At 38.3% G+C, this 144,179-nt stretch overlaps 4 protein-coding genes across 8 annotated transcripts in view; all 4 read left to right on the top strand.

Annotated features, from left to right (window-relative positions):
• The window catches only part of FKTN (fukutin), a 62,283-nt gene extending 44,687 nt beyond the window's left edge, over positions 1 to 17,596 (top strand). For all 3 annotated transcript variants that reach the window (XM_032307898.1, XM_032307899.1, XM_032307900.1), the window contains exon 10: positions 15,941 to 17,596. In XM_032307898.1, the coding sequence (XP_032163789.1) occupies positions 15,941 to 16,154 (214 nt within the window). In that variant the 3' untranslated portion in view covers positions 16,155 to 17,596. The remainder of the gene's footprint in view (positions 1 to 15,940) is intronic.
• A 13,761-nt stretch (positions 17,597 to 31,357) lies between these two features.
• Positions 31,358 to 47,466, top strand: TAL2 (TAL bHLH transcription factor 2). 3 transcript variants are annotated; one of them, XM_032308757.1, is made up of 3 exons: positions 43,294 to 44,394; positions 44,748 to 44,841; positions 45,628 to 47,466. In XM_032308757.1, the coding sequence occupies exon 3, from the start codon at positions 45,662 to 45,664 to the stop codon at positions 45,977 to 45,979; it is 318 nt and encodes a 105-aa protein (XP_032164648.1). In that variant the 5' UTR covers positions 43,294 to 44,394; positions 44,748 to 44,841; positions 45,628 to 45,661; the 3' UTR covers positions 45,980 to 47,466. The 3 variants fall into 3 exon arrangements, with proteins under 3 accessions (XP_032164647.1, XP_032164649.1, XP_032164648.1); XM_032308756.1 differs by lacking the exons at positions 43,294 to 44,394; positions 44,748 to 44,841 and adding an exon at positions 31,358 to 31,456; XM_032308758.1 differs by lacking the exons at positions 43,294 to 44,394; positions 44,748 to 44,841 and adding an exon at positions 39,760 to 40,060.
• Positions 47,467 to 80,390: 32,924 nt separating this feature from the next.
• TMEM38B (transmembrane protein 38B) lies at positions 80,391 to 139,834 on the top strand. The gene is made up of 6 exons (XM_032307949.1): positions 80,391 to 80,645; positions 94,238 to 94,394; positions 107,046 to 107,230; positions 108,003 to 108,090; positions 112,342 to 112,459; positions 137,892 to 139,834. Exons 1-6 carry the CDS (start codon positions 80,534 to 80,536, stop codon positions 138,105 to 138,107), a joined length of 876 nt encoding a protein of 291 aa, XP_032163840.1. The 5' UTR covers positions 80,391 to 80,533; the 3' UTR covers positions 138,108 to 139,834.
• Positions 130,363 to 131,012, top strand: LOC116570623 (protein S100-A10-like). The gene has a single exon (XM_032307950.1). It carries the CDS (start codon positions 130,459 to 130,461, stop codon positions 130,750 to 130,752), a length of 294 nt encoding a protein of 97 aa, XP_032163841.1. The 5' UTR covers positions 130,363 to 130,458; the 3' UTR covers positions 130,753 to 131,012.
• Positions 139,835 to 144,179: the final 4,345 nt, after the last annotated feature.

The raw sequence follows: 144,179 nt of genomic DNA, 5'->3' as shown, positions 1-144,179 counted from the left end.
AAATGATTCAAGTACTTTATCAGTAGTGTATAATAATTGAAGTATGTGTTGTATATAATTGAGATACCAAATCAAAGTCTGTCTAGAGGCAACAGCAAGGAAGTGTGGCTTAAAAATAAAGAAGTTTGTTAGGTAGACTTGGTAGGAATATGGAGAAAGTCCTGATAATAATTTTGCTTAACTATTTTCCTCTTTGGGCTGTTCCTATTTTTTTTTCCTAATTAAAAACTCTAAGGTCTTTTAAAGTAAAAGCTTTATTAGGGAGTTTCCTTGACTAGATTCCTAGAAATGAAATTGTTATTGTTTGTGTTGTTTAAGAAGTAGAAAGGGTAAGTCGGCAATGTTCTAATATTAGTAAAGTCCAAGATTTTATTCCCTCAGTCTCTACTTTTTCCTTTGACTCCTTAGGACTCAAAAGTTGTATGGCTTCCTCAATCCTTTTTTCTCTTTTATAGGGTCTAACCCAAGATACCGCCTTGCAATTTAGATACCCAGCCTTTTGCAACTTTATTTGAGACAAAAATTTTAAGTATGTCATTAAGTAATATCAAGTTATATGTCATCACATGTCCCAGTTCTACCCATTCAAAGGCATTGAGTTGTCTTTTTTTGATATTGCTCCTCAGTATCTCTAACGGGAAATAATATCCCCTTCCTCTGAATGTCCTTTTTTTTTTTTTCCTAGATTTTTTTCCCTTTATTTTTCTCATCCCTTATTTGAGGACATCTGCTGATTTGTCTGTCCTTTCTGAGTTAAAGATAGAATCAGGCCTGGCAAATCTGTTGCAGCTGAGTGAGACCTGGGCCCTTCATGAAACCAAAGTCAGTTCTTAATTGTATTTGTTTTGTTAAGATGATAAGGTGATGTCAGATTAATGTGTTGATCCAACCTATCTTCTCTTTGGAGAATCAGAGCCATAAGGTCAATCCACCCGGTTTTTTAGTCATTTTGCTTTACCAGAAGCTAAAAATGAGAGTTTGTTGTTGAATCCCCACTCATACTTTCTCTCAGCTTCATAGATTGATACCAGCCAGGCTCCTGTGGTTTTAGCTCTCAAAAATACACTTGCCTTTTTAGTACTTATAGCTGGGAAGTTAAAAAGGCAAATTTGGATTCTTTCTTTCTTTCTTTTTTCCCAATAAAAGCTTGGTTTATTACAGAATTCTAGGTTGACTCCCTATATCTTCTGGCCTCTGTTGATCATAATAAGCCTATAGCCAGTTAGAGACTTTCCCTTTTTTGGATTCTGTCATTTCCTGACTGGTTAATTTTAGCCATTCTGTCTGGTGTGAGGTGGTACCTCCCTGTGGTTTTGATTTGTATTTCTCTGGTGGTGAGTGATGTTGAGCACTTTTTCCTATGACTGTTGGCCATTTGGATGTCTTCTCTGCAGAAATTTCTGTTCATGTCTTCTGGCCATTTCTTGATTGGATTATTTGTTCTTCGGGTGTTAAGTTTGATAAGTTCTATATATATTTTGGATAGTAGCCTTTTATCTGATACATCATTTGTGAATATCTTCTCCCATTCTGTCGGTTGTCTTTTGGTTTTGTTGACTGCTTCCTTTGCTGTGCAAAAGCTTTTGATCTTGATGAAGTCCCAATGGTCATTTTGCTCTTGCTTCCCTTGTCTTTGATGATCTTTCTAGGAAGAAGGTGCTGTGGCTGAGGTTGAAGAAGTTGCTGCCTGTGTTCCCCTCTAGGATTTTGATGGATTCCTGTCTCATGTTTAGGTCTATAAGCCATTTTGAGCATATTTTTGTGTGTGGTGTAAGGAAATGGCCAAGTTTCATTCTTCTGCATCTGGCTGTCCAATTTTCCCAACACCATTTATTGACAAGAATGTCTTTTTTCCATTGGACATTCATTCCTGCTTTGTTGAAAATTAGTTGACCAAGAGTCAAGGGTCCATTTCTGGGCTCTCTATTCTGTTCCATTGATCTATGTGTCTATTTTTGTGCCAGTACCGTACTGTCTTGATAATTATAGCATTATAATAGAGCTTGAAGTCTGAAATTGTGATGCCACCAACTTTGGTTTTCTTTTTCAACATTCCTCTGGCTACTCAGGGTCTTTTCTGTTACCACACAAATTTTAGTATTATTTGTTTCATTTCTGTGAAAAAAAGTTGGTGGTATTTTGATAGGGATTGCAATAAATGTGTAGATTGCTCTAGATAGCATAGACATTTTAACAATATTTGTTCTTCCAATCCATGAGCACAGAACATTTTTCCATTTCTTTGCATCTTCCTCAATTTCTTTCATGAGTATTCTATAGTTTTCTGAGTACAGATTCTCTGCCTCTTCAGTTAGATTTATTCCCAGATATTTTAGGGGTTTGGTTATGAATGTAAATGGGATTGACTCCTTACTTTCTCTTTCTTCTGTCTTCTTGTTGGTGTATAGCAATGCAATTGGTTTCTGTGCTTTGATTTTGTACCTGCCACTTTACTGAATTCCCGTATGAGTTCTAGCAGTTTTGGAGTGGCATCTTTTGGGTTTTCCACATAAGGTATCATATCATCTGCAAAGAGTGAGAGTTTGACTTCTTTGTCATTTCGGATGCCTTTTATTTCTTTTTGTTGTCTGATTGCTGAGGCTAGGACTTCCAGTACTGTGTTGAATAGCAGGGGTGATTGTGGATATCCCTGCCATGTTCCTGACCTTAGGGGAAAAGCTCTCAGTTTTCCCCCATTGAGTAGGTTATTCACTGTGGGTTTTTCATAAATGGCTTTGATATTAAAGTATGTACCCTCTATCCCTACAGTGTAAAGAGTTTTGATCAAGAAAATATGCTATACTTTGTCAAATGCTTTTTCAGCATCTATTGGGAGTGTCATACAGGTTTTGTTCTTTCTTTTATTAATGTATTATATCACATTGATTTGTGGATGTTGAATCAACCTTGCAGCCCAGGAATAAATCCCACTTGGTCGTGCTGAATAATCCTTTTAATGTACTGTTGGATCCTATTGGCTAGTATTTTGGTGAGAATTTCTGCATCCCTGTTCATCAGGGATATGGATCTGTAATTCTCCTTTTTGGTGGGGTCTTTGTCTGATTTTGGGATCAAGGTAATGCTGGCCTCATAAAATGAGTTTGGAAGTTTACCTTCCATTTCTATTGTTTGGAACAGTTTCAGAAGAACAGTTATTAATTCTTCTTTAAATGTTTTGTAGAATTTTTCTGGGAAGCCATCTGGCCCTGGGCTCTTGTTGGGAGATTTTTATTAGTGTTTCAGTTTCCTTGCTGGTTATGGGTCTGTTCAGGTTTTCTGTTTCTTCCTGGTTCAGTTTTGGCATTTTTGTTTCCATGAATTTTTAAAAATTCTTCTTTAATTTCCTGGTTGACCCATTCATTCTTTAGTAGAATGCTCTTTAGCCTCCATGTATTTGAGTTCTTTCCAACTTTCCTCTTGTGATTAAGTTCCAGTTTCAAAGCACTGTGGTCTGAAAATATGCAGGGAGTGATCCCTATCTTTTGGTATTGGTTGAGACCTGATTTGTGACCCAGTATGTGATCTATTCTGGAGAATGTTTCATGTGCACTGGAGAAGAATGTGAGTTCTGTTGCTTTGGGAGGGAATGTTCTGAATATATTGTAATGTCCATTTGGTCCAGTGTGTCATTGAAAGCCTTTATTTCCTTGTTGAACTTTTGCTTAGATGATCTGTCCACTTTAGTGAGGGGGGTGTTAAAGTCCCCTATTGTATTATTTTTGATGTGTTTCTTTGATTTTGTTATTACTTGGCTGCTCCCATGTTAGGGGCATTAATATTTAAAATTGTTAGATCTTGTTGGACCAACTCTTTAAGTATGATATTGTGTCCTCCTTCATCTCTTATTATAGTCGTAGGTTTAAAATCTAATTTGTCTGATACAATGATTGCCTCCCTAGCTTTCTTTTGATGTCCATTAGCATGGTAAGTTGTTTTCTACCCCCTCACTTTATTTTTTTATTTTTTATTTTATTTTATTTTAAAGATTTTATTTATTTATTTGACAGAGAGAAATCACAAGTAGATGGAGAGGTAGGCAGAGAGAGAGAGAGAGGGAAGCAGGCTCCCTGCCAAGCAGAGAGCCCGATGCGGGACTCGATCCCAGGACCCTGAGATCATGACCCGAGCGGAAGGCAGCGGCTTAACCCACTGAGCCACCCAGGCGCCCCGACCCCCTCACTTTAAATCTGGAGGTGTCTTTGGATCTAAAATGAATTTCTTGGAGACAGCATATGGATGGGTCTTTTTTTTAAAAACCAGTCTGATACACTGTGTTTTTGATTAGGGTATTTCACCCATTTACATTCAGGGTAACTATAGCAAGAAATGAATTTGCCATTGTATTGTCTGTAGGGTGACTGTTACCATGTATTGTCTGTGTTGCCTTCTGGTCTATGTTACTTTTAGGTTCTCTCTTCACATATAGCACCCCTTTCAATATTTCTTGTAAGGCTGGTATGGTGATCACAAATTCTTTTAGTTTCTATTTGCCCTGGAAGCTTTTTTCTCTCCTTCTATTTTCAATGACAGCCTTGCTGGATATAGTACTCCTGGCTACGTATTTTTCTCGTTTAGTACCCTGAATATATCATGCCAGTCCTTTCTGGCCTGTCAGGTCTCTGTGGATAGGTCTGCTGCCTGTCTAATATTTTTGCCATTATAGGTTACAGACCTCTTATCCCAAGCTGCTTTCGGGATTTTCTCTTTGTCTCTGAGATTTGTAAGTTTTACTATTAGATGTCAGGATGTTGACCTATTTTTATTGATTTTGAGAGGGGTTTTCTGTGCCTCCTGGATTTTGATCTTTGTTTCCTTCCCCAAATTAGGGAAGTTCCCTGCTATAATTTGCTGCAATATATCTTCTGTCCCTCTCTGTCTTTCTTCTTCTTCTGGGATCCCATTTATTCTAATATTGTTTCACTTTATGGTATCACTTACCTCTCAAATTTTCCCCTCGTGATCCAACAATTATTTATCTCTCTTCTTCTCAGCTTCTTTATTCTTCATCATTTGGTCTTCTATATCACTGATTCTTTCCTCTGCCTCATTTATCCTAGCACTTAGATCTTCCATTTTTTTTATTGCACTTTATTAATAGCCTTTTTTGATTTCCACTTGGTTAGATTTTTACTTCTCCAGAAAGGGATTCTCTAGTATCTTATATGCTTTTTCCAAGCCCAGCTAGTATCTTTATAATCATTATTCTGAACTCTAGTTCTGACATCTTACTTATCATGTCCATGTTGTTTAGCTCCCTGGCAGTTGGTACAACCTCTTGTCCTTTTTCTCTGAGGTGAATTTTTACATCTTGTCATTTTGTCCAGAGAAGAACAGATAAATGAGAGAATAAAATGCTAAATGGATAACAACAACCCTAGATAAATATTCACTAAACAAATCAGAAGAGACCCACAACTGGGGGGAAAAGAAAAAAAAGAAAGAAAGAAAAGAAGAATATGATCAGGCTGGTGAACAGAACAGAGCTATACACTAGATTTGGGGTGTATTTTGGTCTAAGAAACTGACACCCAAATTTTTAAAGAAAGAAAAATTTGTATATATACAAAAATAAGGGTAAATACAATGAAGGGATGGAATATGACTGTAAAAATGAAAATTTAAAAAGACTTTTATAAAGGAATTGAGAAGTTGGCTGAAAAAAGAAAGAAGAAAAATTTAATTTTTCAAAAAAAAAAAAGGAGAGAATATGATCAAGTGGGTGAATAGAAAAAGCCATGCAGTAGATATAGGGTATAAAAGTCTGTATCCCAAAATTTTGAAGAAAGAAAAACTTATATATGTACAAAAAATAAGGTTAAATACAATAAAGGGATAGAATATAACTCTAAAAGTAAATATTATAAATGTTTTTTTAAAAAGGTATTGATATTGATAAGTTGGTTGAAAAGGGGAAGAAAGGGGTGCCTGGGTGACTTAGTCATTAAGCGTCTGCTTTTGGCTCAGGTCATGATCCTGGGGTCTTGGGATGGAACCCCACATCAGGCTCTCTGCTCAGTGGGGAGCCTGCTTCTCCCTCTCCCACTCACCCTGTTTGTGTTCCCTCTCTCGCTGTCTCTGTTAAATAAATAAATAGAATTTTTTTCTTTCTTTCTTTTTTTTTTTGACAGAGACACAGTGGGAGAGGGAACACAAGCAGGGGGGTGAGAGAGGGAGAAGCAGGCTTCCCACTGAGCAGGGAGCTGATGCGGGTCTCAATCCCAGGACCCCAGGATCATGACCTGAGCCAAAGGTAGATGCTTAACTACTGAGCCACCTGGGTGCCCCAATAAATAGAATCTTACAAAAAAAAAAAAAAAAGCAAAGAAGAAAAATAAAAAGAACAGAAAAAAATGATGAAAATTAAAAATACTAACTTTGAAGACTAAAGAATCATAAGGAAAAGCCATGAATTCTGTGTGCTGTATTCCTCTAGCATTGAAGTTTTACAGTTCTCATTGATCAGTAAACTTGGTCTTGGCTGGTTGTTCTTGTTGATCTTCTGGGGAAGAGGTCTGTTGCAGTGATTCTCAAATGTTTTTGCCTCAGGCAGAATTGCACCACCTTTGCTAGGGGTTAGGCTAAGTAATCTGCTCTGGTTTGCTCTCAGTAGCTTTGGTTCTCTGAAGGCTTTCTGTGTAGTTTTAGAGGACGAGAATGAAAATGGTGTCCTCCCAGACTCTGGCCCGGAGAAGATTGGGGAGGGGGGGTCCCCTCTCCTCGTTGTGCTCTCAGAGAAAAGCAGTTAATCATTCCTGTCTCCCTGGTCTGCGGCCACACTCTGTGCTTACTCAGCCTGTGAGCAAAGATTATTTCTTTAAATTAGTATATTTGAAACATTGGCCTTTCTGAAAACGATTCACATTTCCTACTCTGTTTATGCCTTCATATCTTACAACAGATATATTGTCTTAGGTTTCCTTAATTATATCTCCAAACCTCTAGTGGGTAGCAGGTACAAAGTATATCATTGAGGGAAGAACTTTGAATGAATTTTATATGGTAATTGTATGCAAGGTACAGAAGTGGGAGTTATTTATTTAGTTATCTTTGCTTATTTGTTTTTTAAGAGAAGATTACCTCAGGGGCGCCTGGCTGCTCAAGTCTCGAGCTTGGGGCTCTAATTTTGAGCCCCACATTGGGTGTAGATATTACTTAAAATAAAATAAAAATAAAAATGCTGAAAAAGGGGCGCCTGGGTGGCTCAGTGGGTTAAAGCCTCTGCCTTCAGCTCAGGTCATGATCCCAGGGTCCTGGGATTGAGCCCCACAACGGGCTCTCTGCTCTGCAGGGAGCCTGCTTCCTCCTCTCTCTCTCTGCCTGATCTCTGTCTGTCAAATAAATAAATAAAATCTTTAAAAAAAAATGCTGAAAAAAATTACCTGAGAATGAATAAATGGAAGACCATTCATTTATGACATAAATTATATTTTTAAAGACTGCCATATGTCTTGTTTGAATGTAATTCTATAAAGTTTTTTGTAAGGTAGTCGTCCAAGAGAAATAAAAACATATTTTCACCAAAAGAGTTGACATGTATGTTTGTAGCATTCTTATTCATGGAAGCCAGAAAAATGGAAACAACCCAAATGTCCATCTTCTGGTGACCAGATAAATTATACTATGCTCAGGCAATAAAATACTACTTTACAGTAAAGAGAAATGAACTGCTGATATATGCAGTAGCATAAATGACTCTCCAAAATATGCTCAGTGGAGGAAGTCAGATAGGAAGAGTACATACTATGTAACTGCATGTATTTGAAATTGTAGAACAGGCAAAACCAATAAAGGATATAGTAAGATCAGTGATTGCTAGGGGCCAGGGTGGATCTACTCTATGACTTGCCAAAGAGCACAGGGACCTTTGGGAAGCAGGGTGGTAGAAGTAGTCTGTGTCTTAATTGCTGTGGTATTTACACAGGTATATGTGTTTGTCAAAACTTAAAATGGGTTCAGTTTGTTAAATGTAAATTACTTCTCAAAAAATGTATTTAGAAAAAAAGTTTACTTACACGTTTAAAAAATTTATGGGGCACCTGGTGACCTCAGTCAGTTAAGTGTCTGGCTCTTGATTTCATCTCAGGTCATGATGTCAGGATCATAGGCTTGAGCCCCACATCAGGCTCTGCATTCAGTGAGGATTCTGCTTATTTCTCTTTTCCTGCTTCTCCCCTCCCCGCATTCATGAGCACGCTCTCTCTCTCTAAAATAAATAAATGAAATCATAAAAAAATTATGACTTAGAAAACCAATGTGAAGAGGAAAGAGCCCAAGATTACATACTAAAATAGAGGGATACCTGAGACCAGAGGGATGAATTTGATCAAGGCAGGCTTAATTGCAATGATAAGCTTTGAGCCTTTTGCATCTGATTTGACAAATTAGGTAATCTGAGTTCAAAATAAAACAAGCTCTTTTAATTTAGTATAAAAGTTGAAATCATAATTTAATCTCTTTTTAAAATTATCTATTAGATCCAAAGAGAAATACTATTAACAGTGTCTGAGAGAAAGCAAGCACAGCTAAGTCTGATTGTTGATAAACTATAGATCTAATTTTTGGAAGTTATACAGTAGAAATAAAAATGTCCTGGGGTGGGTGCCTGGGTGGCTCATTTGGTTGAACGACAGCCTTCAGCTCAGGTCATGATCCTGGACTTCCAGGATTGAGTCCCGCATCGGGCTCCCAGCTCCATGGGGAGTCTGCTTCTCCCTCTGACCGTCTCCTCCCTCATGCTCTCTCTCTCATTCTCTCTCAAATAAATAAATAAAACCTTAAAAAAAAATAAAAGAAGTATCAAAAGTCCTCAGATTCTTTTTTTTTTTTTTTAAAGATTTTATTTATTAATTTGACAGAGAAATCACAGGTAGACGGAGAGGCAGCCAGAGAGAGAGAGAGGGAAGCAGGCTTCCCTGATGAGCAGAGAGCCCAATGCGGGACTCGATCCCAGGACTCTGAGATCATGACCTGAGCCGAAGGCAGCGGCTTAACCCACTGAGCCACCCAGGCGCCCCAAAAGTCCTCAGATTCTTAAAAAGAAAAAAAAAATGTCCTGGGGCTTTGTTTCTGGCATTAAAAAAGAGTTTTGAGCATGCTTTAAATGGATAGTTTTTGATATAGTCATGGAGCTACATTCAAGTGTTACATGGTAACAACTACTTATGCAAGCTTTAATTTGTCTACTCATTGATGATATAAATGTTTTCTTGTTTCTCCTATGGTACGGATAATCAGTAGTAATGTCTTATGGAAACTGCATAGCAGAGTTTAAAAGTCAGTAGGATAAATGGAGTCACTCAATTTCCACGGAAGTTAGTGGGAAAATGAGGTTCAGTGGGTAGAATTTTATTTTATAAAACATGTATGTGCTGTGTATATTGCTTATATGTTAGAAGTTTGGGATAGGAGTGGAGTATGGGATGAATGAAGATCTCAACGATTATGTTCTAGTTTAGGCTCTGAAAAGTATATTAGCCATTTCAGTATTACTTTTTGCTTCTGTGTTTTCTGTGGTAGAATTAGAGGGGCTTAGTGGAAGAGATCATTTAAAAAATGCTAGTCAGTATGCTGTAACCTCGGTTCTCAATAGATTGCAATTCTTAGAGAATTGGGCAAAATTGATGGTAGGGACTTAATGGCTTACTGTGCACAGTAATTCCTCACTTTGCCACATTCCCTTTGGTTCAGTACAAATCACCGATGAATATGTCTAAAAGATATACCTAATTAACATCACTGAGTATCAGGGAAATGTAAATCAAAAACCACAATGAGCTCTCATCTTAGGCCTGTCAGAATTAAAAAACATAAGTAACAAGTGTTTGCAAGCATATGGAGAAAAAGGAACCCTCATACACTGTTGGTGGGAATGTAAATTGGTTCAGCCACTGTGGAAAACAATATGGAGTTTCCACAAAAAATTAGAAATAGAAATATCTTATCCAGTAATTCCACTATTGGATACTTACCCAAAGAAAACAAAAACACTAGTTTGGAAAGATATATGTACCCCTGTTTATTTCAGCATTATTTACGATAGTCAAGATATGGAAGCAAACTAAGGGTCCATCAATAAACAAATGTCTCAGGAAGATATAAAGAGTATACACACGTAGACACCCACACACACGGTAGAATATTACACGATCATGAAAATAGATGAGCTTTTGCCATTTGAGAAAACATGAATGGACCTAGAGAGTGTTATACTAGGTGAAATAAGTCAGACTGAGAAGGACAAGTACTGCATGATTTCATGCTTAAGTGAAATCTAAAACAAACTAAACTAAATGAATCAACAAGCAGAAAACAGAATTAGGCCTATAAATACAGAGAACAAACTGAAGGTTGCCAGAGAAGAGGGCTATGGGGAGGTGGACAAAATGGGTTAAGGGAAGTGGGACATACAGACTTCCATTATGTAATGAATAAGTCATGGGAATAAAAGGCACAGCTTAAGGAATATAGTCAATAATAATAGAATGCCAATATATTAGGACAGAAGGCAGCTACCCTTGTGATGAACATAGCATAATGTATAAACTTGTCTAATCACTGTGTTGTACACATGAAACGTAATATTGTGGTCACCTATACTCAAATGAATATAAAAAATAAATATAAAAATCAAAGAAAATTTAAAAAGATATAGCTGAGCTAAAAGAAATTGGAGTGAATGGTGAAAAAGCAGTATTTAAATAGAATTCCCAAATTAAAGACAGATAACCAGGATAAATAATAAATCTACATCTAGATAATTCCTAAGAAAACTGTAATGTCAAAAACAAAAATTGGGGGCTCCTGGGTGCTCATTCAGTTAAGCATCTGCCTTCAGCTCAGGTCATGATCCCAGGACCCTGGGATTGAGCCCCGCATCGGTCTCCTTGCTGAGCAGGTAGCCTGCTACTCCCTCTCCTCCACTTGTGCTCTCTCTTACTATCTCTGTCACTCTCAAATAAATAAATACATCTTTTTTTTTTAAGATTTGTTTTTATTTATTTGAGAGAGAGACAGTGAGAGAGAGCAGAGAGGGGAAAAAGTCAGAGGGAGAAGCAGATTGCCTGTGGAGCTGGGAGCCAATGTGGGACTCGATCCCGGAACTCTGGGGTCATGACCCAAGCCAAAGGCAGTCGCTTAACCAACTGAGCCACCCAGGTGCTCAAATAAATACAATCTTTTAAAAAAATTTTGTTTTCAGGCTATAGACAAAACAGATTGTTCACAAAGGAGCAGCAAATATACCTCTTTAACAATAGAGGCCAGAAGATAATGGAGGTTATTTTTCAAAAGCTGAGGAGAAATAACTAAGTTATATGCAGTTAAAACTAACATTCAAGAGGGAGGTCAAGGTAAAGACATTTACATGTGTAAAAAGATTAAGAAAGTTCACGTCTCAGAGATCCATGCTTAAAGATCTATTAAAGAACACAGAAGGAAGACATAATATATATGACATAATGGTGAACAAAAAAGTGTGTACAATATGTCAGTAAATTGGTGAGCCATTGTCTATAAAAAAATGACAGCAGTTAAAAAGAGAAAGGTTAGAAAGGGAAACTCTTGATGATAATCAGTTGAGGAGGAGATGATTTTTCAGTGTTGAAGGAGTAAAGTGTATCTAAGTTCTGTGTAGTAGGAAGAGGGTCGAGATTCTGCACATATTCGGTTTTTATTAGAAACTCTTACAGTGATATATATAGGTTAAAAAATAGTAGCGGGTTCCTGGGTGGCCCAGTGGGTTGAGCCTCTGCCTTTGGCTTAGGTCATGATCTCAGGGTCCTGGGATTGCGCCCTGTATCAGGGAGGGGGTGGGGGTCTCTGCTCAGCAGGGAGCCTGCTTCCCCCACCCCTCTGCCTGACTCTCTGCCTACTTGGTATCTCTCTCTCTTTGTCAAATAAATAAATAAAATCTTTAAAAACAATAGTAGCTATTACAAATAGTACCTACTGCTAGATAGAAATATTATTTAAAATTTCCAAATATGGGTGCCTGGCTGGCTCATTTGGTAGAGTGTGTGACTCTTGATCTTGAGGTTGTAAGTTCAAGCCCCATGTTGGGTGTAGAAATTATTTTATTTTAAGATTTTATTTATTGGGGCGCCTGGGTGGCTCAGTGGGTTAAAGCCTCTGCCTTCGGCTCAGGTCATGATCTCAGGGTCCTGGGATCGAGCCCCACATCAGGCTCTCTGCTCAGGGGGGAGCCTGCCTCCCTCTCTCTCTGCCTGCCTCTCTACCTACTTGTGATCTCTCTCTCTCTCTGTTAAATAAATAAATAAAATCTCTTAAAAAAAAAAAAAAACAACTGCTGATTCAGGCAAAGAAGAAATTAGTAAACTATTGAAAACATGAAGAAAATCAATAAGCTTGATTTATTGGATATATAGAAAAGTCTTCACCCAATAAATGCTGAATATACTTTCTTGTCTGCTATAAATAGAACATTTGCAAAGCTTGATCATGTATTATATCAAATTTTGTAGTTCTTGTGTATTAGTGCAATTTTCAACATTAAATGTTTAAAAGATCAAAGGGAAAAAACCCTCCATTATCATTTGATGACATTAAAAACTTTTGATAAATTTCATAATTAACCAAAAGTGGGGGAAAGGCCTTTTAGCAAGCTTGGAGTAAAATGGATTTGGAATCAGGAAAAAAGAAAAAAAAAATATGTGTGCTCTGCCTGCCTCTATTAAGCAGAATGCTAGAGGGCTTAGGCACTGGAATAGCACAAGAAAAAGAAATTAAGGATTGGTAATGAGAATAAACCATGTGTGTTGTTTTGTAGAACATTCTTGTTTGAAAACATGGCTCTGCTGTTCCACTTCCAGAGTTTAATGCAACTTATGTTTAAAAAGGTCAAATTCAGTTATAAATGATGGTGTCTGTCTTTTACTTAGTCTAGCTAACTAATAATAATAAAAACAGTGTTTTCCATTTAGCAATTATGCTTATGGGATGTACAATTAAACTGATGAGATTACTTTATCTAACCACCGGTAAGTAGTTTTACAGATTATAAGGACTTTTGTGAGGAAAAAAATGAAATAGTTTACTCCAACTCTTTTTCTTTCTTTTTTTTTTTAGCTCCAACCAACTCTTAATTCTAATCTTTCAGGCAGAGATAAAATGAAGTAAACATGCTATGACATAGAAAATGTGAATGGAAAGATTTGTATGTGTGTGAAAAGATCCCTTGAGCTTACAAGGGTTGCCTTAGTCTGAATTTAAATCTGTTCACATTTTGGATCCTGTCCCAGAGCTCTAAAGTACACACTGCTTAGCCAAACTTAACCTTAGCTTAGCTAAGGTAATGTCCCAGACCCATGGTGTGTTCTAGTTTTAGTCATTGTTTACTGGTAACCTGGACAGAGTACATGGTATGTGGTGGTCTGTGCCACCTACCCCCTCTCTGCCTCTCCTCTTTCCTATTTAACAATCAGCTTTCACATTTTATGGTTTATCTTTCTTCTTCTCCTAGGAAGCTAGAATATTCTTTTTGCTGATTGAATTGAAAATTTTTTAGTGAAAAGAAAACCACAATGATTTAGGGATGTTTCCCTTTAGGAACACAAATGAACATTGGAGTTAAATTAATTGTCTTTGAATTATTTTTCACATTGTTTATTTTTAATGTTATGGTTTGATTCATTTGAACATTTCATTGTTTAAGATACTGCTTTCATTAGAATTTGTAGTAGTCTTATCTACCGTATCTATCCTGGACCTCTGATTTTTCTTTCTTTCACCTCTTTGATAGACTGTAGAGGCTAATATTTAAGAGACGAGTTTCCTGCCCTATGTTACGGAGATAGGTCGTAATTTCTGCCTCATTTCAGCTAGAGTATGTCAACTTGATAGGATGGGACAGGTGAACATTCTTTTGACCAGTATCTGATAGGGAGGCCCATGATGGATGGCTGGTCTGATGACAAAATAAGCAATTCCATGAATATGAGTGTGCAGAATAAAATTGGGACCAGCAGATGGTGGAGCTCTGCTGTATCTTATTTCTTCCTCAGCTATGAGATTTGCTGTGGCCGTCTTTTCACAGAAGCCAGCTGGGATTGTCTATTAACTGCCAGCACCCATTGGTTTGGGTAGAAGGGACTTGTTGCTTTCTTTTTAATTTGTTCAGCCCCTCATTTTCATGTATGGCTTTATGTTCATCTGGTGGTAAAACATGATATTTAAAAGCAGAATATTATGAGAACTGACCTTTCCTTGGAGAACATCCCAGCTAGATCCCATTTCCACAGTATGATTATGCTTTGACATCTGACTCTTTCCTGTTTCTTTTTTCTTTAATCCTCTGATAATTTAAAGTTCTATGATCTCTGCTATTGTCACTTCAAATCTCATTACTGAAAGTTTTTTTCATGTTGTGAAGAGAAGAAACATTTCTCAGAAAACACCAACACTGAATATCGCGCTATAATATAAACTTAAATCTAACGAAACTGCTTGTTTTAGCTTTCCTTTATAATATATTGAGTTTAATTCACTGATCTAGAATACCTTTAAAAAACATATTTTGGTTTAATTTCTTAAACTTAGTTGCTAGTTAAAATAGTTCCACTAGACGTAGAGTAAAATAACTAACACTGCCTGAGCTGGTGTAGAGATTCTTTAGCATTTGAGATGAAAAGAAAGCCAGGAACTACATGTAGGTTCATGTGAGGGACAGAGGTCTGGGAATGCATCTTGGAGTCATGCTTGCTGTCTTCCTTGGAAGTCCAGGTTATGAAAGAGAAGATTCACCTCACACATATGCTGCTTATTTTAGTATTCTGTAGAGTCACTCAGTAGCAGTGGTGAATTTAATGAGGATTTAATGATGTGTGAACTGTTAAAAATAAGAAAGTAAGTTTGTGGCTGAGAACAGAGATTTAAAAAGGGCAGGTGCTAAAATAATAGAGCAGGAAGAATGTGGTTAGTATAGCTGTCTTTAAGGGACATCTTGTTGAAGTACAGGACATCCAGACATTAGACCTCTATGCCTGCACTGGAGGAGGGGGGAGGGGGTGTGAAGCTTTCCTCAAAAACCCATCTTAGTGCATCCTACCATGTTCACATATCATGAGAAATTTTCACTGCAGTATGAGTTAGGAAAGGAGTTTGAAGAATACCCTGGCTGACCCAGGGAATTTCTTCTTTAGCTAACTAAGCTAAGTAGGTTATCAAAAACACAGTGAAACCCGAGACACAGGAGTTAATAAGACCTGCCTCAAAGGCACAAGCATATGTGATGCTGTTGTCAGAGAATGTCCTGTATTGCCAGAGTTGATTCAGGTTCTCTGGCAGACTAGAAGAGTTGTTCCCTTTCACACTGCTACATGTGCCTCCCTCTGTGTAGGAAGAATTGCAAGTATTAGAAATGTATAAAAAAAAGAATTATATATATTCATTGGTTTACCTGAGATGTTTAAGGAATGACCACAGCCAAATGCAAGTCTTTCCCTACAGTTTTCTGAGCTGTATCATTTTCCTCCGTCTTTTGGGCGCTTTTGGCTTTGACTTCATTCTCAGACAGTCTCTCCCTGCTGTTAGATAACAGATGCTCAGCTTCCATCCCACCAGCTTAGAAACCTCCGCAAAAAGAATGCCTTTTTCTTTGGTGTTTCAGCGGAAATCCCACAGCTGACTTTTATTTGCCTAATTTGTGTATATTCCTATCCCTGATCCAGTCACTATAATGTACTGGTTAGGCCTGGGTCCTTTTTACCCATCTCTGGGGATTGGGATTAGGGTGCTGTTAACATTATAAGAGAAAGGGGGTGCTGAACAGTCAGAAACCACAAAATGTCCACTGTATCTCTCCCCAAAGCTGTCTGATGGGGGAGGACTTTCCTTGGGCCCAGAGTGCACTAGCAGCAGGGTTCTTTAGAGTGAACGTGTACTGTTGAGCCTAACTCCTCTCCCCATTGCCTCTGTTTTGCCACAGATACCTGTTTCCCAAGTTTACACTGTGCTGGACTGAGTTTGTAGACATGAAGATTCATGTGCCCTGTGAAACTATTGAGTACATTGAAGCCAACTATGGTAAGACCTGGAAGATTCCTGTGAAGACATGGGACTGGAAGCGCTCTCCCCCCAATGTGCAGCCCAATGGAATCTGGCCCGTTTCTGAGTGGGATGAGGTTATCCAGTTACACTGAGACAGTAAGTTGAAATGGTAGAATTCCCCTTCTGACACAAAGATGGATAACTGTTTAAGAAGATAAATCTCTATTTGTCAGACGCAAGTAGGCCCAAAGATATATGTCAAGTCTGAAGATGCAGGAAAAGTCCTAACTTCTGAGCCATGTGATTTAGTTCTCTCATTTTACTTTTGTTAAGGAGTCCCTTTACACTGTCCCAGGTACAGTGCTAGGTTTGAGCGGAGAAGCAGAGATGGGTGACATCATACCTGTCTCTCTTTCCCATTCCTTTGGTAAGCATCTCAGTTTTCCTTTGAGGGAAACACCCTTACCCTTTGAAGCTCTTACAGAATATGATATTCTTTCAAAAATGTTAGATAACATTTGGACTGGAAGATGCGTTCATCAGGCAAAGTTAATGAAGGATATACCAGTAAAAAACGAATAACCCATTCCTGTAATCAGCAGTTAAGCTTGTATGTTAGTGCTGCTTTTAAGACTGTAGAGTTGCAGTTAATATTTAAGTGATCATACTTTAGGTGGCATCAAGAAAGGATGCAAGCAGATTTCATTTTACCAGCAGCCCCATATGGAATTAATTTAGAGTACAGAGCATCATTCTCTTAGAATGAGAGCTGCTTTCTAGCTTTGTCAAAGATATGCAAATTTCTTTAATTTTCTATTTTCATATTTGGAATGAAAAGGAAGCTTGTGCTTGTGTGGTGCTTTAATTTCCAGCCATTGTGAGAATATTTTCACTGACCTCTGTAGCACTTGTTAACAAATCATTCAAGCAAGATCATGCTACCAGACATGCTTTTGAAAGGGTTGTGATTTCACAAAACTTACTTTACTTGTTTCATTCCCAACCATCTGTTAGGTAAAAATATGAGCTATTCATAGACTTTAATATTTTCTAAACTTTTAATCCTTGTATTCCCAATTTTGATGTTAACACTAAAATATTAACAGAAATTACCTGTAATTTTTCTAAGATGTACTCTTCTGTACTCATGTATTCATTCATCAATTCCAGCTCCATATCTTTCATTTATGGCCTATAAACCAATTTAAATGGTATAGAAGCCTACCTGTTCCCTCTCCTCTACACTATATCACATCTCCAGAGTGAAGGTCAGTGGCAAATCTGACAAATGCTTTCTCCGTCATGGTATTTGTAAAGTTTGTGTCCAGTCTTATTATTCCATCTAGATGTTCTCTCTGTTGCATATTGATGGGATGAAAACTCAGACTTCCTTTATCAGCTTTATCAAGTACCACCAATTTAAAACCCTTCAGTTTTCTTTTCCCCCACTCAAGATATGTTTCTGAGTGGGCTGGGATGGCCCTCTCTCCTCCATCTCTTCGTGAGTCACTTTAATGATATATTCTAAGAGAGAGGTAAAGGTGTATGTAGGTACAGTAAGCACTGCTATCTTTTTCTTTGTCTAGAAAAGGAAGCTGGACAACTTTCTGGACAAAATCCCAGACTTTCCTCTAAAACCAGAGAATCATAACAGTGTCAGAAATGGAAACCAGAGAGTCTGAGGGAATAGTAGGCTGACTGAGTTTTCCTAAAACAAAGTTGAGAAAAGTGACCTACAACCACCCACTCTATATTTTCAAAACACCAGAAACTTTTTTTGATAAATGATAACCACTGATCTTTCTCTCTTAGGACAAGCTTTCAATGTGTACTCATTGGATCTTTTCATAACTAACATAATGGGGTTTTCAGGGACTCTTACAGATTACCAGTAAACTTGTCCCCAGATGATAGACCATTGTAATCAGCTTCTTTTTGCTGGAAGATTAGCTCATAGAAATCACACCCAAATTCTAAATAGCCAAACCTAATTTCATTTTTCATAATTGAAAAAATATCAGATACTAATAGTGTTTCTGGGTAAAATCTGTCATTTAGTGAGGACCATTTTCTTTTGCTTAGCATTTAGAAGTATATATATACTTAAGTGCATACACATTTCTGCCCATTACAAATTGGAGCTTCCACTGTTTGCCAGGGAGTCCTACCCACCCCTATTTAGGTTATTTTTCTTTTATCTATCGCTGGAATCCAAGGTCTTGAAGAATCCAAAATCTAAGATATCTTGGCTGCACTGACAGAGATTCTGTATCCTTCCCTCCACAGCCCACTGGCAGCTGAAAGACCTTTCTTGACTACCTTCTGGTTTTACAGGCTTCTGCTCTTGCTTGGTTCCTACCCTGACTTGAGGGTGTGAAAGCCTTTCCCCAGACTCTGAAGGCTGGTCTTGCTTCTGCTACAGGTTCAGCCATACTTTATTCTGTCCTCCTTGACGATCCTTAACTGTGCACAGTGTCCAGTGGCTCTACCATCAAACCTCATCAGATCAATTTTCTTTTTCACCTGAGTATTCCAACAACAATTCTCCTAGTATGGCCACTTTGAGGTCCACTCTGTCTGTTTTACAGGAGAAAACCTCTTACATTAACTAAGTTAGGCACCCATGGCTGTCTCCAGACAGATCCTGAGAGGCAAGATTGATAACCCTTCCTTTGACAAGCACATGGCCACTCGGTCCTTCTCTAAGTGGGGAGCCCTTGGCCTTCTCCCCTCTGCTGCAGCTCCTGACTTCTGGTTGCTGGAATAAAACTGCAGTATAACTGCAGTTCTTAAAATCTAATATCTTTAAGAAGCTGGGCAGTGGGATGGCCAATTTCTTTGACTCACTAGCTACAGACCCTGAAATTTGACCACTAGATGGCAGAATGTCTACCATTATTTCCTAAACAAGTTTACTCAAGTGAAAATCATTTGCTCTTTTTTTTTTTTTTTAAGATTTTATTTATTTATTTGAGAGAGAGAAACAGGGTGAGGAAGAGCATGAGAGGGGACGTTAGAGGGAGCAGCAGACTCCCCATGTTGCTGGGAGCCTGAGGCGAAACTTGATCCCAGGACTCTGGGATCATGACCTGCGCCAAGCAGTTGCTTAACCAACTGAGCCACCCAGGTGCCTCATCTTACTCTTGAGTCTTAAAAGCTATAGAGGTCACATTCATTCTGTGCCTTTTATTTTATAGCTAAATCAACAAATGATAGCAGTGACTTGAGAAACACCTGAAGTTAAAACTCAAGAGTGCCATGATTTTGGCCCAGTTCCTATGTCATTGCATCACAACACAGTGTTTTGTTTTTTTGTTTTTTTTTTTATATATATATTTTTTAAATTTATTTATTTATTTATTTGACAGAGAGAGATCACAAGTAGGCAGAGAGGCAGGCAGAGAGACAGAGAGAGAGGGAAGCAGGCTCCCTGCTGAGCAAAGAGCCCAATGTGGGACTCGATCCCAAGACCCTGAGATCATGACCTGAGCTGAAGGCAGCGGCTTAACCCACTGAGCCACCCAGGCGCCCGCAACACAGTGTTTTTAACTTTGCTTGAGATGCTTCAAAGAGAAGTCATCCCATGCCTCAGGAGTCAGTTTCAGGGTGTTTATGCCATTCCCCACTTAATAGGTTTTTGCTCAGATTGGGAGCCTAAGGTGACAAAGAGATCAAGAAGGAGTATTTCTTTCTTGTCCAAAATACTTAGGCTATCTTCGTACCTTTAACTACAAAATGCCGTATCTCCAAAAGGTGAAATAGTTCGTGTTTGGAGACATCAGCCTTTGATCATAATACTCTTAATATCCGGGAGTACTTGATTCTCTTAAGCTCAAGATGTGTCCCATTGCTACTTCATCCCTTCTGCTTCCCCGGGAAACCATTAGCTAAGCACTCATTTCCAAAGAATCCTTCCTCCTTCCCTTATTGATACTCTCTGATGGATACAAGTAGTTGAGAATAACTTGTATCCATTGCTTTTCTTCTTCGTGACCCCAAACCGTTGTATCTAGCCTTAATATGGCTCCAAACTTCAGATGGCACATAGGACAGCAAGGTGTTACATAGAAGAGCAGTGGTTTGTAGACTGGGGACCAGAGCTGCATCTGGGAAACACACTTGGAATGAATTCCCACACTCCAGCCTAACACCTCATCCAGTATCACAAGCCTAAGGCTTCACATGTTTCTAAGTCTCTCCCAAGTTTTCCTTTCTGGAAGATGAACAGTTCTTTCATCGTTAATATTATAAATCCCCACGGGAAAATTTTCCTCAAAGATTAGTAGTCAGAGAAAGTACCACACTCCCAACTTCTAATATATAATTATCTGGAAAAACTCCAGTTCCTGACCAGACAAAAGGTATCTTTGAAGGAATGTTCCAGCAGCAAATTGTCTTTCCTTCTCTTCCTCTCTTATTAAGACCTGGCTGGGTCACTTCTGACATTTCACTTAAGGGAACCAGCATGTTGGTATAAAAAGATCACAAATTTCTGAATTAGGCCTGAGTTTGCATCACAGGTTCATCATGTGGGATTTGTGGCAGAGGACCTCTCAGCCTCAACTTCCACATGAGTGAATTGGGGAAGTGTGTATATCTCAGGGTTTTTAGTTAGGATAAGATGGAACATAAAGTGCTTAGCATCAGGCCTAGGATTAAGTAAGTACTCAAGGAATGTTCCGCTTCCTATTTCCCAGTTGCTTTTCTAATTATTGTTCAAATGGGATTTAAAAAAAACTATGGTTCAGAACACAAGCCTGACTCAGGAGGTTGGGTAACTGAATTTAATTTACTTAAGGAAAAAAAAATTGTTTCATTTTATCAAGGCATTAAAGGACAAATTGTATGGTTCATGAATTCAGAGACATTAACAAGTTGCCTCCTTCTCTAAATAGAACTAATATTTTCATTTTATTGGTCAAGCAGTTGTCTCCTAAAGTCTCCTTGTATGATCCCTTATGTTGCATAGTTCCTTGGTCCCAAGCAATTCACTCTCTCTGCTTCCCTAGTTTTGGTACTTGTTCTGCCCTGGACTTCTTCAATATTCTAGCTTTTTCTAGAAGTAAAACCTCATCTCTTTGTTAGTAAATCTCTACCCAGCCACAGATATAAGTCATGGTTTTCAGAGGGAGAGAACTTGGAATCCTTAGTTTCATGTAACTATCTGTGTTGATAAAGGTTTGTATCTGTGTTTGAGTAAAGGAGAATTGAGAATACTCACTTCCACCTTCTTCCATCAAATTTGTGTTTCTGTCTCAGGCAAGAATCTACAGGGCATGTTTCAAGCTCTTTTAAGCTTCTCTGCATAAACTAAAATCTAATTATCGTTTATAAGTCAATCAGATCAATTCAATAGTGATAGCTTTTCACAGGACCAGTAGGCAGGTCTGCATTTTTCTAATGAGAAATCTGTGCGTTTCTATTCCCAGAACTTCTAGTTAGAATGCCCGTTTGCCATCCCCCAACCCAACCCAATGTAGAGATGATGTAGGAACCTGTTAGCCAACCAAGCTGCTACACACTTAGGAGCAGCTCTCACAGTGGGGTTGAAAAGGATTATGAGGAGAATTAGAAGTAGTGTATCTTTTTGTATAAAACAATGTACTGTCTCATGCACCATCAAAAAAAAAAAATTACAAGGTTTTACGGTCTTTTGATCACTCATTCAGAGCATGGGTTTGTTAAATGAAAATAATATATAGCTATTTGTGTGCTCCCTCTACTTCATAAGCAGAAAAACATGTATGTGGATTTTTTAAACAAATGATATTTTAAACATGGGTAAATTTCAGTGTATGCTTACCAGTTGACTATTTGGTTTTATCTTCAGGTACAGGTAGTTTGTGGTACTACTGAAAAAACCTTTAATATTATTATTTTGATCAGAATTTGTAATATATAATCATTTTGGGATGATGAATAAAACTTTTTTAATCACTTGAGATGTTTTGTATTTATTCTTGAAATTTGCAGTAGATATTAGCCACTAATATTCATAAGCAGTCTGGTAAAATAGTAAATCTTGCCACCAGTACAGAATTTCTAAGATTAAGGTAAAATGAAATCGTATGCATCAGCCCCAATCAGATATGACTGGGGGTCCTTTATAAGAAGAGATTTAAGAACACAGACAGGCACAGAGGGAAGACTATACGAAGATTAGGGAGAAGATGGCCATCTACATACAAGTCAAGGAGAAAGATCCTCAGAAGAAACCAGCTCTACCAACACCTTGATCTTGGACTTCTAGCCTCCAGAACTGTGAGAAAATAAAAGTCTCTTTTAAGCCACCCAGTCTGTGATACTTCATTTTTTTTTAAGGATGTATTTATTTATGTGAGAGAGAGAGAGCACACTAGCATGCAAGCAGGGGAGGGGCAGAGGGAGAGGAAGGGAGAGGATCTCATGCAGACTCCCTGCTGAGCTCAGAGCCTGACACAGAGCTCCATCTCATGACCCTAAGATCATGACTTGAGCCAAAACCAAGAGTCAGACACTTAACTGACTGAGCCCCCCTCACACCCCATCTGTGATACTTTATTAGGTGGCCCTTGATTAATGCAGTAATCAAGACTGTGGTATTAGTAAAGAGATAGACACATAGATCACTAGAGCAGAATAAAGAAACCAGAAACTGGCACACATATGCTCAATGGGTTTTTGATCAAAGAGCAGAAGCAATGCAGTAGAGGCTAGGCTAGCCCTTTCAACAACAAAAATAACAGGAACTTGCACCTTGTACTTTAAACAAAAACGAACCCAAATGTCTCCTGTGCTTAAATGTAAGACTATGAAACTTTCAGGGGGGGAAAAAAATAGAAAATCTTCATGATCTAGAGTGAAGCAAAGAGTTCTTTCTTAATATTTGATACCAACCAAAAGCACAATCCAAAAAAGGGAAAATTGATGAGCTGGACTCCACCAAAATTAAAAACTATAAAAGCCTACAAAAAGAGGCTGGAAAGCCAAGCCACAAACTAGAAGGAAGTATATGCAAACTACATAGCTGACAAAGGAGTAGCATCTAGAATATATAAAGTACTTAACCCTCAACAGCTTAGAAAAATCCACTAGAAAATGGGCAAAAGACATGAACAGATATTTCACTGGAAAAGATCCACAGGTGATAAGCAAACCAAAAAGACATTCAGGACTGTTAACCAACTAGCCAAAAGCAATCCAGAGAAAAAAGAACAAAGATGGAGGCATCAGATTTGCTGATCAAAACAGTATAGTACTAGCATAAACATAGACACCTACACCAATGGAACAGAAATGAAAGCCTGGAAAATAAACCCATGCATATCCAGTCAACTAATATATGATGAGGGAGCCAAGAATACTCAACAGAAGAAATACAGTCTCTAATAAATGGGGCTGGAAAAATTTGGATAATCATATGGAAAAGAATAAAACGAGACTCTTGTCTTCTACCTCTCCAAAAATTAACTCAAAATGGATTTAAAAACATGAATGTAAGGCTTGAAGCCATAAAACTCTTAGAAGAAAATGGGGGAAATCTCCTTGACATTGCTTGTATCAGTGACTTTTTTGGATATGACACCAGAAGCACCAAAGGCAACAAAAGTGATAACAAGTAGGACTACATCAAACTAAAAAGTTTCTGCACAACAAGGGAAACAACAGAATGAAAGGCAACCTATAGATTGGGAATAAATATTTGCAAGCAATATACCTGAGAAGGGGTTTAATATCCTAAATATATAAGGAACTCCTACTAAATAGCAAAAATACCCCATAATTCAATTAAAAGTGAGCAAAGAAACTGAGTGACATTTTTCCAAAGGAGATATTCAGGTGGCCAACGGGTACATGAAGAGATGCTCAACATCACTAATCATCAGGGACATGTAAATCAAAACCTCACCCCTGTTAAAATGGCTGTTATTAAAAAGACAAGAGCTAACAAGTGTTGATGAGAATGTGCAGAAAAAGGAACTCTTACTCACTGCTGATGGGAATGTGAATTGGTGTAGCCACTAGAAAGAATATGAAGTTTCCTCAAAAAATTAAAAATAGAGCTACCACATGATCCAGCAATTGCACTTCTGGATATTTACCTGAGGGAAATGAAATCATTATCCCAAAGAGATTTCCACACCCCCTGTAGATATGAATGGATAAGAAGATGTGGTATATACAGAGAATGGAATATTACTTAGCCAAGTAATATTGGGCCCAAGAAATAAAAGAGGGAAATTCTACCACTGTGACAATGTTAGTAGACCTCGAAGGCATGTTAAGGGAAATATCAGACAGAAAAATAATTGTATGATCTCATTTTATATGTGGGAACTAGAAAAACCAAACTCAGATTGGTGATTTCCAGAGGCAGGGGGTAGGGACTGGACAAATTGGATGGGAGTAGTCAAAACGTACAAACTGCCTGTGTAACACAAATTTGGGGGATATAATGTCAAGCATGAGAATAGTTGACAATACTCTATTGTATATTTGAAAGTTGCTAAGACAGTTTCATCACAAGAAAGCATTTTTAGCTATGTGAGGTGATGGGTATTAACTAAACTTGTGATCATTTCACAATACATATATCAAATAATTATGTTGTATACTTTAAACTTATACAATATTGTAGGCATTTATATCTCTATAAAACTGGGGGAAATGTTGCCATTTTTCCTTGTCCTAATTTCTTCCATGAACACCTCCTGAAATATAACTGAAGCAAATATTAATAAATCAGTCCTTGCTTAGCTGATAATTAGAAAGCATTTTCTCTGTTGTCACTGGTATGACAAGTGACTGTGGTAGGGGAGCTTGCAGGTAGTTTATCCTCTGCCTCAGCTCTGCTTCATCGCACTTTGTGTTGTGGAGGCTCTTATTTTTTTGCTTTGGATGCAAACATACAAAATCTGCTGGATATCAGCATATTCCTCTTCCAAAATGTGTCATTTTCTAGAAATGTTGTGGAAACGTCCATCTTTACTAAAACTTAGTACACTTTTATCTCTAACCTAACTTTATAACTTTACTGTTCTTCCCATAAAGAATGTTTCCCTAGGACTATTCTCCCCCTGCAAAGCTATCTATAAACTGCTGAGCTAAGGTGCTAAATGTTAACAGCACTTCCTGGAGGGAGTCAAAGCTATCATTTGATAATAGAGAAGTAAAAGGAGAGGGCTGTAATAGTGAGTATTATTTTTTTTTTTAAAGATTTTATTTATTTGACAGAGAGAGATCACAAGTAGGCAGAGAGGCAGGCAGAGAGAGAGGAGGAAGCAGGCTCCCTGCTGAGCAGAGAGCCCGATGTGGGACTCGATCCCAGGACTCTGAGATCATGACCTGAGCCGAAGGCAGCGGCTTAACCCACTGAGCCACCCAGGTGCCCCTGTAATAGTGATTATTAATACAACTTTTTAAAAAGGATGTTGAACAGTGTTGATCATCAGGAAAATGCAAATTACAGCCACAATGACTTATCACTGCACACCTATTAGAATGGCTAAAAATTTAAATAGTGATAACAACAAATGCTGCAGTTGTCTCTTTTATGGTTTTCTTTTTGCTTGTGTACTGTATACCATGGTCTGTACTATGATTTTACTAGAGAGTACCCTTCAACAATGTATAAAAACTCATATAACACTTTTTATTAAAAAAACGTAAAGGATGGGACGCCTGGGTGGCTCAGTTGGTTAAGCGGCTGCCTTCGGCTCAGGTCATGATCCCAGCGTCCTGGGATCGAGTCCCACATCGGGCTCCTTGCTCGGCAGGGAGCCTGCTTCTCCCTCTGCCTCTAGCCTGCCACTCTGTCTGCCTGTGCTTGCGCTCTGTATCTCTCTCTATATATATAACAAATAAATAAAAATCTTTAAAAAAAAAAAAAAGTAAAGGAAAAATCCCATCACAATTTTTTAGAAGACAGAGTTTTAGGTTTTTGTTTCGTTTTTCTCCTTTCTTCCTCCAGTTCTTCATTGATTTGCTCTATAAATTTAATAATCCTCTTTAAAATTTATTTTTATTCTTTTGTGTCGTTTTTAGTTGACTTTTCCCCAATCTACCAGCAAAAGCCCTTTAGCAGCTGGTGTCATTATTCTTAGGCTTTTGTAAGTTTAATTGATTTCATATTTATCACCAGTTTTTTTTTCCTCACCTAAAACTTTTAAATTCCATCTTTTTCTATAGTTTAAGTAATTTGGAGAATATTTTCTAGTGAATATTACAGGAAGGGTGATTGGAGGACTAGTTTCCTGAATGTTTATTACCACAAAATGTCTTTCAGGTCACTTAGAAGAGTGATAGTTACAGTGTGCAGGAGTTTGTTTTGGACCCCACACTGCAACCATCTGATCCGTCTGTCTGACTTCACAGACAAAGGGAAAACCTTTGCTCTTAAGAATCTGTCCTCTCCTCGTATCATGCCAGTTATAATTTACTAGGAGCCATCCTTCCCCATATCGTAGTGGAAGACCAGAGTGTCTGTAGCAGTGCTGTCCAAACAGAGCTTCCTGTGATGCTGGAAATGATCTCTGTCTGCACAGTCCAGTGCAGCAGCCATTAGCCACATGTGACTACTGAGCACTCGAAATGTGGCAAATGTAACCAAGGAACTGAATGTTTAATTTTAATTAGTTAAATAGCATCATGTAGCTAGTAGCGAGCATAGATAATGCACATCCAGAGAGTCTGATGGAACCAGGAAGGGCTTTACTATTGTATAAATCTGGACTCAAATCCAGGGGTGTCACTTCCTAGATTTGTGATCTTGGGCGAGTTATTTAACTTCTGAGTTCCAGGTTTGTTTGTTTGTTTTTTTAATCTCATGGGGCTAAGATTAGTATCTACCTATAAGGGTTATTATAAGTAATACAGGAAATCCACAGCATCTAGTACACTGTTTAGTACATAGCAGATGTTTAGTAAGTGATAGCTATTGTCAATATTATCTTTACTTGCTTTTATTTCTGCTTTTGGAATAAATCCTATGAACTTATATTTTCCTGATAAACCCAAGTAATAATTTTTCTGTAAGATTGGGTATTTAAGAGTTCTCCTGGGTATAGGGCCCTGTCCTGAGGTCTGGCGATAAGAAATGACCCTGGCCTCCAGGGCACAGGTGCATGCTTTTTTGGGGAGACAGGACATGGGATTAAAACAACAGTTAACAGAATTGATTCACAAAGACCAAGCTTAGATAAGGAGACCAAAAGTTCCAGGCTTTGTAGAAGGCAGCCTGAGCACCCAAGCCTAGAAAAAAGCTCCATGAAAGAGGGCACGGAAGGGACAATGCGGTGCAACTGGATCTTAAGGCATTGTCAGTGAAATGACCAGTGGAATCATGGCATGGGCTTTATAAGACGGTACTTAAGACCACCTGGTCTTAGATGGATCAATAGAAAAATTAGACACACACAGAGACACACATACATACACACACAACTAGAAAAGTAGGAAAGGAGCCGATTGGGGGTGAGGGACCGAATATCCTGCTGTGAAGTTTGGAGAAGAGAAAGCGTAGAGAGGTTATTTGAATAAGAACATCATGTCTTTAATGAGCACTCCTGGCTAAAGTACTATCCAACAGGCACTGTGTTGAGAGCTGAGGTTCATTCATTGACTCAGCAAATATTCATGAAGGCTAGAGTGGGGATTTGGGAGAATTTAAGTTCCATGAGACAGATCTCAGAAACCCTGGGATCCCTACAGTTTCAGAGATAGAGGACAGAGGCTTACCCAAGTGGGCATAAGATGCCAAGTGGCTCAGGTAAGGTGACTCAGGAATTCCCAGCCAGCGCCAGATACAGACGCAGGGCAGCCAGGAACAGGAAAAGCACAAGGCACTGGGTACTGTTCTGGGAAATGGGGCTCAAGAGCTGTGCTGCAGACCACAGAGAAGTATGACAGGACTGAGGTAGGGTGTGATCCAAAGAATTCAGGGAATTAGAGAGCCAGGGCAAAAGCTTAGTCAGATGAATTGGAGCAGGAGAGTTGGTAGTGAGGTCCCAGGTTCTGGAGAAGTTAGAAAAGCAACTTCTGGAAAGGGGGTGGAGGAGTGAGATCATAGTGGTCAATGTCAGACCTGGAATAGCACAATGCATGCAGTGTGGGGGATGTGGGGAAGAGGCTGGAGCCATTTCTACACCTGTTACTTCAGCTGGAAACCACGACAGGACATACTCTCTGTGTGAGGACAAGGCTTAGCTGTGGGAACTGGAGAAAGCAGAAGTCAGAAAGGAGAGGGCTCAACAGAGATGTTAACCCCAGGTCTTAACTTGGTTCTCATTTCTCTATTGTCTGTTTACTCTGGAGACTCTGGTCTCCAAAGAGGAAGGAGGAGCTATTCTAGTTGCACAAGGAGGGCAGCTTATGCTCACAACCGACTTGACTCTCCCCACCCTACCTCTACCTCCTATCCCCATAGGACAGCTTGGGTCCCCATTGGCTTTCTGGGCCATTCTAGGCTTCAAAATCAGGCCAGGCTAAGTCCATCTTGTTTTCACTCTTCTCCATTTCTACCCAGCCAGATTCTTCTGCCTGGGTCAGATTGCTGAAGCCGGGACTACTCCCTGATAAGGTCTGGGCCAGGCTTAATGCCTGCTTGGATCCTGTGTGTGTCAAGTTTAGGAGGAGAGGAGCCAAGCACAGGCTGTATGTATCCTGTTAAACAAACAAACACACAAACAAAAAACAGTCTGATTCAGCTACTGTGTGAGTTTTGGAATCATGTCTGAAACTCTAGCTGGTAACTGACTGATTTAAGGCAACTTGCAAGGAAACCAGATCTCCACCAGCCAGAAAAAAATTGACGTGCTCTTGGGTAGCACAGGAGTATCTGTATTAAAGTGAACGTGAGAACTGTGGCAAGAAATCAAGGTTTCCTCTGTAGGTTTTTTATTGGTTACATTTAAAATAACATCCTCGGGGCACCTGGGTGGCTCAGTGGGTTAAAGCCTCTCTGCCTTCGGCTCAGGTCATGATCCCAGGGTCCTGGGATGGAGCCCTGCATCAGGCTCTCTGCTCAGCAGGGAGCCTGCTCCCTCCTCTCTCTCTCTGCCTGCCTCTCTGCCTACTTGTGATCTCTGTCTGTCAAATAAATAAATAAAATCTTAAAAATAAAATAAAATAACATCCTCAGGGGCACCTGGGTGGCTCAGTGGATTAAGCCGCAGCCTTGGGCTTGGGTCATGGTCTCAGTGTCCTGGAATCAAGCCCCGCATCAGGCTCTCTGCTCAGCAGGGAGCCTGCTTCCCCCTCTCTCTCTGCCTGACCCTCTGCCTACTTGTGATCTCTCTCTCTGTCAAATAAATAAATAAAATCTTAAAAAAAAAAAAATAACATCCTCTAATTGTCCTAAGACACCTCCAGTGGAACATCCTGAAAACATCTGCTGAATTTGAGGACTAAGGGGGTGCCTGCCTCATCCCCTCAGTGGATATGTTTGGTTTGGGATTTGTCAGTCTGGAGTGCTGAAGGCTCTGGGCAACACAGGCCTGGCAGATTTTCCCCACCTGCCTAAAATATAGCCCAAGGGGGCAGAGGCCCCCTTCCCAGCCCTATCCTGTGCCTCCATTCTCCAGGCCCTGGAGCTGTGGCCTTTATTTCAAGTCTGGTCCCCAGGGGGCTGAGTGGAGAATGAGGACAGCTGATAAGCCTGACATTATTGACTTTATGGGGGAGAATCCAATAAATTTACTTTCTGCAAGAAGGCTGCACTCTTATCTGCTGCCCACAGAGCATCCAAATCCCCATCTAGGGGACCCATTTGATGAGTCATGTCTCTCTCTCTCTCTCTCTTTTTTTTTTTTTTAAAGATTTTATTTATTTGTCAGAGAGAGAGAGGGAGAGAGAGCAAGCACAGGCAGTCAGAATGGCAGACAGGGACAGAGACAGAGGGAGAAACAGGCTCCCTGCTGAGCAAGGAGCCCGATGTGGGACTCGATCCCAGGACTCTGGGATCATGACCTGAGCCGAAGGCAGCTGTTTAACCAACTGAGCCACACAGGCGTCCCGAGTCATGTCTCTTAAACAAAGACCAGAGAATATAAAGAGGAGAAGGGGAGTCACACCCCACCTGTTTCTTTTCTCCAGTACCTGGTTCTGCTCACTCCCACCCCCTTTGCTTTCCTACTGCCCTTGAGGTTATTGGCTGAAAGAGCACTCTCTGCTCCAGGTCTAGAGTGAAGGCCAAACAAGCCTGGTCTTAAGAGTGTGAGCAGCTGGGCACACCCGGGGCTGTGTATCCCTCTAGCTGTAACTATGGGAAGAAAAGCCTACTCACTGGAGGCAGTTATGTACCCCGCTTTCTGTTGCAATGGTCAACATTTGTTCTGGACAGGCCTCAACACCAGGTGTCCTGAAGGAGATATGTGTGTGCATGTGTGTGCCTGGGTGTTACCAAGGGGTGCTGGGCCTGGGGAGCTGGAGAGTGGCAATTAATTGTAAGAGAGAGCCCGATGCTCAACGGAAGCTTTTCTTTCCCCTCTTTGATATCTCCCTTATCCAGCTCTGGGCTCTGTTTGCTTCAAATTCTAGAAGGAAATAAATGCTTCTTAGCAGCACAGGACCCAAAGCAACTGGAAGGAGAGAAGTTGGAGCCAGGATGGGTGGGTTGGGCAAAAGAAAGAAAAAAAATGAAAGTGCCCTTTGGAGGATATTAAAGGCATGTGTTTAAGCTCTCCGTTTAGTTTTTGGATCGAGTTTTTCTGGCAACAAAAATGAAAACACAATTGTTTACTGAAAAAGTATGATTTTTGTTAGATGTCTGTTCTCACCATTTTTAAGAATTTACTGCTAAAATTCACAATAAGCCATGAAGCTGAGGTTTCCGATTCACAGCTGAGAGACTAATGTGGGAGAAGGATTCAGACACCAGTCGATCTGCCTCTGCGACCACAGTAAAGGCCTTCTCTTAGTTGTTACCGACTAAGAATTGCGTAGGACTTCATCCCACTGAATTCATGACCCACCAGCCCTATTCCCAGGTTATAGAAACCAGCCTCAGAAGGGTAAAATATGTGGGGTTTTTTTTTTAAACAATTAAACAATTCAATCAGTTTTTAATTTCTTAAATAAAATTCTTAAAAAATAATTCTTAAATATTTCTTAAATAAGTAGCCAGTTTACCTGGGAAGGCAACAAAGCAGCATGGACCTGTAAAACAAATAATAAATTCCTCTCCTTGCAATCAGAACCAGTAACCTTATCATTGTATTTATCCCAGGCAAGCAAGGCACAAGATTAGACAGCAGACAGAGAAAACAGAGGAACACAAGAAGAGGCATCAAGAAGGGAGTGTTACATCAGTGCAGGAAATCTTTGCAAATCTGACTGTGGATGAATCACTCACCTTTCCCCTCTTCTTTATTCAGACAGGGTCTTACATTTGAATCTGGTGGAGGATCATCCCTGAGATTCAGTGTTGGCTGCTTCTGAAATGCGGGATGTCTGGTGGCAGCCTATGGCAGCCTTCCAAGTTAAGGATAACTTTGTTTACAGAGTGATATTGTTTCTCTTCCTTTGTCAACTAAAGTCACTGTATGCTGCAGGGGAAAAACCCAGTGGACAGCAGGTTTGTTTCCTTCTAAAGCAATATCATGTTTTCCTTGACTGTGTCTATCTGTGAGTATGTCCAGGGCCTTGAGACCAGTGCATATCAGAAACTGGTCTGCAGATTCCAGCATCTTTCCTTTGCTGTCATGACTAGGGAATGACCACAGGAAAGTCCAAAAATTGTGATAAAGCAGCCAAATCTCTTTTTCCCTGTGAGAGAAGACCAAAGCTCTCACTCATCCAACGCCCTTTCCAGAGCTCCGGTAGAGAGGTGGACCATGTCAGCTTATTTGTCTTTCCAGATGCCCTGGTTTCCTACGTCACCCGCTCTTCTCTGCAGCCACTTGCTTTATTACTTTTTTATTTGCAGGAGGTTAGAGAAGGGGAGGCAGGAAAGCTTCGGAGGAGGTGAGCTTATCACTAAGTGGCTCTGTGGATCCTGTGAATGGAGTGACATTAATGTCCATGAGAATTTACAGCCTCTGCTGGCTCTGCAAAGATGTTTGTCTAAGGACCACTGGTAAAACAGAGTCAGCTGCAGGTGAAATCTTGCTTCTTTGGGCATACTTTTTGGTATTTCGCTTGTTTGGGAGCAATATTTTGTTTTGTCAAGGATGATAACTTGTTATGTCACGTTATAATCAAAGCATATAATTTCTCATATGAAATGGAAAAATTGGCTGTAACGCCTTGCATCACACCTAGGACCCCATGCAAAACAATGGGATAGAGAGTTTGGTACTTGGCCCCCAGTTAGGGCTCAATATCACCCCCGAGATCAAAGAGTATCCGCTGTCCTGTCACAGCCTGCGAGCTAGTCTTCTCACATCTTTTCTCACCCACCCTGGGTACAGCAGCCAGAATGCTCTTCTCTTGTCCTTAAAAAAACAAACAATTACCAAAACCCTCCCATGGCCTTGGAAACATTCATTCCATAGAAACAAGCTATGTGTCCTGGGACAGAAGGCTGGGGGCAGCTGTTTGGAGAAATGAGTCAGCGCTGTCTTGCATTCATTCAACAAATGTCTTATCAAGCAGCTTTTATGAGCAGCGAGCACAGTTTGTGGGGTTTAGTGATTAACGAAGCTAAGTCCTTGCCCTCTTGACATTTACAGTGTATAGCAGGCAAGCCAATGAGCAAGTAAACCAGAATGAGATTTGCTTTGAAGAATTCACCATGGTGATGGGGCTTCCTTAAAACACCAGAGTCTAAGGAATTTTAATTTACCGAATAAAGTTTCACAGAAAGATAACACCTCTGACCAAGAGTCACACCCACACACCTACGAATTAATTGTAAAATAATGAGCACAGTTTTATTTGGAAAATGCAGAGTAGGTTATCATAATATAAAATTCATGACAAGAAGCAAGACAAAGAAGGCCATTTTTATATTGATATGGGGTTTATTCTCTTAATCAATGAAGCTTCCATGAGTCTTCATGTTTCAAATGCATTGTATCTTAAAATATAAAGATCTAAACCAAGTAGTCCTGGAAAAACTGAAAGGAGGGAACAGACATGAAGCAGTGGAGGGAGATTTTCATACAGCTCTGTCAAAGAGATTAAAACAGACCAGGGGCACCTGGGTGCCTCAGTGGGTTGAGCCTCTGCCTTTGGCTCAGGTCATGGTCCTGGGGTCCTGGGATCGAGCCCCGCATCGGGCTCTCTGCTCTGCAGGGAGCCTGCTTCCTCCTCTCTCTCTGCCTGCCTCTCTGCCTACTTGTGGTCTCTGTCAGATAAATAAAGAAAAAAATCTTAAAAATAAATAAATAAATAAATAAATAAATAAATAAATAAAACAGACCAAAACTTCCAAAAAGGAGGTGAAGAATGGATTTACTGGAGGTATATAAAAACACTTTATTTTTCAAACAGGATATTTACCTCCTTTTCTATTGCTTATGGATCATTTATAAGAGTTGATCATACGTTTTACCGAATAGAAGTTCTCAATGAATATCCCAGAGCAAAAAAATAGAGAGCATATCTTTGACAATAGCACAGTGAAATTAGAAATTAATGGAAAATTGTTTCCAAAAAATACCACCACAAAGAAATTTTAAAAATACTTTCAAAAAGAAAAATTAAAATAAACAACAGATGTTAGAAACTAATGACAACAGTAGTACAAATGGAAACACAGAGTGACACCAAAGGTATGTCAGAAGAAAATTCATAGCCTGAAAATTAATAAAATAAACATTCAATCTAAGAATGGGAGGTGGAGAGAGAATGAAATAAACATAAGCAAATGAGAAAGAACAGATTTAATAGAATAGACATTGATACATTAGAAAATCATAAAAATGTTGGAACCCAGGGGTAGTTTTCAAAAAGAACAATAACATGTATAAGATTCTGCAAAGCTAATCAAGAAGAGAGAGAACACATATCGTGAGAACTGTGAAAGGCAGCACAAATACCGGTAGATATATTTTTTATTTTCATTTTTAAAGAGATTTTATTTATTTATTAGCGAGAGCATGAGCGGGAGGGAGGGACAGAGGGAGAGGGAGAAGCAGGCTCCCCACCAAGCAGGGACCCCAACATGGGGCTCGATCCCAGAGCTATAGGATCAAGACCTGAACCAAAGGCAGACTCTTAACTGATAGAGCCACCCAGGTGCTCCAGATATATATATATATTTTTAAATCATCAAATAGCTGTATATAGCACTTTATTAATGATTTTGAAAATGTCAAAGTTTATATGTCAAAGTACCAAAATTAACTTAAGAGATAGAGCACCTGAAGGAACAAAACCTACCTGAAAGGATTTACTAGTGAATTCTATTAACTATCAAGAACTAGCTAATCCATATGATGAATGAATTGATGGCTGCATACACAGTAGGGACGGAAGAAGGGATGGATGGATGGATGGATGGATGGATGGATTGGGTCCTGGAAATGCAGAATTGGGGATTGGAAAGGGAGTTAGAAATGAGAGGGGAGGAAGGAGTTTTAAGACTGGATAAATAAGGCTGATGCTTGACCTCCAGCCAAAATGACCTTGGCCCACAACCGCCTGGGCTGACAGAAATCCCTTCTGAAACCCTCAGGTTTGGTCTCTCCTGAAGCTGACAACCGCTGCACGGAAGACTAGAGGTCCAGTGTTCACAGGCTAATCCAGACAGATCAATTAAGCCAGTAGAACCAGGCTCTCCTCGCGACCTGCCTTTCCCTCACCAGGGGTCTGCAGGTGCAGTCTCTCCAGGGGGCAGTGGGAGCCATGAATAGTAAGGGTTTTAGCTTGAGCACACAGAGGCGTTTAGCTGCCCAAACTTAATCCCCCAATAATCGGATTATGTAAATTCCTCCTTCAACCCCTTCCCCGGAGGAACCGGACCTAGCCCCTAACTCCCAGCACTGGGAGACTGGGATAGGAGAGGGCCCATCATCTGAAGAATCACTGCTGGTGGCATGGTGCCCCCAAATGTTTCCCCATTTTAACAATGATAAAGGCAGCAATAGTGTGTAAGACAGGTTTGAGAAGAAAACAGATGTCGACCCTGGTCAGTTGTGCCCCTTTCTCTGTAGCTCGTGTCCAGCTGTGCACAGATCCCACTTACAGCTTCTTGTTTTATTTTGCATCACACGTTTCTGACCTTGTGGTCCAGTTGCCACAATTCTTTTTTTTACAATCTCAGAATATGCCACTAAGCACATATATTCCCTTAAAAGCTTTCGGCTAAGATAAAGGTTGTATAAGCCCTTGGTTTAAAATATAACCTCCGGTCTATCAGAATTGTGATATAACAGGGCATGGTAGAAAAGCATGGGCAGTGGGAGGCCACAGTTCCACTTCCACAGAGCACAGAGAAGACAGAAGAGCAGAAAGAGGACAAATTGGGGATGTTTGCTGGAAATATCAAGTAGTGTTTCTAAAGGCCCCCTTTGTGCACAAGTTGACCAATTAATTTTGTCCAACTCACCCTCCAATTCATCCCTTGCATTGCCACCAGAATGAGCCTTGTATCCTGTAAATCTAACTGGATGGCTCCCATCTTCAGTCCACACAGCTGGCGTCACATGACTGTCTTCTCCACTCTTACCAGTGTAATTCCTGCAATCTTCCCCATTCTTCACCCCAGATACCCAGGCAACTGGGACCACTGCCTTTTTTTTTTTTTTTAATATTTTATTTATTTATTTGACAGAGAGAGATCACAGGTAGGTAGAGAGGCAGGCAGAGAGAGAGAGAGAGAGAGGGAAGCAGGCTCCCCGCCGAGCAGAGAGCCCGATATGGGACTCGATCCCAGGACCCTGAGATCATGACCTGAGCCGAAGGCAGCGGCTTAACCCACTGAGCCACCCAGGCGCCCCGGGACCACTGCTTTTTTAGATACACTTTAGATGGCCCTGTACTAGCCCTCCTCCAGTACCCAGCTGGGGCCCATTTCCCACATTCTGGATCACGTTCTGGGTATCCAGGACCCTGGGATTTAGACCAGGTATCTAGGACCTGAATTTCTGCTCCAGTGGCCATTTTTAGAACCTACACAGGGCTCTTCCTTAGGTCCATGTGACCTGGAAGTCCACATCATACACATAAGGCCCTTCACAGAGTAGAACAGAGCTAAGCAGTGAGAACAGAATGGGAATGGGTCAGGAGTCTCCATTGGTACCTTTCTCCTGCGTCCCACAAATGTCAGAGGCAACCTTGTGTCAGGGCCTGGTTTAAATGCCATCCCTCCCACAAGCAATCTCTGATCCTCCAACTAGAATTAGTGTTCCTCCCCATTTCCAAGTTCATACTCTCTGACACTCAGGACTGTCTTGTATTTAGTCATTTTTGTCATGTGTCTCCCTCCCAAAGGCTGTGAATTCCATGAAGTCAGATGTAGCATTTTCTTCACCTTCTCACCTCCCGAGACTCTAGCAATTCATGCAACAGCTTTTTAAATTTATAATTAGAACTGCATTTTTTTTTTTTTTTGAGGAGGGGGACAAATAACCCCAAAGTCTCAGTGACTTACACCAGCAAAGATTTAACCCTCACTCATGTTACAGGAGAACCATGGTTGGTTATGGGTTTGCTCCACGCCTTTCAGGCTGAAAGAGCAACCCCAAACATAACTTTCACATGATAGCCCAACTAGAATCACTCTTAAAGCTCCCACTCCATCACCCCAGACAGCAGGTCTGCTCACATTCCATTGGCTGATGCAAGTCACATGGCCAAGCCCAGCGGTGGTTGGGGAAGTCCTCTCCCATCATCTACAGGGAGGCACGGTCAGTCCATGGCAATGGGTGGGGCTATATAATCCTCTCCCAGGGAAGCGAGCCAGTAGCTGTCCTTACAATCCTATCACTGTCCCTATTTTCCAGATGAGGAGACTGAGGGAGGAAGAAGTTATATAATTGGCCTAGGATCACATAAATGGGGTGGACCAGAGATTTCTTTTATTTCTTTTTTATTTTTTAATTAACATATAATGTATTATTTGCCCCAGGGGTATAGGTCTGTGAATCATCAGGCTTACACATTTCAAAGCACTAACCATAGCACATACCCTCCCCAGTGTCCATAACCCAGCCACCCTATCCCCCCACCACTCACACCTCCAGCAACCCTGTTTTTTTCCGGAGATTAAGAGTCTCTTATGGTTTGTCTCCCTCCTGATCCCATCTTGTTTCATTTTTTCCCTCCCTACTCCCCATGGCCCACTTGCCCTGCCCCTCAAGTTCCTCATATCAGAGAGATCATATGATAATTGTCTTTCTCTGATTGACTAATTTCACTTAGCATAATACCCTCTAGTTCCATCCACGTCACAAATGGTAAGATTTCATTTCTTTTGATGGCTGCATAGTATTCCATTATATATATATATATATACCACCTCTTCTTCATCCATTCATCTGTTGATGGACATATAGGTTCCTTCTGTAGTTTGGCTATTGTGGACATTGTTGCTATAAGCATTTGGGTGCACACGCCCCTTCGGATCACTACCTTTGTATTTTTAGGGTAAATACCCAGTAATGCAATTGCTGGGTTGTAGGGTAGCTCTATTTTCAACTTTTTGAGGAACCTCTATGCTGTTTTCCAGAGTGGCTATTTCCTGACTGGTTAATTTGAGCCATTCTGACTGGTGTGAGGTAGCATCGCTTTGTGGTTTTGATTTGTATTTTCTTGATGATGAGTGATGTTGAGCACTTTTTCATGTGTCTTGTTGGCCATCTGGATGTCTTCTTTGCAGAAATGTCTGTTGGTGTCTTCTGCCCATTTCTTGATTGGATTATTTGTTCTTTGGGTGTTCTTTGGGTGTTCTTTGGGTGTTGAGTTTGATAAGTTCTTTATAGATTTTGGATAATAGCCCTTTATCTTCTCCCATTCTATTGGTTGTCTTTTGGTTTTGTTGACTGTTTCCTTTGCTGTGCAAAAGCTTTTGATATTGATGAAGTCCTGATAGTTCATTTTTGCCTTTGCTTCCCTTGCCTTTGGTGATGTGTCTAGGAAGAAGTCACTGCAGCTGAGGTCGAAGAGATTACTGCCTGTGTTCTCCTCTAGGGTTTTGATGGATTCCTGTCTCACATTGAGGTCTTTCATTCGTTTTGAGTCTATTTTTGTGTGTGGTGTAAGGAAATGGTCTAGTTTCATTCTTCTTCATGTTGCTAACTTTCCCAACACCATTTGTTGAAGAGGCTGTCTTTTTTCCACTGGACATTCTTTCCTGCTTTGTCAAAGATTAGTTGACCATAGATTTAAGGGTCTGTTTCTGGATTCTCTATTCTGCTCCATTGATCTCTGTGTCTGTTTTTGTGCCAGTGCCATGCTTAGACCATAGGTTTCAACCTGGGTAATGCAACCCCAGAATCCTTTACTCTTATCCACTATGCTGTAATGCATTGTGAGTTTATTGTACTAAATTCTATGCTGGGTCCTTCAGAGAATGTGATGTCTAGAAATTAATTACTTATTCATTCATTAATCAACCAATGTTTGATGAATGCCTATTCACTGGGGTTGGGAAGAGATAGAATATATAAGTAAAATATTACTAAATCGGGGGTGGTGGTGGTGATGCCTGGGTGGCTCAGTGGGTTAAAGCCTCTGCCTTCAGCTCAGGTCATGATCCCAGGGTCCTGGGATGGAACCCCACATCAGGCTCTCTGCTCAGCAGGGAGCCTGCTTCCCTTCCTCTCTCTCTCTCTCTCTCTCTCTCTCTGCCTGCCTCTCTGCCTACCTGTGTTCTCTGTCAAATAAATAAAATCTTTTTTAAAAATTACTAAATGGGAATGAGCACTAAAGAGAATAAAGCAGGGTAGGTTGATGAAGAGTCCCTATGTGCGTGAAGTACAATGTTAGATGTGATTCTCAGAGACTGCATAAGAAGATGACGTTTGACCAAAGATCTGAAGGATCTCAGCTCCTTGAGGGCAGGGATTTGTGTCTGTTTTGTTTGAAGTTGTCTCCCTGCACCTGAGCAGGGTAGGCCATAGTAGGTGATAATGGTGGAATGAATGAATGGAGGTGGGGGTGGAGGTGGGAAACTATATGGATAACTTGGAGGCAGAGTGTTGGAGGCAGAGACAGCAATGCAAAGGCCCTGGGGCGGGAGGGTGTTTGGTGTGTTCCTGAAACAACAATGGTCAGGGTGGCTACATTTGACTAAACCACAGGAAGGGAAGAAGGAGACAGGTCAGGTGAAGAGTATTTTAGGGGCCATTGTGAAGACTTCAGATTAACTCTCAGTGAAATGGAGAGCCACATAAGGGTTCTGAACAGGAAGTGACATGAATCCAAACTGGATTTTCATAGGTTTCTTCTGGGTGATGCTGGATAGCAGAGAGAGCATAGAAGAAGAAAGCCGAGTAGAAGGCCACTGAAATAACCAAGCTGTGTGCTGAGCACTGTGGACCCGGAGATGCCTGAACCGGGTGTCTGCCCAGTGCAGTGACCGCTGTGTATCACTGTGCATCTTCATCTCTTGGAATGTTTAGTGAAAACGCAGATTTCGGATCCCACCCCCACAACCGCTGATCTAGTGGGTCTGGGTTGTGGGCCTGGGAAGCGGGGCAACAGGAGTGGGGAGGGAAGGGCGGGAATCCCGTGCGGGAAGGGGTCCCGTGAGTCCCGGAGACAAAGGACCGCGTCCTATAAAGGCAGCGGTGGCGGCGCGGCGTCCAGGCGAGGGCGCACACGGCCAGCCACGGCGACAACGACGGCGCGGTCTCCCGGCTCCAGGCGAGGAGGTGCGTCGACCCCGTGGGGGAAGTGGGCGCTACCCGGGCCGGGTTCGTGGGCCAGCCGGTCTCCCGCGCAGCCCCGGAATCCGAGCCTCACTCGCCCGGGAGGACAGAGGTGTGGAGGCGACTTGGTAGCAGCTACCAAGTCGACTCAGTGAGAAGACCCGGGGGTTTCTGAGTAGGGGTGGTGGCGCGACTGCGGGGGAGCAAAGCGATGCCCTTGTGCGTTGGCCTGGCTGCTTCACCTTGGTATGCGATGCTGAACGCACCCCCGAGGGCGGTTAGGGTAGCTTCTGCGTCTGGGTGAGCTACTCCCCCGCACCTGGCAGGTGCGAAACTTGAGCGCCGGCTGCTTTCCTGGATGCAGACTTCAGGCTAGGGGGAGTGAAGGTTTTAAAAAGGAAAAGACAGAAGTAAGGAAGTGAAGTGGGCTGGGGCTACAGGTTGGGCGCGGTGGGCGGAGAATTCAGGTGCGTCAGGCGGCGAGGCGCAGGTGGAAGAGGCAGCTCTCCGGGAGAGCGGGGTGCCCTCCCAAAGAAAGTTACTCACGGTAAATGTATTTATTTAGAGCATCAACGTGCAGAGTTGAATACATACTATTATGTGTATGTGTTCCGATTTTTAAAGGACATATGTATTCTATATAAAGGATCTATATTATATTTACGCACACCAAACTGGCTACTGCTGGGGAGTAGGATTGAATAGATAGATAGAGACACTTCTATTTTTTAACGTTATGCACTTGTGCACTGCTTGTTTGTCTGTTTCTTGGATGAGCATGTGTTACTTCTATAATGATTTCAAAAGGCAAAACTATTCCCAGTGTTGGAGTTTATGTACCTTTCCCTAACCCAATTCTATAGGCTACCTTCCATCTCTTTCTTTCTGGAGTCTGTTTTCACTTATTTTCAAGAAAAAGACAAAAGAAGAGACAAATGCACATGACCAAATGACAGGAGGAGAAATTTTAAGTCTTATGAACAAAGAGCCATGTGAGTCCGAATGCCTGGGACAGGCCACTGCAGGAATGTTCTCGGTGCCCCAGGCTCTGTGTGCAGAAACCACTGTCACAAAAAAGCAGCAATCCCTTTTGGGGGCATTGGTCACTTTCTGTAGGTGCGTAACTGTCATTCTTCTCTCTGGTAACTTGTTAACTTCAGTGGTGACAATATAATAGAAAGAAGTTTGTGCACACTTATATTCCTATATTCCTATTATATTTACCATTACATTCCTCTTGCCTAGGCATTCCTAACCCCAGGTCCGTGACACCTACCCAACCAGAGGCATGGAACTAAAAATCAGGGGTTCTATATGCTTGGATGGGAAAAAATTACATCTTCATTTCCAGTAACCTTTGATCTAAATTTAGCATTTCCTTTATTTACTAATGTAGGTAATAAAAAGTAGTACTAGTGATGAGGTCACCAATAAAAATCTTAAATACCTTCATCCACAGACATTGCATATCTTTTGATTACATATCACTGTGTAGAAATTATAGTAATAAATACTTTATATGTTGAAAACAAAACATATTATTACTGTTTTGCATTTTAAAATTATTTTAATAATTATTTGGTGATTTTATGTGTTATGTATTTCAGTTCATGCATTTAAAATAATTATTCTGCAGAGGGAACAAAAGGCTTTTTACTTTATGTATTTTGAATCATTGTTCTGGGAGATTGAGTCCTCTCTTAGGCTTCCCCAGACTCCCAGAAGAAACCATGGTGCAAAAAGTTTATGTACTCTGACCTAGCAGAAGTCGGTGGTGATGAAGATGCATCAATACAGAGGAGTGGGACACACGGCTGTGCCGCTGACTCCCCATGTGACCTGGGACAACATGTTTTACCTCTGTTTTGACATCTATCAGATGTTTCTGATTCTGTGGCACCTGGTGCATTTTTTAAGCTCTTAAATTATTCTGAAATCAAGCTTAGCAGTAATCAGTCCTTACAACTGGAAAAGCACTAAGTCCAATTTTCCTTTGATTTAATGAGTACGTTAGTAATTTCCCAGTGACCACTGCTTTGAATTTTCCCAGCTTGTTAAAGAACTGATTTCTATTTCCCCCTGTGGAGGAGAGTAACACCCTTGAGGATAAACCAACAAGGCATTATTAAGCTCCTTCTAGGATGGCAGGCTACATTTCTGAAGCCCATCTTTTCCTCTCCTGATTTCCTCTGTCTGCTTCTAGCACAATAGAATCGAGCCCTCTTAGAAGAGAACACCAGTTAGTTTATCCTGCTTAATCTTTTTCTTCCAGCTTGAAAAAGACGTTCCCCCCGCCCCCCGACCCCGACCACAAGGGACCAGAGTTGACTTAGTGAGTGAGCTAAACCCTCTTTTGACAAGAGAAGCTTGAAAATAACTTTGCTCCCACAGTCCCGGCTGCAATGCAGCCAGCCTCAGTGTAAGCTAAACTGGATAGTTTTCTATCTTAAAATCCCTTGATTTAGGTTCAAACTGTCATATGTTAATTTTACTTGGTTACAGTTCTGACAACACTCATATTTTTCATTGTAGATAAAAGATGAGGCTATTTAGACATGACCAAGTGAGATCAAAGGCAATAGGCAGGGCACTGTGGCCTTTTAGAGCAGAAAGAGGCCCCCCGGATCACCTGGTCCACCCCCTTCCGTTTGGAAGGATACATGGTATGCCTGGAAGGTCCCTAGAATACCTGGAGTAGGTGCTGCTCTCTCCATTCACAAGGCACTGGTTTCCTCAGGATCCAGCAGGCAGCACCATGTCCGCCACATATGGTCAGTAAGTGTTGATACGTAAGCTCAGAGTGCGTATGATTGTATCTGGATCATGAGTCCTACTAAACGTTTCTCCACAGAGACCCAAGTGGCTGGTGGAAGGAGCCTGAAACCAGCCAGTGAGCTTGGGCTGCCATCCCTCTCCCTTCTCACTGGGTTCTCAACAGAGCCCTCTGTCTCCAATACAGACAGAAGTGGGAAAGGCAACAAGCACAGGGATGGGGAAGTGTCCTGGGGCCATACGGATGACGAAAAATGCTATTCTTTGGAGTAACTGACCCTTCCCATCTGCATAGGGAAGAGAAGCCTTGTATTTTTAAGCACCTATGTAGCAGGCACTGTATTGCCTCCTTTATGTATTTTTATGCTTTACAGAATATATTATAAATCCTCACAAGAACCCTGGAAATGGCTTTATTTCCATTTTCTAGAGAATAAATCAAGGCTTAAAGAAGTTAAGTGATTTTCTCAGAATTGTATAACTAAGAAATTGGGAGCTGAGATTCACAGCTGGGTCTTTCTACATTAAAGCCCATAAACTGGGGCGCCTGGGTGGCTCAGTGGGTTAAAGCCTCTGCTTTCGGCTCAGGTCATGATCCCAGGGTCCTGGGATCGAGCCCCGCATCAGGCTCTCTGCTCAGCGGGGAGCCTGCTTCCTCCTCTCTCTCTCTCTGCCTCTCTGCCTACTTGTGATCTCTGTCTGTCAAATAAATAAATAAATCTTAAAAAAATAATAATAAAAAAAATAAAGCCCATAAATTTTTTTAGCTTTTGTCAATTATGAAGCAAATAATATATGAATCCTTTTTAGTTATAAAAATGTAAAATATTACCCACCTATGTCAGATAAAACACACCCATCTCCTTTTTCTATCTTCCCCCAACCCATGGTCCTCCCCCAGGGAACCACGGTCAACAGTTTAGCCTGAATCCTTCGAGGTATTTTGCTCTGCAGACACACACACACACACACACACACACACACACACACACACCCCAACACACACATCCATAGACAGATAGAGCAGAACAAACAAATCCATAAATCAAGCTCAGACCTTTTCTACTGCACTGTAGCTGCTTCATTAGGAAAGAAAAATGCTATGTTGCAATGAACATTTACTTTTCCCTGTTTTGTTGGTAGAGATAATAATTGTGATTAATATTTATTGACCACTGGCTGTGTGCCAGACCCTTCACTAAAGTGGTTTATGTGGATCATCTTATGTGTCCTTACAGGTGGCACCCTGAGTCCCCTTTTACTTACGAGGCATTTGACACACAGAGAGTTTAAGTAGATTGCTCAGCTAAGGAGCAGAAACAAAAATCCAAACCAAGTTCTGGCTCCAAAGCCTCTGTCCTTACCCACACAAAGATGCTTCCATTGGCAACGGATCCCTATAGAGTCAGGGCTTGAGGGTAACAGAGTGGCTTGTTCTAATTAACTGAGATGTCATTTGGTTCCTACCGAAGGGCAGAGATGCCAGCACACAGTGTAGTGAAATGACTTCTGGACCATGTCGGTGGCCCTTGGCCAATCCCAGCAGTGCCTCCAGTACTGTCTCTACAACCAACACTGCTTGCGTATGTATGCAGTGTGAGGTAATGCGTGAGAAATGATGCCTGGCACAAAGCAAAGTTAAGTTCCTCAGCTTATGGTTCACAGAATGCCTTCACATCAAACTGTGAAGAAAGGATGGTATAATTCATGCCCATTGTATAGCTGAGGAACTGAGGCTCGGGTTGGTGAAGTGACTTAGGCAGTGCCTCACAGCTGGTTCATGTTTGCTGCTGTGACCAGAACACATACCCTCTGGCGGAGATAGTGGCGTTTCCCTGTGCTGAGCTCCTGCTGGACCTGCCTCCAGGACTGCAGGGATCTGGTGAAGGTACTGCTTCCTTATCACCCAGAGTTTCAATAAGGATGACAGGTTCCTATTTTCAGAGTAGAGCGCCCACCGCACGCCAGATCTCGGAGGGCTTTGTTTGCTCCTGCATCATCTGCGTTCCCATTAACGCATGTTAATCCAGGCTGCCTGGCAAAAGGGGCCTGTGCCTCTATGGATTAAAAATGGCAAAGGAAAATTCGGCAATAGATGGTGATAATCAGCTCTCCCCGAGTTGGAAATGTCACCCAAGCACAGGCTTGTGGAGGCCTGAATATTTTCCGTAGCACCCACCTGTCTCTTGTCTTTTCTTCTGGTCATGCCAAATAGCCCCACTTCTGTCTTTCATACAACAGGGGTTCAAGACACTTCATCACTCTGCTCATCCTCTTCTAAACGTGGTCCAGGCTGGATATTTTAGGTCTTGTGCAGTGAGGCCCAACTCTCCAGGTGAGGTTTGTCTGCTAAGAGGGGAGCTGCACTATTATCGTCATTCCCCAGATTATCTTATTAGGGAAACCTAGAACTACAGCTTTTTTTTTTTTTTTAAGATTTTATTTATTTATTCGACAGACAGAGTGAGTAGGTAGAGAGGCAGGCAGAGAGAGAGGAGGAAGCAGGCTCCCCGCTGAGCAGAGAGACCGATGAGGGACTCGATCCCAGGACCCTGAGATCATGACCTGAGCTGAAGGCAGAGGCTTAACCCACTGAGCCACCCAGGTGTCCCAGGACTACAGCTCTTATTTTTTTATTTATTTTTGAGACTCCATACTTAACTCCCTATTGGCTAAATGTATATTTTATCTGCGGAAGCACTAAATCCTATACTATGCCTGATTCTGAATAATTTGGAGGAGTTGGTGATAAAGAGTGGGGATACTGGGATAAAACCACCTTGCAACAGGAGGCTTCAAAACAGCTCAGGAGAAAAAGGCTGAAGGGTATTGTTCTTACCCTGTCCTTTTTTCTGCCACATTTTCTTCTCTTATTAGAAAATCCAATAAATAAATAAATAAATAAATATATATATATATATATATATATATATATATATATATATATATATTTAAAAAAAGAAAAAAGAAAAAGCAAGCAAGCAAACAAACAAAACCCCCAAAACTAAAAATGAGGAAGTGGAATTTCCTAAATTTTGACATGGGTCAAAAAGATCTAACATCTCAAATCCTTGGTAGGACATGCAACACCCACCATCGCTTACACAGTACTGGCCCTCAGGGCCCTTTCTCTTTCCTGTCCCAGGAGCTCAGACATGACCAGGAAGATCTTCACAAACACCAGGGAGCGGTGGAGGCAGCAGAACGTCAACAGCGCCTTCGCCAAGCTGAGGAAGCTCATCCCCACTCACCCTCCAGACAAAAAGCTGAGCAAAAATGAAACACTTCGCCTGGCAATGAGGTACATCAACTTCTTGGTCAAGGTCTTGGGGGAGCAAACCCTGCAGCAAACAGGAGTGGCTGCTCAGGGAAACATTCTGGGACTCTTCCCCCAAGGATCCCACCTGCCGGACAGGACTCTACTCGATGACTACCAGGTCCCTTCACTTGACCCAAGCCACAGCATTGCGTAGTGGGGCTCCAGCTGTCATCACCCAGGGCAGCCCTTGCTCTGAAGCCACTAGCTGTTGACAGCCTTTTGCATGTTCCAGTGTCAACTTGATGAATAATTTGTGAGGAATGCACTTATGCTTCACGGGAGGTGGCTCAGGGACAGCTGCAGGGAGCCAGACAGAGGCCATGAGGAAGATGGCTTTGGAGTCTGCTACCCCCGGAGCTCCAGACAGAGCAGCCTGCCTCTATTTTATGTATCCAAGATCTGCATAAGATGTTGTTTGGAAGGGGGGAAGCGTAGGTTAAAAACAGGCTTGGAAATCACTGTTTTACTCAGTCTGTTTTCAATTTTAAGGAAAGAGTTTTCCCATAACAGATCTCAAATGGATGAATAGAAAATGCTTCCCTCAGAAAACATTTTACTGTTTGTTTTGAAAAGTGAGGTATATGTGATCGAGGGTGAACAAAATAAGGTTGATAAATGTGAAGAGAGCCCTCACAGAAACCAACTTGGAGACTTGTGGAAACATGAGAGAGACCCTTCTCACACGTGAGGATTACAGGAACATAGCAGATACATGTGGAAGAGCTCTGCATCCTTTATCCCTGTGGAAATATGAAGTATTACCTGCATTGAACCATTTATATCTTTGTTATCTCTAAAGCTGAATGGTGGATTATATCTGTTAGAGGAAAGGACTTGATAATTTAAGAATTAGAGTTCCCAGTTTTCTTATGAAAAACAGGTAGCTAAAATAGGTTATCTAACCCCTTAGTTGCACATGTCAGACATTAAAACGTTTAATTCGGCCCAAGTTCCTGCTGATTTAAGACCTGTAAAATTCAAATATACTTATGAAAATATGAAAATAATTATGAAAATAAACACTCCCATTTAACGACTCATTTAACAGAGAGCTTAGTTTAAACAAAAGATCTAGAGTAGACAATAGGAATGTAATACCAGACTTTAATGAATTAATGACTTTGTCATTTGTCTTCTTTGCTATGGAGCATTAGCTCAATCCTATGCCGGGAGGGGTGGTACCTACTAGTCAACGAAACAGCGTGGATCTGGCAGAACTACTCACAACCACGTGCCCCCAATGATTGGATTCAAAGATGGATTCAACGATGAATCCCATAGCTGAGCCCAGAATACAAATAATGTCATTTGATTTGTCTCTGGGACATGTTATTACCCTAAAGTTCTTGACAGTACATTGGTTTCAAAACCTTCTGAAGCACAGGTAGGAAACTGATGGATTTGCAATTATGGGATTCCAGTGTATACATAATAGATGAATTTAAATTTCCTGTGACTCTAGAAAGAAGGTATTGATTTATGGAAGGTTGAAGTAAGCCTCTTTGGTTTGGTAATCAGAAAAAAAGCCAGATGTGGCTCCCCCAGAATCTCATTCCCCGCAAATAACAAGGTCGTAATGCCATTAACATCTACACAGCATTCCCACTCATAGCCCAAAGCATTTAAATATGTTTTCCTTCTAGGTCCTTTCTTTTTTTTTTTTTTTTTAAGATTTTATTTATTTGAGAGAGAGTGAGAGAGCATGAGAGGGGAGAAGTTGAGAGGGAGAAGCAGACTCTCTATGGAGCTGGGAGCCTGATGCTGCACTCGATCCTGCACCTCGGGATCACGACCTGAGCCGAAGGCAGTCGCCCAACCAACTGAGCCACCCAGGCGCCCCTAGGTCCTTTCTTTTTTTTAGATTTTTTTTTTTTTTTTTTTGACAGAGAGAGATCACAAGTAGGCAGAGAGGCAGGCAGAGAGAGAGGAGGAAGCAGGCTCCCTGCTGAGCAGAGAGCCCGATGCGGGACTCGATCCCATGACCCTGAGATCATGACCTGAGCCGAAGGCAGCGGCTTAACCCACTGAGCCACCCAGGCGCCCTGCCTAGGTCCTTTCTTTAAACTGTGTTCTGTATACTTCCCTATCGACCCAGAATATTCCGGGGAAACACATACGCACAGAGACTAAGGGACTTCCTCCTCATGTGCATTTCTTGCTCATGAGTTTATATGGACTTAAATTTGTCCCCAAACTACCAACTGATAGTATATCTCAAAGCTTTGATGACAATTGTCAATTGAAAAACATTACTTACTCTCTCATCTGGCATTAAATTAAAATAACACTTTTGATAGTGTTTTTTATATTAGCTTCCTATTAACATGTTGCTGAGGAAGACACAGAGGACCTCTTTGCCTGAATGCAGGATTTTACTGTTCTTCTCAGAATTAGGGCCCTTTTCTGCTGTTGGAACCATGCCTGTGAGTACAGAGAACCTTTCCACTGAAGTGTAAGAGAGTGCTCCTGAAAAGTCATGAGGAGATTGAGTTATCATTAAATTATATGAGGGGGATAATAATTTAAAGAAACCCTGCAGGAAATTCCCTTGATAAATGAATAAACACTTAAAATATTATTTGATGTAATTCACTTCTTAAAATTATTCTGCAAGCTTTGATTTTGGTATATCATGTTGTGTGGGGTTAAAATGACTGTCAAAAGGAACTGTAGGAACACATGGATCAAAACCTTTGGCAGGGTATTCCTAAGACTGGAAGCGAATTCAAACATTGCTCTGTGGTCTTCCTTGGTGTCTTATACTCAACTTACACAGTGCAGTGGTAAGAATTTTCCATTAAAACACATTCTAGTTCACTGATGGTACATATCTTTTTGGATTATCGAAACCCAACAAAAAAGTGTAGGCGGATTATATCATCTATGCTACTCTGTTACTTGAAAAAAAAAATGTCTGGTCTGCTATGGACACTAATAGAAACTTCTGGAAACCAGATATAAACAGGGCACTTGATTTATATCAATCGTGAGATTGGCTAGTTTCATCCTCATTTTATAGAGAAGAAAATAGGTCCAGAGTGTTATGAAGTGACTTTTCAGAGGTCCCATGGACAATAAATGGAAACTCAAGACATGGGTGCCTGATTTCTTGACCCAGTGTCCAAATTTTCTACAGACCTGTTCAACCTCTAAGTTTTTTATGATTGAAAACGGATAAGCACCTTACTGTCATGCTTACCTCTTTTCAACGGAGTTCAGTAATCTTCATATGCTTTTTTATTGAAGTTGATTTATTGTGCTTTATAGAATGTGATTAGATGTATTAACCAAAGATTTTTTATTGATGTGTTTTATGAGTTTTTAACCATTGAATTTGCTATTGAACTATTAATTTATTGCAAATAAATTATTTAAGAAAAGAAATTATTCTTAACAAAAAGAATTTCATCAATTTACTAAGCTTTTCCACCTATTCTCTCCAGCCTCACAGCCACTGTTCTGGCTTTGACCCCCTCCCCCACCATTATCTTTAGTCTAGAAAAAAATCTAACATGCCCTCAATCTTTCTTTTCTCTCTCTCTCTCTCTCTCTCTCTTTACCTCTGGCTCTCTCTTCATTTCACCTTACATACCTTCACCCTCACTATCTTCTGGGATCAGATCACTCCCTAGCTATCAAACCTTCAGCATCTTGTATACATGCTAATGAAACTACCTCACTTGATGGTCCCCAGACATGTTCCACTTCTTAATATCTCTGACTTTTCTCTTGTGATTCCACTTGCAGGCATGAATGTTCCCATTCTCATTCTACTCACCCTTCCACCTGCACCAAATTCCACTCAATACCATCCTTCATGACTGATCTTCAACGCCACTCCTTCACAAAGCTGGACTCCTCTTAAAACCATCTTTTACATGAAGTCCTCCTAGATTTCCACCATTCAACTTGAATTCTCCTTTCTTAGAATTCCTTTTGTGCATCGTGACCCTTACTTCCTCTACTCTAGGTTACAGACTTCTGTGTGTATTCTGTCCCCCTTCTCCAGTAAGCTAAGATCTCCTAAGGAGAGAGACGGTTTCTAACATTTACTCCTCAGAACAGCCCTGCAAGAGACCTCGCTTTCAAAAAGAGAAGTATCAAGACTGCCTCTGTTAAGAATAATCCTCTAGCCTCCCCTAAAAGAGGACATTGAAATGAAATTTGAACAGGCTGTGTTTTCCTGAGAAACCCAAAGTCTAATGCTCTTCTTAACACTTTGTTTCTCATTTCTATTCAATGTGCCCCTGACAGCACCTGCCTTAGGAGGTTTCCCCACCTAAGAATGGCTTGAGATGGCCAAAATATGTAAAAGTTATGCACAATTGGCTTTGTCCTTAAAAAGGCAAAAGATGAAAGGAGTATGAGAGAATGGACAGCTTAACTGCTGACCCACAGGCCAAAGGTTAGTTAAAAGTCACATCCTTAAATAAAAAGGTCAAAGATAAGGAGGGAATCTAAAAGTCCAATGGCCATGCAAAGCAAGGGATTTAAAGTGGCAGGTGTTAGAAAGGAAAGCCAAGGAATGAATGCACTCAAAGGACCTCAGGAAGCCAGGGTCATAGTCTCCTAAAACCACTTTTGCTTCTGGTACTGTTTGGTTTACCAGAAATAGGGAAATGTTCTGTCTTACATTCTCTTTCTTGCTAATGACCTATCACCAAGAGATCTTAAAGAGCACTCACTTTTAACATAAATATGCATACATTTAGTTAGGTTTGTAATCTGCCAAATAAATTTAACAATTTAACTTCCAGAGCTCGAGAATTTCCTGGTAGTCAAGTGAAGCAAACTGTTGAATTGCCTTTTCTGGATAACTCTGACAAAACAGGATGTTCAGATGCTTGGACCTAAGTAATCATCATTCTAGGAACCTATCATAAAGAGTTAATTGAAATTACAGTCAGAGACGTAAGTACATGGATCTCTACTTCAGAATTTTACAATATACAAAAAATCATAATAATAAGAGTAAGAGCTCAGATTCTTGGGGTGCTTCCTGTATACCAGGCACTGAGCCAAGAGCTTCCAATGTATCAGCTCACTTAATCTTCATAACAATGTTGCATTGTTAACATTATATTAATGGTGTGTGATGTTCTCACTTCACAGAGGAGGAAACTGAAGTTTAGGAGATTATTTATCTTGCTCAATTTTCCACTGCAGAGTAGAATTTGACTCTCAGTCATTTTTACTCAAAACTACTGCTTTTCACAGATTTATTTCGCAACAAAATTCTTAATTCTCTTTTATTTTTAAATTTAAAAAATTTATTACCTTTTTCTAATTGAAGTATATTTGACATACAGTGTTGCATTAGTTTCAGGTGTGAGAATCCTTTTTGTTGTTGTTGTTGTTTTAAATTTAAATGTAAATTAGTTAACATATACTGTATTATTTGTTTCAGGGATAGAATTTAGTGACTCATCAGTTGCTTATAACACCCAGCACTCATCACATCACATGCCCTCCTTAATGCCCATCACCCATTTACCCATCCCCTTACCCACTGCCCCTGCAGCAACTCTCAGTTTGTTTCCAATAATTAAGAGTCTCTTATAGTTTGCCTCCCTCTCTGTTTTTGTCTTATTTTATTTTTCCTTCTCTTTCCCTGTGTTCACTTGTTTTGTTTCTTAAATTCTACATATGAATGAAATCATATGGTATTTGTCTTTCTCTGACTGACTTATTTCACTAGCATCATATGCTCTAATTCCATCCATGTCATTGCAAATGGTAGGGTTCCATTGTTTTTGATGGCTGAGTAATAGTCCATTGTGTGTGCACGTGTGTGTGTGTGCACGTGCGCGCCATCTCTTCTTTATCCATTCATCTGTCAATGGACATCTGGGCTCTTTCCATATTTTGGCTACTGTGGACATTGCTGCTATAAACATTGGATGCATGTGCCCCTTTGAATCACTATTTTTATATCCTTTGGGTAAATACCTAGTAGTGTAATTGCTGGGTCATAAGGTAGCTTTATTTTTAACTTTTTGAGGAAGCTCCATTACGTTTTCTAGAGTGACTATTGTAGACATTGCTGATATAAACATTGGGGTGCATGTACCCCTTCAAATCACTATTTTTTATCCTTTGGATAAATATCACGTGTGGGAATTCTTAACTTTTAAAATCCTGTCTACTTTAATGGAACATCATGGGGCAGGAATATTACCATAACGCTACTGAGTCATCAAACAGCACCCAGAAGAACAAAGCCTCCTCTTTAGAAGCACCAAGCTGGGGATGATAGCTCAGTAAAACACTCTGAGGACAGTGTCCTGCAGAGGCAGGCTTGAAAGTGAGCCTACAGGAGAAACTGTTCCTCTGTTTAGATTTGGCTTCCACCTTCCACCTTGGCTTGAGCATGAGCTATGGTTCAGGGCATTGGTACTTGTGAGTAACTGTGTGTGTGTGTGTGTGTGTGTGTGTGTGTGTGTGTGTGTGTAGGCGTGCATGCACAAGGTGGGAAATCTACTCCACATCTACTGTCCTTCTGTTTTTAGCTTCTCTGGAGTTGAGGAGGAAGGAGGGTCTAAGGAAACAGACAATGTTTCTCTTCACTGGGTATGAGATTGCATTCTCTTCCTATATTCAGTTTTGACTGTTGATATCAATTCTTTTTAACTGGTGATACAAGTCCCAGGTTTAGAAACACTGTGGAACAGCAGAGAATTAAATCTGTTGGATTCAGCAAGACTCTGCCTTGCACACAGTCTTATGGCCACTGTGATCCTTTACCCAGTTTTGGAGAAGTGGAGGGCTGTGGTGAATATTTAGCATCTGCTCCAGTAGTCTGATCACTTCAGGGAATATTTTGTATCATTCACTAAATAAAACAACAAACTTTATTGTGTGCGTATGTGTGCACATGTTCTCTTTCTACCAATGTAAAACACCCGAGAGTGCACAATTGTCAGCAATTGGGAAGCATGAACCCCATCATACCTCACTACACAAAGAATGGATTTTGGAGGATTTAAAAAAATGAGACAATGGTGACTGGAAAATATGTTGAAGGGGATGGGCTAATCAGTTACACGAGACTCTTGGGTCTCTAAGAAAAGTTTGGAGGTTGTCATATCAGTGACTTCTTTTGGCCTGCCCTTCAACTCCTTTCAGTTTGGACCAATAAGTAACTAGACAAGGTTAAAGCTGAAGATCTGTTGGCCTGAGATCCAGTTTCTTGGTGGCTCTTTAACAATCTACCCAAGGAGGTAGAGGTTGTCACAGAAATTACAAAATGAACCGCTCCCACGGGGAGGAACCAGGGGAAGGAATTGCAGCCAGGTGTCCTGGGAAGTCCCCAGTCTTATCACAGGGCACAGTAATATTCACTTTTTAAAAACATTTTAAAATTAAAATTTAAAAATATTTTAAAATCACAGACAGAGAGAGAGATCACAAGTAGGCAGAGAGGCAGGCAGAGAGAGGGGGGGGAGCAGAGTCCCTGCCAAGCAGAGAGCCCAATGCAGAGAGCTCGATGTGGGGCTCGATCCCAAGACCCTGAGATCATGACCCGAGCTGAAGGCAGAGGCTCATCCCACTGAGCCACCCAGACGCCCCTCACGTGGTAATATTCTAGATGGGACAGAATATTACTATGCCTGCTAGACGGAGGATCAGAGACTTTCTGGGCAAAAACTGGATACATGTTTAGCTTTGAAACAGTATGTGTGAGGAGAGCCCCAAATGTTCTCTGAGTTTACTCTCCTGGCATGAGGGCACAAGTAGATTTAAAAAGGAGAGAACAAAACAATCAAATAAACAAGAAAATAAAGTGTTTGCCAAATTGAGATCTGAATCTTCTAAAAAGCTTCTGCCTTGGAGCCCAAATTTAGGCAAACATATTTTAAAATATTTTGGAGTAAAAATTAGTTTTCAGGAAATAGTCATGTGCATAGTTGAAAAGAGAACCTTCTAAGCAAAACTTTAAAAATACAAAATTTCCAAGGCTTAAACATCCCCCCCCCCCAGCACTTCTGTTTAAAGAATGAATGTGTGAGTGTTACCCAGTGAGATAAAATGTTTAAGGAGATGAGCTAAATGTGTGAAAAGTTTAAAAGGTATACATTTTATCCTTGTGGCTGTAAGTATACTAAAATAATATGGTCTCAATTCAACTGCCATATTTTTATAAATTGATAAGGTGTTTTAAAATCTATAGTTCTTAAACTATAGTCCTTAAAAGTAACGTTTTTAAAGATAGAATTGAGATAATAGGGGAAATATAGTAATATGTCCAGGAAATAGTTATCAAAAAGTCACTTTCCAAAGCTATATTTTTTAGTTAGTAGGCTCTATGCCCAATTTTTTAGTTAGTAGGGCTAACTAAGAGATTAAGAAATTAAGAGTTGCCTCCTCTACCAACTAGCAAGCCAGGCACCCCTAAAATGTTATTTTCTAAAGAAAAAAAAGAAACAGAACAAAACAAAAAGGAGAGTGGGAGTGGAGTTAATAACAGCGTTATTTTTTCTTTTAAAAATATTATTAAGCTCTGTGAAAGACAATGTCAAGAATAGGAGAAGACAAGCCACAGATTGGGAAAAAAATATTTTCAAAAGATGTATCTGATAAAAGACTATTATCCAAAATATACAAAGAACTCAATGAGAAGAAAACAAAAAACCCAATTAAAAAATTGGCCAAAGACCTTAATATACACCTCACCAAAGAAAATATACAGAGAGCAAACAAGCATATGGAAAAATGCTCCACATCATATGTCATCAGGAAAAGGCAAACTGAAACAATGAGATATCACTACACACCAATTAGGACAGTTGAAATCTGGATTACTGACAACATCAAATGCTGGAGAGCACGGGGAGCAGCAGGAACTCTCACACATTGCTGGTGAAAATGCAAAATAGTAGAGCTGCTTTGGATGACAGTTTGGCAGTTTCTTATAAAACTAAGGATATCCTTCCATACCATCCAGCAATTGCACTCCTTGGTTTTTACCCAAAGGTGCTGAAAACTTAGGTCCACACAAATACTCTCACACGGATGTTTGTAGCAACTTTATTTGTAATTGCCCAAACTTGGAAGTAACCGAGATATCTTTTAGTAGATGAATAGATAAATAAACTGTGGCAGATCTAGACAAAATAATAATATTCAGTAGTAAAAGGAGATGAGCTATCAACCCACGAAAAGACATAGAGGAAACTTAAATGTGCATCACTAAGTGAAGTAAGCCAACCTGAAAAGACTACATGCTGTATGATTCCAACTACATGACATTCTACATGGCAAAACTATGGAGACAGTTAAAAGATCAGTGATTGCCAGAATTGGGAGAGGGTAGGATAAATAGGGAGAACACAGGATTTTTAGGGCAGTGAAATTATTCTGTATGATATCATACATGTTATTATACATTTTTTCCTCCAGTAGAAATTTTTAAAAGATTTTATGTATGTATGTATGTATTTAGAGTGTGAGTGGGGGGAGGGAGAGGGAGAGGGAGAGGGAAAGAGAGAATCTCCAGCAGACTCCTTGCTGCATGTAGAGCCTAAGAGGGAGTGGTGGTGGGGGGGGCTTGATCTCATAACTCTGAGATCATGACTGGAGCCAAAACCAAGAGTCAGATGCTTAATGGACTGAGCCACCTTGGTGCCCCTCCTAGTAGAAATTTTATTCATTCATGTTACATGTTGGTAAGTTATATTTACCAACATGGAACATCAACAAAAACTAGATTTTTAAAATCAGTAACACTTATTTGCGTGAGGTTATGTAATATCTAGTTATAAAGTTAATCGATGATAACAAAGATGATGTTTTAGTGAATATAAAATTAGAATTTTAAAAAATTCCAGTAGAGTAAACATACAGTATTATATTAGTTTCAGCTGTACAATACAGTGATTCAACAGTTCTGTAGATCACTCAGTGTTCATCATAGTATACTGTTAATCCTCTTCACCTGAGTTTAGGATCCTCCTATTTCGCCACCTTCCCTATGTCATTATACATTTTATCAAAACCCTTAGAATGTACAACACCAGGAGTGAACCATTATCTTTTAACTAATTTATCTGTATCTTTGTGCAAATACAACTGTATATTCTCATTTCCTTCTTTCTTATACCATCGTCCTTTCTTTCTTAACACTATAGCCTGGAGATCTTCCAATACCATAGAGAACTTTCTTACTCTTGTTAACATCTGCCTGTATTATATCATAAGAATGTACCTTTGTTACTGAGGGACACTGGATTTTTTCCCAGCCTTTTGCTGATACTAACAATACTGCAGTGAATAGCAATGAATAGCCTTCAATACACAGGATTTCCCGTTTGTAGATCTAGCTGTAGGATAAGTGCACTCTTAACAGCAATGTGTGGGAATTCTTGTTTCCACAGTCAACTATAGAGCATGTTGACAACTGCTGGGATATTTGCCAATCTGGTAGGTGAAAATGTTATCTCAATGCAATTTTAATTTGCATTTTTCTTTTTATGAATGAGGCTGACATCATATACTTATGAGTCATTTGTGTGTTTGTGGACTCTCTTTAGATATTTTTACCTTTTCTTTCTGTTGGGTTGTTGGTTTTTTCTCTTCCTAATTTCTAAAAGCTCTTTATATATGAAGGAGATCAACCCTTTTCCTGAATAACAAATATCCCTCCCCCAATATTTTACTTGTCTTATGACTTTGTTTATGGTATTCATTTGCCATGTATAAGAATTTGATTTTTGTGTTATACAATTTATCAATTTTATGGTTCTGGATTTCTAGTCATAGTTAGAAAGACTTCCTTCATTCTGAGGGTTTTGTCTTTTTTTTTTTTTAAGACTTTATTTATTTATTTGACAGAGATCACTAGCAGGCAGAGAAGCAGGCAGAGAGAGAGGAGGAAGCAGCGTACCTGCTGAGCAGAGAGCCCAATGTGGGGCTTGATCCCAGGACTCTGGGATCATGCCCTGAGCCGAAGGCAGAGGTTTTAACCCACTGAGACACCCAGGCACCCCAGGGTTTTATCTTTTTGAACCCACTTTAAAATCTTGCTGTGAGGTCCCATTTTTGAGATTTCTAAGGCAAGAAATGGTGGTGGTGGGATGCTGAGTATTTCCTCTCCTATAATACAAAGGACTTAATAAGACATTGAAAATTACATATTTCAAATAAAATTGCTCCCTCACCAACTTCTAAATTTGGCTCTAATAAAAAGAAGTTTCAAAAGCTTGCTTCCTGGAACTCTGACACAAGAAAGTGGGAGACCAGGGCACACCAGGTCTGAGATAGATTGGCCCCCTCTATCCTAATGTGGCAGAGCTAGGAGGACACACACTCCTGGGCAAGAAGAAAAAGAAACATCCAAGAGGGAAAACAAAAAGGAAAGGAAGGAAAAAAAGACAAGAAATAAAAGTTCAGAAGAATAATTTTCTCAAAAATTCGGTCTCCAGAAAGGGAGAGCTGGGTAAGAGTGGAATTAAAGTCTGGTACTGCCTGGTTCCCCCAGTGTGACTGGGTCCCAGCAAAGCTGTGTTCATGATGAAGGGCTGTCTGACAGGGGCTGTCATTGCAGACAAAGTGGGGGGGGGCAGATAAATACCTTGACCTCTTTTCCTCCTGCTACCCTCTGCTCTGCTACTGCTTTCTATTTGTAAACCTAACCAGAAGTCTGAGAGTGGAGAGGCCAGAGTGAGGGAGGCTGAGGTTTGTATAAATCTGCCTCCTGGGGCATAGAGAAAAGCATTTGTCACTGCCCTGTCCCCCCACCCCAAAGAAGTGCCAGGAAATACATTTTAATGAAAGGTTTTTGGTATCTATTGAAATTGGTATGGGATATATAATATTAATATATTTCCTTGCATTGTTTGGAGAAGTCTTTACTTGGTCATGATATAATTATCATGATATATAAGTGATGAAGTTCTAGAACCTAGGTGAGGTTCGGTGGGCTGAGGTCCGGAGCCGATGTCCAAGAAAGAATTCTTGAGACATCTTTGGTGCAAAATGGTGGTTTATTAAAGCACGGGGACAGGACCCGTGGGCAGGAAGCGCTGCTGCCCCGGGTTGTGAGGGTCGGCATGTTACATACCTTGAGGTTAGGGGAAGGTGAGGAGAAAGGATGGGAGGCTTCAACAGAGTTTTCACATGTTAAGGAAGGTCTACAAGGTGCTGGGGGGGAGACCTTGCCCTTATGGCCTGATCAATGTCATCTTTAGGTCAGGCATTAACATCAAGATAGTTGGGAGATTCTTGGTGGGGTGTTATGATCCTGCTATCATTTACATTCCCTTCTACCTCAGCCTCCTCCAGTTTATGGTGGGGAGGGAGACATTAGGGCTTCAGGAACTGAAGGTTATTTGCCTCTGGAAATTTGTGCTATTGATAAGGTAACCTCCCTGTTTAGATCTCTAGGACATCTGTAGAGCAAGGGAGATTCCTGTTCTGCAGGATTGCAATCCCTGCAAGTTAACTATTTATCGTTTTATGGCAGTCAGGGGTGTCTGAGGAATGCCACACATATGGGGGGGGCAGGTGGAGAGGGGGTGCAAAGCGTCAGCTCTTGCTCTGTCTTCAGCCAGCCTCCCGCTCCCTCATCATAACTATATGATTTTATATACTATCAAATTATGTTCCCAATCTCTATCTTGACCATGATGTAAAATATCCCTGAAAAAGTCAGACTCATAAAAGCAACATTTACTAAAATGTGCATGGGAAGGCAGAGCATCTTGTCTGACTAAGGACACCTTGCGCCACTTCCTTTTATTCCGCCAACCACTCTGTCTATGGAAGAGAGGTATCAAGTGCAATTGTTTCAACCCACAACCTGAGGGAAACATGGGCTGTAAGAGTCAGTGAGCTTCTCAGACCTTCCTCTGATCACCTTCTTACCCTTTGCTCAGGACAGTAGGCCTCCAAACGCCCATCTCACACTCAGGGTATTCTGCAAGCTCACTTTGGCCCCTAGCACATAGAAATTATTTTTCTACCTACCTCCCCAGACTAAATTTTTTCCCTCAGTGCCAGAGCTCCTGGGTCCTCTCTGAGAGACAGAATGGCTCTAGGCTCCTGGAGGAAAGATGTTCCATCACAGAAATTGAGAAGGAAAGGTGTATTGGCCCAAAGATGGGGGAGACAAAGCAGAGAAAAGTCAGCTTTTGGGACTAGTAAACTCTCTGCAGTGTGTTTGAAGATCATGATACCCCTACATTGACATAAAAACAGACCTGAGTATGGCAAGGGAGGGATGGGGAAGGGATGTATAAACGTTTCAAGGAAAAGTCATTAATATCCATCGAGAGCCCATTATGTGCCTGGCATTTTATAAATGCTGTCTTTGAGACTAATAACCATTTAATGGCAGTGTTGGTTCCAGTTTACAGTTGGAGGAATTGTGGCTTAAAAGAGTCTAAAAGACAAACCTGAGATCACACAGTGATCTACTGCACACATAGTCCTTTTCTTAGTTTTCAAAATAATGAAAATTGCAGTTCTACCCATAAATGATCTGGAGTAGAGAAAGGTGCCCTCAGTCAAAAAGTTTCCTGGCTTCCCTTGTTATAACAAGTCGATTGTTGAGTTTTTCTTCTGAGGCTCCGAAGCACCCATTACCCAAAGGCCTAACAGCTACCACCACCTCGCTTCTCCCCCTCCCTTCTTTTCCAGAAATAAAGGCTACATACAGGAGTCCAATTCAGAAAGTCCTGAAATCAAGCATCCAATGAACTTTGTTTCCTACAAGTAAACCCCTTATCAGTCTCTTGCAGAGATTCTAAAAACGCTTATCTCGATAGACCAGATTATGGGGCTGACCCACTCTCAATGCTGAGTAGGAATCAAACAGGCATTCTCTTCTGTCAGCAACTCGGGCTTTGCCAATCCAGATAAATCAATTAATGGGATGCAGAGCTGCTGTCTTGCCTTTCTCTTCCCGATGCCTACCTCCCCAAAGTCCCCTGGACTCCTCAGTGCCCTGTTTAATACCATCTAAGAGTCCTTATTTACAAGAGGGCTTGTGCAGGTGCAAGCTTTCAGGCCAGCAGCCCAGGACCAATTGTTGCCCCTCCCCTTGCAAGCTCCAGGCTCCCCTCTTTGTGAGATACTTTTGTTTCCTCTGCTTTTCACACCAAAGACGTCCCTCAGCAGCTAATCTAATCGGATTATGCTAATTTGTACTTCATGAACCTAAACGGCATAACTAGATCTGCAGAGGGCTAAGGCCAGGAAGAGAGGGACAACGACTTTGTTGGTAAACCTACCCCCAAAAAAGTGCAAAAAGAAAGCGCGTCCTGTGTTTAGCCACACAAAGCTGCTACTCTGGAAAGCCCACAGAGCTCTTGACAATTTAGAGTGCTCAGAAGTCTCTGTGTTCAGAATAGAAAAGGCAGCAGGCGCAGAGAAGGCAACAATAAGGACCACAACGACAAGGCTGTTTCCCCCTCTTATAAAGAAAGGCTCCTTGTCTTTCTTTCATCCACTTTACTCACATTTACCTTTTTGGCTAATCAATATAAAAATTCAGAAGCTGAAGCTGGGTGGTACCGTTCAACAAACACTTACTGGATCCTACTACTCATTAAGGATGATGCTTTGTGCTATGGGCTGGACAAAAGTGTCTAAGACTTTGTACTTGCCTTTCAGAGTTTACACTCAGGTAGGGAAAGAAATCCAGGTACAGAAAGTACGAAACACCTCTGTGTGGGGATTGCAATTCTTCCACTTGATTTCTCCGCCTCATGCTTGATGACATCTTCCACAGTCTTCCATAGATTATTTAAAAATGACTTAGGTTCTGAGGCATCTGTGTGGCTCAGGCGGGTAAGCTTCTGCTTTCAGCTCTCGTCATGGTCCCGGGATCCTGGGGTCCCTGCCCGTGTTGGGCTCCCTGCGCAGTGGAGTCTGCTTCTCCCTCTGCCTATCCATTCCCCTGCTCGTGCTCCCTCTCTCTCTCTCTCTCTCTCTGTTAAAAAAGAAAAAAAATGACTTACATTCATATAAAGCTTTGTCTTTATTCAAAATACCTAAGTCTATAATTTGACCCTCATAATACACTGTGAAACAAGTAGAACTGATATTTCTAATTCCATTTTCAAGTGTTGAAACTGAGAACTGGAGACATTAAATGGCTCATCCAAGATGAAGCCTCTGGTTAATAATTGGGCTTTTGGTTCCAGTTGAGAGCTTCCTGCCCCCCTCCCCAGCATGTGGCCTCACGTAAGGCTAGAGGGGACCTTAGAGCCAAGTGCTCCATTTAATTGTGAATCATGAGTAGGACAGCACAAAAATGTTAACATGTTACACTAATAGCTTAAAAAAAAACCATCATGCATTAGGCAATTGGCAAAACCAATTTGAATTTTCAAATGGGTAAGTGAAGTTGTTCAGCTGAAGTAGTCTAAACAAGCATTTTTTATAAACTTCAGCTCATTTTAGCTGTTACCTCTCCTGTTGCTGTTCTTGTATAATTACACCATTCCATTTCTTCCTGTCTTGGTCTAGACATCAAATGGTCCCTGAATTGGTCTCTCCCACACGTTTTGAAACCAGACCCTTTCATGCTTCAGGTTCTTGCTGACCCGGTGGTCAGCACCCAGCACTTTTGCTAATTAGTTTCTTATTTAAAATTTAATTTAATTTTCAGCGATCCAAAATTCATTGTTTATGCACCACACCCAGTGCTCCAAGTAATACGTGCCCTCCTTAATACCCACCACAGGCTCACCCAAGCCTCCATCCCCCTCCCCTCCAAAACCCTCAGTTTGTTTCTCAGAGTCCACAGTCTCTCATGGTTCATCTTCCCCTCCAATTTCTCCTAACTCCCTTCCCCTCTCCATCTCCTCATGTCCTCTGTGTTATTTCTTATGCTCCACAAATAAATGAAACCATATGATAATTGACTCTTTCTGCTTGATATATTTCACTCAGCATAATCTCTTCCAGTCCCATCCATGTTGATATAAAAGTTGGGTTTTCGGGGCGCCTGGGTGGCTCAGTGGGTTAAGCCGCTGCCTTCGGCTCAGGTCGTGATCTCAGGGTCCTGGGATCGAGTCCCGCATCGGGCTCTCTGCTCAGCAGGGAGCCTGTTTCCTCCTCTCTCTCTCTCTGCCTGCCTCTCTGCCTACTTGTGATCTCTCTCTGTCAAATAAATAAATAAAATCTTTAAAAAAAAAAAAAGTTGGGTTTTCATCCTTTCTGAAGGAGGCATAATACTCCATTGTATATATGGACCATATCTTCTTTATTCATTCATCTGTTGAAGGGCATCTTGATTCTTTCCACAGTTTGACAACTGTGGCCATTGCTGCTATGAACATGGGGGTACAGAAGGCCCTTCTTTTCACTACATCTGTATCTTTGGGTAAACACACAGTAGTCCAATTGCAGAGTCATAGGTTAGCTATAATTTTAGTTTCTTAATGAATCTCCACACTGTTTTCCAAAGTGGCTGCACCAATTTGCATTCCCACCAACAGTGTAAGAGGATTTCCCTTTCTCCACATCCTCTCCAACACTTGTTGTTTACTGTCTTGTTGATTTTGGCCATTCTAACTGGTGTAAGGTGGTATCTCAGTGTGGTTTTGATTTGAATTTCCCTCATGGCTAAGGATGATGAACATTTTTTCATGTGTCTGTTAGCCATTTGTATGCTTATTTGGAGAAGTGTCTGCTCATGTCTTCTGCCCATTTTTTGACGTGATTTTCTGTTTGTGTGGGTTGAGTTTGAGGAGTTCTTTATAGATCTTGGATATCAGCCCTTTGTCTGTACTGTCATTTGCAAATATCTTCTCCCATTCCATCGGTTGCCTCTTTGTTTTGTTGACTGTTTCCTTTGCTGTGCAGCATTTGACAAGATATAGCATCTGTTCCTGATTAGAACACTTCAAAGTATAGGGATAGAGGGAACATTCCTCAACTTCATAAAATCTATCTATGAAAAACCCATAGCAAATATTATCCTCAATGGGGAAAAGCTGACAGCCTTCCCTTTGAGATCAGGAACACGACAAGGATGTCCACTCTCACAACTGTTGTTCAACATAGTACTAGAACTCCTAGCAACAGCAATCAGACAACAAAAAGAAACAAAAGATATTCAAATTGGCAAGAAGAAGTCAAACTCTCTTTCTTCGCAGATGACATGATACTTCATATGGAAAACCTAAAAGACTCCACCCCCAAACTACTAGAACTTATACAGCAATTCCATAATGTGGCAGGATACAAAATCAATGTATAGAAATCCGTTGCTTTCTTATACACTAACAATGAAAATATAGAAAAGGAAATTAGAGAACTGATTCCATTTACTATAGGACCAAGAACCAAAAGATACCTGGGAATAAACCTAACCAAAGAAGTGAAGGATCTGTACTAGAGGGACTACAAAATCCTCATGAAAGAAATTGAAGAAGACACAAAAAGATGGCAGAGCATTCCATGCTCATGGATTGGAAGAATAAATATTGTTAAAATATCTATATTGCCAAGAGCAATCTATACTTTAAATGCCATCCTGATCAAAATTCTACTGGCATTTTTCAAAGAGCTGAAACAAACAATCCTAAAATTTGTATGGAACCAGAAAAGACCCCTAATTGTTAAGGAAATGTTGAAAAAGAAAAACAAAACTGGGGGCATCACGTTGCCTGATTTCAAGCTTTACTACAAAGCTGTGATCACCAAGACAGCATGGTACTGGCACAGAAACAGACAGATAGATCAGTGGAACAGAGTAGAGAGTTCAGATATGGACCCTCAACTCTATGGTCAAATAATTTTTGACAAAGCAGGAAAAAATATACAGTGGAAAAAAGACAGTCTCTTCAATAAATGGTGCTGGGAAAATTGGACAGCTACGTGTAGAAGAATGAAACTTGACCATTCTCTCACACCGTACACAAAGATAAACTCAAAATGGATAAAAGACCTCAACGTGAGATAGGAATCTATCAAAATCCTAGAGGAGAACATAAGCAGTAACCTCTTCCACATGGGGCCACAGCAACTTCTTTCAAGACATGTCTCCAAAGGCAAAGGAAAGAAAAGTGAAAATGCTAATTAGTTTCTAAGCAGAGTATGCCCTTGGGTGATGAAGCTCCAGAAGCTGCAGGTACCCTCCCTGGAGATTGCCACATACTTTTTCCGTCACAGCTTGCAGAGGTGAGTCTTCCTCTTATTCCAAAGTCTTCATTCCCTCATTCCTGTATTTGATCTGAGAGCCTCTTGTAATTTGCAGTTCACTTACAGAACTGGCAAGGTTGACTATCCCAAAATTAGTGAATGATTCAGGCCTTCTCAGAGTACATGCTCACTTCACTTTTCCCTCTCCATCACCTCCAAAATAGCCTAAAAATGCAGCAATGATCAGATTCCATCAGAAGAACAGAAAGGCATATTTCATCTCTGCTGTCTCCTCATTTTTATTTAAAAAAATTATTCTTCTCACCTCATAGCTTTAGGTCCTGGTGATAGTGGGGAGTGGAAAGGCAGAGGGTTAGACATAGCAGATTTCAGATGTGCTTAACCTATTCTTAGCACAAAAATGTTTTTCTTACTCAACTTATAGTTGGTTTAAGATAGTCTTTTGTCTGGGGTGCCTGGGTGGCTCAGTGAGTTAAAGCCTCTGCCTTCGGCTCAGATCATGATCCCAGGGTCCTGGGATTGAGCCCTGCATTGGGTTCTCTGCTTAGCAGGAAGCCTGCTTCCTCCTCTCTCTCTCTGCCTGCCTCTCTGCCTACTTGTGATCTCTGTCAAATAAATAAATAAAATCTTAAAAAAAAAAAAGTTTTTTGTCTGAAGAGTTTCCACCAGTAATTGTAATTTCTTTATATGTTTGAATATTATAAACCAATCTTAGACTTTTGCTAGAGTTTAATATTTAGCAAACTATCTAAATGATAAATATTTAAACATCTTCATTTTGGTATAATTTTGCTGCAAATGGCTTTCTTTGGCCACTACAATGATGTCCTATTGGATTTTTAGTGCTCATTCAATGCACAATCGCTTGTCAGATTCTTATAATGAACTAAGGGCCAGGGTTTAGGGTGGATATGGGCTGAAGTCTTGGGACTTTCCCAAACTAACTGCTTTGACCTCACTCAAATCAAGTATTATAGGCATACCTCTGTGAAAAGATGACTTCTTTACAAAAACTGTAGTGATGTAGATTTTTTTAAGGCCTAGATGTTTAAAAAAAAAATTGGCTAACATTAGAAAAACCTGATGAGTAAGAAATGCTTGTATAAAGTTAGAAGTATCATGGACTATACTAATATACACTATAGTTATGCTAGAAAATGTGTGATTGAATTCATTCTGGGAGTTTTTTTCCCCATGTCCTGTGTAGACCCCAGGATTTTCCAAAGCCAGAACCCAGCAAATCTGTGAACATAGAATACCATGTGAATGACCCTCCCACTCAGGTTATACGGGAGAGTTTAGTCTTTATGGGATGATACTATTGAGGCAAGCAAACTAAAGACAAAACTAAGAATGGGGAAGGAGTTATATATCAGGGTAGAATAGACAGTATACCAAAACCAAGTCCAAATGCCTTTGGATGTTTTGCCTCAGATCAATTTTTACAGTACCATAATGGAAATTGGCAAATGCACATGCAACATAAGAATTAAAATCCATGGTTACACCTGGGATTAGAGTCAGAGAAATCTATTTGTTAATAGAAAAGATCAGAGGAATAGCATCAGGAAGATAGCAGAATAGGAAGCTCCAGCCATCATTCATTGCACAGAAACACTGACTTAACAACCATCCTTGGATGGCAATATTATCACTAGAGCTCTGGAATCCAGGTGAGAACTCACAGCACCCCAGTGAGAAAAGATGCAATGAAAGGGTAAGAAGAACAGTTTCACTTTATATATGTCACTATTCCCTCAAGACAGCACAGTGCAATGTTGAAGGAGATCCTCCTGGCTTGTGAATCCTCTATGTGGGAAAGAGAGAGCAAAGTGAGCTTTCAACTTCCCCTGCCTTTCAGGGTGTTATTTATGAACCCCCCTTCTGTCATGCTTCACTCAGAACATTGAGAGAATCCAGCAAGAGTAGATCACTGGGTATGAGTTAAGAACAAAGAAAAGAGGTGGGGGATTTCACCAACAATGTACAGATCTAAACAGCTGGCCTGCAAACCCCAGCAGCAGACTGCCCTTGACCCCCTGGGACCAGGCCCACCTGAGAGTACACCCTACCAGCTGGCATACCTGTGGACCCCAGCATGAGCTCACACAGAATCTTTGTCTGGGCTGACCGGTGGAAGCCTTTTCTCAACAAAGCCAGTCTATAAAGAATGGAAAAGGTGATTGCTTTTTCAAATGTACAGATACCAATATAAGGTACAAGGATTGTGAAGACAGGGAAATAAATACCACAAAGGAACAAAATAAAGCTTCAGTAACTGACTCCAAAGAAATGGATTATCTATGAATTGCTTGGCAAAGAATTCAAAATAATCATCTTAAAGAATCCCAGTGAGCTCAAGAGAATACAGATAAACAATAAGTAAAATCTGGAAAACAATACATGAACACGATGAGAAGTTCAATAAAGAGATAGAAATCATTAAAAAGAACCAAACAGAAATTCTAGAGCTGAAGAAGAATACAGACTTACCTGAAAATTTCAACAGAGAACTTCAACAGCAGACTCAATCAAGTAGAAAAAAGAATCAGTACACTCAAAGCCATGTAATTTAAAATTATCCAGTTGGAGGAACAAAAAGAAAAAAACGATAGAAGAGAGTGAAGAAAGCCTATGGGACTTATGGCATATTTTTAAGGAAATGAATATATGCATTGTGGAAATCTCAGAAGGAAAAGAAAGGGAAAGAGCAGAAAGATTATTTAAAGAAATATGGCTAAAAACTTCCCATGAATGAGTAAAGAAAATGTGGTATGTATGCACAATGGAATATTATCAGCCTTAAAAAAGAAATAAATCCTGCCATTTGCAACATGGCTGAACCTTGAAGACATTATGCTAACTGAACCAGGTACAGGAGACAAATACCACATGCTATTGCTAACATAAGGAATCTAAAATAGCTTTATAGATGCTGAGAGTAGAATGGTGGTTGCCAGGGGCTGGAGGGAGGGGGAAATAGGGAGGTGTTCGTCAAAGAGGACAAAGTTTCACTTATACAAGATGAATAAGTCCTAGAGGCCCACTGAACAGTTTAGAGCCTATAGTGAACAATATATTATTCACTTAAAAATTTGTTAAGAGGGTAGATCTGATCTTATTACATGTAAACACAAAATAATAATAAATAAAGAGGATGGAAGGACACTTTTGGAGGTGGTGGATATGCCTACGGCACAGCTTATAGTGATCATTTCGTGGGAGTGTACTTATTTCCAAACTCACCAAGTTGGGTATGTTAATATGTATAGCTTTTTCATGTCAGTCATACCTCAATAAAGTGTTGTTTTCTTTTTTCTTTTAAATAGGAAAGATCACATGGTTATTAGAGCTAGTGATTTGGTGTATTGGGGCTTCTTATACAGATGCAGAGAACCATCCCTGTGACTCTTTAATTATTCATAATGACCCAGATCTCTGGACCATATGTGACACTGATTTCCCCCCATTTTTCCTTCCTGCAACTCCAGTTCTCCAGTCCAACTAGAGGCTAGTCTTTGGACTTTGTTGTAAGGTGGTAGTGGGAGGATGTCATATGTTTGAAGTATTGCAGAAGTTGGCAGCAAGTTTTCAGTTTCACTATGGCTGTTTTCCCAATTTCCAACCCCCATCCAGTAAATTCTGCAATTGCCCTGAGAGTGGGGGGGAATCCTTGGGCTCTTTGCCCTTCTGAAAGATACAAAAGATTATCTGCTTTCTGAGCTTAGTTTTTGGTAGATGAATATGCCATGGAACAAGGGCCACATGAGGTACCAGTGGACATAGCAGTGGGCCTTAGAGACTATGATACAGAATGTGTGTGTGCATATGTGTGTGTATGTGTGTGTGGAGTGCTTGGCACATGCTTCTGTGGGTGGATATATAAACAGAAGCAAGAGAAATAGATTGTTCTAGAAAACAGTCCATCAAATAGTGGCTGACTTGCCTGCAGGACAACTATCTTTCTACTTTAAACAAACTGTTGCATCAGTTCTTGGATTTGTACTTGGGTTTCTATGAGACAGCTGTTACGAATTCTAGACTTGTAGATCAGAGTCCTGGTCAAGTTCCAAGCCTCTTACTTTAGTTGGAAGCAGGACACACTGTGAATTAAGATCTGGGAGAATATCTGCTATTCAGTGACTTAATTTGGGGCCATGGGATTGGCTCAGAGCCTCCTGAAGGAAATCCCCTGCTTCATGGCCAGGGATGGCTGGCAAACACTGTGGGGTACAAAATGGGGTTATGACTCAAGTGCATTTACTAAATAGCTATTTCCCAGACTTCCTTAACCTCTCAAGTTTGGGTTATGAGTTTATCTTCTGAGGACTCTCGTAGTACCTTGTGCTTCCTGCTGTTACAGTACTCATTATTGCTTCACAGTTTTTGGTCATTTGTCTATGTGCCAATTAGAGCAAAGCTCCCCAGAGCCCGGGAGTGTTCTTCATCTACACATAAAGTTGATTAGATACATGAACCAGCCTATTGGAATTTCCTCCCAAATATCTCATAAGAACCCAATGTAGGCAGGGATGCTGGTGGTCATTTTCATATAACTGTTGAACCATTTACCTTTCTTGTTCTGAATGGCAATCTTTAGGGGAGTTGATGTATTCTCATCCCTACCCTTGCTGTTCTCATGGTCTAGCAGCCTGGTGGAGAGTAGATACTTAATGAAATTTGAGCCTAGCTTTAGGTCTCCTTGTCACCCAGCTCTGAGTTCAAAGTGCCCTCCAGAATTTGTATGTCTAGAGCCCATAGTATACATTTGTTCAAGCAATGACACAAGAATCTCACCTTTACTTAGCTGAAATTACTTCTCTTTCAGGAAGGAGAAGAGAGCTCTTGTAGCATCTAGAGCCATATAGTTGAAGGGCCCCACAGTGGACTTGGCATCTGATCCTCTCCTCATACTTTTTAAGCATCTCTACCCTGCATATACATTTAAAAGTTAAATGATATAAGGATTAAGGATATAATGATATTCTTAAGGCCCAAGATTATTGGCACCTGAAGATTAACTCCAGGATGATTATTAACTTCATCTTCTCTGGAGGGAATTCTTTAGGAAACAGACTTCAGGAGAATATAAACTAAGAAAATTACATGAAGCTTAGCTATTTTTTCTCAAAGTTCCAAAAGAAACCTCTAACTGAGCTGATAACATAACAGTGCCTTTGACTGAATTAAGATAGGCTTTTATGCCTTGGCTTATCATGCTACTCTCACAGAGATTGGACTCTTCCTGGAAAAACAGAAAACCCAGTCAGGGCCAGACTGACTGCCAAGCCCCAAGCTTCCTAGTAAGTTTGCTAGAAAATGCCATTCCTCCCCTTGAAAGAAATTTTTTGAAGTATAAAAACACATAAAAAATGCACAAATCCTAAAAGTATAACTATTTTCAATAAAGTGAACATAGTAACATCATAATAAAGAACCCAAACTCCAGAAGCTCCCTTCTCCTGCCTCGGAGAACAACCACTCATCCCAACTCCATAGAGTAGTTTTGCCTGCTTTTGAACTCCATTTAAACGGAATCATGCAGAATATACTTTTTAAAATATTGTGTGTGCATGTGTGTATATATGTGTGTGTGTCTGTGTGTGTAGCAATTATATATATAAATAATAGTGCTATGCGTATTTGTGAATGGAATTTGTAGGTCTGAGGATATCTGTGTTCACCTTTAGCAGATACTACCAGTTTTCCAAAGTGGCTGTATCATGTTAGACCCTCACCAGCCATGGATGAGAGTTCAAGTGGGTTTATAGTCTCACCTTGTATTGTGTATTCACACTTGGTGTTGTCTCTTTTTTTAATTTATAAAATTTTAATAAGCAGTTTTAATTTGCATTTCCATGATGGCTATTGAAGTTGAGCTCCTCTTCATATATATATGTATATTTACATATATATATATTTTTTAAGATTTTATTTATTTGACAGAGGGAAACACAGTGAGAGAGTGAACACAAGCAGGGGGAGTGGGAGAGAGGGAGAAGCAGGCTTCCTTCTGAGCAGGGAGCCTGATGCGGGGCTCGATCCCAGGACCCTAGGATTATGACCTGAGCCGAAGGCAGACGCCTAACAACTGACCCACCCAGGTGTCCCTCTTCTTCATATATTTATTGGTTATTTGTTTATCTTCTTCTGTGAATTATCTATTTGAGTTTTTGTTTGGTTTTGTATTGAAAAAGCTAATTGAATTTTACTTATTAATTTACGTGAATTCTTTATATTTTGGGGGTAAGATTTTTCTGTTGGAGATAAATACATATAGCAAGTATCTTCTTCCACTTTGTGTTAGCCTTTTTATTCTCTTAATGGTGTCTTTTGATAGTTGGAAGTTCTTAATGTTAATGTAATCCTATTCATCAATTTTTTTCTTTCATGGTCTGAGCTTTTTTTGCAGTGGTATCTTTAGGATAACAAATCATTTCTGAAGCAACTCTTCACCCACCTGGGAGAAATCCTTGTGAGGCTCCTAACCAGTGTTAGCCTCAGTGGTTTTACAATGGTGAGTCATTCAGACCTTGTCACTGAAATGTTTCTTTCTTCATTGGCTTGATTTTTTTTTTTTTTTCCTCCACCAGACATTTTTGTTCTGGTAATGTGTTTGGCTATGTTCCTGCTAATGCCAGTTGACTAAACCTCATTTGGTCCCCAGGTTGGATTTCTTAGTCTCAGCTATGATCTCACTGGCCAGACTTGCCAATTATCCACTTCTAAATTAGGTAGTCTCAATGTCCCTATATCTAATTTTATCCTCAGTCTCTCTCCTAGTTATGGATGTGCAACAACTGCTGGCCAAGTTGTCCTAACATCTGTCTGGTAGGGAATGTTCCCAGCCCTTCTTTAGAGTCTCTGGCTAAACTTTTTTTCCTTACTTTAGCACCTCTAAGTTAGGTAAATTTACAGAATTGGAAGCCCTATCAAAGACTTTTCTGAATTGAACTGGTAGACTTCAATGTAGATGGCTTCTAGCTGATAAGATAGGACAAGAGAATTCAAGGAAAGCTCAAGAATGTGACTTTAGTCAAAGCAATAGCATCATCTTCATGTATTAAGGAAAGGATTGTTGTTATTTCTATTGGGGCACACATTATTATTACAATATACAATGTTAAAGAGAAGGAAATTAAGAATAAAAAAACAAAACACAAAAGCAAAAGGCAGCAAATAAAGGAGAAATGCCTATATTTTTTTCTTGGAAAGCTAAAGACGATTTCACTGAACTTACTAAAAGTCTCTCACCTAAGTATCCTTTCCTATTGCACCCAGATGATTTTGTTCATTATTTAGGTTAATATACTAGATCACAAATTTGAGAGAGCTTTTATGTGGCAGACTTTTTTTTTTACATGAAATTAGGTCCCAATTGAATTATATTCATGATAAGAGAGAATTATTAAAGTCCTTATAATGCTGGTTAAGTAAATTCTGAATAATAACTGACATTTATTGAGGGCTTTCTATGTGCTAGGCACTGTTCTTTACACACATTAATATATTTAATCCTCACAAAACCCCATGAGGTCCAGAGTATTATGTTTACCATTTTAGAAGTGAGAAAACTGAAGCATAGAGAAACTTTCCCAAGATAGTTCAGCTAGCAAGGGGCAGAGCCAGGATTTGATTCAGGATCTCTGGCTTCAGCACCTGTAGTCTTAACCACTAGGTCTCTAAAATTAGTATAATTTCTATAACTTCAGTAGTTTTTTTTTTTTTTAGATTTTATTTATTTATTTGACAGAGAGAAATCACAAGTAGAAGGAGAGGCACGCAGAGAGAGAGAGAGAGGGAAGCAGGCTCCCTGCTGAGCAGAGAGCCCGATATGGGACTCGATTCCAGGACCCTGAGATCATCACCTGAGCCGAAAGCAGCGGCTTAACCCACTGAGCCACCCAGGCGCCCTATAACTTCAGTAGTTAAGAAAGCAATATGAAAGAACATCTAAGGTCCTTCCAAGACATCTGAATATCATAGAAGACTAATAGGTAAGATTTATCAAGCAGTATGTCACACTCTCTCCCAAGGTGCGAGTTTCCCAAGCGAACTCCTTCGTATAAAATGGAGAATGCAATCTGATATGCTGCTACTAGCTGGCTAAGCTTAACAGAGAAGTCGCTAAAGAGATGGAGGGAAAGACTTTTCTGTTATGATTTGATGGGCCCTATTTGAAAATGAGATACATACTTATTGAGTGAATGAACCTTATAAATAATCTGATAGTCCAGCTGAATGTATTGGAGATAGGAAAAGAATTATACTGAGTTCTCCATGCTGGATTTCTAGTTTCATGAACTGCTTGGAGGGGGAAAAAAGTAGATTTCCATGTTTAAAACACTTTGGGAAATTTTTCCCTTTTTAGATAATCATAATGCCCATAAGAAGTTGTGCTGTTATTAAAAATATTCTCTTGAGGGGCACCTGGGTGGCTCAGTAGGTTAAGCCTCTGCCTTGGGCTTAGGTCATGATCTCAGGGTCCTGGGATCGAGCCCCGCACTGGGCTCTCTGCTCGGTAGGGACCCTGCTTCCTACTCTCTCTGCATGTTTCTCTGCCTACTTGTGATCTCTGTCTGTCAAATAAATAAATACAATCTTTTAAATCTTTAAAAAAAATATGCTCTTGAGGCACCTGAGTGGTTCAATTGATTAACTGTTGGACTCTTGATTTTGGCTCAGGTCATGATCTCAGGGGTCATGAGATTGGGTGCCTGGTAGGTGCCACACTCAATGGGGAGTTTGCCCGAGATTATCTCTCCCTCTCCCTTTCCCACTGCCCCCTGCCCTGCACCACCACTCACCACTACTTGCACATGCATGCTCTCTCTCTAAAATAAAGAAATAAGTCTTTTAAAAAATACTCCCTTTAGCTTTTCTATTTTATTTTTTCATACTAAGGAAACTTGTTACTAATTTTTCTATGCAAAACCATAAGAACATGGATAATAAATATTAATAGATCTTTACATTTTTATAGATTTGATATCTAACATGATTTACACAGATTTACAGATGCTTAAAGAACATCCAGTGATTGATGCTTCAATCCCTGGAAGTTCTGTCCACAGAAACATATACAATTCCACTACTTGACAGGCACTTTAGAAATAGACTTGGGAGATATGTAATGTAGATCCATTCTATATGAAAGCTAGACAGCTTTGAGCTCAAGCAATGGAATATGTATTTATTGTCAACTGTCCTATTAGAGCAGCTTTACTGGATTAATTTGCCTCAGTGACTGTTACTGGACAGAGACCCCATGCATTTATCCTCTCCATCTATACTTCAGGACCCTCTTCACCATTTGTTCCCTGTTATTTGGTCACACTTCTGAAAGTCTAGTTAGGATTCCTTTGTTTTGTCCAAATGTCAGGTGCATATTATGTTCTTGTTCCTAATGTTTTGGTTTAATCAACCCATCCACACAGATCAGTTACATTTTGTGAGTTCTTAGCTTTAGCTACATGCATTTTCTTTCAAACCTCCCTCATTGATCTCATTTTCTAATCTCTCTCTTGCCTATCTTATGGTGTAACAAGATGTTAATTGGGAGTTATTATCTTGGAACTCCAGCTACCGCCCCTAAGACAAAAGATGTTACTTACCTTCATATTCTAAAGAGAGGAGGTAAACCATCTAACTGGGACTTAATTAAAGATAACAACTGGTTTAGAGACCTTTACTCCCAATACCCCAAGATGTCAACAATTTGAAAGGAAATTTATAGAAGGGAATTCAAAGGTTTGGAGTGTTACTTTTCTACTCCTCTCTCTGTGAGGAGGAGGTATATCGCTCTCCCCCAAGCCAATTCAGACTCTATTTAAACAGATAAAGGATTACTTTTTCTCATGTAACAGTAAGCTTGAGAGAGATAGCTGATATCTTCAGTTATCTGCTATTTTCTTGACCTTCTCCCATGGTCACAAAACAGCTGCTCCAGCTCAAGGCAGAAAGAAAAGAAGCCCCATCTCAAGGGCATAGGTTACCTTTGTAAGACAACCCACATTGTTTTCATTGATCTGTTCATCTCTTTTTTACCAATATCACACTGTCTTGATTACCGTAGTTGTACGGTAAATCTTAGGGTCGAGCAAGCAGCATCAGTCCACCACCTATGTTCTTCTTCATTTTTTTAAAAAATAATTATAACTATTGTTTATTGAATACATACTATGTGCCAAGTAGCATGAAAGAAACTTTACTGCATGTAATATTTCAGAAATTGGTTGATTTTCTGTTTCTAGAATTGCTCCTCTTCTTCTCTTCGCTCTCCTGTTGGATTTGTAGGTGTTTGGAATGGTTTGATAAGCTAGCTAGCTGATTTCCTGCTACCTGATATCGTCTCAGCCTGCTACTTCTCCGCCATCTTGACTCCTCTTCACTTTGTTTTTAAAGCACTTCAACAGACTCCCTCTTCATTTTCATTTGCCAGTATTCTAAAACATGGCCACCCCTTGCTGAGAGGCTGTGAAAGCTATATTTAATGTTTTACTTCAACGTGTAATGTTGGACATACCTGTTGTGTTAGCCATCTGGTGGTGTCTGCCATAACTATAGATGTTGGGAAAACATCCTATGCAGAAGTCCATGATATCACTGCAGAACCCACAAATGTACCCCATGAATAAGTCAGCACCGGAATCCTGTCATAAAAAAAAAAAATCAATAGCCAAAACAAAACCAAAAACTATAACCAACACTTGTTAACTAGAAGGGCTTTGTTTCTTTTCTATAATTTCCCTACCTTCTACCTTGACTTTGGAGGGTACAGAAGATGGAGGGGGCAGAAGATGAGGAAAAGTGAAAGACCTCTTGCCCCTTTCTTCCATACCAAGTTTCTGGGCTACACAGACCAAGCTGATGGAACATGAGAAGCTCTGAATTAGATGCAAGACTGACAATTTAACCATAGTAGACTTGAACATTATCATTTAATTTTATTTTTTAGTATCTTTAATGATAAGAAGCAGTGGGATCTGATGAGATAATGTTAAAGGATGGGGTGGGGAGATCTGATATAGGGTGATAGTTGGGGGTTTTGTCTGAAGGAAGATAAATTCACTTCCTGATTATGTTCCATGAGGTTCAGGCCCTTCAACAAACTGCTTGTGCTAGAAACTACCAACTCCTTTAATCCTGACTGTCCACCCACTGACTGACTCCTAATAAGTCTTCCTTGTTCTTATCTAGTAGCCTTTTCGTTGCTGTAGGGGTGCTGAATCTGTTACTAAAGGACAACTTTCGGAGGAATATTTGGTGTCTGCAGGACAAGGGAAAGCCGAGGAGCAGTACTTAGGAGAGATTGAAACAAGATAATAAGAAATCCTGGTTTACTGCTGACTGCCTTTGTGATCTCTCTGTAGCCCTAGGTTTCCTACTCTGAAACAAGTGGGCTGAAGAAAATGATCGTAATAGACACCGCTTGTGATTGTTGCCTAGCTCTCTTTGTTCTTGCCTCTGATACCTAAGGATGCTCTGGGTCCATATGACCCAGCCTGCTTTCAGAGCTGGTTAAGCAGGAGAGGATATCTGTCTCAGGCCAGGCAGGTTCTCTTTTCTGCAGTATTGAATAGGGGGACACAGAGATGGAACGAAGCTGACACTGACTGTCATTAGTAACTGAGAGCTACCCACCCCCACCTGCTGCTGCTGGCCTCAGAAATGTCCAGCTTCTTGCTCTTCTTGGGGTTAAATGGCTTAACTCTTCCTTGGCTTTCATGAGATTCCTGGTAGTTTTTCAGTAAATCCCTCATTTTTTTAAAGCTGCCCCCAAACTGTTTTCTATGACTTGCAATCCAAGGAAGTTTTTTTAAAGGGTTCATTCAACTTCTACAATGGTATCATTTTTTATTTAATAGTGCCTGTTAATCTTGAACAGAGATGAGTTGTAACACTGGGTGCAGGTAACCACAGACACGTGGCAGCTATGCACTTGTGAGTGACTTCCGTTTTGGTAGTCCTTACACAGATGAATTCTAGGGATATTCCTTTTATTTTATTTATTTCTTTATTTAAAAGTTTTTTATTTATTTATTTGACAGACAGAGATTACACGTAGGCAGAGAGGCAGGCAGAGAGAGAAAGGGAAGCAGGCTCCCTGCTGAGCACAGAGCTTGATGCGAGGCTTGATCCCAGGACCCTGAGATCATGACCTGAGCTGAAGGCAGAAGCTTAACCCACTGAGCCACCCAGGTGCCCCGGGATATTCCTTTTAATTACACCAGACTTTTAATTAGGTATATTTGCATTTGTTACCGAGGAGAACATTTTTAATTTGATAGTTTATATTAGAGGTATATGTGATGTTTATAGAAAAGAATTAGCTTCCAGTGTAAGAAATAGGTGAACCAAGTCTTATTTTACAAGTCACCATATCAGAAGGTACTATTATTAGATATCCACTGAATCTATAAAGTTGAATGTATACTCAAATTGGTTTATCACATAAACCTTATGCACCAGCATCTCATTGAACTGATTGAATGCTGTAGGTATTTTGAGGGCAATTGATGTTCTTTAGTTAATTCTCCCAGATAATGCTGGGTATTAAAAAAGTTGAATTCAAATTAAGCATATTTTGTTGTAAATGTCATATACTATTACACTATAATTTGATATGGCATAGTTATCAAATACCTATCAAAATAACTTCAGAGTGAAAATGTTTAACTGGAATACCAAGGTTTAGAAGTGTTATTAGCCACTTTAATATGAAACTTCCTAACTATGGACTCTTTATGGGTCTTCGAAAAGTTACTGTTATCGATTTCCCAAAGTGAAAGGCATGCCACTCAGTGGATTGGAAGCAGTATTGCAGAGAAGAAATAGCTAGGATTACATTTTGAGGTACTAGGTTTGGGGATTTTGCCAACTTGACCTGCAGGGATGGGTGAGGAAGCTGAGACTAAGGAGGGCTATGTGAGTTGTTCTAGAATTAACTTAATGATTAATATTAGTGGCATAACAGTAATGTTTGCACAAACAGAAGCACAGACAGGAAAAAAAATATATTTATTTATTTATTTATTTATAACAGTAGTTCTGAAGGAGGGGCATTTTCACCACAGCCTTCCACTAGGACATCTGGCAATATCTGGAGACTTTTTTTCTTTAAGATTTTATTTATTTATTGGAAAGAAAGATAGAGAGAGAGAGAGAACACAAACAGGGTAAGTGGGAGACCGAGAAGCTGATGCCCCGCTGAGTAGGCAGCCTGATGCAGGGCTCGATCCCAGGACCCTGGGATCATGACCTGAGCTGAAGGCAGATGCTTTACGACTGAGCCACCCAGGCGCCCCTGGAGACATTTTTGGTGTGTGTGTTAGTGGCATCTATTGGCTAGAAGCCAGGAATACTGTTAAACATCCTATAATGCATAAGACAGTCCCCACAAGAAAGAACTCTCAATAGTATTGTTGTTGAGAAAGCTGGTTTATAAAAATTAGTTTCATATGTTTTTGAACTCAAATTCTTGCTTTTTAGTCAAGACTCTTCTAGATGTTCATACAGTGAGACCAGCTTTACTTTCTAATAGATAAGCAATACTTTATAGTAACAGATTCATTTTAATATGCAGTGATCATTTAACTTTGTAAACTGCTTCCAAAAGTCAGGAAAAGTTTGAATTTTCACACAGAATTTCCCCCAATCTTGCCTTTCTCTGTTATCAATTCAATGCCTTTCTTCCTTTCATTGCTCATTTCCTTCTATTCTAGATTATTTTATTAGACTAAATAACTGAAGCACTGACCAGAAGCAAATATAATTATAATTTTAAATATAGCATATTTAAAATTTGGATAGAACTTGTCTTTTTGTAAGATTGTAATTTTATATCCCTTGGATTTAAACTTTTTTTTTCTTTAGACTCTAGGCAGATGGAGACCCAGTTTATTCTCAGTTTTTTTTTTTTTTTTTTTTTAAGATTTTATTTATTTATTTGACAGAGAGAGAGAGGGGTCACAAGTAGGCAGAGAGGCAGGCAGAGAGAGAGGAGGAAGCAGGCTCTGGGCCCAGGAGAGAGCCGGATGCGGGTCTCGATCCTCAGACCCTGGGATCATGACCTGAGCTGAAGGCAGAGGCTTTAACCCACTGAGCCACCCAGGCACCCCTCAGTTTTGTTTTTGTTTTTTGACAGACAGAAATCGCAAGTAGGCAGAGAGGAAGGCAGAGAGAGAGAGCAGGGGAAGTAGGCTCTCCGAGAGCAGAGAGCCTGACTCAGGGCTTGATCCCAGTACCCCGGGATCATGACCCGAGCCGAAGGCGGAGGCTTTAACCCACTGAGCCACCCTATTCTCAGTTTTTAAAATGAAACAAGTTTTAGATTACTAGAAGAGCCTGAAGAGATTCATTTCTTTCTGTTGGAATTAGTTTGCTTCGGGTATGTAAAATGTTTGATTTATGTGCTTTAAAAAAAAAAAATCTCTGATGCTTTTTATGTTGTCCTATTGGTACTAATAATTGGTTTAATTACATCTCAGAATGATAGTGGCATAGAGTATCGTTACAGATTTTGTAAAGATGACTACAAAAATACTATTTTTTTAAAATCTAAGGACAAAACATATTTTGTGAAATTTAAGACTGTCAAATGTAAAACTTTTTGGGAAACAATATCCAAGTTCTGCCCCTAAATTCACAATACTACAATTCCAAAGATAAAGGAATGTATAAAAAGTATGAAAGGAATCAACTGAAACATGGAAGTGTAAATAATCACAGGTATTATTTTTTTTTTTCTTTAGTTCTGCAAGAGATTTAAAGGCCTTTCTCTATGGAAAGTACTTTCTTAGAAAACCACATATGAAAAGTTTTTTTTAGCAAGTCTGTTCTTTCTTTCCTTCCTTTCCTTTCCTTCCCCTCTTTTCCTTTCCTTTCTTATCTTTTCTTTCAAATCTTTCATTTATTCATTTGAGGGAGAGAGAGAGAGAGAGAGCACCAGCAGGGCAGAGGGGCAGGGGAAGAGGGAAAGGTGACTCCCTGCTGATCCGGGAACCCCATGTGGGGATCGATCCCAGGACCCTGGGATCATGACCTTAGTCAAAGGCAGACACTTAACTGACTGAGCCACCTAGGTGCCCCATGTTCTTTCTTGATAAGTAATAAAATGTAGACATTCACTACAATTTTCCCACCTTTTGAACACTTAGTGTTTAAGAAGGGGCCTCTAACATCCAGCAAAATGCCTGGTCCATAGCAGACACCCAAAGAACATTTGATAAATGAATCAAAACAGACAAATCTTCAGACTTTTAAAAAATCAATTTAAGTCTCCCTTGGCCAGTGCACACTCTCATAGGGCTCTAACTATCTAGCAGCTCATTATGTATTTCCAGTTTCCTGGTGCCAGCATGACCTGTTGACACATCAAATTAAAAAGTGTGCCAAACTAGACATGTGTTTTTCTTACCTAAACCTGCTCCTCCTTGTTTCCTATTTCTTTGAAGGTAACTATAATCCTCTTCCTCACCCAGTCCCCATAACCTTCTTTGACAGGTTGAATTGACATCTGGCTTATTCTGCCTCTACTTTATGTTTCCCATCAGTCCCTGCTCCCGTTGTCCTCAGCCTCTCCAACCATTTGCTTGGACCAGTGAATACGCTTTGGTTTTCCTTATCTTAGTCTCTTCTCATTAATCTATTCCTAAACTTACTAGTTGGTGACATATTACACCCTACCTCCACCGAAAAGGAAAAAACCCAGTTTAGTGTAACAGTGAAGAGAACGGATTCTGGCTCTGGTTTGTCTGAGCATAATGTAGTGATCAAGAGCTTAGATTCTGAAGCCAGACCACATAGTTTATGGTATGTCTTTCAAAGATTTTTTTTCCAACCTCATTTCTCACTTTGTAGTCTAATCTCTCATCTAGCCTTTAAGGTCAGTTCACCTTTCACTCCCTGAAAGTCTTCCCTCTTCTTAGAACTGCCCTAGCATGGCATCTACACTTCTCACTACCAGCTTTGTACAAATTACATGTGCCCTCAAAAATGTTTTTAATGTCTTGGGAAAACACAAACTTATTGAGGGCAGGATATTATTGTATTTTTTTTTATACCTCCACTGACTCACGGTGTGACTTGCGCATTATGGTTGCTTGAGAAATGTTAGGTGAAACAATTTAAAGAAATTAATCCCACTCTGAAACTCTACCCTTCTGGACTGCATAGGTTTATCCAAAATCATAGAACTTTATATTAAAAAGGGTGAATCAAATGTATGTAAATTAAACCCTTAAAGCTGACGTAAAAAAATTTCTTGAGGACCCAAAAACAGTTCTCAAGAAGTTATAACAGGAAAACTTAAAACAGTCCTTCACGTATTCGTTTTAAAATAATAAAGGTGCTAAATGTTAACATAAGTAATGTATTTCCCGCCGGAACACCAGGGAACCGCTCGCTCCGCCCACTCCCGGGACGCGCGGCCCCGCCCCCAAAGCGCGCCGGCAAGGGTCCCAGGGCGCACGCGCAGGGCTCCTCCAGGCCGCGCGAAAGGGCGCGCGGCTGCTGCGGTCCCCCTCCCCCACTTCTCGCAGCGCACGGCAGGAACCCGTCGTCCGGGCTGCTTCGCCTGCTGCGGTCCGTCGTCGTGATGGATTCTCCGTGGGATGAGCTGACCCTTGCCTTTTCTCGCACGTCTATGTTCCCCTTTTTTGATATCGCCCACTACCTGGTGTCCGTGATGGCGCTGAAGCGTCAGCCGGGTGAGTGCGGGGAAACGCGGACGGTCCCCCTCAGGGTACCTCTCACCGAGAGGACGGCCTGGGCCGCCTGAACGGCCGAGTTGCTTCTGTCCCAGAGTCCTATAGTTGAGCTGGAGGGGCGCCGCGAGGCGACCCTTCCGACCCCTCGAGCGCAGGTGGGGAAACAGGCAGGGAAGAGAGGTGGCGCCGGTACTCGTCCAAGGAGGCACAACCTCGGGTCCGAGATACCGCGTCAGGGGCAAGGGACGGGGAAGCCGCTGGGGCATTCGGGAGCCCGGGTCCTGCCGGCGTCCACCCAGGATGTGCGCCGTCTCCCGGTGGTGCCGCCACTTCCTTGGAAAGTACAGTATTTAAAAGTCACCTGGGGACCGAGGTCCCGGGGACTGCAAGTGGGACTCTGGGGACCGAGGTCCCGGGGACTGCAAGTGGGACTCGGTCGCTTGGAATAGTGAGTAGTTCTGGACTGTTCTGCGGTCCTGAAAGTTGTATCAACACTACTTAAAAAGCCTCAAGCAGGCACACCACTATTCTTCACGCAGCGCTCTGTCACCTTGCTTAGCGTTCTGGCTAAAGTGATGGCTGGAAAACACGGGATCCCCCCTTTCCGTCGTCTAACCGACGCCGTCCAAGACTCAGTACGTGTAGACTGAGGGTAGAGTCTGAATACAGCATTTTGAGGTTTGTTTTTTTTTTTTGGTATATGGCCAAGAAGCAATATTTGTATTTTCTTGTATTTTACATTCAGTGTATGTGTGCTCTTGTGCTGCTTAATGTTTGCAGTTATTCTCTTTGCCTTTTGGTTTTAATGGATCTCTTCTTTGAGTTCAGGCATTTATTTTCTTTTTCTACTTTCTCCCTGTTCGTGCTGCCTGGTCCTACAGAGAGAGTGAGGGCTTGAGGAGGTGCTGTACCTCTTATTGACAATTGTTTGTTTGTTTTTTAAACTGTTTGGTCTCGGAAATATCTTTCATTTACATTGGTGTTTGTAGCTCAGTCTAAAGCATTGTTTGGTAGACCTTTTGACCTGGGAAAGGTGAATATGGACAGATAATCTGCATACGAAAGTGTTTCCCTGATTTGAAAAGAAGTACATTATCCTGCCATATTCAATATTTGAAATTTTCTTGTATAGGCTAAATCAAGTTCTCAAAGTGTGGTCCAGGAACCCTTAGGGTTCCGGACACTTCCAGGTCGAAGTTATTTTCATAATAATATGCAGATGTTGTCCTTTTTACACTAATTTTCTCATAAGTGTGCAGTGGAGTTTTCTAGAAGCTACATGACCTATGATATGGAACAGATTGAATACAGAAACAGAATGAGAGTCCCGCTGTTTTCCCTTTGAAGCCAGACATTAAAAGAGATTTGCTAGCATATAAACAGTGGGACTTTTCTCACTGAATGTTTTTTGCTTTGGAAAAGTTATTTTTCGTAAAGAATACATAATTTATGTTAACATTTAGTACAGTTACTATTTTAAAAGTGAAAACATTTAGTACTACTTTAAAAATTTCTTAGTTTCTAATGTGTTAAATATTGATACCTGTAACTCAATAAATATTCTGTGGGGTCTTCAAGACTTTTTCTTCAGGCCTGATTTTTTTTAAAGGTTTAATTTGCATATATTATATTCACCCTTTTTAATAATAAAGTTTATGATTTTGGAGAACACATACAGATATGTGATGACCAGCATTATCAAGATATATGATAATTTCCTCACTCACCCCCGATTCCCTCCTGTCCCTTTATAGTCAGCCCTCCCCCAGTCCTTGCAACTCTTCATCTGCTCACTAATTTTTAGGGGCACAAGGAGTCCCGAGACCAAAAAATGTGAGGGGGCGCCTGGGTGGCTCAGTGGGTTAAGCCTCTGCCTTCAGCTCAGGTAATGATCTCAGGGTTCTGGGATCGAGTCCCACATTGGGCTCTCTGCTCGCCAGGGAGCCGGCTTCCTCCTCTCTCTCTCTCTCTGCTTGCCTCTCTGCCTACTTGTGATCTCTCTCTGTCAAATAAATAAAATCTTAAAAAAAAAAAAATGTGAGAAGCACTGGACCAACTGAATGCTTAAACAGTATTACACATGATGTGAAAAATATTTTATATTCCAGTAGCAGTGCTTATAAACAGGTAAAAATGATAAAATTCATACAAAAGACTGTAATTATTTAAGCTTTTACCAGAAATGTGTTAGACTGCCTGTTTCTTCCACAGTTTTTGCTTTTTTTTCCTCCCCTGCTGTTAGCATTCTTAAATATCTTGTCATTCTAATGATCAGAAAAATAGTTTTCATTTGCATCTGTCTTGGTTGCTGGGTGTGTACTGCTTAAGTTTATTAGCAATTTGTATTTCCACTTCTTACCGAGTTGATCATATTGTTTTTCCTATTTAAATTGTAATATAGGGGCACCTGGGTGGCTCAGTCAGTTAAGCTGCTGCCTTCTGCTCTGGTCATGATGCCGGGGTGCTGGGATCGAGTCCCACATCGGGTTCCTTGCTTGACAGGGATCCTGCTTCTCTCTCTGCCGCTGCCTGCCACTCTGCCTGCTTGTGTGTGTGCTTGCGCGCTTGCTGTCTCTCTGTCTCTCTCTCTCTCTCTCTGACAAATAAATAAATAAATAAAATCTTAAAAAAAAAATTGTAATGTAATACATTTTTTAAAATGATAAATCAGGGTGCTTGGCTGCCTCAGTCAGAAGAGCATGTGATTCCTGATCTCAGGGTTGTGAATTCAAGCCCCATGTTGGGTGTAGAGATTTCTAAAAAAATAAATAAATAAAAATTAAAACTTAAAAAAATAATGAACCATGGGGCGCCTGAGTGGCTCAGTGGGTTAAGCCGCTGCCTTCGGCTCAGGTCATGATCTCAGGGTCCTGGGATCGAGCCCCGCATCGGGCTCTCTGCTCAACAGGGAGCCTGCTTCCCTCTCTCTCTCTCTCTCTGCCTGCCTCTCCATCTACTTGTGATTTCTCTCTGTCAAATAAATAAATAAAATCTTTAAAAAAAAAAAAAAAAAAAAAAAAAAATAATTAACCATCCTTACATTCTTGGGATAAGCTCCACTTATTTGAGGTATTATTTTTGTTTGAGATATTACTTTAACTCATTAGGGATTTTGATTTGGCAATATTTTATGTAAATTTTTACTTAATTGGCAACATTTTCTTATCCACCATTGACTGATTCTCTAGAACTTAGACTAGTAGTACAATGAAACTACAATTCATCCATGTATTACCAGGATTCTTCTTCTTCTTTTTTTTTTTTAAGATTTTACTTATTTAAGAGATTTTAAGATTTACTTATTTAAGAGATCACAAGTAGGTGGGGCGGGGGTAGAGGGGTGAGGGGGTGTGCGGAGGCGGGAAGCAGGCTCCCTGCTGAGCAGAGAGAACGATGTGGGGCTCGATCCCAGGACCCTGAGATCATGACCTGAGCTGAAGGCAGAGACTTTAACCCACTGAGCCACCCAGGCGCCCTGATTCTTCTTTTTATTCTCTCAAGCATGTTACTCCTTGAGATCCTTGGCTTTTGGAATGTGCTCTGCCATTGCCAGTACCTCACTCCTCACTTTCCTACTGTTTACATCTTATATGTCTCTACCTAGATCTTAAAAAATGCCAGTGGAAACAAGATGTAAAGTGGGTTAACTCTTTCTGTGGTGTGGATAAGGACAGCATCCCTTTTTTGTTTGGTTCAGATTGTAGGCCTTCAAATCCAAGGGTAGATGATGGTTTTCCCCTCATTTCCTTTTCCACATGACTTGTGCTTCAAGCAAAGACATCAGGGTATTTAATAAATTGGATTGTTTTTTATTTCTCTCTTTTTTTAAGGTTTTATTTATTTATTTGACAGAGTACAAGTAGACAGAGTGGCAGGAAGAAGGAGAGGGAGAAGCAGGCTCCCAGGTGAGCAGGGAGTCCAATGTGGGGGTTGATCCCAGGACTCCGGGATTGTGACCTGAGCCAAAGGCAGATGCTTAACCAACTGAGCTACCCAGGCACCCCTGTTTTTTATTTCTTAATTTACCTCCGTTTGTAAATAATTAACTTTAGTTCCTCCTAAACCGTGGCATCTGATAGTTTTTAGTTTTGTTTTAGGATAGGTTTTGCTTGTGTTCCATTTTTCTGGGTATTTTATTAGGAAGTTGGAAAATGCTGCCTTGAGGGCTATTAGAAACCATTTAATAGAAAGTTTAATCTTTAATTTCTCTTACCTTACATTTTTAATCTGCCTTCTCTTCTTATTTAAATCTTCATTAAATTAGACACATTTCTTCAATAATATATTCATATCTAGTTGCTATTTTCTGTAAGACTTCCTGAAAATTTAATCTACAGTTATTTCTACTTGATTTTAACACACAAAATCTGTTTTTCCCCTTAATTCTCCCATCACTATTTTGCTAACCTCTCTGGAATCATAGGGACTTCAATTAAGCAAATATTTATTGAAACTCCACTGCGTATCAGGCACTATATTAGATATTGAGGATACCAAGATGAAAGATGCTGTTGTAGCCCTAAAGGAACTCAGCTGTGCTATTAGTCTTCTTTTTTTGATAGTATCACAAAAGGTTTTATGATACTTTCCTATAAAATAATGATATTCATTTCAGATATATGCAAAAACATTGTAGTATCTTAATTCTAATCCTCGTATCTCTTTAAGATAGATATTGAACTCCTTTTACAGATGGGGAATAGTCTTACAGGAATGAAATAACTCTATTTAAGTCACATTGGTTAATAAATTATGAGCTAGCTCTTCAGCTAATTCCAAAGTTCTCAAATATTCCTTGCTCTCTTTTTGCAAGTCCATTTAATGTTTCTGGTTTCTTAGTATTTAGCAGTTTCTCAATAAGCTTTCATTTGACATGGTGATTTTCTCCCATGATTTGTCTCATTTCCATATCACCAATGAGTTTTTCCTTTGCTTTTAGGAATTAAATCCAGGAATAAAGCTTATTATTGTTCCCCCTTCTAATTTGTGGGAAATGAAAGGATTAATATGTCAAGAATTTGTCAGTTCTGTTGATTCTGTAAGGTGACAGCATAGTTTTGCTGTCTTTATGAATCCACATATAGCACACAGAGAAGTACAAAAATTGTAAATGTATAGCTCAATGAATTTTAAAAATGAGCACATCTATTTAATCAACATCTGGATAAAAATAGAACATTCATGAAACCCCAGAAGCCCCTTTTGTTCTGTGATGTTTTAACCCACTGACCCACCCAGGTGCCCCTTGGTCTGTGATGTTTTAAAAACTGAGTTTATTCTGCCCAGTGTAGGGTGGAAAAGGATGTCTGAGAAATGACAGTTCAAAATTTACTTCTACTAGTTTTAGAGAATCTTACTTAAATGTCTTTAATTTATAAGTGAAAGAATATTTGATTGACATGACATAAAATATTGGTCAGGGGATGCGGTTTGGTAGAAAAGCTCATAAAATCAGGGGACCAGTGTTAAAACTCTATCACTAACTGGGTTGTTTGGGATAAGAACTTAAAACCCAGTATTTCATTTGTAGAGTGAGTAGGCTGGACTAGAACAATGACTGAGCAGTGTTAATGTTCCCTGCTTAGGAGTCTCAGTTTTGGTTCTAAAGAGATGTTTGTTCGTGTTTCTAAATTTAAATAATTTCAGCCTATCCTTTGTTTCCCCAGCAATGGTAAACTGCTTTCTGTAGTTGATACCTCTGTGATATCATAGTATTTACTTTTTACCTTTTCAACAATTACTTAACAATTTTATATTTAATGATTTTAGAGTAAATTCTCTCTGTTAAAATAACCATGTATTTTCTCTTTCCTTACTGGATTCTGACAGGTACAGATTCCTAGCAGTGGAGTTTAACTTTTGGTTAAACTTTTGGTTTGGTTATGTCATGTTGGGATATCCAAAGTACTGGCTACTTCCTGCCGGTAGATCCAGTCAGTATAATGTCATCAGTGTCGTGTAGTGTAGGGTCAGTGTAATGTAGTTTGGATTCCCAGTATGATCAAAATCTCTGTGGACTTTGTCGGAGAGCAGGAAAGTTGACATAGAATTAAGGCAAGACTGCAGTATTTAGGTTCTGGGGTTCCTTGCAAATTAATATGGAGAAAAAGGATTTGCTTACCAGGTTATAGGGGTTATGTTGCTTTGTTTCAGTAGAAGTACTTCATCTTGAACACGAGCTGCAATTGGAGTCACTACCTGTCTACAATTATGATAATTCACTTTTTCCAAGATCCATCTGCTTTACATATAGACCAAATAAGCATGTTAAATGGGATGTGATAGGTATCACCACCTTTTCAGCTTTGATGTTTTTGGTTATAGCACCCATCTCTGTGGTATTGCTTTTTAAAAATACCTTAAGGAGGAGAAGAAACTCTAGGAGATTTTACTTGAATGTTTCTACCATCTACTATTCCTTGCTCCATAGATCAGAGGATCAACATGGGCTTTGTGTCAGTTGCCAACTATGTCTGTTCTAGTTATACATTAAGGAACTGGGGAAATAACCACAAGGTGGGTCTATGGATTTACTTGGCCCACTATGATTCAAACTTGATCCAAAACTGGAAGTAGAATATGACTTCATTTTCTAGCTTTCATTTCATAATAAACTATTTTGATCTTCAAGTCCGTGACAAATTTTGCTAAGAGTTTTGGGGAAAATAATTCCATTGCTAGCATATCACAAATATCTTAACTCAAGGTAGGACAGAGAATTTTTTGTCTTTTAAATATCAGCATGCTAAAAATTAAAAAAAAAAAAAACACATCTTAATTATCACAGCTTGTTCCTAGGCTAAAGGAATATATCTTTGTTTTAAAACTGAGAAAAAAATTAAAGCTATCATACTAACTGTTTTTTCCTATTGAAAATTATTTTATGCTGGAAAGATACACAGGCTGTTTCTGGTTAACTTTCTGTATTTTCACCGTTCAGCTTCACGGTAAACTAATTCTGGTACTGTTATGATATATACAAAGGAACATAACACCTAAGAAAATACGTCATAGGGTTGCCTCATAACTATAAAATGTGTCACCATGGTGTGCATACTGAAGAGAGCATTATAGAAAGGCCAGTTTGATTTAGGGAAGTTTTTCCAGCTGATGTAATTTTGAGAATTAGGCAGAAAAGATTGATGTGAGGGAAACCCTTTAATTCAGTTCTTTTCTTTTTTTCTCTAATAAAATCTTAGTATTGCTGATTTAAGTCTCTTAGGGTTATGAGTACTTTTTTAGAGCTGTGGTGTGTTGTTTTTGTCCCAGCCTTGCAATAAGAACTCGAAAGAATTAGATCTTGGGCTCAGAGATTAAAAGCAGCCTGAGGTCACATTTTGCCTACTTTATCGGTGGGTCATGATCAGTCCATTCAGTAGGTAAGTCAACAAAGCATTTGCCATGTACTAGGTAGTAAGTGTGCTTTTATGTATATTTCTTTATTTTAATCCTTATAAGTTATGTATTACTCCCATTTTATGAAAGTTGAAACTTATAAGAGGGCTTAGTGGTCCTACAAAGATGTCACAAAACTGGTATGTAATTATAGCTGCCTCTTTGATTTGTACAATACAAAGGGAAATTCATGGTAGTGAAATCATAATATTTGACCTCTTGAAATATTTCACATATATTTTTCTGTCATTCAGTACATTTATAGAGCACCTACTCTATACAAAAGTCTCTTAGAATTTTAATAATAAGAACTTTATAAATGGAGCTAATACTTATATGTAAAATGTGCAAGTTGAGGAAAAAGAAAAGTTATTTTGACAAATGTAATCAGAAATGAATGTTACATGAGCAAATCATTAGTATGAAATCATTTAGTAAATTTGATTTGGATTGTTTTGCAAAGGAAAACCTGGGTACATTTGAATTTGGTTGTCAGTGAGTGGTGAGTATCAGGTGGATGAAGGTAATGCTAAATCTGCATTAGAGTAATACTAAGGAACGTAGAGGACAGACACCAGTGAGTGTTTCTAATTGTATGTTTATTCAAAGTAATCAGTTACCTTAGAATGTGTTCTTCATAGTGACTGTGCTCTGATGGGCCCATTATGGCTGTCCTGCAGTGAGAACTCCCATTTCCAGAATGCATTTCCAGAGCTAACCAGGGTATGCTTGTGAGAAAGAGAGAGGGATACACACACACAGTAGGGTTGGAAGAGAGTTAAGAGTAAGGGGGAAAGGGGTGTATGTGTGTAAATAAGCATAGGGAAAAAAGCCTGAAAGTTGCCTCAGACAACTCAGAATAGGAGTGTGATGGAATGGCAGAAATAGAGAGGAGAGAGTAATTTTGCTTTTTATTTTTATTTACTTAGGAAATAATAGTGATTGGCTAATACTTAGTTGCTTACTATGTGCTAGGCCCCCATTCTAAGTGATTTCAAAGTACTCACTTGTAGTTGATCCTTAGTTGATCCTTACAACAACCCTGTGATGTAGGTTTCTTTTTTCTTTGCTTCTTCTATATGTGTGTGTGTGTGTGTGTGTGTTTAAGATGTGTGGGGGTGCCTGGGTGGCTCAGTGGGTTAAGCCTCTGCCTTCGGCTTGGGTCATGGTTCCAGGGTCCTGGGATCTAGCCCCAGTTCGGGCTCTCTGCTCAGCGGGGAGCCTGCTTCCCCTTCTCTCTCTGCCTGCCTCTCTGCCTACTTGTGATCTCTGTCTGTCAAATAAATAAATAAAATCTTAAAAAAAAAAAAGATGTGTGAAAGCAAACAATTAACTTGTTGCATTCACACAACGAGTAAGTGCTGGTGCCAGGATTTATACCTGAGCAGCTAAACTCTAGAGTCTGTACCCTTAAGCACTCTATATTGTTTTTTTCTTTTTAAAGATTTTATTTATTAGAGGGAGAAAGAGAGAGACAGGTGCAGGCAAGTGGGGGGAGGGGCAAAGGGAGAGGGAGAAGCAGACTCCCCACTGAGCAGGGAGCCTTATGTGGGGCTCTATCCAGGACTCTGGGTTCATGACCTGAGCTCAAGGCTGACAGATGCTTAACTGACTGAGCCACCCAGGTGCCCCTCTCTATAGCTTTTCAATATGAAGATGGTGCAGTATGGGAGCTAGTGACCATTACCTAAAGAAAAGATTATACTCATTTATTAGGCTGACTGACCAATGTTATAATCAGTCATCACTGTGTGGTGCTGTATTGCCTATACACATATTTAGGTAGGTCATAATATTTAGGTAGAGACATATTGGTATCACATCTTTTGTGGGACTTGGGCTTTAAAGAGCATGATCATGTATTAAACAAAGTTTAGGGGAAATTGCTACACTGAAGATTGATACCCTGTCTTTTAGTACATTTCTCATAACTGATTTTTCTTCCAGATTGGAACAGGTCACCATTTCTTGAGTTATCACCAGATGCATATCATTAAACCTTGGCATCACTTCACTTGACAGGATGTGTACACCACAGAAAATGCACATCTGCCAACTCATGTTCACTCTTGGGCACATTTTGTTGTATGGAATGGTGGGTTGCACTATTTGACTTTTAAATCCTCCTTTTGCTTTTTTTCCTGAGCACACACAGATGAATTCCCATTTTTTTAAAAAAGATTTTATTTATTTATTTGACAGAGAGAGAGAGCACAAGTAGGCAGAGAGGCAGGCAGAGAGAGAGAGGGGGAAGCAGGCTCTCTGCTCAGCAGAGAGCCTGATGTGGGGCTCGATCCAGGACCCTGAGACCATGACCCAAGCCAAAGGCAGAGGCCCAACCCACTGAGCCACCCAGGCTCCCCGAATTCCCATGTTAATACAAGTATGATGTTAATCTACTGAGCTCACACATACATCCTAAGCGATAACAACAGTTAACTATTTGTTTATAAATTCTTGCAGACCTTATTTTATTTATTACTTGTATAATATTCTGATAGAATAACTGGTTTTCTGTTTTTTTCCCTGTAAATAATTTCTTACTGTATATATTATGTATACACATATGATTTTTTTGTCACATCAGTACTTATAAAGCTGCTACATTTTTTTAAATAGATGCATTGTATTCCACAGATTGGGTGTGACATAATTTGTTAAAATTTTGTTTAATTATACATTTAGTAAATGAACATTTTATTTAAAAGAATCCCAATATGATTAAATAATATACTCGGTATAATTACATAAATTTAAATCCCCTTTGAGCATCCTCCCAAATCCTAGGTTTCCTCAAGAGACAGTAACAGTTAACATGTTGGTGTATTGCAGACCCTATTCTTTGCATTCCATGTATATGCGGGTACCTAGAGAAATGTATCGTGTTTGCATTTTTGCTCATGAATGATTCTAAAAACATTGAAAAAAGTAAATGATTCCATGCTGTAATACTGCGGTTCTACATAATTGTATTTGGTTCTTTGTTTTTGCTGAGTAACAATATCCCATGTTGATACTGCTTTATCACACTCTTTATTGCTCCTGTATAATATTCCATAGCACAAATGATCATGGTTTAACTGTTCTCTAATGATGGTTGTTTAGATTTTTTTTTTTCATTTTTTTCACAGTATTATAAACACACTGCTTTAATATTCTTGTATGACATTTCTCGGGTACTGAGTCAGTTTTAAATCAAAATTTTTTATTTATAAACTTATACTCCCAAATTATTCTTCAGAATGACTTTTTAATACTCTCACAGGAGTATGAATTTCTTCAGACCTTTGCTGACTAATAAGTTAATGAATATTAAGCTGTAAATTTTTTTGCCAATTGGTTGTGTGAGAAATATAACATCTTTTAAAATTTTGGTTTTTCTTGATTACTGATGACTTAAGGGAGGACTTTCTTATTTTGGTATGTTTATTAATCATTTATATTTCCCACTTTGTGACTTGCTCATTTTTCTCTTGTGTTTGTTGTCTTTTTTTGTTGATTTACTGAAATTTGCCTTATGTAATTTGAAAAACACTGTTCCAGACTTTATTCATATAGAGGTTTTAAATTTTAGTGGGGTCAAAAAAGTTTTTCCCTTTATATCTTAATTCAGGTTAAGTACTTTTCCTTCTGTTCTTAGATTGCTAGATTTTTTTGAAAATCAGGAACATTGAATTTTTAGGTCTTTTACTCTCTCTAAAGGGGAGATGATAATTTGTTAGTATGGTGAATGATTTAAATGAATTTTTAAATATTGAATCCTTTTTAATTCTTTGGATAAAATCTACTTGGTCATGATTTATTACCTTTTCAAAAAACTACTGATTTCAATTTGTTATTATACTTCTAAGAATTACAGTGTATCTTCTTCCTTTCTTTTCTTCCTCCCTCCCTTCCTATCTTTTTCCTTTCCTCCTTCCTCTTTCACTGTCTCTTTTTTCTTTATTTATAATTTTTGATGTTGGGAGTATGTTTCATAGAATGATTTAAGTTTTTCTCCTTTGCTATATTCCATAATGGTGATATAGAATAAAAATGAGTAATCCAAAAATATTTGGTAAATGTTTTCCATTAATTTATTGAGGTTAGCACCTTTCTTAAGAGATCTTTGCCCTATAGTTTTTTTTTTCCCATAGTTATATGTAGATTCAAGTTTCTGTCTATTCTTAAGGGAATTTTGGCTGATTTATACTGTCCATTTCAACTGTATCTTCACATTTATTAGATTAAATGCATGTTGCTTTCCTATAATTAAAAAACTCTATAAAACTATTTCCTTATTTTTCCTTCTAATGTTTTGCATTATTTCTGTTTCTGCCCCTGCCCCTTTCTTAGACTTGTTGAACAATGGTCTGTTTTATTGGTCTTTTCCAGTAATAAATTTGGGTTGGCTTTTTGGTTGCCCATCTTCATCTCCCTATTCTAGCTTCTGTTTAATGGGTTTCTACTTTTATTTTTATAAATTGCTTCTATTTTTCTGGCTGAGTTTATTTTTTATTTTATTTTTTGTACTTTCCCTTTGATATTTCATACTTAGAGAATTGCCAGAATAGGTCAAAGAATTCTCAGATATTTTACTCAGATTCACCAACCATTTACATTTTGCCCCATTTATTTTTTTCCAGCTTTATTGAGGTATAATTGATAAAATTATATATCTTCCAAGTGTACAATTTAATGGTTTGATATGCATATGGATTGTTAAATGATTCTCAAGTTAATTAGCACACCCATTATCTCACATGGTTACTTTTTTTTTTAAATTGGTGGTAGTGACTTGAGATTGACTGTCTTAGCAAATTTTAAGTGTACAATACAGTATTAATAACTGTAGTCACTATGCTGTACATTAGATCCCCAGAATTTATTCATTTTATAACTAGAAGTTTGTACTTTAGCATCTCTTTGAATGTTTTTATTTATGTATTTATTTATGTTTTTATTTTTTCAGAGCCACTTGAATGTAAATTGGAAGCATTTGCCCAGTTACATCAAATTACTTAAGTGTGTTAATATTTACGAACCACAAAACAGTTACTAAAATCAGAAAGTTTAACAGTGATACAACACTGTTATTAGGCCAGGGTCCATATTTAGAGTTCATCAGTTGTCCAAAAAGGTCATTTATAAATATTCTTTCCCACTCCAGGATATGATCTAGAATATGCACTGTATGTAGTTGTTGTCTCTTTCATGTTATTTAATCTGGAGCATTTCATCAGCCTTTGTTTTGTTTTTGTGTTTCTTGACTTAGCTTTGCTAAAGTATAGGCGAGTTTTTTTTTTCCAGAAGCACCCTCAGTTTGGGTGTATCTGATTAAGTTAGTTTAGGTTATATATTGTTGGTAGCAGTACTGTAGGAGAAAGATGTGTTCTTGGTGAATCATAACAAGAGTCACCTGATGTTTGTTTATAGTAATGTCTGCAAGGTTTCTCCACTCTAAAATTACTATTTCCCTCTGTAATTAATAAGTGCCTTGTTAGGAAGCATTTTAAGATTGTGTGTATATCTGTTCCTCATCACCCTTTCACCTCTGGGTTTATTTTGTGATTCTGTTTCTAGCCTGTCATGTTAAAAGCTTAGTTTATTTATTTCAGCTTTTATTTTTTAAAGTGCTTAAGATAATTTTTCTTCAAATTTGCTCTGACATATCAACTGGAAGTACTTAAAATAGGGCTGGGAATAAAAGGAGAGAGTAGGTAGGGAGATTGTTTATAGTAATGTACTACTGGGAAACTGGCAGTAAGAGCCCGGACAGAGTATTTTAAAGGTGCCCCAAATTATGTATGTCTTAAAATGTTTCCAGGCTTGGTTTAAAGAATAATAGGTAGAGTTTATGATGATCATGATTGCCACACCTATGAGTAATAGTAAGCTTTCGAAAGTTATGAAATTAAGAAGTTTATTTCTTGGGCGCCTGGGTGGCTCAGTGGGTTAAGCCACTGCCTTCGGCTCAGGTCATGATCTCAGGGTCCTGGGATCGAGTCCCGCATCGGGTTCTCTGCTCCGCGGGGAGCCTGCTTCCTCCTCTCTCTCTCTGCCTGCCTCTCTGCCTACTTGTGATCTCTCTGTGTCAAATGAATAAATAAAATCTTTAAAAAAAAAAAAAAGAAGTTTATTTCTTTAGTGCCATTGGTACCTTAGGATTTGTTTAGCATACAGTTATCTCAGACCACATTTTTACTTTGCCATTTCAGGAGCTGCGGCAATGGCATGGAAGAATCCTCTTTCAAGCTGGTTTACTGCTATGCTCCATTGCTTTGGTGGAGGAATTTTATCCTGTGTATTGCTTGCAGAGCCTCCGTTGAGGTTTCTTGCAAACAACACTAATATATTACTGGCATCTTCAATCTGGTAAGCTGCCATTATGGTGAAATATGAGACATTTTAAAAATTGTTTTGTAAATTATTAATAAATGAATCTTTTTTTTCTTTAAAACCTATTTTATGTTCCAAAAGTGAATGCATGTGCTAAGGAAGGAACCCAAATTAAGCCAATGTTTTTAACTGCAAAGTTTGTCTCTTTCTCGCCCTTCACTTATATTCTGTCCCAGAGGCAAGTATTGTTACCATTTTCTTATGTATTTTAGTTGGAAGCTTGTCAAATGTGAAAGGGCACCAAATATTTGGCCCCAAACGGTTTATCTAACTAACTCATACATACAGATATACAGCAGGATAAAATAAGAATGTGACTAACTACACAAAAAGTCCAAGTGATTATGATTCGTATGTAAGAATTGTTCTTGTCATAGTCTCTGTTGGATTTTTCAGAGCCTTATGGGATGTAGCATTGATTTTGTTTTGTGTTTGTTTTTAGATTATTTATTTATTTATTTGACAGAGAGAGAGAGAGAGAGACAGCAAGAGAGGGAACACAAGCAGGGGGAGTGGGAGAGGGAGAAGCAGTCTTCCCGCTGAGCAGGGAGCCTGATGCAGGGTTCAGTCCCAGGAGCCTGGGATCATGACCTGACCTGAAGGCAGATGCTTAATGACTAAGCCACCCAGGTGCCCCTAATTTTGTTTTTAATTTAATTTTGAAGTGAAGAAAAAAATGTTAGCAGGAATTGCTTTGGTTTCTTACAAATTCAAATATTTAGTTATCCTTAAGGAGAGTGATCCATAAAGCTAAAAGAAAACTATAATACAAAGTGCTTTGCTATGTCTGAAGCAGAAACTATACTTTTGAATAAAAACCGAATCAAATATGTAATGTTAAGAATACTTAAAGTTCATTTTTTTGGTGATAATTTTTAAATGGGTATGTAACCAGTCTTAAAGGGGAATATTATAAATAGTGATGGCTGTGTGAAAAAGTAATAGTGGAAATGTGTAGCAGTGGAAATAAGTGGAAGTAGAATAATAAATTTGATAGCTAATATTTACTGAGTTGTTAACTGTATATCAGCTAAATTCTTTATATTCATATTTAATCATGAGTACTATAACCATTATTTTTCGCATTTGACAAATGAGAAAATTGAGGTATTGAGAAACTTTGCTAAAATTTACATGTTCAGTGATTGAACTAGGATCAAAACCAGGAAATTTGACTTTAAAACTTTAACATTTAATAGCCACTATTTCTCATAAATTAGTTTTTTTTTTTTTTAAAGTAAACTCTCCTCCCAATGTTGGATTAAACTCATGATCCTGACATCAATAGTGCGTGCTTTACCAACTGAGCCAGGCAGGTGTCCCTATGTCTCATAGATTTGTTTAACCACCTCTTATAGAAGTCTTCCATTGGTTATGTGTTTTCTTTCTTTTTTTGAAGTATAATTAACATATAATGTTATATTAGTTTTGGTGTACAGTATAATGTTTCAAGAATTCTATACATTTCAGTGCCCATAATGATAAGTGTACTCTTAAACTCCTTTATCTATTTCATCCATCACCATCTGCCCTTTGGCAACCAGCAGTTTGTTCTCTGTATTTAAGAGTGTTTTGGTCTCTCTTTTCTTCCTTTCTTCCTCCCTCCCTCCCTTCCTTCCTTCCTTCCTGCCTTCCTTCCTTCCTAAGATTTTATTTATTTATTTGACACAGAGAGACACAGCGAGAGAGGGAACTCCAGCAGGTGGAGTGGAGAGGGAGAAGCAGACTTCCTGCTGTTTGGGGAGCCCTATGTAGGCCTTGATTCCAGGATTCTGGGATCATGACCTGAGCCAAAGGCAGACACTTAACGACTGAGCCACCCAGGGGCCCTTCATCTCTTTTTTTATTTGTTTGTTTGTTTGTTTTGCTTCTTAAATTCCACATGTAAGGGAAATCATTGTATTTGTCTTCTCTGACTGACTTATGTTATTTAGCATTATACCATCTAGCATTTCTTTTTTTAGGACCATTCACTAATTATCAGGAAAATGCAAACCAAAGGTACAATGAGATATTACCTCACACCTGTCAGAATGTCTAAAGTGAAAAACACAAGAAATAGCAAGTGTTGGCCTGGATGTGGAGAAAAAGGAACCCTTGTGCGCTGTTGCTAGGAACGCAAATTGATAGAACCATTGTGGAAAACAGAATGAGGGTTCCTTAAAAAATTAAAAATAGAATTTCTGTTTGATCTAGTAATTCCACTACTGGGTAAAATGAAAATCCTAATTTGAAAAGATACATGCACCTCTGTGTTTATTGTAGCATCATTTATAATAGCCAAGATTTGAAGCAACCTGTGTCCATCCATAGATAAATGTATAAAAAAATATGGTATATACATACAATGGAATATTATTCAGCTATAAAAAAGAATGCCTCTTGCTATTTACAACAACATGGGTGGACCTCAAGGGTATAATGCTATGTTTAAAAGCCTTTCTCAAGGACTTTTATTTTTATAACCATATTTTAAAAAGATATTAGCTTAGCACTTATTATAATTTTTATAATTTAATTTATTACAATTTTAATAATGCTGAGACTATATAAAAGGTAGGATAGCCAGAGTCTGACACTTACTGTCATTTCTACTTCTGCTCCTGTATACTAACCACCACTCTTTTTTGCATGGACAAAGTGATTAATAAAAATAAGTTAGAGGGGTGCCTGGGTGGCTCAGTAGGTTGTGTCCAACTCTTGATCTCAGCTCAGGTCTCAATCTCAGGGTCATGAGTTCAAGCCCTATGTGGGGCTCCATGCTGGTTATAGACCCTACTTAAAAAATTAAAAAAAATTAAAATAAGAATATATTACTCCTATGCTTAGTAGTTTCTTAATCTGATTAAGAACAAAATCTAAAACTCTTTACAGTGGCCTATAAAACCCTACAATATCTTCCCTTTCATTCTTTCTGATGTAATATCTTTCTACTGTACTCTTATTCATTCTGTTTTAGCCACCATTGGTTTTATCATTTCTTGAACACATACAGTATTTTTCTACCTCAGTACTTTTGTGCTTGCAGTCTTCTCTCTAATGCCATTTCCCTAGAAGGCATATATATATTTTTTAAATTAATTAATTAATTAATTAATTAATGATTTTTCTTTAAGAGAGGTCTCCCTGACTGAAATAGTACCTCCTCTCCCATAAGTATCACATCATCCTTCTTTATTTTTCTTCTTAGGCTTATTACTATCTGATCTGTTATCTGTTTATTTCTTTTTATCTTGGTCTGTGTCATTCTACTAGAATAATAGCTTATGAGAACAGGGACTTTGTTTTGTGAACTGTGTGATAAGTACTTTTCTGTGTTCAATAAATACATTGCTAAAGAAATGGACTGCTATGTATTGTTATAAGGGATTTCTGTACTTGAGTAGTAAGGAATTCTAGATCTTGATTATTTGATCCCTTAAATGACATAAAATTGCTTTTCTATAAATGGATGCTTTCTTGGATTAAATTAAAAGGTATGTTAGAAATGGAAAATAAATGCATTTTTACATGGTGAATTAATAATATAATAATATATGAATATTATAAATAACATAAAAAATAATATTATAAAAATATTATTTGTTATCCTCAGATCTTTTATTATCCCATTTTTGTATAGGAGAAAATTGAGGCTTAGGAAATTGGTGAATGGCAGGGCCTGAATTCAACTTAGCATTTGGACTGTGATCTTAACCAAGATGAGTTTTCTTTTTTTCCTTAAGATTTATTTATTTATTTATTTATTTGTGGGGTGGTGGAGAGAGAGAGAGCATACACACAAGCAGGCACAGGGTCAGAGGAAGGGGGAGAAACAGACTCCCCGCTGAGCAGGGAGCCGGATGTGGGGCTCTATCCCAGGATCCTGGGATCATGACCTCAGCCAAAGGCAGACACATTTAACCAGCTGAGCTACCCAGGTGCCCTTAGATAAATGTTCATTTTGAACAGTTTTCTTTTTTTAGGACCAAATCTTTTGTCTTATTTTTATTTATTGATTTATTACAATATTTTTTTTCTTTAAAATTTTTCAATTAATACTGAACAGGTACAAAAGAAAATTTATAAAATATGTGCGAAGTGTAAAGAACTGTGATACAATAAAAACGGCATTTTCATTATGTAGAATAAGAATCTTTTTATTATAAGGTGAAATTCAGAAAACCCATGAAAAAGTGTTTTGCCTAATGAATTATTCTGAAGTATAACCTTGAATTCACTACCCAAGTCTAGAGATAAGACTTAACCATTCATTCTAAAACCCCCTTCTATGTGTCCCATTCCAGTCATAATGCTTTTCTCACCTTAAATAAGCATTATAGTAGCACACCATTATCTTCACTTTAATGGTAATTACTTGTATATTTTTATAATTTTATCATCCAAATGTTCATCCCTAGACACTATTCTTTAGTCATGCCTATTAAAAAAATTGATATTTCTTAAGTTGCTTTCATTTTATAGGTTTCCTCTCCATTCCCTTTTTCCCTTATAATTTATCTCTCGAAGAACCAGAGTCATTTGACATGTAGAGTTTTCCATAGCCTGGAACACACTGATTGTGTACTCATGGTACATATCATTATATTTCTAAATCCTGCAGAGGATACAGAGGATTTCTGAAAATTGGTAGTTTGACTCAGAATACAAATCAGATTTAGGTTAGATCCCTTTGGCAAGACCATAAGAGACCTACAATATCTGATTTGCTTTCTTTTTTGTTGGCATTAGCACTCTTACATTTAAAGACTGAATTAATTAACTGGGAATTACAAAATGTTAATAGTCTAATTCTATCTTTTCTTGTGTATTATATGAAGTAGTATAAATAAATACTTCCCACTAATCTATTATTTGGTTATCCAGTTGTACGAACACATAGGAACAGCAGGATAAATCCTTGATTCTTTATCTTTACATACCAATTTTCATGGTAATTAATCGATCCTCTGTCATCCTCCAAAGATGGCCTATTTTATTGTTTTTTGAGTAATTATGAACTTATGGATTTAAGCACATTTTATAGGTTTCAATAAATTGCAGTTGTCATTATTGAAGACCAAATTCTTTCATCTTTGGCTGGTGGGAGCTTCTTCAGATTGATTTTTTTTTTTTAAATTTTTATTTATTTATTTGACAGAGAGAGATCACAAGTAGGGAGAGAGGCAGGCAGAGAGAGAGGAGGAAGCAGGCTCCCTGCTGAGCAGAGAGCCCGACGCGGGACTCGATCCCAGGACCCTGAGGTCATGACCTGAGCCGAAGGCAGCGGCCTAACCCACTGAGCCACCCAGGCGCCCTCAGATTGATTTTTCAAACTGATTAGCTCCTTGCTACTTAATATTAAGATTCATCTTGTAATTTTCTTCTGAAATCACTCATTTCTCTAAGAAGCTCTGGTTTCTCTTAGTGAGAAATGGCATTTCAAGACCAAAATTTGAGCACTAGAGATGTTTGTTATTACTGAATTGATAGTTTCTAAGTCTTTTCAGTGACAGAACTAGGAATAATAAGGATGAAAATTATTCTATTTCTAATTCAAATTCAAGACCATAGAGCCTTCATTAAACTTTCTGTGTGTATATATAATGTATATGTAATATATTTGTGGTGTGTGTGCACGTGTGCGCGTATGTGTGTGTGTGTATCCTTTCTTTTATACTAAGAATTTTCTTTCTTGATGGCTCAAGACTTAATAGAATTAGAATATTCCAACATTACTCATTTCTTTTATTCTTCAGTATACACACAATACACAGTAGCTTTGAGTAACAGTACTAAATATCTGCTGATGGGATTACATTAATTTTTCTGCATATACACTTCTCGTTCTCTTCCCATTTTTAAAATAGATGTGCTATTCTACATAGCCTTACAACCATTACACACTATTACTTTTCACTTCCTAATCCTCATTTAGTCTTAGTTTTACAGTTAACTGTATGTTTAATGCTTATCACCAGTCCTTAAGTCTGTGTCTCTTTAGCAATTTTAGTTGTTTGAAGCTTATGCTCTAGGAGATGCATCATTGATCCCATATGTTGGTGTTTGTGTCTTTTGTACTTGAAAGTCAGTTTTACTGGGTATAAATAAATTGGATCGTACTTTCTATCTTTGAGGATTTTAAAATGTTACTCCATTTCTTATGTCATAAAGCATTGCTGTGAGAAAGTTTGGTGATCACTTTCTTTTCTTTCCCTTATAAGTCACATATTCTTCTAGATGCCCAAAATAATTTTTTTCCTGTTAAGACCTACTAATGTAAATACAATAAGTCTTGATGTTGGTCCTTCTGGGTCAATATTTTTAGGTATGTGTTATGTTCTTTTTAGTAGGTACTTTTTGTTTGTTTTTAATTGAGAACAAGTTATTTTAGTATTTGTACTCTTCAAGACTTGTATGGTTGTTATATGGCTCTTTGTCTTTCTTCAGTGACTTTTTAAATCTCTTTAAAAATTTAAAATGTTTCCCCTTCTATTTCTTTCAAGGTATTGTTATGTTTATTTCTCTTTGTTTTCATTCTAGTTTGGTTTTCATTACTGAAGTGATTTCTTTTCCTTTAAAGAATTTTTTTTTTCCCCTGAGAATTGTATCTTCAGTTCTCAGTTTTTCTAATTCTGATGTATATTCTTTTATATGTTGTATCACTTTTCTTAATGTCTTTAACTTATTTTGAACACTAGGTTGGAATTTTGATCTTTTTGGTGGACACATTTTCCTGAATGCTTTCATTGTCTGTAGGGATTTATTCTGCCTTTTTTTTTTTTTTAAATAAATTTATGTGGGATTTGACCTTGATATCTTTCTTTTGGTCATTTTTATGTTGAATTAGGTTTCTTGAACTTTTAGGGTAAGGTGGAATTCAGGAAAGATGTTATGACTTCATAGAGCTAACTCCTGCTTCTGTTGTTTTTATAGTGTTCAGAAGATGAGGACCAGACCTTTTTCAGTTTTTCTGTGTCTCTTTCCCCTTAATCCAGTTTGGTCTGAACCTTCCATTTCTTCTATTTCTCTGTACTGCTCAGTTTTGATTGTATACTAGTGTTTTCTTCACATTGGGCTTGTTCTGGGAGACAGCTTAGGTGGATCCGTTTTGAAACTTCATGGGGACTAAACTGCTTTAACCCCTTAGACCTTTTTACTATGGACCCTTTGTCTCACCTGGTATTGGAGAATGCCAGAGTCTCTCCCAGTTTCAGCCGTTATTATTGTTTCCAAATTGGCCTCTTGTACTTGCCATTGAATCCTCATTTGCTATTTTGGAGTTGTTTTGTTCTTAGGTTCATTAGTTGCCACTTTGTTGCTTTCTTCCTTCCAAAAAGTAGAGGTCTTGCAGGTAGAGAATTGTCTCTGCCCTTATGCCTTTTGTGGTTTGAAGGGATACCTTGTCACATAATTTTAAGTGTTTTGGATGGGATTTGGTTTTGCTTTCTAGTTGCCTTGTTTTTATGTTGGGATTTGAAGAGATCAAAGTCTGTGCAGCCAGAGCTGCCATCATTTTCCCTAAAGCCTTGCCATTAGTTTCTGTATCCCTTGTATGCCACCATCCCGCCGCCTGCTCCATCCTGTCTCCTTTCTTCCTTTCTCAGAGGTAACCATTACTCTTAATTTTGTGCTTATCCATTCCTTTACTTATCTGTGTAGTTTTAGCATATGTTTATATCCCTAAGCAATACAGTTTTTCAATGTATATATGGTATCATGTGTATATATTTTTCTGTAACTTGCTGTTTTTGGTCAGTCTGTGTTCTTGAGATTCAGTCTTACTGTGTATGGTTGTAGTTTTTTTTTTTTCACTTCCAGCATACTAGAATTAATTGTCATAATTTAGTCATTATTCTGTTGGCAGAGTTGTTTCTAGTTATTTTTCTATTGCAAACAGTGTTGCTAAGAATATTCTTGTGTATACTTACTGGTGTACATGAGCAAGATTTTCTCTTGCTATTTGCTTAAGAGTAGATTTACGGAGTTACAGAGGAAGTGATTTTTAGACTATGCTTCGTAATGCCAAATCATTTCTCAGAGTGGTTAACTAATTTACACTTTCATTGTATTGGATCCAACCTAAGAACTGGACCTTACCAATAACTTTCTTTTCCCCTGTCCCACTTCTCTGTACTTTTCCTGCAGATAACCTCTTTCCTGTTTGTGTTTATTCTTCCCTTTCTAAAAAAAGAAGGCATAATAATATATATCATATATAATTATATGTACTTATATATATTCACATGTATAATCTATAATCATATATGTAAAATAATATATATGAATATCTACACAATAAGTTTTTAGTTTTATTTATTTTTGCCCCTATTTTAAAATGGATTATTATACTGTATATGGTTTTCTGGGATGTGGGCTTTTTTTTTTTTTTTTAAATTTTATTTATTTGACAGAGAGAACAGTGGGGTCGTGGGTGTAGGGGCAGAGTTAGAAGCAGACTCCCCCCTGAGCAGGGAGCCTGATGCGGGGCTTGATCCCAGCATCCTAGGATTACAACCTGAGCCAAAGGCAGAACTTGGCCCACTGAGCCACCCAGGGACCCCAGGACTTGTTATTTTCAGTCAAAATTATGTTAGTAAGATTCAGCTGTGTTTTTGCAAGTTCTTTTAGTAGCTTCCTTCTTATGCTCTATAATTTATTAATACCTATATTTTATTTATTCTGTTGACTATCATTGTTATTGGTTACAAAACAATAATAATAGCAACCACTGATAGAGTATTCACTATGTCCTAAACATTTTTTTAAATGTTTTATATGTATTATCTCCCTTAAACCTTATAAGAACTGTGTGAGGTAGGTACTGTTTTTTGTTTTTTGTTTTTTTTTCATTTAGCAGATGATATAACTGAGCAAGATGGGTTAAGTAACTTGCCTAAGATAACACAGATATCTACTAGTTGGGGCCAGGATTCAAATCTAGTCTGTCTGTAGTTGGCTCTTATGTAGTGTGTTGTTTTGGATTCTGGAAATACAGATAATATTTCTGTCCTCTCAGATCTTTAAATATAAAATATGCTACTTGTTCAAAGACACAGCGTATTTTACTATTTTTAAGGTTTTATGAGACTGACGCGCTGCCTACTGCGCTAAGGAGGCACCTTAAGGTTTTAATGTTGAGAAAAAATTTATAATCTTTATTTGATTGTAATTTGAGAGATAAAATTATGTTTGGAATGTACTTCAAAACTCTAGCAAGCTAAACTATGGGACTCTGAATGCACTGATTGGGAAGGCCATCTTTATTTAGTACAATAGCTCTATGTACTATTACACTATGTACAATAGTACATAGTGCTCACATGTGGATATTAGCACCATCTACTGGCAGCGGCAAACAATAGCTTGGTGTGTCATAGTATAGTATTGTTTGGAAGACAGTGTACACCTTAATAGGATTTTTCTTTTTGAAAACTGCTCCTGGAGAAATTAGTATTTTGTAATTTTTTTGTGTACTGGGTTTTGTGTTGCACTTTGGTTTCCTTAAACTTCCAAGTATCAACTATTAAATACTGCACATTTGCATACTTTGAGACTGTATTACTTTGAGGAAAAGTTCAAGAAAAAGTATAGCTTTATAGGTCTGTCATCCTTCAGTAGTCTTTTTCAAAGCATACATAAAATACATAAACTTATTAATTTATTAGAGTAATCGGAGGAAGAGCAAAGTTGTCATATTGGACTAATATGAAGTATATTTAATTTGTCATTCTGCTTTGGGTTAGTTAAGTAATACTGTCTTTTGGAGTCAGAGGAATAGAATTAATAATGGAATGAAAATAAGGGTTCTCTGACTAACTGTGGGAAACTTCTCTCTGCTCAGTTCTTGGTATTAACCTAAATTTTACTTTCATCTTTCCTCCTTAAACTGGTTTAGCTTTCATTTGTCAGTGGCCTGGTATCTTGTTTATGTCCTGTTTTAGACTAACTTCTATATTTTGAACCTTTCTTTGCTTTTTTATTTCTCTCTTTTAACCTGTGTGACTTAAAAATGTATGAGAAATCATTTGCCTTCTCTCTCTATTTCTTGTCTGATATTTGCCATTTCTTCTTCTTTTCCAATATGTTTTCTTGAGACACTTTACAAGTTAAAGTTGACTTAGATGTGATGATTTTAGTTAAGAAGAGAAATATAATCTTTATAAAAGAAGGGACATGGTGACTGCTTAATGATTGTTGGTTGAGTGGTTCATTAAGGAAATTTTAAAAAGCTAACTTATAAGCAAGAATGACTCTGTAGGGAGCCATTGGTCTGATATATTTATTTGTGAATCTACTGAGAACAATACACAATTGTTTTTTTTTATTGCCCTGAGGCTATTTAACACTTGAAATGAGAATTGTTTTCTGTTTAAAATATTAGATTATTATTGGTATACTTTAGCAATATCTGATTAAGATAAAGGCTTGTTTATTTAAAAATAGCAATAAACAAATTTTAGACTGTATGTCACATTGTCACATAGTTGAATTTAAAAAGTCAAAGTTCCAATAGTTTAGGTTTTTAACTAATGTTAAAGATTGTCTTGGTGTAGGAAATGAAAATGCAGTCATTATGCTGTATTTGTTAAGTTTTTGTTGTTTCTTTGACTATTTTACTTTTGAGCATTCATTACTGCTAAAGGGAAACCTAATTCCCCTTCCTTAATCTGATCTATGGTAGATACCAAAGCATTTTTATTACATTTAAAAATATTTTTAAAAATTGCTTATTTTAAGTGTAACTTCCCCCCCACCCAACACTTAGTCGACTACCTTATTCTGTATTTAAAGAGAAAGGTGTATAGGGGGCTCTCAAAAATATATGAACATGTAAAATTTTTAAATGATACGAGTTTTCAAAATGCCTTTTATTACTGTCAGATAATTTATTCCTTTCTCTCAGACTCTTTAATTATCAACTGATTCTTTGATTTGATATATTTTGTCTCCTGATTAACTGCTAATATTGCTTAATTCAGAGCTACTTTTCCTCATGCTGAGTTTTAGATGAGGGGATAGCAAAATGAATGATTACTGCCATCTAAGGACTATTATAATTTATTATGAACTTTACACTCTTTATATGTTCTAGAGAAAAATATGTAAAGAGATCTGTTGTGGCAGAAGAACTGATTGTTTTAGTTGTAGAGTCATCAGAATTTAGTCTGAACTGAAAATATTAAAATGAAACTCCCAATGTCGACATACATGGTAGTATTTGAGGGGGACCTTGAAAAATAGGAAGGAATCGGTAAGTGGAGATGAAGAAAGGGTGCTTAATAAGCCTAAACAAACCATTGCATCTTGCATTGGATCTTTGAAGTAGTATTTTAACAAATAAATTTCATATTCTATGAATACTCTTGGGAATTCTGACTTTATGAATCATGAGTTGCAGTTCTTTTAGAAGACATACAATACTTCTTTCATGTGGTGTATTCTGTATCACTCCATTAGAAGATTATGTTCTGCTTTAAGCATGAAATTGTCTGCCAGAGTATTTTAGAAATGGGAGAAAAAAAAACTAGTGTGTTTTCCAGTTAATGCAGTTGGTATACTGTTTGGACACGTGCTTAGAGAAAAAATTAAGTTTCAAAATATAATTTACCTGGGGCGTGAATTGTTTTTAAACTAGTATCACAATTTAGAGAACATTTTTCATATTCTTTTACCTGTATGTAAAAATATTTTTCCTCAACACAAATCTGTCTCCTTGAGAGTTATCACCTTTCTGTGTATAGGCCCTAGTTTATGTGCTGCACAAAAGGGCACAGGTAAAGATGTTTGAAAGGGTTGAAATGCAGCCCTTCTCAGCTACTAAGGGCTCTTCTCTAATTCCTTTTCCCAGAGGACAAACACACTCCAGTTAGAGAAGCCTCTATCCTAGAAGTGATTATACATTTGCTTTATTTAGTGAGTGGATTCAGCACTTACCTTCTAAAAGAGTATAGGCACAGATTAGGAACTCAGTAAATATTTTTGCATATATAGAATATTCAGAAGTCCAATCAAGATGAAATTCCCCTTTGATCCTGTTGTTTGGGCAGATTATTATGTATGTCTCTTGTGATTTAGAAAAATTGACTACCCAGTCTATGGTTTTCTTGAAGTCAAATTCTTGGTTTATATGGAGAATTCAGTTCGTTGTGCTTTGCCAAATTGTTATTGCCAATATGCTGGGTTTTAATTTTTTTATATAGCTGTTCTTGTGATTTAATGGTTTACTGATCAGCACGGGAGTTTTGACCTGCTCCGTTTCTGACCTGGGCCGGTTCACCCCTCCTTAGGCAACCTGGTGGTCCCCCGCTCCCGGGGGATTTGATGCCAAACTTAGTGCAGACACCCGATCGGCATAGCGCACTACAGCCCAGAACTCCTGGGCTCAAGTGATCCTCCTGCCTCAGCCTCCCGAGTAGCTGGGACTACAGGCGCGCGCCACCGTGTCCAGTGATTTAATGATTTAAAAATCTAACTTACTCAACTAAATTGAGTGTATGTTAAATATTCATTAAATAATTTATATCTATATATTAATGCACATTATACTTAATATATTTAACATTTTATTTATAAAATATTTATTAACATAATTTTATTATAAATATTTATACTTTATATATTAAAATATTTAAATTTTAATTTCAGGTATATTATATTTTTTTGCCCATGTGACCTAGTTTCCCAGGGCTATTCTTTCCTACCTGTTCAACTCTTGGCTGCGGGAATGAAGGAAGTGACCAGAACTTGGAAAATAGTAGGTGGAGTCACACATGCTAATAGCTATTACAAAAATGGCTGGATAGTCATGATAGCTATTGGATGGGCTCGAGGTAATATTAACATTATGTGTTTGTAAATATTCTGTTACTGATATATTACTGCTACTGAAGGATTGTCTAGTAAAATTAATGAGGATCACATACTTTAGTAACAGTATTTTTGGAAGAAGGAAGTCTTCTCTTGGCTAGTAAAGTTAATTCATAACTAGTACTTTCACTAGCACTAGTCATCAGCCATTTTTTTGAGCCTGACTACCTTACAATATAAAATTCTTCTGATTGATTTGATTAGTATCTCAGAACCAGAGAGAGTCATAGTTAATTAAGGTATAGTGCCACCATAAATAAAATAAGTTCACTTAAGAAATTATGTAAAAGGATTATATTAAAATTTGCTCTTTTTTTGTAACTTTTTTCATCCCAAATAACTAGAAGTAGTAAATATTATTGATTATGGGTTCATCTTTACTCTGTATCGTGTAGAAATTGAATAAATTTCCCTAATCTTTTATTGTATTATACTGCATCTAAAACTAGTATCAGGGAATGAAATGATAAAGCAGAAAATTTTAGTTTTCAGGCCTGAAATAAACCTTTAGGAACATCTCTGTTCTTGAGGCTCCTTAACCTTAATTTTAACCTTAATTGTGATACGATAGACAGTTGGCAACACTGACGGAAGGGAGGTATTACAATTGTTTCAGTACCATAAGTATACAAGAAAACTATTTTCTTCCTCCTCAAAATTATATTGGGATTTTCTTGGGTTGTTTCAAATATTTCCTCCATAAAATTTGGCTAAATATTCTTGTTTTATTTTTAGGTGCAGGTGGTAGCATTATCACGAATTTTGAACAGTTGGTAAAAGGAGGTTGGAAACCAGAAGCTGATGAATGGCTGAAGATGTCCTAGTGAGTTGGTGTAATCTATACTGAGACCAGCTTTTTATCCTTAGATCTTACCACATTTCTAAATATGGATGCAATGGAGTTTAAAAAAATAGTCATGATAATGGGAGGAGAATCAGGAAACTTACTCTTTCAAAAAGTCTGCTCTCTCAAATGTAGTTTTTAAAATAAATATTGATTCTTTTCTCTGTGGGTTCCTCCCCTTAGAAAATAAAACCAAACCAGAACTCTTGGATTTTTATAGAATCGTGGGAACACTGTGTATTTATGGAGAAAAAACTACATAGGAACACACTTCACGGGATGGAAATGAATCAGTTGCAGGTTCTTGACATCTTCATTAATGACTACATTACTCAGATTTCAAATGCACATAGTAGTAAAATGTTAAGCTTATGGGAACAAATCAGTTCGTTATCATAAGACATTGTTGCTTTAAAAATGAGAGTTGAGCTTAATTACACATAAAAATAAGATTAGAGAAAGTAAGCCACTCTATAATTGTAGGGTGCAGAGACTACCTTTTGCATCCATTTAAGAGAATCTGATCATTAAATGTTATCTAAAGATACTTACTCATTTGTAAGTAAGTTCACAGATGTATCCCTGATGCTCCCGAAAATGAAATAGAGAGATGTAATTACTATTTCCACAGCTCAAGAAGGAAAGTACTTAGGGAATAGTAGTCATAGTAAGCAAGGTAAGGAAAGACTCCATTTAAAAATAAGCTCATTAGAATAGATTAAAAATGAAGTTTAGAAGCAGTCTGTGATGACGTATATGTTTCTGTGGACCAATAAATTCTAGGAAATTTAACTTAGAAGGAAAGTACCCCTTAAAGTGTGAATGAGGTAGTTTAGAAATAGAACAAATAAGGCTTTGATAAGTTATAAGTAAGGCATTAATGAGATTCAAGGGAAATTTTTCTCATTTTGAGCATATGCCTTGAAATGTTTTTTGTAAAACATTTCTTGGGCTCTTACAACCAAAATCAAATTGTTTCTCCTTTGTTCAAAACCTTGGGAATGACTGCCCAGATGGCCTGTAAAATCCTCCCAAGATCTGCCTTTCTTCCATACCCTATTTGCTTTGACTTCATTTCTTACTATTGTTTCTTTTGCTTGTATCCTTGAACAAGCCAGGGAATTTGCACTGTATTCTTTTTTTTTTTTTTTTAAATATTTTTATTTATTTATTTGACAGAGAGAAATCACAAATAGATGGAGAGGCAGGCAGAGAGAGAGAGAGAGGGAAGCAGGCTCCCTGCCAAGCAGAGAGCCCGAGGCAGGACTCGATCCCAGGACCCTGAGATCATGACCTGAGCCGAAGGCAGCGGCTTAACCCACTGAGCCACCCAGGCGCCCCTGCACTGTATTCTTGAATAAATATACCACGTAGTAGATACTCAATAAATATTAGATGAATGAAAGAATTATCAGCTGGTCAGACGAGATTGATCACTGGTTTGTTATGGTATTTTGTGTATGCGTGTATATATAAATTTCCATTTATATATTACCAAATACTTTTGCATAGTAGAGAAAGTCCATATGGTCTTAGAGAATACATATATTGTCATAAACACAATGTTGGTAGAATTATGAATATTAAAGGTGAGGGCTCAGAAGAAAGTGAGGAGCATGATATTGGAAATTGGAGGAGATGTGATATAGTTAATAGTGGGAGAAAACTTAGTTGAGTTGTTTGCCACAGTTACATAGAAAGCATAATTGTGAGCAGTGAACTTGGGTATTTAGCTGAAGAGATTTCAAAGCAGTGTTAAAGGTTTGGACTGGTTTTTCCTTGCTGCTTTTAGTAAAGTGAGAGAGGAAAAGTTGAATTTAGGGAATAACTGCTGAACAAAGAAAACAAGATGACGATTTGGAAAGAACTCAGCCTATCCAGATTGCAAAAGATGATTAAATTAGGAGATTCATTTTTAGTAAAGTCTGTTGTGGAGACTTTCTAAGTCTTACTCTAAAGGTAAAGATTAAAGGGTGCGGCTGGAAAACTTTTGCTAGTGTTAAAGAAATTAAGTGTGTGACTCATGGATGCATTCAGCCATCACAGCACAAGCCAGGAATACACCTGAGATTATCCAGAAAAGATACATGAGGGACCATCTTAACTAATATCATGGATCCCTGTGTCATATGCTGGAGACTCACAAGGTATTTGAAAATGTTCTATCAGTAGAAACACTGCTAGCTTTCACTAAAAGGGACAGAAATAAGGTGAAATAAAAGGAGGCTGTCAGACTCCCAAAAATGTATAGGCAGGAAACAGGCTGATAAAACTGCTCAGTTGCAAACGTGTGTTACCCTTCAAAGAAAAGGAAAAATTAATTTTGGCTGGAAACCATGGGCCTGAGGTCTGAGGCCAGGCTCCTAGGTTAGAGTCCAGGTGCAGAGGCCAGAGCCACGAGTGTAGAGATAGGAGCTGTGGACTCAAGAGTATGGAGCCTAATTTCTATTCTAGGCCTTGGAACTTTGAAACCTAATAGAATTTGCCCTGCTGGATTTTGAAATTGCATAGGACTAGTGATCTCTTTTTTCCCTCCTTACCTTTCATTTTCTCCCTTTTGGAATAGAAATGTCTCTATTACCATATACCTATTATACTATTGTATTTTGGATGCAGATAAGCTCATTTTCTAGTTTCATCAGAAACTAACATAAGAATATTTTCTAAATGCATCCTGATCTTCCAAACCAGTCTCATGGACATTTTCCTAACTCAGTCCTTCTCCAACTCCCTGTACCATTTTATTGTCTGCAGAATCCTTGCTTTTCAGATTCAGTGCCTCTGAATTTATGCTCTAAGGGAATGCAGTCCAAAATGGAATGTGAGTGTGCTAAGAGGAACCCATGATGAGGCACTGTGGTACAGAACCCAAACTTAGAAACAAAGAATAGCAAAATGACATTAAGATAAGCCTAATTTCTTTTTCTCTTAATCTCATCCTTTTTTTTTTTTTTTTTTTAAAGATTTTATTTATTTGACAGAGAGAGAGAGATCACAAGTAGGCAGAGAGGCAGGCAGAGAGAGCGGGAGAAGCAGGCTCCCCGGCCAAGCAGAGAGCCCGATGCCTGGCTCAATCCCAGGACCCTGAGATCATGACCTGAGCCGAAGGCAGAGGCTTAACCCACTGATCCACCCAGGCGCCCCAATCTCATCCTTTAAAAATGTCAATTTGGTGTACATTTTTATAATATAGTTGTACATGTATATAACTTATAAATTAATTGATAAACACATATTAGTGTCTTAAAACACTTTTTTTTGTACCAATAGAGATGCACAGTGAAAAATTTTAGAAACCACTGTTCTAAAACATGTGTGCTGCCCAGTCAGCTATTACACAAGGTCTATACCCATTGCCCAAAGCTAATCCTGTTTTGAACTCAGTCCTCAGCTTATAATAAATAAATAGGTAATTTTTCATGAAATGAAATTTGTCATATTTTGCAAAGTGGCATTCTAAAAGTTTATCATTTATCTTTTCTAGTTGTAAGCACAAAGCTAGATAATGATCTGTTGCTAAGATATACTTTAAATGTGTTGCAAATGTATAATATGAAAGTTATGTTTTTTGTAGATTGACTATAGACATTAAAATTTCAGTATTAATTTACTAAGATACTAGCGAACACTAATATTCTGTGCTGGAATTAGCAAAGTAATGTGCTAGATCTGGCTTATACTGTTATATGAGAGCTGATTGTATCTGTCTTTTCTTCCACTCTGCATAGCAGCCTGAAATTTACTGTGATGGGAGTATTTATACCATGGAAATGTGAAAATATTATAAATCAGGGCTTTCTTTTTCTTTTCCCACCTAACTGAAGGAGCTTGTTGTGTATGATAATGACTAATCTTTTTTCAAGTCATACTGTGAAACATGGGACTTTCAAATCTTTGTGAAAAATTATTATAAGGTCAAATGTGTTTCAGAAATACTGTATATAGAAATGAACTTATCAGAGAGTCATCATATATGTATGAACATTCTAAGATCTCTGGTATTTTATCAGAGTGAAATTATACTTTATATAGCTTAGCACTTCTAAAATTTTATAAGTATATTTATGTAACTCATTTTTGTCTGTTAATAACTCATTAAATTAATATTTTCCAGAGTGATCTGAACATGATCCATCTCTATATTTCTCAATCCATCTCTATATTTCTTTGAGAAATATAGAGATGGATCATGTTTGTTACTTACTGACTTATAATGTGTTTTATTTTCAGCACTGCGAAGGTAACCCTACTGGGGTCAGTTATCTTCACTTTCCAGCACACGAAGCATCTGGCGGTATCAAGGCATAACCTTATGTTCCTTTATACCATGTTTCTTGTGGCCACAAAGGTAAGAATTCAAAGTAGCTTTAAATCAGTATTCTAAATTCTGTATGACCAGAATTCTGCATACTTTGCAAGTAACAGGAACATACATTTTTAAATACTATTACAGTCTAAAAAGGTAAATTTCGGTTTATTTATTCAGTGCATCCATGAGCTTCTGAAACACAGCTCTTGTTTGACTCATGCCAGGCTATCAAGAAAGATTTGCAGATAGTCTAATAGTATATTGGACACCAGAGAGTAGTGGAAATAGCTCTAGCTGATCAGAGACTGCAGATAGCATTGTCTTATTTGTAAAATTAGGTACTTGGGGTAGATGTTCTCTGAGGTACCTTTAAGCTTTAACATTACAAAATTTTATAGTAGGACATACTTATGCTTAGTCTCTTGTATTATTACTGCCTCGTTGGAAGCTTTATTCCATCTTGAAGATAGAAGATAGTGTAGTGTAAGATCACAGGTTTTGGAGACAGGTAATCTTAAGTTCAAATCCTAGCTTTGCTAAATAAGGCAAGTCACTTAATGTCTCTGAATCCTGATTTCCTCATCTTCATTGTATGATTGTTGAGAGGATTGGAGATGGTGCATATCCTTCTATCACTGTGACATATCTTACGAATTTTATTTGCATCATGAGGCTAATTCTGATTATTGTTATTTTTACCATTATTAGGTATTGTTTGCTATTCAAAAGTAGATGGTTGGTTTTAAAATAAGATTATTATTTAAGTGTAGAGGAATTCTATAGGTATTTTTGGTTAAAAATTTACCCATGGAATTCTTAAAAGGAAAAAATTATGTATTATATAAATTTATATCTTAGAGTCAAGTTGTTAGAGCGGTCATTTCCTTTTGTTCCAGTAGTTTCTGCAGTGGAGGTGATCTGTGGCTGTATTTTAAGTACTGCAAATATCTGAGGCAGTTTCTCTCATATGTGTCCTTCTCTTCCAGTCCTCACATTTTGAGCTGTGTGTATTTTTTGTAACAGCTTATTGAGATATATGTTACATACCATAAAATTCATCCATTTAAGTGTACATTTCAATGTTTTGTTTTTGTGTAGTCACAGAATTGTGCAGCTGTCATCATAGTCAGTATTAAAACATTTTCAGAATTCCAAAAAAACCCATCATGTCCATTAACAGTCCCACATTTTCCCTCAGCCCCCCAACTGTGGGCAACCAGTATTCTACTCTCTAGTGTTTTGTTTTGTTTTGTTTTTGTTTTTGTTTTTAAATATTTTATTTATTTATTTGAGAGAGAGACAGTGAGAGAGCATGAGCGAGGAGAAGGTCAGAGGGAGAAGCAGACTCCCCATGGAGCTGGGAGCCCGATGTGGGACTCGATCCCGCACTCCGAGACCATGACCTGAGCCGAAGGCAGCCGTCCAACCAACTGAGCCACCCAGGCGTCCCTCTAGTGTTTTTGTTTATAAATTTTCCTGTTCTAAGATTTCATGTAGTTGGTATCATAAATACGTGGCTTTGTGACATGTTTCTTTCATTCTGTGTAATGTTTTTGAGGTTCATCCATGGTATAGTATGTATCAGTATGTTACTCCTTTTTTATTGCCAAGTAATTATCCATCATATGGATATACCACATATTGTTTATCCATCATTTGATGGATATTTGGGTTGTTTTATATTTTGGTTAGTAGGAATAATGAGCCATGAGCATTATTGCACTTTTTTAATGTGGATATGTATTTCATTTCTTTTGGGTATGTGATATAGAAATGGACTAGATAATCATAATTCTGTTTTTAGCCTTTGGGGAACTAACAGACTGTTTTCCATGGTGTTTTCATCATTTTACATTCCTACCAGTAGTGTATGAAAATTCTCATTTCGTATACCATCATCAACTCTTGTCTTTTTTATTAGAGCCTTTCTAGTTGGGGTGAAGGAGCATCTCATTGTGATTTTGACTTACATTTCCCTGAGGACTGATGATGTTGAGCATCTTTTCATAAGGTTCCTTGTAGATCTTCTTTGGAAAAATGTCTCTTCAGATTACTTGCCCATTTTCAATTGTTTCCATTTGTCTTTTTAATGTTGAGTTGTAAGAATTCCTCATATATTTTGCATCCTAGACCCTTACTAGATTTCTGATTTGCAGATGTTTTTTCCCATTCTATGGATTGTCTTTCACTTCCTTGGTCATGTTTTAGAAGCACTGATTCCTAAAATTTTGATGAAGTCCAGTTTACCTATTTTCTCTTTTGTTGTCTCTGCTTTTGCTGTCATATCTAAGAAACTATTGCTAAATTTAAAGTTAAAAAGATTACCTCTATGTTTTCTTCTGTGAGTTTTAAAGTTTTATCTCTAATATTTAGCTCTGTGATCTATTTTGAGTTAATTTTTGAGTATGGTATGAGGAAGGACTCAATTCAACTTCATTCTTTTACATTCTGTGGATATGTATTTTAACATGCATATTCATTACATTCATTATTTTACGTGCATATTCATTACATTCAAATTCAGGTTCTGCGGATATCTCGTCATCCTAGTATTATGTGTTGAAAGGACTATTCTTTCCCTCATTGAATTGTCTTGGCACCCTTGCTGAAAATCAGCTGTAAATGTGAGGGTATTTTCTGGATTTTTTTCTCCCTCACTTTTCTTCCCTTCATCTATTTGCTCACCATTCTATTCATACCATACTGTCTTAATTCATTTAGCTTCATACTTAGTTTTGAAATTGAGAAGTGTGAATCCTCTGAATTTATTCTTCCTAAGGATTGTTTTGACCATTCTGGGTCACTTGGATCTCCATATAAATTTTAGGTTTAATGTCATAATTTCTGCAAACAAGGCCAGCTCTTATTTTCTTAGAGATTGCATTGAATCTGCAAGGAAGTTTGGGAGTATTATCACCCTAACACTGTTAAGGCTATCAATCTGTCAACACAAATGTCTGGTTCAGTTCATTGTTTCCTGGTTTGTCTTCCTGGTTTGGTCTTTTTTTTTAATTTTTTATTTTTAATTAACATATAATTGTTAGCCCCAGGAGTACAGGTTTGTGAATCACCAGGTTTACACACTTCACAGCACTTGCCATAGCACATACCTTCCCCAATGTCCATAACCCAACCACTCTCTCCCTATACCTGCCCCCCGGCAATCCTCGGTTTGTTTTGTGAGATTAAGAGTCTCTTATGGTTTGTCTCCCTCCTGATCCCATCTTGTTTCATTTTTTCCTTCCTTACCCCCCCAAAACCCTACTTTGCCTCTTAACTTCCTCATATCAGGGAGATTATATGATAATTGCCTTTCTCTGATTGACTTATTTTGCTCAGCATAATACCTGCTAGTTCCATCCAGGTCACAAATGGCAAGATTTCATTTCTTTTGATGGCTGCATAGTTTTCCATTATATATACATATACATATGTATATATATATATATCATATATCATATATATGCCACATCTTCTTTATCCATTCATCTGTTGATAGACATCTAGGTTCTTTCCATAGTTTGGCTGCTGTGGACATTGCTGCTATAAACATTCAGGTGCATGTGCCCCTTCGAATCACTACCTTTGTATCTTTAGGGTAAAATACCCAGTAGTGCGATTGCTGGGTCATAGGGTAACCTCCATGCTGTTTTCCAGAGTGGCTGCACCAGCTTTCATTCCCACCAACAGTGTAGGAGGGTTCCCCTTTCTCCGCATCCTCACCAGCATCTGTCGTTTCCTGACTTGTTAATTTTAGTCATTCTGACTGGTGTGAGGTGGTATCTCATTGTGGTTTTGATTTGTATTTCCTTGATGCTGAGTGATCTGGAGCATTTTTTCATGTGTCTGTTGGCCATCTGGATGTCTTCTTTGCAGAAATGACTGTTCATGTCCTCTGCCCATTTCTTTTTCTTTTCTTTTTTTTAAAAAAGATTTTATTTATTTATTTGACAGACAGAGATCACAAGTAGGCAGAGAGGCAGGCAGAGAAAGGAGGAAGCAGGCTCCCTGCTGAGCAGAGAGCCCGATGCGGGGCTCGATCCCAGGACACTGGGATCATGACCTGAGCTGAAGGCAGAGGCTTTAACCCACTGAGCCACCCAGGCGCCACCCCCTCTGCCCATTTCTTGATTGGATTATTTGTTCTTTGGGTGTTGAGTTTGATAAGTTCTTTATAGATTTTGGATACTAGCCCTTTATCTGATACATCATTTGTGAATATCTTCTCCTATTCTGTCAGTTGGCTTTTGGTTTTGTTGACTGTTTCCTTTGCTGTGCAAAAGCTTTTGATCTGGATGAAGTCCCATTAGTTCATTTTTGTCCTTGCTTCCCTTGCCTTTGGCGATGTTTCTAGGAAGAATTTGCTGCGGCTGAGGTCAGATGCCACCTGTGTTCTCCTCAAAGATTTTGATGGATTCCTTTCTCACATTGAGATCTTTCTTCCATTTTGAGTCTATTTTTGTGTGTGGTGTAAGGAAATGGTCTAGTTTCATTCTTCTGCATGTGGCTGTCCAATTTTCCCAACACTGTTTGTTGAAGAGGCTGTCTTTTTTCCATTGGACATTGTTTCCTGGTTTGTCAAAGATTAGTTGACCATAGAGTTGCAGGTCCATTTCTGGGCTCTCTATTCTGTTCCACTGATCTATGTGTCTGTTTTTGTGCCAGTACCGTACTGTCTTGATGATGACAGCTTTGTAATAGAGCTTGAAGTCTGGAATTGTAGTGCCACCAACTTCAGCTTTCTTTTTCAACATTCCTCTGGCTATTCAAGGTCTTTTCCGGTTCCATATAAATTTTAGGATTAGTTGTTCCATTTCTTTGGGAAAAAAATGGATGGGATTTTGATAGGGATTGCATTAAATGTGTAGATTGCTTTAGGTAGCATAGACATTTTCTTAATAGTTGTTCTTCCAATCCATGAGCGTGGAACGTTTTCGCATTTCTTTGTGTCTTCCTCAGTTTCTTTCATGAGTACTTTATAGTTTTCTGAGTACCGATTCTTAGCCTCTTTGGTTAGGTTTATTCCTAGGTATCTTATGGTTTTGGGTGCAATTGTAAATGGCATTGACTGCCATCTCCTTCTTCTGTCTTGCTGTTGGTGTATAGAAATGCAATTGATTTCTGTGCATTGATTTTATATCCTGACACTTTACTGAATTCCTGTAGAAGTTTTAACAGATTTGGAGTAGAACCTTTTGGGTTTTCCACATATAGTATCATATCATCTGAAAAGAGTGATAGTCTGACTTCTTCTTTGCCAATTTGGATGCCTTTAATTTCTTTTTGTTGTCTGATTACCAAGGCTAGGACTTCTAGTACTATGTTGAATAGCAGTGATGATGATGGACATCCCTGCCGTGTTCCTGACCTTAGTGGAAAAGCTCTCAGTTTTTCTCCTGTTATTTGCGGTGGGTTTTTCATAGATGGCTTTGATGATATTGAGTTATGTGCTCTCTATCCCTACACTTTGAAGAGTTTTGATCAGGAAGGGATGCTGTACTTTGTCAAATGCTTTTTCAGCATCTATTGGAGTATCATATGGTTCTTGTTCTTTCTTTTATTAATGTATTATATCACATTGATTTGCGGATGTTGAACCAACCTTGCAGCCCAGGAATAAATCCCACTTGGTCGTGGTGAATAATCCTTATAATGTATTGTTGGATCCTATTGGCTAGTATTTTGGTGACAGTTTTTGCACCTGTGTTCATCAAGAAAATTGGTCTGTAAATCTCTTTTTTTTGAAGGGGTCTTTGTCTGGTTTGGGATCAAGGTAATGCTGGCCTCAAAATGAGTTTCGAAGTTTCCATTTCTATTTTTGGAACAGTTTCAGAAGAACAGTTATTAATTCTTCTTTAAATATTTGATAGAATTCCCCTTGGAAGCCGTTTGGCCCTGGGCGCTTGTTTGTTGGGAGATTTTTGATGACTGTTTAAATCTCCTTACTTGTTATGGTACTGGTTTTCAGTTTCATCCTGGTTCAGTTGTGGTAGTTTCTGTGTCTCTAGGAATGCATCCATTTCTTCCAGATTGTCAAATTTGCTGGCGAATAGTTGCTCATAATATGTTCTTAAATGGTTTGTATTTCTTTGGTGTTGGTTGTAATCTCCCCTCTTTCATCCATGATTTTATTTATTTGGGTCCTTTCTCTTTTCTTTTTGACAAGTCTGGCCAGGGGTTTATCAGTCTTACTAATTCTTTCAAAGAGCCAACTCCTAGTTTCGTTGATTTGTTCTATTGTTTTTTTGGTTTCTATTTCATTGATTTCTGCTCTGATCTTTATTATTTCTCTTCTCCTGCTGGGTTTAGGCTTTCTTTGTTGTTCTTTCTCTAGCTCCTTTAGTGGTAGGATTAGGTTGTGTATTTGAGACTTTTCTTGTTTCTTGAGAAAGGCTTGTATTATATATTTTCCTCTTGTTTTTTTTTTTAAATCTGATCTTATACGCTGTGTCTTTTGACTGGGGCATTTAGCCCACTTATATTCGGAGTAACTATAGAAAGATATAAATTTAGTGTGATTTTATTACCTGTAAGGTGACTCTTACTGTATATTTTCTCTGTTCCTTTCGGGTCTATGTACCATTTAGGCTCTCTCTTTGCTTAGAGGGCCCCTTTCAATATTTCCTGTAGAATTGCTTTGGTGTTTATTAAAATGGTGTTTATTAAAAATTAAAATGTTTTAATTTGTCCTGAAAACTTTTTATCTTTCCTTCTATTTTCAGTGATGATCTAGCTAGATATGGTATTCTTGGCTGCATGTTTTTCTCATTTAGTGCTCTGAATATATCATGCCAATTCTTTCTGGACTGCCAGGTCTCTGGATAAGTCTGCTGCCAATCTAATATTTTTACCATTTTTTGTTACAGACTTCTTGTCCCGAGCTGCTTTCAGGATTTTCTCTTTGTCACTAAGACTTGTAAGTTTTATTATTAGATGATGGGGTGTGGACCTATTCTTACTGATTTTGAGGGGGGCTCTCTGTGCCTCCTGGATTTTGATGCTTGTTCCCTTTGCCATATTAGGGAAATTATCTACAATAATTTGCTCCAATATACCCTCTCTCTTTCTTCTTCTTCTGGAATCCCAATTATTCTAATATTGTTTTGTCTTACGGTATCACTTCTTTCTCGAATTCTCCCCTTGTGGTCCAGTAGTTGTTTGTTTCTCTTTTGCTCAGCTTCTTTATTCTCTGTCATTTGATCTTCTATATCGCTAATTCTCTCTTCTGCTCATTTATCCTAGAGTAAGAGCCTCCATTTTATATTGCATCTCATTAATGGCTTTTTTGATTTTAGCTTGGTTAGATTTTAGTTCTTTTATTTTTCCAGAAAGGGCTTTTATTTCCCTAGACAGAGTTTCTCTAATATCTTCTATGCCTTTTTTGAGCCTAGCTAGCACCTTGAGAATCATCATTCTGAACTCTAGATCTGACATGTTACGATGTCCATATTGATTAGGTCCCTAGCCTTTGGTACTGCCTCTTGTTCTTTTTTTTTTTTTTTTTTTTTGTGGTGAGTTTTTCTGCCTTGTCATTTTACCCAGATAAGAATATATGAATGAGGGACGCCTGGGTGGCTCAGTTGGTTAAGCAGCTGCCTTCGGCTCAGGTCATGATCCCAGCATCCTGGGATCGAGTCCCACATTGGGCTCCTTGCTCGGCAGGGAGCCTGCTTCTCTCTCTGACTCTGCCTGCCACTCTGTCTGCCTGTGCTTGCTCTCCCTCTCTCTCTCTCTGTCAAATAAATAAATAAAATCTTAAAAAAAAAAAAAAGAATATATGAATGAGAGAATAAAATACTAAAAGGATAACCAAGACCCTGAAAAATGTGTGTTAACCAAATCAAAAGAGACCCCAAATTGTGGGGAGAAGAAAGGGGGTAAAAAGAAGTTAAAAAAAGAAATAAAAAAAAAATGAGAAAGAAAAGAGAAAATATATATGTTAGACTGGTGATTAGAACAGAGCGACCCACTTGATTTTGGGAGTTTTTTGGTCTCTTAGAAGAAACTACCTCCTAAAATTTTAAAGAAAGAAAAACATATATATATATATATATACAAAAATAAGGTTAAACATGATTAAGGGATGGAATATGATGGTAAGGATGAAAATTTTAAAAAAATTCTAAAAAAGGAGTTGATAAGATAAGTTGGTTGGGAAAAAGAAAGAAAAAGAAAGTGGAGAGAATTTGCTCAGGCTGGAGACTAGAGCAAACCCTGTGCTAGATTTAGGGTGTATTTTGATCTATTAGAAGAATATGTATTCCAAAATTTTTTAGAAGAAAAAACCTTATGTATATACAAAAGATAAAGTTAGATACAATGAAGGATAAAATATGACTATAATAATAAAGTTTCAAAAAGATTTTTTTTAAGAAAGATGTTGTTAAGATAAACTAGATAAAAAAACATTAAAAGAGGAAAGAGTAAAAGTTAAAAAAATTAGAATAAGAAAAAAAATTTTTTTAATTTAATTAACTTTGCAAGACTGAAGAATCATGGGGAGAAAGCCATGAATCCCATGCTTTGCTTTCCCCTTTTCTGGCATTCCACATTCTCCTTGATCAGTGAGCTTGATCTTGGTTGGATGTTCTTGCTGATCTCCTGGGGGAGGGGCATATTATAGTGAATCTCAAGTGTCTTTGCCTGAAGCGGAATTACACTGCCCTTGGGCTAAGTAATCTACTCTGGTTTGCTCGGGAGCTTTTGTTCCTTGAATGGTTTCTGTAGTGCTCTGGAGAATGGAAATGAAAATGGCGTCCCCCCAATCTCTGGCTTAGAGGAGTCTAAAGCTCGGGGCCCCACTCCTCAGTGCACCCTCAGAGAAAAGCACTCAATCACTCTCATCTCCCTGGTCTCCACCTACGCTCTGAGCTCACCGGGCCTGTGATGGAGCGTTTCTGTCTCTGGCACACAGCCTCGTTTGGAGTCCCCAAACCCAGTAGATCCCTGCAGCTCTTCAGGGGTGTCTCCCCAGATCTACCACTTGTGGGGTCCCTGCTCAAAGAGCAGTGGCTTGACTGTGCCACGGATCACAGTTTAAGGTAACCCCGAGCTAAGAGCTCACTCCTCTGCTCTGTCTCTAGCCAGCTTCCCTGCTCTAATACCTCTAAGCTCTGTTATACTCAGACACCCCCGAGTCTTCTTTGATCCTTCGGGACTTGAGACCATACTGTCCCTGCGAGAGCTCCACCCCTGATTAGCATCTGGAGTGATGTCCCTCAGTGGAGCAGACTTCTAAAAGTTCTGATTTTGTGCTCCGTTGTTCTGCCACCTGCCAGGAGCTGGCCCCTCCCCCCACAGTCTTATCTTCCCGTCGCTTCGGATTCACTTCTCCTCAGGCCCTACCTTTCAAAAAGTGGTCGATTTTCTGCTTCTAGAATTGCTGCTCTTCTTCTCTTCCATCTCCTGTTGGATTTGTAGGTGTTTGGAATGGTTTGATACCTATCTAGCTGATCTCCTCCTACTTGATGTCATGTCAGATTCCTACTTCTCCGCCATCTTGACTCCTTCCCCTTTTTATTAGGTCTTTTAAAATATTTTTTCAAAATGTTTTCAGTGTACGAGTTGTACACACACTCCTTTTGTTAAATTTCTTCCTGTTGTTTTTAATGCAGTAGTAAATGTAATTGCTTTTTAGTTTTCCAGGTTGTACATTGTAAATGTGTAGAAATAAAATTGATTTTTGATCTTGTATTTTGTAATCTTGCAGATAAATTTGTTTGTTAGCCCTAATAGGTTTTGTGGGTTTTTTTGGTGTGGATTCTTTAGGATTTTATGTATTTAAGATCATGTTAACCTCAGATAGAGAAGGTATTACTTTTTTTTTTTTTTTTTTTAAGATTTATTTATTTGAGGCAGGGAGAGAAGCAGAGGAGTGGGAGAGAGGCAGAAGGAGTAGGAGAGAGAGAATCCTCAGGCAGGCTTGCAGCTGAGCACAGAGCCAGACGCAGGGCTTGATCCCAGGATCCGAGCCAAAGTCAAGAGTTGGCTGCTTAACTGACTGAACCACCTAGGAGCCAGTGCTTCTTTCTTTCCAATCTGCATGTTTTCTATCTAATTTTCTTGTGTAGTTGCCCTGGCTAGACAATCTAATACAGTGTTTAGTAGAAATAGAATGACCATCCTTGTCTTTTTCCTGGATCTTAAGGTGAAGCCATTTAGTCTTTTTTTTTCTTTTTAATAATTTTTAAATTTTTTATAAACATATAATGTATTATTAGCCCCAGGGGTACAGGTCTGTGAATTGCCAGGTTTACACACTTCACAGCACTCACCATAGCACATACCCACCCCAATGTCCATAACCCCACCACCCTCCCCTCCCCCTGGCAATCCTCAGTTGCCATTTAGTCTTTCACTATTAAGTATGATATTAACTGTGGGTCTTTCACTGATGCCCTTTATCAGATTGAGGAAGTTAGTTCCCTTCTATTCCTCACATGTTGAGTGTTTTCATCCTGAAAGAGTGTTGGGAACTGTATAGTTTCTGAGATTTTCTAACTTTAAAGAAAATGAACGTGTATTATGGGCTAATTAGTAAACCATTATCTTGAACTTTTAATTTTTTTTAAATTTATTTTTGAACGTGTATTATGGGCTAATTAGTAAACCATTATCTTGAACTTTTAATTTTTTTTTAATTTTTTTTTTAAGATTTTATTTATTTATTTGACAGAGAGAGATCACAAGTAGGCAGAGAGGCAGGCAGAGAGAGAGAGGAGGAAGCAGGCTCCCTGCTGAGCAGAGAGCCTGATGCAGGACTCGATCCCAGGACCCTGAGATCATGACCTGAGCCGAAGGCAGCGGCTTAACCCACTGAGCCACCCAGGTGCCCATATCTTGAACTTTTTAATTACAAGCATTAGTTTTTGTTGAAGGCTTAACTTGTTCAATAAAAATGAGTTTTTGTTACAATAATTGCTGGACATAGAGTTCTTTAATATAAACCTAAACTTAAATACCATATTGCAGTGTGATAATAACATACAGTATTGAACTTGTCTCATAATATTTCCCAGCATTTTCCTAATTATCCACCAATTTCTAAATAGAATGTGCATTTTAACCCATACTTTTGCCTAAATTCCATTTAGATTTATATCGATTTTTAAATGGCTTTTCATTTGTTTCTGAGTAGCTACTGTAGTTTTTCATTTCTTAGATATAAAAAAATGAATTGATAGAATATATAGGGAAAAATTTGGCAGTAATTATTTATTTTTCTTTGCTTTGCTCTTTTCCTGTATTATTTGTATAGTCAGGAAATGTGCAGTCTGTTTTGGATAATAATCTAGTGTTTTGGCATAGAGAGATGCTAATAAATTTGATTTCTCTTTTCAAAGAGAATAACTCCACAAAAGTAAAACAAACACATAGAAAGCTATAATACAAGTATTTAAATTGTGTGTTCTGTAAGAGAAACAGAAAGTAAATTTCCCCTACCATTGCTCAATCTGTGGTGTATCTTTTGATATCTCAACCCACTAGCAGCCAATCTGTGATAGGCCACAGGAAGTTTCTCTCTTGACATATGCAGGCTAGCCCTAAGCCAAGAACTTGTGGCACCATCCCATACAGATATCTGAAGTCTCTTCTGCACCCCCGCACCGTGCTTACCCATTTTCCTCCCATTTGATACATGGCCCTGCAGATCCAAGTCTGTTTAGCTTCACTGAGTTCAGTCTCTGCCACGTCAATTTCACTTCAAGCTTTCTGCTTGAAAACTGTCCTGAGGCAGAAGTGAGGTACATGTATGGATCACTTCATCAGTTACTCTCTTTTCATGATCAGTCTTATACTCTGTTGTCAGATCGTAAAAGTACTTACCTCTTTTTTTGGTCAGATTTATGGTTTTTATGCCTGGAGTCTAGAACCAATTATTCTGTCATTAAGGATCTATTTGATCCATCTTGTCAAAGGTTTTTGTGTATTGTCAATCTTTTCAGAGGACCAATTTTTGGTTTTGTTGTTCCTCTCAATCATACTGTTTTACATTGCTGTGTCTCACATCACACGTTTTCACGTATGTGCTTTTATTGTCATTCAGTTTAAATTCCTTTTTTTTTTTAAGATTTATCCGTTTATCCGAGAGCAAGCAAGCATGCAAGCAAGTATGGGGAGAGGTAGAGGGAGAGGGTAAGATATACTTCAGCAGATTCCTCGCTGAGGAAGGAGCCTGATGCAGGGCTCAATTCCAAGACCCTGAGATCATGACCTGAGCCAAAACTTACAGACACTTAACTGACTGTGTCACTCAGGCACCCCAGTTTAAATTCCTCTTAACTTACAATTAGAATTTCTTCTTTCACCAAAAATGTTTAAGAGTGTATTTTAAAAACTTTTTTTTAACTGCATTATAGATGGTGTATGTGGGTCTGTTATTCTTGTGTTTGTTGAGACTTCATTTCCTTTCAATATTGATGAGATTTTATAATTATTTGTATATATGAAAAGTAAGTATATTCTTTATTTTGGAGGTATAAGGAGCCTGCATATCTATACATATGCTTGTTCATTATGTTTCAAATATATAGCAACTAATATTTTCCAGTCTGATCTATTAATTTTCTTTCTTCCTGAGAGAAATGTGTTAAACTTCTTCCTCCTCCTCTTCTTGTCTCTTTCCCTCTCTCTTACCTTCCTTTCCTTTCTTCCATAGCCCAAGCAAACTGAATATTCAGTGATATTCAGCCCTTGTAGGGTCCTCATTTCATTCAAGGAGAACTCAGTTCTACTTTGCCAGCTTTCACAAGTCATTAATGTTTGTTAAAATCAAGTCTCAGATTAAAGAAATAGATTCCAATTAAGACTGTTGATGTAGGGAAAATCACATGGGCTTTGGAATGAGCATGTGAAATCCAGGTTTCACAATTTTGAGCAAGTCATTTATGTTTCTTAAGCTAGAGTTATACATATTCTAAGGGATCTATGGCTTTTTGGGGCAATAACTGTACACAGTCATATTATAAATGTGATATATTATGTACCACTGGTTGATCTCAGTGTTAATTATAAACATTTTTAAGTTAAACAGGAATATATTATGGGATAGAATTCAAAAGTCACATTTTTTTTTAAGATTTTTTATCTGTTTGACAGATAGAGATCACAAGTAGGCAGAGAGAGAGGGGGAAGCAGGCTCCCCGCTGAGCAGAGAGCCCGATGCGGGGCTCAATCCCAGGACCCTGAGATCATGACCTGAGCGGAAGGCAGAGACTTTAACCTACTGAGCTGCCCAGGTGCCCCCCAAAGTCACATTTTTAAAGATGAGATAAAATCCGACGTTTTATATTTGGCATGCCTTTGTTTTGAGCCCTGGCAGGTTCACTTTTTATTTCACAAGAGATGATTAGAGAAAAGTTTGAGAGGCATGGATTATCTTTTGGCTCCTTGGTATAAGGAGTTATGGTGAAATAGTGTTATTGTGAAATAAAACACAGGGAGACTTGAGTGGTTAAGAGTGATTAAAACTGAAAAGAGGCTGTTGGATTTTGAAATGAAGAGGTATTTGGTGACCTTGGTTAAAGCTGTTTCAGTGGACTAGTAGAGAATAGAAAAGTGATTATAATAGACTGAAGTGAATAAGAGGAATTGAAGACAAAGCATATAAACTATTTTAAAGGGATTTGGAGAGAGTATAAATAGAAGTAGCTTGGGATAGCAGTTTGCCAATATCTGACAAAGCTGAGGAGTCACATATCTTGTGACCTGTTCATTCCTTTACTCCGTATAACCTACAGCAATAGGTCTCCCAGTGTGTGGTACAGAGCCCAACTTCATCAGTATCTCTGTTAGAAAATGTTTTAGCAAAGTAGCATTTTTTTTCTTTCAGATCCGTCTAATACCCAAGCCACCAACTCATTCTTTTGTGTACTCTGATTTCTCATCCTTATTATATGTGATCTTTTATTCAAGGTGTCAAATATGAAAAAAATGGGGCTAAAGGATCTTATAGAGAAAATTAATCTGACTGATTGACAGTATGTTTTCCAGAAATACAAAGGATGACTTCAAAGGGCTGTTACATTTATCAAAAACTTAGGAACAAGCTCTTTAAAAAAAATTTTAAAAACCTAACTTACTAGATTTTCATACAATAAAATATACTCATTCTAAGATTACATTTTGATGAGTTTGACAAATTTATGTACGTGTGTAATCATCACAATCAAGATACAGAGTATGTCCGTTACTTCAGAAAGGTCCTTGTGTATTACTCCAGTAAATCCCAACTATTGCTTGTAGCTCCAGGGTACCACTTACCTTGTTTCTGTCACTATAGATTAATCTTTTTTTCAAGTTTCATATAAACGGAATCATAAACTGTGTATCTTTTGTGTCTGGCTTCTTTTGTTGGGCATAATATGTTTTTTTAAGATTTTATTTGAGAGAGAGAGCACAAACTCAAGTAGAGAAGAGGGGCAGAGGGACAGGCAGACTCCCCACTTAGTGGGGATCCCAACATGGGGCTTGATCCCAGCACCATGAGATTACGACCTAGCCAAAATCAAGAGTTGGCCTTTTAACCAACTGAACCACCCAGGTGCCCGTGTTCAGCGTAATATTTTTGGGATTTGGATATTGTTGGATATTCCTTTGTATTGCTGAGTAGCATTATACACCCCAGTTTGTTTATCCAGTTATCTGTTGACAGATTTTGGATTGTTTCTAGTTTTTTATTTTTCCAATAAGGTTATTATGAATAAAGTTGCTATGAACACATGTACTTCATGTGGACATGTATTTTCATTTCTCTTGGATAAATAACTAGGAATGGAATTACTGGGTCATATGGAAAGCATATGTTTAAAGAAACTGACACACTGTTTTCCAAAATGGTTGTACCCATCAAGCATTACTACCAGCAGTGTATGAGAGTTCCAGTTGTTCTACATCCTTGCCAGTATTGGTTACTGTCAGTCTTTAGGTGTTTCCAATATATGTGGTGGTATCTCCCCGTAGGTTTTTTTGTTTTTGTTTTTTTTACAGTTCTCTAGTAGAAATTTGAGCATCTTTTCCTGTGCTTATTGGCCATTTATATTATTATTGTTAACCAGTGTTTGTTTAGTCTTTGCGCATTTTTGAAATTTGGATGATTTGTCTTCTTATTGAATTGTAACAGTTCTCTGTATATTTAGGATGCCAATACTTTATGACATACATGAATTGCAAATATTTTCCTCCTAGTTGGTAAAGATTGTCTTTAGAAAAGAGGTTTTTAATTTTGATGAAGTTCAACTTAGGAAATTTTCCTTTTATGGCCCTGCTTTTTTGTATACTATGTAAGTAATTCTTCCATACCTACCCCAGGGTTGTGAGGATTTTTCACCTGTATTTTCTTCATACAGTTTTGCCCTTATATTTAGGTGTGTGATCCATTTCAAATTAAGTTTTATGATTAGTTTAAGATAAGGATCAGATTTATTTTTTCCATGTGAACACGAGTTTGTTCCAGGACTATTTGTTGAAAAGACTCTCTTTTCCCTCATTGAATTATCTTGGCACCTTTGTTGAATATCAGTTGCCCTTTTATGTGTGGGTCTATTTCTGGACTATATTCTGTATACTATACTCTGTATACTATACTGTATAGTATACTTCTGTATACTGTACTATACTCTGATTTAATGTCTATCTTTAACCAATACCAAATTATCTTATATAACTATAATTTTATAATAAGTCTTAAATCAAATAGTGTAAGTACTTCAAATTTATTCTTTCTCAAGATTTCTTTGGATATTTTAGGTGTTTTACATTTTCATCTAAGTGTTACGATTAGCATGTCACTTTATACAAAAAAAACCCAACAAGTCTTCTAGGATTGTGACTGAACTTGTGTTGTGTTTATAGATCCATTTGGGAAAAATAGTATCTTAAAAATACTGAACCTGCCAGTCTATCAATATGATATATTTCTCTGTTTATTTAGGTCTTCTTAAATTTTTGTGTTTTCATTGTTTTACATATATTTTGTTAAACTTATCCTGAAGTAGTTAATATTTTTGGATGCCTTTATAAATAGTAATTTAAAAATGTTCAATTTTACAGTTTACATTGTTTATATATAGATTTATGGTTGATTCTTGTTTTTCTTGTATCCTGTGACCTTTCTAAATTTACGCATTAATTCTGGTATATTTTGTGTTGATTTCTTAGTATTTTCTACAAATGCAATCTTGTGTATAATTTTTTACTTTTTCCTTTTTAATTGATACTGTTTATTTCTTTTTATTGTCTTATTGTCCTGGCTAGAACCTCCAGTACAATGGTGAATGGAAATGGTTAGTGAGAGTAGACATCTTTGTCTTGTTCCTAACCTTAGTGGGAAGACATTCATCATACGTTAATATTGATGTGAGCTGTAAGTTCTTATCAATATACTTCATCAGGTTGAGGAAATTCCTTTATATTCCTAATTTGGTGAGATTTTTTTTTATCACAAATTGGTTTGGAATTTTGTTAAATGCTTTGTTCTGGATTGGTTGAGGTGATTATATGGTTTTTTCTCCTGTATTCTGTTAATATATTAGATTACATTGATTTTAAAAAATGTATCAACCTTTCATTTCTGTGAAAAACCCCATTTAGCTATGATGTATCCATTTTATATATTGCTAGATTCAATTTGCTGATACTTTGAAAAGACTTTTTTCCAGTGTGTTCATGAAGGATATTGGTTTGCAGTTTTCTTTGTAATTTCTTTTTCTGATTTTTATATCAGCGTAACACTTGGCTTATTAAATAAGTTGAGAAGTGTTCAGTTGTCTATTCTCTGAAAGCATTTATGTAGGTTTGATACTGTTTCTTGGTTCAGTGTTTGATATAAGACTATTTTCTATTCTACTTGTGTTCACTTGGTGAGTTGTATTTTTCAAGGAATTTGCCATTTTGCTTAAATTTTTTATTTTATTGGCATGAAATTTTCCTGGCACTTCTTTGTTACCCTTTTAATGTCTGTAGAATTTGTAGTAATGTCCTTGCTTTAGTTCCTGGTATTGGTCATTTGTATCTTCTTTTTAAATCAGTCCTACTAAGTGTTCATCAATTTCATTGTTTGTTGGAAAGACCCAGCCTTTGGTGTCATTGTTTTCTGTTTGATATTTCACAATTTCAGGTCTATAGTATGTCCTTCCTTTTACTTACTCTGGGCTTTCTTTATTCTTTTTCTATAAACAAAAGGTTGATAAGTTTGACTCCAACACTTTTTGAAAAAGTTGCATGGAAGAAAGCACCATGGACAAAGTAAAAAATATAGCTGTCAAATTGTGATGGAAGTACTTGTGACATATATCACAGAGGCTTATCTATGTAATAATAACAACTTCTTAAAAATTAAGGGATACATGGCCAAAAACCTGATAGAAGGATTAAAAGGTAGCTGTCAACAGACAATTCACATAGAGAAGATATGATATCTTTCAAACATGTGAAAAGATATGCAACACTCATCATTTGAGAAATTAATTAAAATAACACTCAGATATCATTTCTCATTTATCTGGCTGGCAAAATTTAAAAAGTCTGGCTCTGTGTTCTATCTATAATGCTATGGAGAATCACGTACTTTTGGAATTTTTTGCTTTCACTGTTTTTGGATATTCTTTCATGTTTGTTTTTCTCTTCAACTTTTTTCCAGCTATTTTTGCATATCAGTATGAACTTTAATAGCAATTTGTCTTGGGATGCCTGGGTGACTTAGTGGGTTGGGGCCTCTGCCTTCAGCTCAGGTCATGATCCCAGGGTCCTGGGATCGAGCCCCACATCGGATTCTCTGCTCAGCGGGGAGCCTGCTTCCTCCTCTCTCTCTGCCTGCCTCTCTGCCTACTTGTGATCTTTGTCTGTCAAATAAATAAATAAATAAATCTTTAAAAAAATAGTAATTTGTCTTAACTCTATAAAAAACTTGTTGGCATTTTTTTAATTGAGATTGTATTTAATTTATAAATTAAGAAGGCAGTTATAGACTGGCCGCGCGTCCCACCCAGCCAATCGTCCCTGCTGCGCCTCGGGCCAAGGTTTCAACAGACCTCACCAAAATGCCGTCTCAAATGGAACATGCCATGGAAACCATGATGTTCACATTTCACAAGTTTGCTGGTGACAAAGGCTATTTAACAAAGGAGGACCTGCAAGTACTCATGGAAAAGGAGTTCCCTGGATTTTTGGAAAATCAGAAAGACCCTCTGGCCGTGGACAAAATGATGAAGGACCTCGACCAGTGCCGAAATGGCAAAGTGGGCTTCCAGAGCTTCTTCTCGCTAATCGCAGGGCTCACCATTGCATGCAATGACTATTTTGTAGTACACATGAAGCAGAAGGGAAAGAAATAGGCGATATTAGCACCACTCCTGCCCAATGAGAGTTCTTCCGAAGGGTCTCTTAAGGAATCTGTCACACAGCTTCCCTCTGTATAAAGGATTCCATTGGCAGTTGGAGACCCTCAGAAAATTTACAAATAAAATCCAACCCCCATTTGAGAAGCAGAGAAAGAAAAGTCAGATAAGCTTTTGATTTTTATATTGTTTGCATCCTCTTGCCCTCAATAAACAAATTCCTTTTTTTAGTTCCTCAAAAAAAAAAAAAAAAAAAAGGCAGTTATATTACAAGGAGAAACAGAGTGAGACAGGAATGAGGACAGAGCTGTGAGATTCTTTAATACTTAGAGAAGGAAGAATCAGAATGGGAAACCGGAAAGAAGTTGTTAGGCAAGGGGAAAACCAAGATACAGTTTTAGGAAGAATAGACTCTAGTGAGTTGTGCTGAATGCTGTTGAGAGGTGTATTCAGATAGTATGTTAATGAAAACATGAATGAGGGACAGTGTTATTAATTAGGCCCTTTGAGGGATACATATGGGCATATCAACTTGGAATAAGACCCAGACTCTATCCTTAAGATATTATGAAGAGAAATATGAGACATACACACTCTACTTTTATTTTTTTAAAAGATTTTATTTATGTATTTGACAGATCACAAGTAGGCAGAGAGGCAGTCAGAAAGAGAGAAGGGAAGCAGGCTCCCTGCCAAGCAGAGAACTGGATGTGGGGCTTGATCCCAGGGCCCTGAGATCATGACCTGAGCCAAAGGCAGAGGCTTAACCCACTGAGCCACTCAGGCGCCCCTACATTGTACTTTTAAACTTTGAGGATAGGGATCACATTTGTTTCATTTATCACTGTATTCCTGGCAGTTTGTTTAGTATTTTAGTAGATTTTATTTATTTATTTATTTATTTATTTATTTGAATTATTTTTAAAAATTAATTTATCTATTTATTTGAGAGACAGAGATCACAAGTAGGCAGAAAGGTAGGCAGAGAGAGAGGAGGAAGCAGGCTCCCTGCTGAGCAGAGAGCCCAATGCAGGGCTCCATCCCAGGACCCTAAGATCATGACCTGAGCTGAAGACAGAGGTTTAACCCACTGAGCCACCCAGGTGCCCCAAGTAGATTTCAAATATATATTTGAGTGACCGATAAATGGTCAAAAGCTTCTTTTAGAGGTCTCTCTGTATTGAATTCTTCCATACTTATCTAAGATTGTACTACCAGAAATGAATAATTTATTTACCCAGTTTATTGAAAAGGACATTTACAAAAATTGAAATCTTAAATTGTTAATTTATTTGACATCATCAGGTTAATAATTACTGATGCCTAAGTGAATGACATCACCAATGAAGAAAGCATAGATGACCAGAAAACATGGTTGAATATGCCACTTGCCATTGGGAGTTCATTCAAGGGCAAGGAGACTTTTATTGGAGGTTGTTCAAGGGCTTAATGGAGTAGACATAGGAGTTTCCCTGCAAATAATTGGATCTGGGGACTCAGAGACAAGAAGAAGTATGTTCTGGGTGGAGAGAGAGTAATAGTGCAAATTTTGCTTATATAGATTCATTCAGTTCATGTGAGGTAGAAATTAGGTTTATTCATTGTACTCTGTGCTAGGCTCTGTAGAGGATCTAGAAGTACATTAAGTACTGTTTGTGCCCTTAAAGAACTTAGATTGTATGTCACATTTTTCTGGGCATCTTTGAAATTCTGTAACATGAGATATTACATAAAGAATGTGGAAGAGCTTTTAATAGTTTTTTTTTTTAACTTGAATTAGTTTATATTTTAGGATATGTTGTATATATGAGATTGTCTTTAGGGTTTCTACTTTCTTTTCCTTCTTTCCCTTTTTAAGCAATAGACTGGGAAATCAAATGCTATTTAATTTAGGGATTATGCTTTTTCTGTTAATAGTTTGCTAAATAAGGAGACAGTTTTATATTTTATTTGTAAAAGAATAAAGGTTCATTCCATTTGTTACCATTATATTTGTGTCACCTTGCTGAATCAAGAACTGATAAGAGGCTGAATTCACAGAAGTTTGTCCTTGAACCTCATAAGTCTATCTCAGCAGTAATTTCTGATGCCAGCAATTCTTCTCAGCTGAGTGATGAGTCTACTGGGAGTGGAGATTCTATTAAAACACTCGACTTTGAAAAATACCGTAGTTCATGTTCTCAGGAAATACTTTAGATCCTGGCAGTCTTCTCTTTTAGTGTTTGTAAAAAGACTTTGCTGTTTTCCTGACAGTGGACAGTGGTTTTTAGAATTTTTTTATTTGTTATTGGCAGTCCATGAAGTCAAGCTATGACCAAGGTAATCTTGCTAGTACACCTTATTGTAACTATTCTAAAGAATAATTTAATATAAAGAAGTTCTTCTTAGATCTTACCCAATAATGACATAAATTTGTAGATGATATTCGGACTCTTTTTTCTTTTTTTTTTTTTTTAAGATTTTATTTATATATTTGGCAGAGAGAGAGAGACACACAGAGAGGGAACATAGGCAGGGGGAGTAGGAGAGGGAGAAGCAGGTTTCCTGCCGAGCAAGGAACCCATGCTGGGCTCAGTCTCAGGATCCTGGGATCATGACCTGAGTGGAAGGCAGATGCTTAACGACTGAGCCTGAGCCACCCAGGCGCCCCGTATTTAGACTCTTCTTTCTCTCTCCAGGTGACCACATTCATATTCATGCCTTTACCTTTTACTTATCTGGAAATGACTTCCGATCTGTATCTCATACTTAAATATTTGTGACCAGATCTCCATCCCTGCATTTATTCTTTTATGTTCTGTAATTACTGGTTTACTCTGTCTCTGACCAGCCTCTGACTACTGTGTAAGGGCTTTCAGGGACTACATTCAGTCTTTTTCTGGCAGCCAGGTATAATGAACAAGCAGATTATTTTAATCCTGTCAGTAGTTGCTTTTAGGTTTTGTTCATGCTGTTCTGTTTTGGGTTTGCCCTTCTAGATTGTGACCCTTTTGGGGTCTCAGTTTAAACTTGAGGTATATCTCTAGGCAGTTCTACTTTGGCTGGTTTTGAACTCCAACCTTAAGCTGGCTGCTGAAGTGTCTGATCTACTTTAAGGCTTCCATATGTTGCTATCTGCTGGGTTTTTGAAATCTTTCCATGTTTGCATAGTTTAGGATTGGTGAACTTCTCCAGGGCAAGTTATGTGTGGATCTTTGGGCTTTTTTGTGGTTCTCTTCTCTTTGAGCTGTATTGCCCTCAAGTCCCAGATGCTTTGGCCTTCTCACACTGCGGCCTTTGTCTCCTTAGCCCATTTTGGACCTGGGTTTGCTGTGAATTGACACATATCATTTAAAAGAAAAAAGGTTGAATGTGGACTTCACCTTACTCAATTAACTTTCTCTTAGGGGGAATCATAGCCCTATTAGGTTTGACCTGATTTGTTATTCTCCACTGCCTTTTAATGGTTGTTTTGTGTATTTGTTTTTTATATTGATTTTGGTGAGAGACTGGGTTTGTTTGATATAAGGCATTTTTTAAATATTTTATTTATTTATTTGTCAGAGAGAGAGGGAGAGAGAGCGAGTACAGGCGGACAGAATGGCAGGCAGAGGCAGAGGGAGAAGCAGGCTCCCTGCCGAGCAAGGAGCCCGATGCGGGACTTGATCCCAGGATGCTGGGATCATGACCTGAGCCGAAGGCAGCTGCTTAACCAACTGAGCCACCCAGGCGTCCCAAGGCATTTTTTAAAGTGATGGCTGGCTTGGGCCCCATGAGCATGCATCTTTTAAAAAGTTTGTTATTTTGTTTTTATTGAGAGCAAAGTTACAAAACAAAATGAACTATTCATAGTATACAATTCTGTGACATTTTGTGCATTCACAATGTTGTGTGTTGTGCATTTTTAATTTATCTAAATGATAGTACATTATAGCTCTTATTCTTTGTCTCATTTTCACCTAACAGTATTTTTAAGAATTTTTCTGTATTAATTTTCTATGTATTTCTTTTAACAGTTGCACAGTATACATTTCACTTAACGTGTTCTTGGTGGACACCTGTCTCCCAATTCCTCACTACTAGACAGTATTGCAGTTAGTAAGAACTTTATTCTTTTTTTTAATTTATTTATTTGAGAGAGACACAGTGAAAGAGGGAACATAAGCAGGGGGAGTGGGAGAGGAAGAAGCAGGCTTGCCACTGAGCAGGGAGCCCAATGTGTGGCTAGATCCCAGTACCCTGGGATCTTGACCTGAGCGGAAGGCAGATGCTTAATGACCGAGCAACCCAGGGGCCCCAGTAAGAACTTTGTTCTTGATTCCATTTTCCTCAACCAAATGGATTCGGTAGGGTCCTCTTGTGGATATTTGATTCCAAAAATTTCTAATTTGATTCATTATCTTAGATCTGCCGAGGGAATTGTCTTTTGGAAATTCTTGGGCTTTTCGGAACCATTCTAGTATTTAACCTTCTCCCCTCAGATCCATTTTGGTACCAGTCTAATTTTTTGAGTAAATCTGAACATCTCTAAACACTGTGCATTTTGCCAGATATTTGGTCGCACTGGGCGCCTAGGTGGCTCAGTGGGTTAAGCCTCTGCCTTCAGCTTAGGTCATGGTCTCAGGGTCCTGGGATCGAGGCCCACATTGGGCTCTCTGCTGGAGGGGAGCCTGCTTCCTCCTCTCTCTCTGCCTGCCTCTCTGCCTACTTGTGATCTTTCTCTCTCTGTCAAATAAATAAATAAAGTTGTTAGAAAAAAAAAAATTGGTAGCACTTTATGTTCCATCCTCTTATGTCTTCATGCTTTGTATATACATGTGGGAAAAATTGGATGATTAGAGACTTTCTACTCTCCCTCCTAAGGGTAGTATTCTGCAATTTACTGAAAGTCTGTGACCTTAGATGATGATAGAATGCATTGTATTTAGTGATCGAGCTCAAAATCTGGGTGTTCCAAACTGCTTTACTGCTTATTAGTTCTATGACTTTGGGCAAGTTACTGAACCTATCAGCCTTGGTCCACATCTCTATGCTGAGAGTAGTAGTAGAATAATTGTTGGGTTAAGTTTAAAGAGGATAAGATCATATAGAGGATAGATCATATAGAACACTTATCAAAGTTCTGGCACATGTTAAGAGCATAGTAGTGGTTGCTGTTATTGGTTGTTTTGTATAGACTGTAGATGTTATTTTATCTTCCTGTTTCCTTTGAATGCTAAATGTATTTTTGTGGTTATACTGCTCATTTGGCACCCCAAAATATGGTACCTTGTATTATTATTATTAATGAGTTATATTCTTTTGCTTTGGTTAAGTATAACCAAATCTCTGTAGAGAACAGAGATTTTCTAGAATCTAGCTGAGTTTGTTTCTCCAAAAGATTAAAGAATGTATTTTCTCTAAGAAATAAATCCATGCATATATAGTCAATTAATTTGTGACAAATGGGTCAAGAATACATCATGGAGGAAGGATGGTTTCTTCAATAAATGGTGCTGGGAAAACTGGAGAACCACATACAAAGAGATGAAATTGGACTACTGTCTTACATCATACACAAAAATTAACTCAAAATGGATTGAAGAACCAAAACCATAAAACTCCTAGAAGAAAGTATAGGTGGTAAGCTCCTTGACCTCAGTCTTGGCTATTTCTTGGATCTGATGCCTAAAGCAAAGACATCAAAAGCAAAAATAAACAAGTGGAACTACATTAAGCTAAAAAAAAAACTGCACAGCAAATTAAAAAAAAAAAATAACTGTACTGCAAAGGAAAGGAAACTGTTAGCAATATGAAAGGGCAACCTATTGAATGGGAGAAAATATTAGCAAATGATATATCTGATAAGTGGTTAATATCCAGAATACATAAAGAACTTATACAACTGAATAGCAAAAGAACAAACAATCCCATTAAAAAATGGATAGCTCTGAGTGGATATTTTTCCAAAGACATACAGATGGCCAATAGGTATGTGAAAAGATGCTCACCATCACTGATAATGAGGAAATGCAAATCAAAATCACAAAGAGACATCACCTCAGACCTGTCAGAATGGCTGTTATCAAAAAGACAAGAAATAGCAATGTTGATGAGGATGTGGAAAAAAGGGAACCCTTGTGCACTGTGAGTGAGAGTGTTAAGTTGGTGCAACTGCTGTGTGAAACAGTGTGGAAGTTTCTAAAAAAAAAAATAGAACGGGCGCCTGGGTGGCTCAGTGGGTTAAAGCCTCTGCCTTTGGCTCGGGTCATGATCCCAGGTCCTGGGATCGAGCCCCACATCGGGCTTTCTGCTCAGCAGGGAGCCTCTCTGCCTACTTGTGATCTCTATCTGTCAAATAAATAAATAAAATCCTAAAAAAAAATTAATAGAACTACCATATGATCTAGCAGTTCCATTATGGATATTTGAAGAAAATGAAGACACTAATTAAAAAAGATGGATCACCCCCCGTGTTCATTGCAGCATTATTTATATTAGCCAGGATAATAGAAACAACCTGTCAGTTGATGGATGAAGATGTAATTTATATGTGTGTGTGTATATATATACATATCTATACAATGGAATATTCAGCAATAAAAAGAATGAAATCTTGCCATTTGCAACAACATGGATGGATCTTGAGGACATTAAGCTAAGTGAAATTAGAGAAAAGCAAATACTACATGATTTCACTTATATGTGAAATCTAAAAAAACAAAACAAATGAACAAACAAGACAAAACTAAATATAAGAAATAGATTGGTGGCTGCCAATCTATTGGAGGCAGAGGGTTGGGGAAGTGAAATGGATTAAGGGACTCAAAAAGTACAAATGTCTGGTTGTAAGTCATGGGGATGTAATGTGCAGCCTAGTGACTATAGTTAATAATAGTATATTACATATTTGAAAGCTGCTAAAAGTTCTCATCACACAAAAAATATGTAACTGTATGGTGACCTATTGTGGTGATCACTTTGCAATATATACAAATATTGAATCATGTTTTATACCTGGAACTATGTCAATTATACTCAATAAAAATTTTTTTAAAGAGTAAAAAATAAGAATGTGTTTTAAATCTTTCTCTCTTTTTAAATTTACATTCTCTTCTCAGTTTTGAGAAGTAGAAAACATTTGTATTTCAATTCAAAATTGAACTTTTTTTTTCCAGATAACCATGATGATTACAGAGAATGGTACTGTGCCTTTTGCTTCTTTCGAGGATACAGTGAGTCGGATGCTGTTTGGCTGGCAGCAGCAATTTTCATCATGTGAAAAGAAAAGTGAAACAAAATCATCTTTTAATGGTACTGGCTCATCGACCTCAAAACCTATAGCTGATGCTTCAGATACTGTTAAAAAGAAACATACTAAGAAGACTGAGTAAATTTATTTTATGAGCTCTAAAGGCAGAAATTTTTTTTCTTACCTACCTGTCTGATTGTGATAAAATTTCTATGTAAATGATGTGAAATAAAGATTATATATAAGGAATGGAGGTGACAAAAAGAAAGAACTTCTTTCTGTTTGAGGGAGATTGTCTCTTTCTGGATTGTAATTCGTGAGTGTTATGAGTATATCATGTGAAATTGTTTTCCTAAGTTATATATAAAAGATTCTGTTGTGATTATTTTAATAATTTTATATTGATAAAGGGGACTAGATTTTTTCCCTAATGTTAGAAAAAGTAAACTTACTATCATTGCAAAATAGTAAAAATTAAAGCCTTGGTTTTATTTAGGTATCTTCATACACATTTTTAATTGAATCTATCTGAGCTTTAGTTCAGCAAAATTAAATTTACACTTAATATTACTATTATAATTCCTAGATATGGAATACAATTTCTATTGAACTTTGAGAACTGGGAAAAGTAAACCTTACCTAAACCACTTTATATTAGGAATGAAAATTCCTAATTCCTAATAGTTTTTATTTCAGATATAAACATTGTATTTTTTAGCCCGTATAAAGTGGAAAATATTTGAAATTTATTTAATTTTTTAAACAGTAGTATTTTTCAGCAAGAACAGAGTATTGGTATGAGTCTCAATCTGAAGTCTATTTCATGCCCTTGTTTATAGTGTTCCTTTTTCTCCAGAGAAAATCAGGGGTACAATTTTTAATAAATTACTAAGCCCATGTTTTGCTTTGTAACTTTCATTTTAGGAGCTTATTTTTTTCTCTCTTAAAACACATTCATTTTAACTGTGAAAGAAATTATTGCCAGCATTTTACATATTCTTAATTTTTTTCTTTTCTTAGCTGGCCTGGATACATTGATGGTAGTATCTTTAATGATTCAGCATTTCAGTTTAAAACTTTTCCCTTATGTCTCCTTTCTAATGGGTACTTTTCAGTTTTCTAGTTGGATGTCTTCTTACTAATTTGCATATGGTTGTTATATTTTAATCTACATGTATGTATATTATTTTATTTTAAATTAAAACTAATTACCCTTATGTGGAAATGCTCAGTTCTAATGAGAATTGTCCTTGAGCATTTGATATTAACCAGCTAACCAAGAAGAAACATAAACTAAAACCTCATATGAAGAATGATGTTAAGTCTGTCCTTACTGGCAAAAAAAAAAAAAGAAGAAAGGGTCCTAAGTAATGTTAAACTGTCTTGCTTTATTTCATAGCTTAAAAATCTAGTTACAATTTTAAAACACTTAGAAAAACATGTTTTTTTCCAGCCAAGACAATGACTCTACCTGCAAAGAGTTAGTATGTACATAAGTCATTTGGGAATGGCATAGAAGTACTTAAATCACACTGAAGTTAGAAATTTTTTAAAAAATGTTTTTTAATATAAACACCAGCAGGGTACTATGCTTTTACTTGTTAAATCAAAAAGATTTTTTAGGGGGAGGACCTTTGATAGCCTTGGGATGCTAAGAAGTTTATTTTCAGTATTGTATCAGAAAGCATTAAATATTTGGGTTTTGTATTATATTTGATACTCTCGTAGTTAAAAACTTTTCAGAATTAACATGGTACTAATTATTGAATTAGCTTTGAAGTGTGGGTTTAACTATAGTTGAAATGGTAGGAGTGTTGATTTACACTTGTATTAAAGACAAATTTATTAAAATAAGTTATTTAGCACCAATGGAGTATTACATTATTTTTATTTTTTTGTTTTATATTTTTTTTTGTTTTTATATTTTTTTGTTTTATATTTTTGTTTTTATATTTGAGTTAGGAGTTCAGAACTCCTCTGGCATTTTAACTGATATACAGCATATATCCATTGAATACTGTCTAAATGGAATATTGGCACAAACTATTAATTTAGATGTGCATTCTGGAACCTTCAATTCAAGGTTCTTAGAAAAAATCTACTGGAGAACATGGCTTAGACTTGAAACCTCCCACTCCAAATCTACTCATGTTACCTAGACTAGAGAGTTCACTAGGTTTGCAAAGCAAATTCTTTCCCAACATTTAGCATGTGTGAGGCCTATGGGCCTGTTTCATATGGCCAGTCCTAGGTAGCAGTGAGAAAGTCAAGACCTGGTAGTTCTCTTTAAGGAAGAGGAGACAAGATGCTGGTAAGAACATGGGCTGGCTTAGCTCAGTGGTTTCACCTTCTAGTGAAATGTGGCCAAATTAATATCAAACTTTGATTTATCAGATTAGTCACTCTTCTTCGCTGAGAGAGTAAGGGTAGGAGAGGGCTCAGATATGTAGAGTAGGTGGATTTCAGTGGGAATTCCAGCTTCCCTTTAGGCAGAGACCAAAAGTGGATATGAGAGAAGAAGGGAGATATTCCTCCTCTACTGTATTTCTTTTCCATTTCTTTGAGGCCAGACACTTCATTTAAATCTACCTCAAAGCTCAAATGGATTGCAGTTGAGTGATATGTTGGAAATGGAATAATGTGTTCAAGAATACTTTCCTTCTCCCTACTGTTCTCTTAGAGTTTACATTCCACTGGTGGAGAGTCTCACAATAAACACGTGTGTTCCTGTGGTGATACGAAACGTTATGAATAAATATTAAGGAGGACACAGAAAGTCAGGGACTTGGGGGTGTTTGCTGAAATAGCATTGTTAGAGAAGGCCTTTCTGTTAGCAGAGACCTGAAGAACACATGAGGGAGCGGGCCAGGCAGATATCTGGGTAAGTATGAGGGTCATTCGGTTTCTTTACATACTTGAGTTAGATTATGTATTTTTTCCTAAAATTTTTTGAATTTGTTTTTCTTAAGTATGATTTTACTCTTGTGGTTTTTAATATTTTTAATTGTTTTTATTTTTGCATTTTTTTTCTCTTGAGTAAAATTTGCATACAGTGAAGTGTACAAATTGTAAGTATACACTTAAATAGTTTACAAATCCATTCTAATCAAACTTCTATCAAAATATAGAACATTATCAGCACCTTGGGAAGATCCCTTCCAGTTAAATCTGCCCCCCCAAACTATTCTGAATAGAGTAGAATCGAATCAGGCAATATATTCTCTTTTTCATAAAACTGCTTTCATACTCAGCATAATGTTTTTGAGATTCATTCATCTTGTTGCATTTATCAGTAGTTCATCCCTTTTTAATTTCTTTTTTTTTTTTTTTAAAGATTTTATTTATTTGTCAGAGAGAGTGAGCGAGACCGAGCACAGGCAGACAGAGTGGAAGGCAGAGTCAGAGGGAGAAGCAGGCTCCCTGCAGAGCAAGGAGCCCGATGTGGGACTCGATCCCAGGACGCTGGGATCATGACCTGAGCCGAAGGCAGCTGCTTAACCAACTGAGCAACCCAGGCGTCCCCCTTTTTAATTTCTTATACCACATTTTGTTTATCCTTTTGGTGGTCTATTTCTGGTTTGTGATGTTCTGAATAAGCTACTATGACCATTTTTGTATAAGTCTTTTGATGAGTATATGTTTTTATTTCTTTTGGGCAAATATCTAGGAATAGAACTATGTTTAGTTTTATTAAGAAAACTGGTAGGGCGCCTGGGTGGCTCAGTGGGTTAAGCCGCTGCCTTCGGCTCAGGTCATGATCTCAAGAATCTGGGATCAAGTCCCGCATCAGGTTCTGTGCTCAGCAGAGAGCCTGCTTCCCTCTCTCTCTCTGCCTGCCTCTCTGCCTCCTTATGATCTCTGCCTGTCAAATAAATAAATAAATCTTAAAAAAAAAAAAAAAGAAAAAGAAAACTGGTAGACCTTTTTAACAAAGTGGTTGTATGATTTTATACTCCATAACTTTGTATGAGAGTTCCAGTGTTCTACATGCTTACCAAAGGTTAGAGTTGTTAAACATGTTAATTTGCCCATTTCCAATGGGTGGTTTACAGTTTTTTATGTTTGAAATATGTATTTCCCTGGTGATTGATGATATAGAGCACTTTCTTGTGTGCGCTCATTGGCCATTTGTTTATTTCATCCTGTGAAGCGTCTATTCAAATCTTCTGTCCATACTTTATTGGGTTTATCTTTTTATTATTAAGTTGTAGGGGTTTTTATGTATTGTGGATATTGATCTTTTGTCAAATACCTATTTTGTACATATTTCCTTTCTGGTCTGTGGCTTACCTACTCATTTTTATACTGATGTCTTTTAATGAACAGAGGTTTTTAATATTGCAGCGGTCTAATTTCTCAATATTTTATTTTACAGTTACTGTTTTCTGTGTCTTAAACTTTTGCCTACCTCTAGGTTATGAATTATATTTGCCTGAGGAACTCCAAATAAAATAATACCTAGCTTTTATTCTAGGAAACACTTAGAAGAGAAATACTTTATGCTATTATGTTAAGTCATAATTTTGTTTTTCAGCAAGGCACCCAGGCCTAATTTTTAGTTCTGCTTCTTGAAAATCATTGTACACCTTATATGTGTGGTCACTTCTTTGTGCTTGTGTTATAGGTCATATATTTTAGGAATTTAGTGCTTTTCTCTAGGTGTCTGTTTAGGGACTGTGGGCAGGCTTGACCTTGTTTCATCACAATCCTGAAAATATAGAAGAGATGGTGAATTAGATTGTGATAATAGAAAAAATTTTTAAAAGATTTTATTTATTTATTTGACAGAGATCACAGGTAGGCAGAGAGGCAGGCAGAGAGAGGAGGAAGCAGGCTCCCCGCTGAGCAGAGAACCGATGTGGGGCTCAATCCCAGGACCCTGGGATCATGACCTGAGCCTAAGGCAGAGGCTTTAACCCACTGAGCCACCCAGGTGCCCTGAGAATAGAAAATATTTTAAAAGTGAAATAAATCTCTTAAGCTCAGTGTAGGTATAGGATTGTTTGGAAAGCAGTGGTCCATATTGGAATATATAATCTTAGGGCATATTTGCCGACAGAATGTGAACCAGTGATCTGGTATGAAAATCAGTAGACCTTAGGTTAATTTACGTGGCAGACTGTTAGCTGATGCATCACAGTACATTTATGTAGTATGCTTAACTGAAGATAAGTATTACTTCCATGTTTAATAAAGATATTTAAGATTTAATTGGGATCAAGAAAAAGTCAATTCATTTGGTGGGATTATTATCAGCAAACAGTCGTTTTGTTAGGAAGGCAGAGAATTGGAGGGCCTTCTGCCTGACAAATTTAATAACTTCATATGTATTTTTACTCCTGTAGAATTATTATATTCGTAAAGAATAAGGTTGATAATGGACATTTGTATTTTTTATAAACATCTTATCATGACTTATAAATCCATTCTAATCAATAAAAATAGACTATAGACTGAAACCTTCCTTCAGAATAATACAAAATTAAATGATTCTGTTTGTGGTTTATAAATAGCATTTTTATATTTTGACATCTTAGCTGTGAGAGGAAGTACATAGTATCTTAATTAAATTTGCAAGGGACATTAGATGTCATGAAAGCCCATAATGACAGGAAAAACCCAAAGGTCTAATAGTTATGTTTGGAAAATGATTGGCTTAAAAAATACAAGTATGCAGCAGGGAAGAATTATATAAGACCTAAACCTAAGGAAATATGCATGTGTTTTGTAATAAACTGTGATTGACAAAAATTAATGAAACATTAACATGTTACAGTCTTTGTTTTGAGCAGCCTGACATTTTGAGGGTTACCTTACTGAGGAAGAGAGAGAAGTTCATGTTAGAGGGCAAATAGCAGTCTTTGCCATGACTGCTTACCTAAAAACAATGTCTTGAAAATAATATATGTGAAAATGTTTCTAAAATATTATTTCACAGAGAAGAGTCTAGTTAATTTATAGTTAAGACCAGAGTTCTACACAGTTTGCAGGGCAAATAATGTGCCCTAGTCATTCATTTCCCATGTGTAATATTTGAATCTCACAAGTCAGTAAAACTTGAACTTAAGAAGTCTGTTCTCATTACACTTACCATGTTTTATTGTTATGATGCTGTGGTGATGTAATATTACTATGAAGAAGCTGAGTCCCTCTGTATGGCATTTTTACTCATACATTTAAATCTCTGTTGCTCCACAATGTCAATTATCACATT

Source organism: Mustela erminea, chromosome 12 (assembly GCF_009829155.1).
Source record: "Mustela erminea isolate mMusErm1 chromosome 12, mMusErm1.Pri, whole genome shotgun sequence".
Lineage (NCBI taxonomy): Eukaryota > Metazoa > Chordata > Mammalia > Carnivora > Mustelidae > Mustela > Mustela erminea.
Note: the sequence above shows the minus strand (reverse complement) of the source record. Positions and strands in the feature narration are given on the sequence as shown.

Bases quoted from the DNA above. Each gene is read 5' to 3' on its own strand.
- TMEM38B (XM_032307949.1), top strand. From the start codon at position 80,534: ATGGATTCTCCGTGGGATGAGCTGACCCTTGCCTTTTCTCGCACGTCT. The intron at 80,646-94,237 runs GTGAGTGCGGGG...TTGCCATTTCAG, and splicing joins GGCGCTGAAGCGTCAGCCGG to GAGCTGCGGCAATGGCATGG. The intron at 107,231-108,002 runs GTAATATTAACA...TTTTATTTTTAG, and splicing joins AGCTATTGGATGGGCTCGAG to GTGCAGGTGGTAGCATTATC.
- TAL2 (XM_032308756.1), top strand. From the start codon at position 31,425: ATGTCTGGTGGCAGCCTATGGCAGCCTTCCAA. The intron at 31,457-45,627 runs GTTAAGGATAAC...ACTGGCCCTCAG, and splicing joins AGCCTATGGCAGCCTTCCAA to GGCCCTTTCTCTTTCCTGTC.
- LOC116570623 (XM_032307950.1), top strand. From the start codon at position 130,459: ATGCCGTCTCAAATGGAACATGCCATGGAAACCATGATGTTCACATTT.